Source organism: Bolinopsis microptera, chromosome 7 (assembly GCF_026151205.1).
Source record: "Bolinopsis microptera isolate Bmic1 chromosome 7, MBARI_Bmic_1.0, whole genome shotgun sequence".
NCBI lineage: Eukaryota > Metazoa > Ctenophora > Tentaculata > Lobata > Bolinopsidae > Bolinopsis > Bolinopsis microptera.
Window position 1 is genome coordinate 11,048,034 of NC_087078.1, and position 133,770 is coordinate 11,181,803.

Below are 133,770 nucleotides of genomic sequence, written 5' to 3' on the forward strand. Positions count from 1 at the left end.
GCGCGTGCCGACTGTAGGATGGTTTTTTAGAATTTAGTGCTAATTTCGGCCAGCACACTTTTCTTCAAACAAATAGATATTGAGTATTCTTCCCGACCTCCAATTGCAACAAAAATTGGTAAGCTCAAAGCTTACTCATAGACTTACAAGAATGTGTCCGAAAAATGTAAAGCATATCCAACCATCAGACATTATGTTAAGGCTAAAAGCAGCGTATTTTGCCCCATTTTGATCACTATATCAACTCTGATATCCACCAAATTTTTCAGACAGTTGTGAAATTGCCCTATTGGAAGGTCGTCGCCAATTTTCAGAATGATCTCATTCAAGAAACCGAAGATATATCCGAATAATACGACAAAAATGGTCAAATTTGGACGAATTTAGTCAAATTACGCGACTTTTACAGCTACTTTTGCTCAAAAGCCGCGCACCATCAAATATGGCAACTAGGCGAAACTCACTGATCTTTCCGAAAAGGTATAACAAATTTGGTATTGTGAAAATTCTCACAGTCTCTATGCTCTAGAAAACAGTGGAACAAAAATTTTTTAAATCCGATCAGCAAGTTTATTTTTATCGTGCACCCCCCTATTAATGGTTTGGCCCGGCGCACTTGCCATCGGACTAAAATTTCGAAAAGAAAGTTAAGCGGCGCACGCTACTTCGAAGAAATTTAGACGAATAATCAATAACATTAAATTTTTATAATTTTTGTATTATTGTTTTCTGATTAGAGTGTGAGCTTTTTCACAATTCAAAATTTTAAATTTGTTATACCTTTTTGGAATGATTTGTGAGTTTTGTGCTAATTACCTGGGGACCCCAGTCTATTATTGATTATGTTCATAAACATATAAAGATTCGGCGGAATGACAGGCTGAGCTCCGCCCAGTAACAATGCGCTAAGTGCCATATTTAATGATGCGAGGTTTTTGGAGCTTCAATTAGTGTAAAAGTTCCGTAATTCGACATAATTCGTCGATTTTCGTTGTATTATTTTATTATGTTTTTGCTTATACATGGAAAGAGATCATTTTGAAAATTTGTTTAAAGACCTTCTAATCGGACTTTCAAAACTGTCCGAAAAACTTGGTGGATATTAAAATTGATATGATATAGTAATGAAAATGGAGCAAAATACGTTGCTTTGAGCTCAAGAAAACAACAATTTCAAGAAAACAACAATTTTATTTAGTATCAATTAAAGCAAACATAAATATATTTTATATATAACTAGCAGGACCTTTTTACCAGATATCTTAGGGGACTTGGAGTAGCAAGAGAATGGATAGACTAGAAGGTATATACCTATTACAAAAATACGTCAAAAAGAATCAAGGGTGATACAGGATCGGAGAGTGCAGACCGTAAAGTTTACGCACCCACCCTTGCCTCCTAAATTCTTGGTTGGGTAGGCATTTATGCGAACTTGGTCGTTTATACGTTCCAAGTCGCTTTGTTTAAAATTAATAAAATTTATCTCAGGAGTTAACTTCATTCAACAATAATAATATCAATATCAATTTATCGCATAAATTTAACTATCGAATACAGGTTTGATTATCGAATATAGGTTCGATTATCAAATATAGGTTCGATTTGTAAAATAAAATATTTAATTATTAAAAACATTACGAGCTGAATGTAACAAATTGTTTAACGATTGTATATGCATTGAAAGTCTATTTAAGTTTGTAGCGCAATGCACTACTGCAGGTCGCGCGTGCATCCAATAATGCTTCTCGCAACCACTTATGCAGATCGGCGAGATGCGAAGGATTGACATCGTCAATCAAATTTAAGTAGTAAGCTAACTAGTTTTGATTAAATTGGATCGAAGGAAAATTACTCGATATGCATTTGTTTTACGAATTTTGTGCTGGCCGAAATTAGCGCAAAAAAACTATTCTATAACTCAAAAGTTGATTGACGATGTCAACACATCGTGCATCAGGATCGTTGCTCTGCAAAGCAAAGCAACGGATGTTACTCGTCTAAATTTCTTCGAAGTAGCGCGCGCCACTTTCTTCTCGAAATGGTCCGATGGCAAGTGCTACGAAGTAGCGCGCGCCGGGCCAGACCATTAACAATTTGCTCTAACCAGAGCCCTCTCGCTTGCAGTAGCGCGCGACCGCCGGAGGTCTATCCTACTTGTGAAGGCCTATCCTACTTGTGAAACAAGCGCGTCACGCAGTACGCGTAGGCACATGGCTATGTGAAATTAACAATGGTCAAGAATGCGAAGCAAGAATGCTAGTTTGCGCGGCGCGTCGAAGCGGCATGAACTCAAAAGCTTCTTTTTATGTTATTGATGCACCTGAAGAATTAGAAAAGAGCTATCACAACTTTATTCTGACCCAACAAGTAGGAAGTGTATGCATTTTTAAGGGTCTGATAGGTTTAAGGAAAACGAGTAAGTAATATCCTAATTCCATAATGACCAAAGCACAAAAACAAATCAAATAACATTGTTTTGTATCTTTTTTAGACCATTGTTCAAAAATTTGCAGTATTCTAAATTGCTAAAAAACCGAAAACTCATTGAACTAGAGTGAACTCAGTGATTGTAGGTACATTTATTATAAGCTACCAAGCTAAGACGCGCACCGAGTTGGAGTATCATCCGTTAAACTCAGTGACCATTCAATCAAGTTTTGGAAAGTTCCTTTTATAGTTTTGATAACAGACATAATTATATCATGGTTGGGTATCACCGTTTTGTGAAACTTCAGGTCTTTTTTCGATTTTGACTAATAATCCATCCAATGAGAAAACTGGATCTGTACAACCGTTTAGTATCTTACATGCATAACAAGTATCAGGGAGCGGTATTTTGGAACCTAGGGGCAGCATGCAGAATCAGCAGAAGGGTAGTGCACACCATGATAATGCACATTATTAGCATCTCTATCAATACCATCTAGCAGAGCTTTCCTGCTTGCTTTTAGTAAAGGTTACTCATCAACATTGTTGTTTGGTTGCTTTTTATATGTAGTGGCACAACAACTTAAAGTGCACAGGTGTGCCACGAAAACAGTTCAGGACACAATAAAACCTGAAAAAGCAACCCACATTTATATTCTAAACCAGGTTAGGGTATAAGTGTACAGCTTATGACAACAGATAACTTGCTGGAGGGGGATATTCGGTTGTTTTATACTCTAGCTGGACAAAGAGGGTCCGAAAAAAAATGTTTGGGATGAGATGTGAAAATGTAGACCTCAGCCGATGGAGTTATTTTATTAGGAAAACAAATTTTAGGAAAACAAATTTAAATTTTGGTATTTATTAATCAATGAAACAAGAAATTTCAATGAAACAAGAAATTTAATTTTAGCACATTTTACAGAATAAAAAGATGTAAAACAATTCATAAAATATAATGCCCATTTGGTGTATGACTTTTTGTCCTTGACTGCTAGTTTGGTTTTGGAAGGACAGGTAACTAACGGGGCAAGGAATGCGCGTGCCTGAAAGCTTTTGCACACACCGAAACGCTAGTTCAGTTAGGTTTTTAGAGACAAGGCTCATATTAGGACTAGAAGAAATTTTTTAGTAGACATTAGGGGTTCTGTTTATAGTTGATACTATAGGTTGCAGTCTTGTTGTGACAAAAAGCCTACACTAAAACATGCTTTAGTTTATATTGTGTAGTTCAAGGATATAAAATGTAGCTTCAAGGTGGATATTAAAGAGCTGGCGAAAGATTATGGCCTTTGTATCAATGGTTATAATAAGCTATAAATATCTTAAACTATACAGTGCTAATTAAAAATTTCTTTATACTTCATTCTCAGATTAGATTTAGAAAATTCAAAAAATATACATTTATTTTATTAATACTTTCTCACACATTCTTTACTCACAGGACAAGACTTGGAAAACAGTAGCCTAGGGGAATTTAATTGAGATGTGTGTGACCAGCCAGTTATAATGTTTGGAAAATAATATTTGTGCAGTCAAAATCTTTTACGGTCCAATCAAGCAGGGCGTGGTTATGCTGATTGGCTAATAGCGCACGTTTAAGTTTTCCTCGCAAGCACATTACACTAGTAGTAAAGTCAGTCATTCTGAACTTTGGGGTTAAAATGTTAAAAATTTTGGTTGACCTAGTGTTGTGGTTGTCAGGTGGGTCTACCTGACAGATTAGAAGGCAGGGTTTCCTCGACGAACATGTGTAACCTTCATATAGGGATATTGGAGCACGGAATTTCATTATCTTGTAGAGCTCGAGGTAACTGTGGTATGTATAGAGATTTTGTATAGCTAGAATATTATTATGCTTGAATATCGGTTTGGTGTGTTCTTTTATGAAAAATTTTTGGTCAAGTTTCTGGTGTCCTATAGGCCTAGTACGTGCACAAGTCTTAAACTTATCAAGGTACGCCAGCCTATCACCAAATAGTACTCTGAGACAGTACTTCTGAGCAGTAAATATTGAGCTTATACGTTGCTTAGCTGCCCCACCCCATACAGATATACAGTAGGAAAGATGTGATTCGAACAGAGTATAATATAATTGTTGATGTAGAAATTCTGGAAGGGAGCAGCGAAGTCTACATAAAGTGGATGTGGAATGATTTAGAGTTCGCTTAAGAGCTTTAATGTGATCTTCCCATGATAGGTTCTCGTCAATTATAACACCCAGAAATTTTGCGGATGAAACCTTTTTGATTGGAAAGTTGTCTATAGTTAGTACAGCTTCAGGGTGTGATAAAATCTCTGACTTAGAACCTGCCATGGTGGGTTTGAAGTGTATGTAGCAGCACTTGGACATGTTTATATGTAACTTATTCGCTCTCATATAAGACTGTAATGATGACAAAAGCTCATTTCCTCGTTCATATGCCTCACGTTTTGTTTTGCCGACAACAAATATATTAGTATCATCAGCAAAGGTAACAAATGATCCTAGTTTAGAACTGTTTGTGATGTCGTTCATATAAAGAAGAAATAGGAGAGGTCCAAGAATTGAATTGAACCCTGCGGGACACCAAATTGAATAGATAGGGTATCTGATTTTTCTCCTACAACTTCGGTGTATTGTTGCCTGTTTGTTAAGTAGCTTTTTATGAGGTTATTTGCAACTCATTAATAACAATCAAAACATATCATATCATAAAAATAAAGCCGCGCGTTGGTTGACTGCCTCAGTAAGGTGAATAATTTAAGCTTACAGGTGCCCTGCGCAATTACAGAACCTCATGCTGCGATCACATGATCACGAGGACCTGTGAGCGCCAAATTTAATTTAAAGTTTCTAGAAATCATACATCACTACGCCCACATCCAGAAACACGCCATCTTGCAAGGCAGCTTTGGAGGAAATTTTTTTTGGGAGGAAAAACGGGAGAAAAAGAGGAAATTTTTGAGAAGTTACTCCTAAATTTCGAAATATTTTTTTGGAATAAAGACAAATTAATTGAGGAAATTTTTGAAGAAAATGTTTCGATTGTATAAAAATCAAAGAGGAACATCCCGTCAGTTTTGGAACACAGTGAAATATTCTGATTGGAGAATGCAGATTGTTGTGAAGTTACCAAATTTACGTGAGTACTTGATTCTTTTCAATCCCAGTTTATTACTGTCCTACAAATTTCTTTAATGCCAAATGCCGTCTAAAACACCCTATTTCGCAAAAAAATTCCGGGGGCTGCGCCCCCTAGCCCCCGCCAAGGGGCTCCGCCCCTGGACCCCGCTGGGGGCTGCGCCCCCAGACCCCAGCCACGGCTTGCTCGCTTTGCTCGCTGCGCAGCTGGATTGGACACGTAGACTCGCTTCGCTCGCCGACAGCCCCCCCAAACTTGCGAGCAAAGCGAGCTGGCCACAGAATTTAGAAAAAAACGCATCTGGGAGGAAATATAAAACTTTCTGGATGTGGGTCACTACGAGTTGAGGGATGTAATGAATCGAATTGGAACAGACAATTCCTGAACAATGTCCCACCTGATAAAGTTAAAAACTGGATTATAACCAAAACTTCTATACACCTAAAGGTAGTGTGTAACAGAGTGACTGTCCTCAATTTCAACTTTGCTGTGGACTGTGATTCAGCTAAAAAAGATGGTGAAAAATTATGGTCATTGAAGGCTATGTCGTTTAATTTCTTCATACATTCTAAATATCTCACTTCAAAGCAACTGATAGTGAGGAATATAACTTGTTAGTCGGTTTTCACACTACCAATTCATCGTTCATCTTTGCCTGTGTTTCTTGAAAGATTGAGTTACCTTAATATTCTCTTGCATATTGTTGAGTACTGTGCATAATAATAACTTAATCTACATTTAGGTCACCAGTTTATCTTAATGCTTCATAGAGTTGGATGCTGCTAAACCTTTTTTTATATTTTCGGAACCAATTTCTAAAGTAACTTTATATTGAGGTTTTAGCAAAAAATGTGTTGTTTTTTAAAACTAATATTCTTTGTAAATTATGTTTTATCTAGGTCATATAACTCTTTCATGTTTTGTTAATTTTATCAATAATTTCGAAGTGTTTCCGATACAAAATTATGACGAAATTTTCATATAAAAACAATTTTTATTTAATATAACTAATATAAAATCTACCCTTATTCTAATTTACAAACATGACGTGTCTCTCTGAGAAACCCAGATCTGATTTGAATTCAAACGAATTTGTCTATTGCCAGGCTTCTCTGTCAATCATCCGATAACAATTACGCCCCTTCTTCCTTCAGCGCCTCTGAAGAAGTATACTTTTTAGTTTAAAGACAATGACTTATTGCAAATCAAAGGGCGATATAAAATTGCGACTGATTTACCTGTGAAGAAATGACAACATAACCTGAATAATTTGACAAAGTTAAGCATTGGATTATAAATAAAACTTCTGCATACTTGAAAATAGTATGTAACGGAGTGACCGTTCTAAATTTTAACTTTGGAACTGACTGTGATTCGGATAAAAGAAATGGCGTAGAAATATGGTCAAGAAAAGCACTTTATTTTAAATCCAAGTAAGTAAATCCGTAAATCACGTCGAAGAAAAACGGAATAATAAAAACCACGTATTAGGAATATTTATCGATCTCTCTAAAGCATTTGATACCTTACCATTTGATATGCTACTTAAGAAACTTAGTAATTACGGAGTTAGAGGAAACGCACTAAAGCTGCTCTCCAGCTATCTAAATAATAGATACCAGTATGTTAGTGTACTTGGTGAAGAATCAGAGCCTCTCCCAGTTAAACTAGGCGTACCTCAAGGATCCGTTTTGGGCCCCTTGCTTTTTCTTATCTATATAAATGACATCTATAGATGTAGTACATTAGGAACATTTGTACTATTTGCAGATGACACAAACATCTTTGTAGCTGCTGAAACTAAGGAACAAGCATACAAAATAGCGAATGAAATTCTCGACTCTGTGTGCCAATATATGCGCCATAACCTACTGCACATTAATGTTAAAAAATCTTGTTACATGTACTTCTCGCCTACTAAACGTAAGACCATTGATAATACTGAAAATGACTTGAATCTAGAAATTGATGGGATCCCGATCAAACAGGTTACTGAAACGAAATTTCTAGGTGTAATTATTGATGACAAACTGAGTTGGACACCTCATATCGAGAAACTAACTAAGAAATTAAACAGCATATGTGGCCGTATTTATCGAATAAAAAACTCCCTCCCCAGCCAGCTGTACAAACAGATATACCACACTCTTTTTGAATCTCATCTAGGATACGGTATAACTGTATGGGGTGGTGTATCAATTAATAAGCTTTCACCACTATTCCTTGCACAGAAGAAATGTGTCCGAATCTTATTTGGGGACTCGGAAGCATTTAGCGACAAGTTTAAAACTTGTTCTCGTAGCAGGCCAATCCAGTGCAGTATAAACAAGAAAGGTCAAATATCCAATGAATCAACTATACCTCACATTAAACCGTGTTCTATATGTATCAGCTTGAGGAAGACTGGTGATAAACAAGCAAGGCCACATCGCTGCCAAATACTTGGGGCAGAATTCCACTCTAGAGAATCAACAAAACCTATTTTCCAATCTAAGGAACTAATGACAGTACATAACATATATGGATACAGATGCATTACTGAAACAATGAAGATAGTGAAGAGTCATCAGCCCATATCCATGTATTCTCTCTTTAAGAAGTCTGAGCTCAGAGATGACAGATTTGTGACACCACACTCATCTCACAATTTCGCATATAAAGGGGCAAATTTATGGAATAGGTTTCTTGAGCAGTCAAATGCACGTGGTAAAATAGGTTCACTAGGTTCAATTAAATCCCGATTGAAGCTTTCTATCATGAAGGCTCAACACCAACCTGACAATATTAACTGGCAGGACTTAAACTTCAACACTTTCCTATGAAAAGACCCCCATTTATATTTATATCTTTTAGATTTTACACCTGTCACTCACATCATATATGCACCACAAAAGAAAAAAGATTCATTCAATCATTACATTATACACTCACACATGCACACAAAACATTAAAGCAGGTTACACGCGGGTGTAACGTTCACTTTATCCGAAGGGAAAAATAATACTTTACGTAACGCGCGATTTACGTCTTGGTAGCTAAATTATTCAAGTGCTATTTGTCAGAGCGACACAAATGCGCGAGCGCTTGCGCGGCTCACCTATCCAACACTCTTGTTTACATCGTATCAGGCAATGGTTCAGTTTAATTATGGTAAGGGCACAGCCTGTCAAAAACCCTTTTCGCATGATCCGTCGACACCGCCTGAAGGTGAATGCATAATAACGGATCATGAACGTACGGAATCAAACGTTAATAAGCTTGCAGCTTCCGATGAAAATGTATTCAACTTTGTGTCATGCTTGAATTGGTTTTGGACCTCTTCAATGCTTTTAATTTATTTATTATTGTTATTTGGTATTATGAGCTGATATGTATATATACATACGGTATCTAAAATTAAGCGTATAGCGAGCATATTTAACAATTTTTAAGCAATAATGTATTGCGAGCAGCTGTAACTTAAATATCGCATAAAAATCATATAATTATAACACAAAACTAAAATTTTATTGGAATCTAGGTTAAACTAAGATAAAATTAATATCAGCCCCTTCGCCACTCTCAGCAGTCAACCAGGGCTCATAAAAGCTTAACAGCGCCTGGGTCCGTTCACCAACTGTGCTAATGTGAGTGGCGGTGTGGTAAAACCCATTTTAACAGCGTGAATACTTATCAAATATAAGCGCGCTAGCTGCTAGCATACTTGTATCATTTAATTTTTAATCAAATTTATTCGGATATATATTTAGGCAAGTTTCCATAAACGATATTTTATGATCGTCGCCGATAATCGCTTATTGAGCGCTTTTTCGGCGCTTTTTTTTAAAAAAAACCGTTTACAATCGCTTTTTTTACGATTATAAACGGTTCAAAAAAAATCGCTTATAATCGACTATAATTGGTGTCATAATTCAAAAAAGCGCTTTTTTGAATTTAAAAGCGCTTATAAGCGCTTTTAAGCGCTTACTAGCGTCGCTGAGCGATTTGAAAGCGGTTTTCCAGTAGGATTGGCGCCAAAAACGGGTGGATAAGCGGTTGGCCGGATAAGCGATTCGTAGGCGCTTTTTTGAACCATTTATAAGCGATTATAAGCGCTTATAATTGGGGTGCAATTTAGCTGTTTGTAAAGCGCAAATAAAGCGCTTATAAGCGCTTTTAAAATTGAGTCAGGAAAACGCTATATTACATCTTATAACCGCTTATAATCGATTATAAGCGTTTTTTTAGAAATCGCTTATAACGGCTAATTCATCGCTATTTCACCGCTTTTACCGCTTTTCCTATCATCCATGGCCAGGTGAGCAGGAATTAAAAAGCGCTTATAAGCGCTTTTTCGATGCTGCCCCTAGCCTGGTCGGAACGGGGTAGTGCCCGGAATTTAAAAGCGCTTATAAGCGATTTCTCAATTCCCCTTAACCTGGTTGGAACTTTCATGTGCTTTTCTGAGCAACCTGGGGTGCACCGGCAGAGTCAGGATTTAAAAGCGCTTATAGGCGCTTATGATCGCTTTTCTACCACTTTTCCTATCACCCATGGCATGGGTTGGCAAGAATTATAAAGCGCTTATAAGCGTTTTTCAATGCTGCCCCTAACCTGTTCGGAACGGGGGTGTGCCCGGAATTAAAAAGCGCTCATAAGCGCTTTTTAAATGCTGCCCCTAACCTGGTCGGAACTGGAAATCAGAGTGCCCGCTTATAAGTGCTTTTCTGAGCAACCTTGGGTGCACCGGCAGAGTCAGGATTTAAAAGCGCTTTTAGGCGCTTATGATTGCTTTTCTACCGCTTTTCCCATCACCCATGGCCTGGTTGGCAAGAATTATAAAGCGCTTATAAGCGTTTTTTCAATGCTGCCCCTAACCTGGTCGGAACGGGGGAGTGCCTGGAATTAATAAGCGCTTATAAGCGATTTCTCAATTCCCCTTAACCTGGTCGGAACTAGAAATCAGAGTGCCCGCTTATAAGTGCTTTTCTGTGCAACCTGGGGTGCACCGGCAGAGTCAGGATTTAGAAGCGCTTATAGGCGCTTATGATCGCTTTTCTACCGCTTTTCCCATTACCTAACCATGTGCTTTCGCGCCACTTCGGGCGCGCTTGTTTCACAAGTACGTCAAGAAGTGAGTGGGCGCGCGCTACTGCAAGCGCAAGGGCTCTGGATAGAGCAAATGGCACCCAGCTAGTGAGGCGAAACTCACTGATCTTTCCAAAAAGGTATGACAAATTTGGTATTGTGAAAATTCTCACAGTCTCTAGAAAACAGTGTTACAAAAAAATTTTAAAATCTGAGCAAGTTTATTTTATCGTCCACCCCTAATCCAGAGCCGTTGAGCTTTGATCTAGCCGCCAACCCTCCATCGATTTTGGCAACCATATATTGGTTCCCAAAATTTCCCGCACTTTGCAGTTTCTGCAGTAGGGGTAATTAGGTATAAACTACAGTACAGCTGTACTTACAATCACATTCACAAGCATGCAAGCTCACCTGGTCCAATGAGCCTAGCGGGAAACAGAAAACGTTTTAATTAGTTTGTTAAACGAAGTGTCGTACGTCACCTTAAGATCGGGTGACAGGGTGCTTACAATTCGCGTTACTGGGCGGCGCTCAGCCTGTCATTCTGCATTCCGCCAAATCTTTATTCGGGCTGAGTGAATTACGACTTTCATCGCCCTAAAAAAGTGCGAATGCTCATTGGACTAGCATTCACGTGATCGTTCAGAACCAATTACAGCCGCGCAAAAGATCACGTGCACGCCAACTACCAATAAAAAAGAAGTGACGTATGCACTACAAGAGCCGCGCGCTGAGTTAGATTGTAAAATCTGATTATTTGATTGTAAAATCGCATAAACACGCCTATTTGCGCGTTTTAGAGGGTTTAATTACGCCAGGCTATGCTTATGAACATACTAGCTTGGGGTCACCTGGTAAAATTCGCGCCACTTGTTTCACAAGTAAAGAAAAGCATCAACTCGCCTTCGTGCGCGCGCCCGCAGTATTCATGTTGCCACGCGCGACGTCAGATTGCAGATATGAGGACAAAATTTTGACACCCAATATAAAATTGCTTAGATCCGTGCCCAGGCTGCAAGCATTTTTTCGCACAAGTACCGCCTCTGTGTCACCGGGAGGTGGGGCGCCACTGCAAGCGTAAAAACCCGGGTACTTAAACATTAAAGCAATCCGATTATTTTAAGAGTCAATGTTAGCGCGCGCCGTATTTGTGCGAAGCGCAATGTTGAACGTGATTGCGAGAATTGACGGGTGACACTCGTAAAATATTTGTTCCATATATTGGAGTCCAACTCGGCTTTTACTAATTCGCTCGCCCAAAAATTTCACGTGACTTTGGTTTTTATGGTTTTGCAGCCGTACAAAACGGTTTTACATAAATCCTAATCCCAACCCTAACCCTAACCATAACCCCGAAGTTAACCATAACCCGTTCCACAAGCCTAACCCTAACCCGGGCCCTAAACAATCGAATTCGTATTTTACTAGCCTAGCCTGTCACGTGACCAAAACGGATTTTTGCCCATAACTCTCCAGGGAAGCATTTTAACCCTACGTCATGGGGGGTGATTCGGAATCAGCGTCCAAAAATACACATATATAGATCATTTTCATGCCCCAAAGGGCCTTTTCACAAGAATTTCCTTAAAATTTGGGCAAGCGATTTAGTAGAAGCGGTAGAAAAGCGATCATAAGCGCCTATAAGCGCTTTTAAATCCTGATTCTGCCGGTGACCCCAGGTTGCACAGAAAAGCACTTATAACTATAAGCGGGCACACTGATTTCCAGTTCTGACCAGGTTAAGGGGAATTGAGAAATCGCTTATAAGCGCAGCATTAAAAAAGCGCTAATGAGCGCTTTTTAATTCCGGGCACTCCCCCGTTCCGACCAGGTTAGTGGCAGCATTGAAAAAGCGCTTATAAGCGCTTTCTAATTCTTGCCAACCAGGCCATGGGTGATAGGAAAAGCGGTAGAAAAGCGATCATATGCGCTTTCAATTCCGGGCACACCCCTGTTCCGAACAGGTTAGGGGCAGCATTGAAAAAACGCTTATAAGCGCTTTATAATTCTTGCCAACCAGGCCATGGGTGATAGAAAAAGCGGTAGAAAAGCGATCATAAGCGCCTATAAGCGCTTTTAAATCCTGACTCTGCCGGTGCACCCCAGGTTGCTCAGAAAATCACATGCAAGTTCCGACCAGGTTAAGGGGAATTGAGAAATCGCTTATAAGCGCTTTTTAATTCCGGGCACTCCCCCGTTCCGACCAGGTTAGTGGCAGCATTGAAAAAGCGCTTATAAGCGCTTTTTAATTCCGGGCACACTCCTGTTCCGAACAGGTTAGGGGCAGCATTGAAAAAACGCTTATAAGCGCTTTATAATTCTTGCCAACCAGGCCATGGGTGATAGAAAAAGCGGTAGAAAAGCGATCATAAGCGCCTATAAGCGCTTTTAAATCCTGACTCTGCCTGTGCACCCCAGGTTGCTCATAAAAGCACATGAAAGTTCCAACCAGGTTAAGGGGAATTGAGAAATCGCTTATAAGCGCTTTTAAATTCCGGGCACTACCCCGTTCCGACCAGGCTAGGGGCAGCATCGAAAAAGCGCTTATAAGCGCTTTTTAATTCCTGCTCACCTGGCCATGGATGATAGGAAAAGCGGTAAAAGCGGTGAAATAGCGATGAATTAGCTGTTATAAGCGATTTCTGAAAAAACGCTTATAATCGATTATAAGCGGTTGTAAGATGTAATATAGCGTTTTCCTGACTCAATTTTAAAAGCGCTTATAAGCGCTTTATTTGCGCTTTACAAACAGCTAAATTGCACCCCAATTATAAGCGCTTATAATCGCTTATAAATGGTTCAAAAAAGCGCCTACGAATCGCTTATCCGGCCAACCGCTTATCCACCCGTTTTTGGCGCTAATCCTACTGGAAAACCGCTTTCAAATCGCTCAGCGACGCTAGTAAGCGCTTAAAAGCGCTTATAAGCGCTTTTAAATTCAAAAAAGCGCTTTTTTGAATTATGACACCAATTATAGTCGATTATAAGCGATTTTTTTTTAACCGTTTATAATCGTAAAAAAAGCGATTGTAAACGGTTTTTTTTTAAAAAAGCGCCGAAAAAGCGCTCAATAAGCGATTATCGGCGACGATCATAAAATATCGTTTATGGAAACTTGCCTATATTTATTGATTATGTATTGAATTGGTGATAAATAATAAAATTGTCTTTTCTCAAAAAAAATTGTCTTTTCTCAATAGTGCACCACTTTTGAGGGTTATAGCACGATTTTGATTGTATTTTTGATAGTGAAATTTACTTTTTAAATCACTTGTTTTGTGAAATGACAAGCTATATCATTTACAGAAAACCTCGATTCTTTCTTGCCCTGATTTTTAGCGTAATGACTTATATGCAAATTTCGGCATTTAGGGGTCGTTCACATATAATATTACGTAATCAGCCGAGGGGGGGGGGGGGGGGGGGGGGGGGAGGTCGTTGTAATGGTCAGGCCATGATTACGTAATATTGCTGTCAGGAGGGGGGGGGGGGGGGGTTGGGTCTTTATTACGATTAGTTACGGAGGGGGGGGGGGGGGGGGGTAAAAATTGCTAAAATATTGATTACGTAATATTATGTGAACGACCCCTTATCACAGTCTTGCGGTAATTATCATACTTTACAGTGAATATAAAACTAGTTTTTTTCAAATTATTTCCTCGAATTTTTGTTCTTATGAAATGACGTAAGTCTAAATCCACCTGCTTCTTTTATAGTATTTAAAAGCAATGGCTCCACAAATCAGGGTACCTGCCAACTTCGGAATAGAGCATATTAATTCTGAAGTACATGGGAATCTGTTACTAAAACTAAAAGATGGACAAGAGATAAAAACCAACTCTATGATAATGTCATTGAATAGTCCTGTTATAGACAACCTCACTACCAATATGTTTCAGGTATTTATTTTGACTTGGTATCTGTTGGGAAATAGAGTTCTGGTACAAGAATATTTTATGATATTTTATTGGAGCCTTCTTTTATTAATTTTAGAAATCTTTAATTTTCTATTCATCTAATATTTTGCCAATTTTTGAATTCTATTTCAGTCATGAATTTTAATTAAAAGCTCGGTGTAAGGTGCTGTTAAAATAAGTGCAGAAAATTCAATTCGTCTGATAATAATATTATAACTGAACATTTCAGTCCACCCTGGAGATGGACGATTTTACGAAGCCAGCAGTTGACTGCTTCGTTGAAGCAATGTACAGTGGTGAAGTTGATAAACTGAAAAAGGGCATCTTTGAAGATGTAAACAAGATGGCACATGTATTCGATGTGTCCTGGTTGACTAAGAGATGCATTAGGTTTTACAAGACAGATGTTCTACAGTTTGAGAACAACTCCTACGATGAGATCTTGTTTGCGTGCGAGATTGCTAGCAGGGCTCATTATATCCTGAAGCAAAGTTATTATGTACGATTGTTTGTGAGAAATATTGCCTCCAGAGAAATAAGTAAGACAATATTCCTGCAAAGATACAGGTGGCAGACTTTGCTGAGCTCTCCAAACGGCAGATTGACATGTCACTTGCAGTGGCAGGAAATGATTGTAACCTAATCATGATCACACTTGTATCTCATGTCACCAAGACTTTAAAGTGCAAAGATCTTGACGAAAATTCTATTTATGTCTTGCAGCATTTTAATGTCGAGAAATTTCGCCAGAATTTCCCTATCGACTTCAATGCGATGACTAGTTTACTGACCGAAGTCGCTGATGTGTCAGAATCCAGAGAAGTAAAAGGGATTGTAAAGAATGTTGTTGAAACGAGTTGTGGCCATGCATCTAGTAGTTCTACTGATGATGTGAAAGACGGTGAAACGGATTGTGATGAAAGTGATTTTGAGGAAAATGCTGAAGTTGGTAGTCAGACTGATTGCAATGAAGTTGAACACGGTTAGTAAATCTGTTTCTGTTATTTTCACAGGTATGTTCCAAGTTAGATTAAGTCACCTGTGGCTAGTCATAGTGCCCATTATAGTTAATAAGGAACTGATTATAATAGGTAAGGCGAGAATATGGCTTTGTGTCAATCTTTGAACTTTTAAGTAGGTGGCACACACGTTAAAACCTCATGACATTATTACTGTGTTAGCCATTAGATAGTTACAATATTAAGTCGATTTGAAGTGATCCATTTCCAGGTTGGAGTGAGGCTGTACATCCCAAAAACTACTCGTTTTTAGACGGAGAGTCAGTACAGCTTATAACAGCAGATAACGTGCCGGAGGGGGATATTCGTTTTCTTTATACTCTACCCGGACAAAGAGGGTCCGAACAAAAAATGTTTGGGGTGAGATGTGAAAATGTAGAACTCAGCCGATGGAGTTATTTTATTAGCGGATGTAATGAGGGGAATTGGAACAAACAATTCCTGAACAATGTCCCACCTGATAAAGTTAAAAACTGGATTATAACCAAAACTTCTATACACCTAAAGGTAGTGTGTAACAGAGTGACTGTCCTCAATTTCAACTTTGCTGTGGACTGTGATTCAGCTAAAAAATATGGTGAAAAATTATGGTCATTGAAGGCTATGTCGTTTAATTTCTTCATACATTCTGAATATCTCACTTCAAAGCAACTGATAGTGAGGAATATAACTTGTTAGTCGGTTTTCACACTACCAATTCATCGTTCATCTTGCCTGTGTTTCTTGAAAGATTGAGTTACCTTAATATTCTCTTGCATATTGTTGAGTACTGTGCATAATAATAACATAATCTACATTTAGGTCCACTTTATATTACTGCTTCGTAGACTTAGATGCTGGTGAACTATTTTTTACATCTTCGGAACTAATTTATAAAGTAACTTTACTTTAAGGTTTTAACAAATATTTGTCGTTTTTGTCGACTAATATGTTTTGTAAACTATGTTGCATCTATACCTCTTTCATGTTTTGTTAATTCTACATATGTTTTCGAAGTGTTTGAGATGCAATATTATGACGATCTTTTTATATAAAAACAATTTTCATATACCTAATATAAAATCTACCCTTATTCTAATTTACAAACATGATCTGTCTTTCTGAGAATAGAAACCCAGATATGGATTTCTGATTCGAATTGAAACGAATTTGTCTATTGCCAGGCTTCTATGTGAATCATCCGATAACAATTACACCCCTACTTCCTTCAGCGCCTCTTGAAGAAGTATACTTTTTAGTTTAAAGACTTATTGCAAATTAAAGGGCGATATAAAATTGCGACTGATTTACCTGTGAAGAAATGACAACAGAACCTGAATAATTTGACAAAGTTAAGCATTGGATTATAAATAAAACTTCTGCATACTTGAAAATAGTATGTAACGGAGTGACCGTTCTCAATTTTAACTTTGGAACTGACTGTGATTCGGATAAAAGAAATGGCGTAGAAATATGGTCAAGAAAAGGAGTGGGCGACAATTGACCCCCCGACAATTGACCCCCCGACAATTGACCCCCCGACAATTGACCCCCCGACAATTGACCACCCGACAATTGTATATAATATAATGACTTTAATATATAAAACAAATTTTACTTCCTTTCATGTGAATTATTTACTATGAGAATTGAAAATAAGTTCAATGTGGACAATTATAATTGACTTTCCATCATCGTGTCATCATTATTTCAATTCAATCAAATTCAATTTATCACATGAGAAAATAAATTTTACTTACATTGAATGACTTCAAGCAATGAAAAGGTTGTTGATTGTAACGATATTAGTGTGCTTCCTTCAAAAGTCACATGCTGACTACTACACAACACTTGGTGTGAAACGAGATGCCACAACGAAGGAGATCAGATCTGCGTTCAAGAAATTAGCGCTATCCAGTCATCCTGACAAAAACAAGGTAATTCTACCAAGAACAAGGTAATTCTACCAGGAACAAGGTAATTCTACCAGGAACAAGGTAATTCTACCAGGATCTGATTATAACGTTCACTGTACAGGATGTTCTAAGACTTGTGTCCAAACTTTTAATGGCTCTCAAAATTTAACAAATGGGACAAACAGTTGTATATTTCAAATACAACATTAATTATACACATCAGATTGTTAATATTTCATTTGCATCCTAAAGTTGACTAACTATGCATTGAAACAACAGTGATCCGGTCAGTCGATAACATTTTTTTTTCTCTGATTCCTAAGTTGCACATCGTGATGTTGCTTTACAGTAATGTAACAATGAACTTTATTTAGTGCAATTTAACAATGATCACATTTCAAATAGCCTAAATAAGGTCAAAATAGCACTAAGAAATTGTCGTAACAAAAGAACAGACCTATTATACCATCTGGTTTCAAATTGCAAGATGATGGCGTCCTCATGCTGTATCACTATTGAGAAAGAGCCAGTAAATCAAATACCTAGCAGAGAACATAAAATAATCACACCTTGAAAATAAGCTGGATTTATTATGAATCTATTAATTTAAGATTTGATAAAGCAGAGTGTACTAACACAACGTTTTTTCTCAGAATGATCCAGAATCTGAAACTAAGTTCATGGCTATCAATGAAGCCTATGAAGTGTTAAAAGGTAACGTTTTTGTGTCACATTTTTCACATTGTCTTATGTATGTTTGTCGTCTATACGACCGCCCACGTGCAAATTATATGACAAATAGGAAGTTAGGTAAAAAACAAAAGGTTACATAGCCACGGTGTTGTAGTGCACACGTTGTTGTAGTGCACATGTGTTGTAATGCACACGTGCACGTGCAAAGATTGCTGGAAGGACATTTTGATCGGTTTTGTGGCAATTACGTTGTGTTTAAAGTGTTTTACATTTAAATCGGTTGTATCTTGAACATTTTTTGATGCAAATAAAACTTTCTTTCAAAGAACACTACTAGCTTCATCCCTGTTACCGCGAGCTTTCTAGTAATATTATGATAAGTGAAGTGGTCTATGATCAGAGCTTGCAATAATCGGAAATTTAGCGTCTAGTCCGCCACAACAAAAAACGGGCAGAATTCTTGTTACTTTGTTAGTGTTGTATTAGTTTTACAGTTGTATGATTTTCTTAAAAAGTTTTTTGTGGTATGTTCATATAAGATAATGAACTAATTTTTGTAATAACCTTTTTTTGTTCTAATTTTTGAATTTTAAGTTAATTGAATTAAAAGTAAATAATTATTTACATATTTTGTTATTAGACTTAACACCTTTTGGTCTACAAAGGAATAAAATACTTAAAATTTTCTTGAAAATGAAACTTAATTTTAACGCTACGTACACGTGTATAAAATGTCAAATTGTACAAATAGCTATCTGACAACAACTGAACTATAGTGGAACGATTTAGAATTGGCAGTTGAGATCTCTGGTAGTGATGATAATAACAAAGAATCTCAGGTATTTCCACTCGAAACGCTAAGAATCTCGAGTATACTATATATTAAACGTATTTTTACCGTAAAATCGATTAAAAGTGGTTCGGAAATGATTGGATTGATTTTCGTGAATATTTTTATTGGCTGAACTCAATTTTTAAAAACTGCCAATTCTAAATTGGTGCACTTTAATAATTTCCAGTCAGTCAGTGGGTCCACACACAAAGCTTGGGATTAGAATCAGGAACAGGCAAACAGTAATCAATGTCCTCGCATCCCGGTGGAGCCCAATTTTGTACTGCAACATCGCAATAGTTTAGGGACGGCACTCCTGGTACCAAGTTTGCCTTGTGCTCTTTAACGATGGGGTTGATGATTGCCATGGCAGCTTTGTATTCTTTGCTTTTGATTGCGATAATATACTTTTCTCCTGGATCCCTATTAACATTGAAGAGAACTGGAGCATCAGAGTGATCCACTTGGTCATGCACAGTTACATTTTTTATGTATTGTCCTTGACAAAAAGTAAAGGAAACTGGATCATTCCCGAACTCAGTCCACATCCAATAGTGTGCCTTGTAAGCGCCCACCCTCACTGCCATCATCTCGTTACCTCTGTAATACCATATAGGCCTGTCTATCACTGGGGCTGACTGGTCCAGTAGAACTGGACACAGGTCTATGCCGTCAATAATTCTGTCTTGAGGCGGTTTTACCCCTGCCAAAGTTAGACTGGTAGTAAAAAGGTCCATGATGTTTCCGAGCTGATGAGTAATGGTTCCAGCAGGGATTGAACCAGGCCACCAAGCTATCCCTGGTTCTCTCATCCCTCCCTCATATGTTGTCTCTTTTCCACACAAGAAAGGACCATTGTCTCCTCCATCTCGCCTCCTGTATGTAGCTGCCCCGTTATCCGACGTAAAGAACACAAATGTCTCCTTTTCTATATTAAGCTCTCTTAGCTTCTTCAAGATTTGGCCGACACAGTAGTCCATCTCCATGACCGCGTCACCATATCGCCCCCGAATACTCTTACCGTGGAACATGGGACTTGAGTAGTTCGGGTCGTGTGTAGCATCAGGGGTCCAGTAAAGGAAGAATGGATTCTTGGCGACACTCTGTGATTCTATAAAGGATAGTCCTTCCTCTAGGAATAGCTGACTCATGTTGGATTGTCCCGTTGCTTTGTTAATAGTGAAGTTGGTGTAGTATCTTCCAACCATTCTGTCGTCTTTGTACACTGGCATGTTGGGTGTTTTAACATCGTTAAATGGTCCAAAATGGCAATTTCCTGAGCCAAAGAACTCATCAAACCCTCTATTACATGGTAGGAACTGTCTCCTTTGTCCAAGATGCCATTTTCCAATTATTTTACTTTTGTAGTCAGCCTCTTTCAAGAGTTTAGGGAGGAGCTGCTCGTATTCGTGAATACCACCGACAATGGTCTGAGGAGTGTAAGCGTTCCTAGCATGAGCGTTCGTTGAGTAGAATCCATTTCTAATAGGTAGTCTCCCCGTCATCAGAGCTGCTCTTGAGGGGGAACAGAGCGGGTTAGCTGTGTAAAAGTCCGTGAACAACATACCTTCTGCTGCCATCTTGTCGATAAAAGGGGTTTCCTTAGCCCAGTTTCCATTGATCCCCACGTCACCCCAACCCATATCATCCATCAGCATTATTATGATGTTTGGACGATCAACCAGGCAGTGCGAAACTGTCAGGCATAGAACCATGCATGACAGTCGTGTTAACATTTTACTAAGGGGAGAAAATTGAGCTATAATAATATTAAAGAAACTAACGTAAATATTGCGCAGCCAAGTGCCTTGAGGGCGAAAATAAGAATCCAGCAATGGTTAAGACTAAAGAGAGTGTTTTCATTCAGGATTCACCGAAATAAACGATCAGAAAACTAGAAACCCTCATGAACACTACATACTACGTTCATTGCATTGAATCAATTATCAACTGTGTCAAAAGATGCTTTGTAATGACGTATAAATAAACTACTAGATGGAAGCGTTAAAACAAGAACGAAAAGAATGTTGTGAAGAATGTTGTGATACAAAGTTGCTTTGTACCTGAAAGGTACAAAGCAACATTGTATCACATGTTTAGATGTTATTCGATACGGTACCTCCTTATCAATAAAGCAGTGATTAGCTTCTTATACTAAGCAAGTAACATGACACACATACCTTATCAGGCGTTATTTGACCGGACATTGCGTGAACGAACATAATTTTGAACGGACATTAAAATGAACGCTTGAAGGGCGAAGGCATTCAGTTAATGAATTTAATTTAACTAACTTGATCGACTTTATTTTAACGGACACATCTTACTATATATACACCACGGCAGATATAAACCAAAACTAAACAGAACTGTAGAATGATGTTTAGTTGCACTCAAATTATGGTTATGATATCATCCTCCTTCTACTTCTTCTTCTTTATAGTGATGTGTCAGTTTGACGGCCCCAACGTTAATGTGGCTCTTGCTATGTGTTGGTTCAGCCGAATTAATTATTATATAATCAAGTTTATTTTTCTCGTTAGTTGTCATCCGGCCAAACATTAAGCAACTTATATTGCAGTACCATTTACCATTTAGTATATCAAAATATGTCATTGTAATTTTGCATGGCTGAAATGTAACGCTTGATTTATATATATAATGATTAATTGAATTTTCAAATAAAAAAAAAAAATGTGGCCATTATATTCTATTCTAACTTTGTGCACATATTAAAATGGAATATGTAGAATGTAAATATTATAGTGAAACAAAGGGAAACCACTATGTGTGAACCTCATACCAGGAGGTGTGATCAATGAAACTATATGTAAAGCGAGACGATATATTATATATATATAATATATCTGTTACCATTTTACTGACATCAAGACATTAAATTTAATACGACTTTCCGTAAAAACCGTAAAAGATGTACCTCAAACCTTTTTGACTGGTTCAAATGCTTGACCTTCAAATCAGCATGAAAAAATAAAAAATTTGCCCAGGAATAAGAATTTTAGTGCCCAAAATTTGGACCCCAAGATGGTGTCAAAAACGCGAATTTGGTTCTAAAAAGAATTGTAAGAAACATAATTTCCAAATTTGATACAGTAAATACGTTTTCGTAATAAAATAACTCTACACAGACGAAGGAACAAGAAGAAAATATGATTTGTACGGAGAAGAAGGTTTGAAGGAGGACAACAAGCGACAGCAACAAAGAGAGAGACACAGTTATCAGTACTACGAGGACTTTGGTTAGTTCAACTTTAACGGATTGTAAAGCTGTTGTAACCTACACCTTGTTGTTATTATACAGCACATATTATAATATATAGCTATATATGGCACATTTCATCAGATTGGACCATTCTTTTGAGTTATTCTTTTTTGATCAGCCTATTCGCAATAATATTATAGTTCAAAGATTAAATTGTCTTGTGATTATGTAATATGAAGCACAGTCGCTATGTATGTTGTATGTATGTATTCACCATTTGAATTTTGCAGATATATACGGTGACGATACGGAGATAATAACGTTGAGTTCAGGCGACTTTGCCACCTCGGTCGATAACCGGGGGGAGAATGTGTGGTTTATTAACTTTTACTCTCCCCGCTGCTCCCACTGCCACGAGCTGGCCCCTGCTGTGAGTACCACTTTTGAGTGGGTTTTAAGAGGATTCTTGTTCAATATATTGTCCCTTTAGTTTCATCTACTGTTCAGTGTTCAGTGTCTTGAATTTGAGATAAATTATATGTTATATCAGATTGGATTGAGTTCTCTTGAGTTCTCTCAAGTTCAAAACAACCAATGACCGCTGCTGACAGAGAAGAAAATTTTATGAATATAGAAATTATATAGCATGAATATTTCTTTTCATTTTTACTTTTTTTCCCTCTTTTGGTACCAGATGTTCATAATTTGTGCCCAGTGCTCAAAATCAATGACAAAATTGCAATTAAGATGCCAAGTTCTGATAAATACGTGCAGGTGTGGTCAACTTCTAGAGAACTACCACTGGCTGGTATTTAGGTACTGTTATCTTTTTGTTGCTCTGTAATACTGCGCTATCCATAAAGCACACGGCGACACGGTGACTTAGTCTAGCTATGAAATATAATATAAGGTCACCATTAGTTATTCATGTTAAATACCCTTACTTATTGTGAGTGAATAGATAACTGCCCCATTTCTTCGTAATGGTATCCCACCTGGGCTTCTTTTTTCACGTTTTCTCATCTATAAAAAACATAAAATATTGATGTGCTCCGCTTTGGTATTTGAAACAAGTAGTCGGCTGTTATTAACACAAATCTATTTATAGATTTAAACATTGATAACTGATTTATAAATCAGTTATCAATGTTTAAATTGTGTGGTTGTGATAAATGATGTCTGATGAAGTAATGGGCATTGAGCAGATCATTATCATAGTAATCCTTTAGCTTTGCATCTAAGGAAGTAAACGTGCGAGGAGATCATTAAGACTTACGATATCGGAAATGGAACTTTATGCAATATCTGCCATCGAGCACAGATTACGTAGATTTATTGGTAATTTAGCAAATTTATTGGTGCTCACGAGTTTATTTTAGAGGATGTGTAGCTAAATAAGCGACGTTGCTGATATTCTAAATGTCTGTGCTATTCTGTGTTTATATTTTAAAAAGTGTTAAAAACAGAATACAATTATTTTCCATATGTTGGCCCTTTATTATATATGAGTATTAATCGCACATTCTTCATTTTATCAGCACAGCTTACGTATGTGATATTTATGATGCTCTACACCGATCCCGAATAACGAAGCCATACAACTCTGCCTGAAGATTATATATTTCACATATAAGTCGCAATAACTCCGGCTGTATATTTTGCATCTCATTTCATTTGGGTGAGATGAGTGACGGTAATTCTCATGTCCCGATAATACCTTGGTGACAACACACAGCATCACAGTGTATTTACCACGCACTCACACAGTCTTCTCTTTGTTCGTCAGTCATTGTACAGTGCTGACGTAAACTTAATTTTGACATTGCATTTTTGTGTTTTTTGTTGTTGTTTTAAATCTTGATATTTGAGGGCATGAGGAGATATTAAAGATTTTTAGGCTGAGCTATTTCTGTGAGTAGATAACACACTTAAATAAATAGCTGAGTAGATGATATATTCAGAGGAAAAGCTGAAACTGGGGATACAGTTGATATCTGATACTATTTACTAACCTGTTTACAATACGTTTTATTTCTGTTTTACTTAATAAATATCTGTTTTCTGATAGTGATATATATATATAACGGTAACACGTGAAACCATCTTTAGTTAACTTACTAGTGGTAACTACCTTTACTCTATAAGGTTGGAATGCTACCACATTTAAAATGTTCTTATTATCGATTATGGCAGAAATAATCATTTTTAGCGTTTTTAAATAAAAGGAGATTATCAAAATTATTGGCGATTTTTTGTTTTGAGATATCGATTATTATAATCGAATATTTTCAGACCTCTCAAAATTGATGCGTAAGCCATTATGCATGGTGCATCCTTTAGTAAAGCGCCTCAGTCAGCTATTATATTCGAAAATAAGAAGATTTAATTTCAATTGTTGTTACTAAATTCACGTCTCGTTAGTTTCGGTTATACATCGACGGGCATGAACACAGTTTATAGTCGGACTGTAAGTTTTTTCTTATTGTGTCCACATGGCTTTTAATATTATAATTGATAAAAACCCACAATCAAGGATTAATTTCAATTTTCCGGCAATTTTCCCGCAGCCTCAAATTTCCTCTTTTTAATACCCGGTTCCGGCCAGGCAAAATCCGGCAAACCGGAAAATAGATTGATATCCGGTCGTTTCCGGTCCGGAAGCCAAATCCTAGACCGGTCGGTTCCTAGTTCTGACGCAAAAAAACTGTCCATGTGTGGTGACAATATTATTTGTGGGGTTTATGTCGTTTTACTAGTTAGCACAAGTACCTATCCTTCTGTGGTTTAGCTTTCAAGTTTTAAGTTTCCTCTATATGACAGATCTTTAGTACTTTACCCGGAGACCGTTATCTTTTTGCAGGCGGATCATGTAAAGAGTAATATTCATGGTAAAGAGTAATATTCATTTTTAAACCCTTGCTCTGAGCTGTCAAGTCGTTAGGGAGCTAGCATTAGTGAAGAGTGGATAGTTTTGTAAATAATTTGTTGGTTAGAATATTTTGTAACTTTTGACTGTGTTTTATACTCAAATACTAGTGCGGATACACTTTTATTGTTTTATCGACCAAAGCAATAATATCTTGTTGCTATTTTTCATCGGAGTTATTCGTTTAGTGAGGTGTTTACTGCAGCAGTACTACTCTGGTGTCATCTCCCTGGCTTGTGAGCACTCTGCTAGTCTGGCAGATCTATAACCAATATAACCACTGACCGGTGCCCAGTGGCAGTAAACAGTTACCGGTGTTATTGGTCTAGTGTCTAGTGTCTAGTTATTGGTCCAGTGTCCAGTAGTCTCCCGTTACCGATATACTGACATCTGTACTAACGTCCAGTGAAAAGCCAGCCTTATGACACATTAGCGCATTAGAGTCGTAGAGAAGTGCTTCACTTCACTACAATTGTAGCGGTAATCATCGTAACCTTTATCAGTAGAAATTATTGCTACAGTTGTAGTTTATAGTTTGTTTAAATATAGCACAAGGGCGGAGGAAACAAAGGCGGTAGACACGAGGGCGGATGACACAATTGCGGAGGACACGAGGGCGTAGGACACAAGGGCGGAGGACACGAGGGCGCAAAAACCCGTTTGTCCATGTTTTTAAAGTGATTCATGTGATTCGCCTTCGTGTCCATCTTTTTAAGAAAGTACCGCCCTAGTGTCCTATACAAATATGCCAGTAGTAACTGAAAATTGGTCAGACTGCATGTAGTTAATATTTTGACACCTGTGAAACCAGCCTAATCTGAGTAATCATTAGGCAGATTCATAGATACAATGAACTTGTACCTGACGTTAATGTTGATATAGCGCAGCTCTGCTTTATACATAGCCCGAGCATGAGGCAACTTTCTTTGTTTATTACGAAGGGAAAAAACCGATATGAGACTAATAAACGGAAACTAGTGCTGAGTATTGGTGAACAAAGACAATCTTATGCGCACGGATATTAACCATATTCATGTTCTTTCCCACCTTTTGTTGATAATAAAAGCAAGAAACCCATGCTTTAACGGAATAATGATCCTTTATTTAGTGCCTTGTTAAAATCTTGTATTTTTATCTATAAAGAGTATGTTAAACTCAGTCCTTATCCTCGATATCAGTTACGCGGGTATCTTGCTCATTTGCTCAGGAGCTAACGACCCATAATAGTGTACGCAATATTTTACTTTTAGTAATGCACGGTTTAAGCTTTAACAGAGCTGTGTTTAACGTGATCCTGCTGCCACCAATTTGGGAAAGTTCTGCCGTGCCGTACTTTAATGTTATGTTTTCTAGGAATACTCCTTCAAGTCATGTCATTGTTGCATACTCACTTTAACGAATCTACAGTTATTACGTCTTGCAATACAGGGTCCCAGGGACCACAGCGATACTGAGGACTTTAGTGATAAGTCACAATATGTCAATATCGTACTAAAAGGAGAGAGATGATATCTACCATCCAGTAACTCCATTTCTCCTAAACGACCAGGACAGGACCAGTTAGATGGCAATATTTGCTTATTTATTAGTGATGTTACTCGCTTATTCCTTTGTGTTATGAGCTAATTTCTCTCATCTCCACGTCTGTATGTTTACAGCGCTGCAAAGGGACGTACTGTTGAGTCTTGATGTTCATATCGTATAGTGCGTATTGTCGACCGGGTGGTGTAGTGGTAACACGATCGCCTCCCAAGCAGAAGGCCCGGTTCAAATCCGGTCGGATGCAAGTCGGCCAGTTACCAAGCTGTGATTTGGTACAGCTTCGGCTGGTGATACACACCCTCTGGCTCGTAGGACTAACCCCCCTACAGCTAGTATAGTGCCTCGGCACAGAGTGGCTTAGGGTTACTGAAAAGGAGATAAGCACCTCCGGCCATCCCAACGTTCGGGAGAGACCTGTTTCTTGACCCTTGTATCTTGTATAGTGCGTATTCTTTAGGTTGGAATTCGCGAATGCATCGATTACTCTTTATTATGAATCTTGCAAGATACATACATTAAAATTCGAGCGTCAAATTAATTGAAATTTGTATGTATCAATCTTTTAAAAATTAAGCATTGGATAAACCTTCGTAACATTGCTCATTTAAGAAATGTTTAGTTCTAAAGTTACAAAAGTAGTAGCTATTGAAAGTTCACAAAATTTGACCAAAATGATTTTGTATCTGACAGCAAATACTTTTGCTTATTATAATTTTACGAAAATCATTTAATAACCTTGTTTGGGGACACCCTGTATTTACAAGCTTTCTTTAAGAATAGAAGTTTCAGTACCTCAGTCGCCAATTTCGGTCAAGGGGACGGCAGAAAAGCTCCTCTTCAAAAATCTTCCAAAATCTCTTTTTATATTGTGATGATTTTCCGTTTATTAAAGCTTTCTTTGGGAATAGAAGATTGAGTACCTCGATCTTGTCTTGTGCTATCCTCAGTGACCTTGTAAGATGGTCATTCAAGAAAAATTCAGTCAAAACAGTGAAATTTTGGTTGCTGAAAGCTAAAATCTGAATATGTCTTAGGTAGGACATATTCAAAATTGTCATTCTGTCAACGTTTTCTCCGGATATACACACATTTCGTTATCAAATCTGAACGATTTATAGCAAAGATCTGGCAATTTGGTTAAGGTATTTGAGCGAGTTATCAAAATATGACTTGAGCGAACATGTCGGTTTGTGATTTTGACTGATGTTAAACTGGGCACCATGTTGACTGTGTAGAAACTAAATCTAATTGGGTTGCAGTTTTCGGACACTAGAAGAGTAGAAGAGAGTGTATAATGATAGGATTCTACTTCATATTATTATTGCGGATGGTTATTGGGTATCTATCATCTCGTCTGAAACCCATCATTGATTTCCATGTGAAACTTTGTCAAGATAAACAATTAGTAATAGTACAGTCTATGAAATCAAGCAGCTGTACTACATTTGTAGTATACGCCATGGAAATTATGTGGAAAAGGTAAATTAGAACTTTAGAAATTGCACGTGGAAGAGACAATGCACGTGCAAGAAAGGTCCCGGAAAGGTTGTCTGGAGACTACGTAACCTTTGCAGGTCTAAGTAGATCCTTAGCATATTAAAATGACCTGGTTACGTAATAGCAATTATGATAAGTATTAGACTGGTTAGTGTATATTATATATTCAAGCTGTTATATAATAAGCTGTTACTCTGCGACTCAACTTCATTGTGCTACTTTTATAGCCGAAAAGTGAAAAGTCACAGAGTTACTTTAATAACGATACCTTATTTTCATTTTTCGTTAGTTTGCGCATTGCAGTTGTGTCGGAGCAATGCCTTATCAATGACGGGATACTGGTAGTGACAGGTTACAGCATTATCGTTGGTCTATTAAACTAAGACCCCCTACATATTCGTAACACTGCCAACGTCACTGAAAGATCCTTCGGCAAAGTTGATGGTAGATCCCCCTCCCCCCCTTGATGACCAGGTCACGAATTTATAGAGCAGTGAAGATAAGATACAGGACTATAACAGGAGTCTTAGTCATTCACGAGGATTGAGTAGCGAATCTTGCTCTACTAGATGGCTCTATCGTGTTTAATAAGCCGAGTGCATCAATTCAAGAATAACCGGACGAATCTGTGAATAATTCAGCGACTGAATTCTTAAATTTCACCACTGTTAGCCCCCTTTAGGTCTTTCGGCAAGGTAGTAATTTGGTGGGCCTCTGTAATACCCACGTGGTAATTCCTATATAATTATACCTGTAGTATTTGCTCTGAGGTTAATGAATGACCCTGATGTAAACTTGCCAACGGAGAAGATCCTGAGTCGGCATACCCGTAATTTGGTGCCTCTTCCGCAGCAACCACGTGCCTCTTCCGCAGTTACCACGTGCTTCCTCCGCAGTAACCACGTGGCGTTTGGAGAACCATGTTGCAGTTTCTTAATTATGAGAGGGACTCATTTTTATAAGCGTCAGAGTGTCAGACCGATTTGCAAGTCTTTTTGTTGTTGTTGTGACGGTGAGGCGTGTCAGAGGTTATCCTGACGTCTTGTCTGGAGACACTAGGTACTAGGGTGTCCTGCAGAGACACTAGGCACTGGTGTCTTCCCTGGTTGGCAAGTGTCTTTTGTTGGTGTATCCGCTGTGACGTATCGCTGATCGGTACCTACTACCTGATGTACTTTTCACTGCTAGAGGTCTTTGTTGCAGTTAAATGGTTGTTGATACATCCTATGTCAGATAGTTTAATATTCGTAATTCAATACAGACGAACTCGTGATATTGACAACGACTTGTCAATTTGGCGGTTTCAAATACTTCAAACTTTCAAAGGATCCTAGATAGCGCTTAGTTTTATAAATCTCTAGATTTGATGTTAATAGCTTTGTTGCTGTATTTAAGGGGCTGCATGGAAAGGACTTGGAGCTGAATATAATTATTGTTAAAAACCCTTGCAGTTTTGTAACTCATCCATATTGTGACTATAGGACCTTACAGCAGCAACTAATGGTCAATCCTTGAACATTAGTAAACCCAGCTAGTGTCATGATAGTCTATTTGAAAGGCTCCCTTTCATCAGACGTCAATTAAATAGATGTATTGATGAGGACCTGAAGTAGCAACTTTTGCGGTTCTAGCAGTGCAACTGCTTGGTATGTCACAGACATTTCATATACCGAGGATTTCACTCCTCATTCGTAGTCATTACATTGAAGGTCTAGGGCGGCCACATAATTATACATCATTATTCAAACTATTGTTATAAGATACAGGTAGTTGGCCCAAGTTAACGACCTGATAACTGATAAGACACATCCTCAGACTGTAAACTGGTGCCTCCCAGTGGGGAGAGGTGGGGAAGTCTCATCTTTAATTATAGACTTTAACTAGGAGGAATTATGGACCCGTAATTAGTCCATAATTATTATTCATGAGTTTATGATAAAACATATTGCCTCCACTTAGTTTTGTAGGATATATCAGAGGGTTTATTATTATCCGGGAAATATCTTTATTTGGTAAAGATAATGATACTGTGGGCTGAGTTCAGTAACTTAAACGTTTTGATAACTTGGATATAAGTTATATCATGTATATTTCAGTCCAAACCCTGGAAACATGACATAAAGGATTTGTTTTACTTGTTGCATGAAAAGCACTAATATATACGAATAGTAGTCAGATATAGTCAGATATCAGCGACTAGATCTAGCAATGACCCCCTGCGTTATAAGCGTCAGTCACCCTGCGTTATAAGCGTCAGTCACCCTGCGTTATAAGCCTCAGTCACCCTGCGTTGTAAGCCTCAGTCACCCTGCGTTGTAAGCCTCAGTCACTAAGTTTGTTATTTGTGGTGGAGACCACACCTTGGTTTTCTGATTTTTGGTTTGCAAAGTGTTATAATTATATAATATGTTATCTATACATGTTATAAAGTGTTATAATGGCCTCCAGCTCGCACTTTTTTATCGTGTTAAATATCAATTTTTATCGATTTTACTGATATAATTGTTCAACGCCTAGCTCCAATCGTTCTGAAAATAAATTGTAAAATAGATCTTAAACGCCAGTAGCCAATCAGCGCTTTATATTCTCAAACATTTGATATTTGTGCACTTTGTTGCCAAGTCAGCCACATTTAGTCAGAATTCAGCCTCTCAAAGTGGAACTAACACTTTCCATAACACAACAGATATTATGTGCCCTTCTTTATAGTAGCAAGATATGATACCTTCATATTGTTACATATTACATTGTCATATTGTTAACAAAGTCTCAACCAACTTGTCTATATGTCTACATCCTGTAGCTTGATAAAGTAGACCTTTGTGATAAGTGACGTATGACTTTTTAGGCTACAGTGGCACAAAGGGTAGTTTATATTTGTTGTTGCCTCAGCAAACTGCTGGAAGTTTGTTGCTGTCTTATAATTTACAACCTTTTCGTTGTTGTGTCTTTTTGCATAGAATATAATTAAGTCTCTACTAATTTTATTCTTTTGGATCTAGTTTGTAGATCTAATACCCATTTTTAAACTTGTCATTATTTTACAACTCTCGATTGTTACCACTGACTATGTGTTAAATTACGCTAACATTCAGCGCCTGTTACCATGACAACAAACTGTACTACACAAGTGTGCCCTGTTCCGGAGATAGACAGATTCCTAGGATGTTTCTCATTCTTCTGTACCTTAGTCGGAACTCCTCTCAACCTCATCTCTTTCTTCATGTTCAGGAACCAGAAGAGAAGTGCTAACTACCTCGTCCACATGGTCATAGCGCTCTGTGATTCCTGGATCTCTTTTAACGGCTACCCCTACGCAGTCACCATGTTGAGCGGCAACCGACAACCTCTCCTCTTCAGTGACAAAGTGTTCCGGACACTGTGGGCCATGACCTGGGACCCCTTCATCTTCTTCTCCATCTACCTGGTCTTAGTGTTGAGTGTTCTGAGGACAGTGAAGCTGGCTTGTAGGGTGATTGTAGTGCAGGAGAGACACGTGGTGGTAGCGCTGGTAGCGTACGCTACATTCCTGTTGACACGTGTTATTGTGGCAGTTAGCTTCCTGGGAGAGTTCATTATTCCTGACTTCAATACCTACCCTTTCTTCAAACACAAGGAAGGTTACCCGACAGTAGAGCTTTATCTCTCTATCACCTGCTTGGTCTTCCCTCCAATACCCATTGTCACTTCAGCGCTTGTTTCGGCGTTTGTGTTGCGCTCGAGGCGCAACCAGCAATCCAAGAACCGTAAGTTGCGCCACCAAGCAACTGTGACTGTTCTCATGTTCACGGGCCTCTACCTAATTTGCAACATCCCCGTCCTTCTGGCTGCTATAAGATTCGTGATCGTGCTGGCGACAAACTTCAAAAGAGACATCTTTAGAAAGCACGGTGTCCCAGACCCCAAGACCACCCCAGTCTTCCTTGAACACTACCTCTGGCCTCTAACCTACTTAGTCCTGGTCCAGACAAACGCACTGCTCAACCCCCTGGTGTATTTCATCAGGATGAGCTGGTTCAGGAAGGGAGTTCAGGAGATGTTCGTGAGACGAGGACTGATTACCGCAGCTGTGGCACCTCTGGAAACAGTTGATGAAGTGTCACGTGATGGGGGAACTAGTTTTAAGAGGACTAGAGGGAGTGAGAGAGGGTGTGTTGTGGTGGCTAATCCTTTGACAGGTGGTACTGCTGAGACTGCTGAGATGTGAGAGGTGGTACTGCTGAGACTGCTGATATGTGAGAGGTGATAGTGCTGAGACTGCTGAGATGTGAGAGGTGGTATTGCTGAGACTGCTGAGATGTGAGAGGTGGTACTGCTGAGACTGCTGAGATGTGAGAGGTGGTACTGCTGAGACTGCTGAGATGTGAGAGGTGGTACTGTGAGACTGCTGAGATGTGAGAGGTGGTACTGCTGAGACTGCTGAGATGTGAGAGGTGGTACTGCTGAGACTGCTGAGATGTGAGAGGTGGTACTGCTGAGACTGCTGAGATGTGAGAGGTGGTACTGCTGAGACTGCTGAGATGTGAGAGGTGGTACTGCTGAGACTGCTGAGATGTGAGAGGTGGTACTGCTGAGACTGCTGAGATGTGAGAGGTGGTACTGCTGAGACTGCTGATATGTGAGAGGTGGTACTGCTGAGACTGCTGAGATGTGAGAGGTGGTACTGCTGAGACTGCTGAGATGTGAGAGGTGGTACTGCTGAGACTGCTGAGATGTGAGAGGTGGTACTGTGAGACTGCTGAGATGTGAGAGGTGATAGTGCTGAGACTGCTGAGATGTGAGAGGTGGTACTGCTGAGACTGCTGAGATGTGAGAGGTGGTACTGCTGAGACTGCTGAGATGTGAGAGGTGGTACTGCTGAGACTGCTGAGATGTGAGAGGTGGTACTGCTGAGACTGCTGAGATGTGAGAGGTGGTACTGTGAGACTGCTGAGATGTGAGAGGTGGTACTGCTGAGACTGCTGAGATGTGAGAGGTGGTACTGCTGAGACTGCTGAGATGTGAGAGGTGGTACTGCTGAGACTGCTGAGATGTGAGAGGTGGTACTGCTGAGACTGCTGAGATGTGAGAGGTGGTACTGCTGAGACTGCTGAGATGTGAGAGGTGGTACTGCTGAGACTGCTGAGATGTGAGAGGTGGTACTGCTGAGACTGCTGAGATGTGAGAGGTGGTACTGCTGAGACTGCTGAGATGTGAGAGGTGGTACTGCTGAGATGTGAGATGTGAGAGGTGGTACTGCTGAGATGTGAGAGGTGGTACTGCTGAGACTGCTGAGATGTGAGAGGTGGTACTGCTGAGACTGCTGAGATGTGAGAGGTGGTACTGCTGAGACTGCTGAGATGTGAGAGGTGGTACTGCTGAGACTGCTGAGATGTGAGAGGTGGTACTGCTGAGACTACTGAGATGTGAGAGGTGGTACTGCTGAGACTGCTGAGATGTGAGAGGTGGTACTGCTGAGACTGCTGAGATGTGAGAGGTGATAGTGCTGAGACTGCTGAGATGTGAGAGGTGGTACTGCTGAGACTGCTGAGATGTGAGAGGTGGTACTGCTGAGACTGCTGAGATGTGAGAGGTGGTACTGCTGAGACTGCTGAGATGTGAGAGGTGGTACTGCTGAGATGTGAGAGGTGGTACTGCTGAGACTGCTGAGATGTGAGAGGTGGTACTGCTGAGACTGCTGAGATGTGAGAGGTGGTACTGCTGAGACTGCTGAGATGTGAGAGGTGGTACTGCTGAGACTGCTGAGATGTGAGAGGTGGTACTGCTGAGACTGCTGAGATGTGAGAGGTGGTACTGCTGAGACTGCTGAGATGTGAGAGGTGGTACTGCTGAGACTGCTGAGATGTGAGAGGTGATAGTGCTGAGACTGCTGAGATGTGAGAGGTGGTACTGCTGAGACTGCTGAGATGTGAGAGGTGGTACTGCTGAGACTGCTGAGATGTGAGAGGTGGTACTGCTGAGACTGCTGAGATGTGAGAGGTGGTACTGCTGAGACTGCTGAGATGTGAGAGGTGGTACTGCTGAGACTGCTGAGATGTGAGAGGTGATAGTGCTGAGACTGCTGAGATGTGAGAGGTGGTACTGCTGAGACTGCTGAGATGTGAGAGGTGGTACTGCTGAGACTGCTGAGATGTGAGAGGTGGTACTGCTGAGACTGCTGAGATGTGAGAGGTGGTACTGCTGAGACTGCTGAGATGTGAGAGGTGGTACTGCTGAGACTGCTGAGATGTGAGAGGTGGTACTGCTGAGACTGCTGAGATGTGAGAGGTGGTACTGCTGAGACTGCTGAGATGTGAGAGGTGGTACTGTGAGACTGCTGAGATGTGAGAGGTGGTACTGCTGAGACTGCTGAGATGTGAGAGGTGGTACTGCTGAGACTGCTGAGATGTGAGAGGTGGTACTGCTGAGACTGCTGAGATGTGAGAGGTGGTACTGCTGAGACTGCTGAGATGTGAGAGGTGGTACTGCTGAGATGTGAGATGTGAGAGGTGGTACTGCTGAGATGTGAGAGGTGGTACTGCTGAGACTGCTGAGATGTGAGAGGTGGTACTGCTGAGACTGCTGAGATGTGAGAGGTGGTACTGCTGAGACTGCTGAGATGTGAGAGGTGATAGTGCTGAGACTGCTGAGATGTGAGAGGTGGTACTGCTGAGACTGCTGAGATGTGAGAGGTGGTACTGCTGAGACTGCTGAGATGTGAGAGGTGGTACTGCTGAGACTGCTGAGATGTGAGAGGTGGTACTGCTGAGACTGCTGAGATGTGAGAGGTGGTACTGTGAGACTGCTGAGATGTGAGAGGTGATAGTGCTGAGACTGCTGAGATGTGAGAGGTGGTACTGCTGAGACTGCTGAGATGTGAGAGGTGGTACTGCTGAGACTGCTGAGATGTGAGAGGTGGTACTGCTGAGACTGCTGAGATGTGAGAGGTGGTACTGCTGAGATGTGAGATGTGAGAGGTGGTACTGCTGAGATGTGAGAGGTGGTACTGCTGAGACTGCTGAGATGTGAGAGGTGGTACTGCTGAGACTACTGAGATGTGAGAGGTGGTACTGCTGAGACTGCTGAGATGTGAGAGGTGGTACTGCTGAGACTGCTGAGATGTGAGAGGTGGTACTGTGAGACTGCTGAGATGTGAGAGGTGGTACTGCTGAGACTGCTGAGATGTGAGAGGTGGTAGTGCTGAGACTGCTGAGATGTGAGAGGTGGTACTGCTGAGACTGCTGAGATGTGAGAGGTGGTACTGCTGAGACTGCTGAGATGTGAGAGGTGGTACTGCTGAGACTGCTGAGATGTGAGAGGTGGTACTGCTGAGACTGCTGAGATGTGAGAGGTGGTACTGCTGAGACTGCTGAGATGTGAGAGGTGGTACTGCTGAGACTGCTGAGATGTGAGATGTGAGAGGTGGTACTGCTGAGATGTGAGATGTGAGAGGTGGTACTGCTGAGATGTGAGAGGTGGTACTGCTGAGACTGCTGAGATGTGAGAGGTGGTACTGCTGAGACTGCTGAGATGTGAGAGGTGGTACTGCTGAGACTGCTGAGATGTGAGAGGTGGTACTGCTGAGACTGCTGAGATGTGAGAGGTGATAGTGCTGAGACTGCTGAGATGTGAGAGGTGGTACTGCTGAGACTGCTGAGATGTGAGAGGTGGTACTGCTGAGACTGCTGAGATGTGAGAGGTGGTACTGCTGAGACTGCTGAGATGTGAGAGGTGGTACTGCTGAGACTGCTGAGATGTGAGAGGTGGTACTGTGAGACTGCTGAGATGTGAGAGGTGATAGTGCTGAGACTGCTGAGATGTGAGAGGTGGTACTGCTGAGACTGCTGAGATGTGAGAGGTGGTACTGCTGAGACTGCTGAGATGTGAGAGGTGGTACTGCTGAGACTGCTGAGATGTGAGAGGTGGTACTGCTGAGACTGCTGAGATGTGAGAGGTGGTACTGCTGAGATGTGAGATGTGAGAGGTGGTACTGCTGAGATGTGAGAGGTGGTACTGCTGAGACTGCTGAGATGTGAGAGGTGGTACTGCTGAGACTGCTGAGATGTGAGAGGTGGTACTGCTGAGACTGCTGAGATGTGAGAGGTGGTACTGCTGAGACTGCTGAGATGTGAGAGGTGGTACTGCTGAGACTGCTGAGATGTGAGAGGTGATAGTGCTGAGACTGCTGAGATGTGAGAGGTGGTACTGCTGAGACTGCTGAGATGTGAGAGGTGGTACTGCTGAGACTGCTGAGATGTGAGAGGTGGTACTGCTGAGACTGCTGAGATGTGAGAGGTGGTACTGCTGAGACTGCTGAGATGTGAGAGGTGGTACTGTGAGACTGCTGAGATGTGAGAGGTGATAGTGCTGAGACTGCTGAGATGTGAGAGGTGGTACTGCTGAGACTGCTGAGATGTGAGAGGTGGTACTGCTGAGACTGCTGAGATGTGAGAGGTGATAGTGCTGAGACTGCTGAGATGTGAGAGGTGGTACTGCTGAGACTGCTGAGATGTGAGAGGTGATAGTGCTGAGACTGCTGAGATGTGAGAGGTGGTACTGCTGAGACTGCTGAGATGTGAGAGGTGGTACTGCTGAGACTGCTGAGATGTGAGAGGTGGTACTGCTGAGACTGCTGAGATGTGAGAGGTGGTACTGCTGAGACTGCTGAGATGTGAGAGGTGGTACTGCTGAGACTGCTGAGATGTGAGAGGTGGTACTGCTGAGATGTGAGATGTGAGAGGTGGTACTGCTGAGATGTGAGAGGTGGTACTGCTGAGACTGCTGAGATGTGAGAGGTGGTACTGCTGAGACTGCTGAGATGTGAGAGGTGGTACTGTGAGACTGCTGAGATGTGAGAGGTGGTACTGCTGAGACTGCTGAGATGTGAGAGGTGGTACTGCTGAGACTGCTGAGATGTGAGAGGTGGTACTGCTGAGACTGCTGAGATGTGAGAGGTGATAGTGCTGAGACTGCTGAGATGTGAGAGGTGGTACTGCTGAGACTGCTGAGATGTGAGAGGTGGTACTGCTGAGACTGCTGAGATGTGAGAGGTGGTACTGCTGAGACTGCTGAGATGTGAGAGGTGGTACTGCTGAGACTGCTGAGATGTGAGAGGTGGTACTGTGAGACTGCTGAGATGTGAGAGGTGGTACTGTGAGACTGCTGAGATGTGAGAGGTGGTACTGCTGAGACTGCTAAGATGTGAGAGGTGGTACTGCTGAGACTGCTGAGATGTGAGAGGTGGTACTGTGAGACTGCTGAGATGTGAGAGGTGGTACTGTGAGACTGCTAAGATGTGAGAGGTGGTACTGCTGAGACTGCTGAGATGTGAGAGGTGGTACTGCTGAGACTGCTGAGATGTGAGAGGTGGTACTGCTGAGACTGCTGAGATGTGAGAGGTGGTACTGCTGAGACTGCTGAGATGTGAGAGGTGGTACTGCTGAGACTGCTGAGATGTGAGAGGTGGTACTACTGAGACTGCTGAGATGTGAGAGGTGGTACTGCTGAGACTGCTGAGATGTGAGAGGTGGTACTGCTGAGACTGCTGAGATGTGAGAGGTGATAGTGCTGAGACTGCTGAGATGTGAGAGGTGGTACTGCTGAGACTACTGAGATGTGAGAGGTGGTACTGCTGAGACTGCTGAGATGTGAGAGGTGGTACTGCTGAGACTACTGAGATGTGAGAGGTGGTACTGCTGAGACTGCTGAGATGTGAGAGGTGGTACTGCTGAGACTGCTGAGATGTGAGAGGTGGTACTGTGAGACTGCTGAGATGTGAGAGGTGGTACTGCTGAGACTACTGAGATGTGAGAGGTGGTACTGCTGAGACTGCTGAGATGTGAGAGGTGGTACTGCTGAGACTACTGAGATGTGAGAGGTGGTACTGCTGAGACTGCTGAGATGTGAGAGGTGATAGTGCTGAGACTGCTGAGATGTGAGAGGTGGTACTGCTGAGACTACTGAGATGTGAGAGGTGGTACTGCTGAGACTGCTGAGATGTGAGAGGTGGTACTGCTGAGACTACTGAGATGTGAGAGGTGGTACTGCTGAGACTGCTGAGATGTGAGAGGTGGTACTGCTGAGACTGCTGAGATGTGAGAGGTGGTACTGCTGAGACTGCTGAGATGTGAGAGGTGGTACTGCTGAGACTGCTGAGATGTGAGAGGTGGTACTGCTGAGACTGCTGAGATGTGAGAGGTGGTACTGTGAGACTGCTGAGATGTGAGAGGTGGTACTGCTGAGACTGCTGAGATGTGAGAGGTGGTACTGTGAGACTGCTGAGATGTGAGAGGTGGTACTGCTGAGACTGCTGAGATGTGAGAGGTGGTACTGCTGAGACTGCTGAGATGTGAGAGGTGGTACTGCTGAGACTGCTGAGATGTGAGAGGTGGTACTGCTGAGACTGCTGAGATGTGAGAGGTGGTACTGCTGAGACTGCTGAGATGTGAGAGGTGGTACTGTGAGACTGCTGAGATGTGAGAGGTGGTACTGCTGAGACTGCTGAGATGTGAGAGGTGGTACTGCTGAGACTGCTGAGACTGCTGAGACTGCTGAGATGTGAGAGGTGGTACTGCTGAGACTGCTGATATGTGAGAGGTGGTATTGCTGAGACTGCTGAGATGTGAGAGGTGATACTGCTGAGACTGCTGAGATGTGAGAGGTGGTACTGCTGAGACTATTGAGATGTGAGAGGTGGTTCTGTGAGACTATTGAGATGTGAGAGGTGGTACTGTGAGACTATTGAGAAATTCGTTAAAGTTATGCACAAAATGTGAATTTCTTTGTTGTTTGAAAGAGAAATCATTAGCCGCTTACAAAATTTGTGTTTGCTGCTTCGCACAGAAGTCAGAACTTTTCCTATTTATCTTATATTGTGTTTAAGGAAAGCTGGTTAAACGCTAGAACAGTAATTATGTGATCATTTTAAAGAAACTAAATTTTATCTTTACTGTGTATATATTTGAATATTAATTAAGATGCTACGTACTTTAAACATAGAATTTATATATTTTCTTTGTCAAATATTTTTACAACCCCAATAAAACAAAATATGATATTGACATTTGACGGTAATAATTTCAAGATAAATGACGTCACAGCGCGGCTCATCTAAAAACTACCGAATCTTTTACCTACATGGCTATTTAACCATAACGATTGAATATTTTTACCTGACTAACAATGACCTCCTCAGTGGCGAGCACTGGCTAAGGAGCTGGAAGGAGTGGTACGTATAGGGGCTGTGAACTGTGCGGATGCCAGAGATCTGTGTCACCATCTGAGGGGTTACCCATCTCTTTATCTCTACCGGCCTAGTGGTATGTATAATTAGATCTTCTAATTATGTATAATTACAAGTCTGAGATAATACCTTGTGGTTTTATGAATATGAGGATTGGAATAAAGTGATTTAGACTGATCATGAAAGCCAAAAAATTTGTCAATTATAATGTGAAAAAGGAGCCATTTTGTTAAGCTGATCTTGGAGTACTTCAGAATGTTTATAGTTTTTATTGACATATAATAACATTTCTCCAATGCCTATTATGCGGTAAATATGAATGCCCAATATTGAGACTGCCATATTTAAAAACAAAACCGTTACACAGGAAGAGAACAATACAACGGTGAGCGAGACATGGAGTCCATGATGAGCTACGTGATGGACAGTCTGCCTCCTTCTCCTGTTATAGCACTGTTTGAACCTTCCTTCAAGAAGGCTGTATCAGAGATTGAGCGTCCCTGGGTTGTTAGTTTCTGCTACAAGAACGACGGTCAGTTTGCTATATTAATATATCGTACTACCATAGCATTAAATTTACCAAAGCAACAAATTTACTAACGGTTTTCGAAGAATCAAGTTTCAGGATAGCAGTCAGTTCTTACAAAGTACCAGCTGCCATGTTATTTAACATAGTTCAGTTTAGTAGTGTTTACTGTTTAGTAGACATGGGGTTATTTAACACTAACTGTTGTATCCCACCAGATTGTCCGTCCCGCTCATCTCTAGACAGAGTATCCATCTCCCTTAAAAACATGGTCTATGTTGGGTACGTGTCATGTGACGAGAATCTTAAGATATGTGACTTACTTCCCATAGAATCTTCTGGATTACTCTTCATTCAGGGAGCTAAACCTACCATGAGCCTTGCTACTATTCTTAAAGATGCTGTGGTAAGTTAAATATGATGTGTTTTCTACTCAACACACCTATATTAATTAGGAAGACGGAACTATGAGATACTAGTGGGTGGTGTGGTGTATAATTCGTTATATTGGAATTAGTTAGGGAATATGTAATTATCTTCCGGATATTCAAGGAGGTTATTAGTTTCATAGAGTTGAACCGTTTACTGAGAACACATTTTGCTAATAATACGAGAGAAATACACATAATATTATATCGCAAGAACAAAGCTTTCAACTAGCGGGTACCTAGTAATGTTATATTGTAACATTGAACATCTCGAGAATCACAATATCTCTTTTTCAGAAAATCGACACGTTGGTTACGCAAGAGATTGTTTTCACTGTGCTCAAAAATCTGCCGGAGCCTGACCTTATCACTGAAGATGATTTTGATGTGAGAAATATTTTCAGTTAAAATGGACTTTTTACTTTTGAATACGTGGCTCGAGTTTTACATATCAACAATAAAGAGTTATCATACGTAGAATATATAATTTTTTTCGATGATGGTTTCAATGTTATGTCCATTGTTTCAGACGTTGCACGATAAAGCTATGGCAGCTGACATAGATCCACAGATAGTTATATTTAGTAAAAGTGGTGTCCCTCTGGAGTTCATCAAACTGGGAGGTCAACTCAAGGACCAAAAGGTACGTGGGTAATACACAATGTTTCAGATATAAAGCTTTATTTCACCAAAATCACAGTAAGCTTTTATAAAATGTATTCTTGCCTAAAATAGCTCAGTGGGCCTAATTATGCTGACACACTTTCAAAATACGTTAACTGGACCACGCGATGACATTTGCATTGACCCTTCGGCGCAAACCGCCAGTCAATACGATTTTGCGCGCGCGCGTTTTATGCACCGATTCTGGACACGTCGTCAAATTTATCACCTTTAACGTTTCCGGGGATGAGCCGCTACTGACGTAACTTTGACAGTTTCGCTCCGATTTTCGCAGTTTTTTGTGGCTGTTATTCCGTCATTTGCTCGTATAATTTCGTCGTCTAATTAAAAAGATGAGCAAATTCAAAATCTAATCCATAAATTCAAATATTTTTCAGCCATATCAAGTAGACTGTAATACATACTCCAAACTATGTGGTGACATGTTTGTCACTAGATATCCTACTCTCTTTGTACTGAAAGACGGAGGATACGAACGATACCATGGTGAGCAATATTCCATAACACAAATCTGTATTTTATATTCATTACTTAAAAGCTTGAATTGCCAAATTTAAACACAGGTTGACATATTTTTATTAAAATTCAGCGACAAAGATACATTTTGGGGTGTCAATCGTAATTTGCTAGTACAGGTTTTAATCAATGTAAAGTGTGCATGGCGATCTGAACCACAATCCTTCTCATTAAACCTCTGTGTAGCTAAATGTGCTGTCAGTTTTTGTGATCATTGATCTTACTAATAACCTGTTGCGTAGCTGTACTGTAGGGGGGGGGGGGGGGGGGGCAGCTGTTGTGTAGCTAGCTATACAGCTGCTAGCTGTACTGTAGATTAGAATATGTGATTTCTTCTCTCTTAGATTATTTCAGTTTGATCAATGTATTGATATCCCTAATCGCTGTAATAAACGAGAATAACGCTAGATATTCCTACGTTATACGCTCACCCATCCTCAGGAAGACAAGACGCAGCAGACATGGCCATCTTCATCAGAGAAGCAATGTTATCCCCTCTAATCGAGCTAACTCCTGCTCACTTCCCTCACATTACAGAAACTACTTCGCTGGTTGACTTCTTCGCGCCCTGGTGCCCACCATGTATGCGGTTGTTACCTGAAGTCCGCAAAGCTGCACGAGATATGCCTAAAGTGGTGTTTGGCAGTGTGGATTGTGCTGCACATTCTCAACTTTGTCAAAGGGTACGGTACAGACGTTTCATTTAGTAGTTAAACTGTCTAGATTTATCACGTATAGTATAATAGTCATAGTAGTTAATTTAGAAGTGTACAGTTCTTCTGCCACAAGATACGGGTATTCAGTTATTTAGTTATTTAGTTAGCCACAAGATACGGGTATTCAGTTATTTAGTTTAAAGGTACAGCATTGGTTGTGAAATCTAACTTGTCTAACCCCCCCTCCTCCTCAGATGTCTGTAAGCAGTTACCCCACAACAGTAATGTACAACTCCAGTAAACCACACACCACCTCCGGATACAAGAACAAGGAGGAAATATTACAATTTATAGAAGATGTGCTCAATCCTCCGGTCATACAGCTGGACTACGAACAATGGATTATCAAAATAAACAACAAGAAAGCTGATGAGGTTCATTTCGTTTACTTTCTCCTTTGAATAAGTCAAAATTTCGAAGAATTGAAGCTGGTCCGGCTGTCACTGAAATCATTTTGACCCATCCTTATCAGGTGTAGAACAAATTCATAAATGTAGATGAACTTTAGCTCTAGCACAGCGATGTCAATATTTATAACCTGTCTCCTTCAGGTTTGGTTTGTGGACTACTACGCACCGTGGTGTGGACCCTGTAAACAACTAGCACCTACCTGGAACAAGTTCTCTAAATCTCTAGACCACTTCGAGAATGTGTTTGTTGCTAAAGTTGACTGCACTGTTGAAACTCAGGTTAACAATATTCTCAAACTTATGTCTCTTGTAATTCATGACCTATTACGCAATATAAACCTGTATCGACAAGTGTATAACACAAAACTAATAGAAATAGAATTCAAGTTTGAAATGTGTTTCCTTATCTATCTTTAAAATAAAGAACATGCCCTAACACACTGGTAGTTCAGGTGTGTAAACTAGAAGGTATAAGAGGATATCCAGCAGTTAAAGTATATGGAGCTGGGAGTAAGGGTCGGGGAAAGTTCACTCAGTACAAGGGATGGGGTCAACTAAACGACTTGCAGGGCTGGGCCATGCCTCATCTACCTTCTGATGTGGTAAGTTGTTGTGGTATAATCTTTTAAAATCGGTCAGTTATTCATGACACATGATGTAACTATGTTTGTGATAATTAAATGTTATGACATTGTCTTTTTACTGGTTCGAAACTTTCGAATTGAAAAGCCGAACCGTTTGTATATAACTCAGTTATTTATCGTTTTATCAACTATCACAGAAAACTGGGAACTGCGTCCTTTAAATATAAGGTTCTCATGCATGTTGCTTACTTTAACTATTAAATTAAAAATGCGGAAATAAGGAAGTTCCCCACGATAAGCTTATGGAGTTGATTAAATACTTGTCTACAGAAAATGAGGCGAGCCCGAGTGTTATTAATTTAGAACACGATTTAACATGATACCAGAGCTTGAACTTACTTCTCGCGTCACATTATCATAGTCTTATCATCATATTATCATAGCGGCAAATAAATCATATTCCGGATAACATATTACAAATCCGTTCCTACCAAAAGGTCAAGAATCTTCTTAGGATACCCCTTTAGTACTTTTACATTCTACATTGTAGTGCACTGTAAACATAGTTCTATTACTATTATTTATTATTATTTATTTATACAAATCCGTTCCCAGGAAACGTTGGTTCCAAAGAACTTTGTAGATAAAGTACTCAAGTCCAAAAGTCCTTGGCTAGTGGAGTTCTATACGCCTAAATGCGGACCGTGCCAAAGGTAGAAAACCTTAGTTATCAATAAGTTCTTTGATGTAGTAAATCTCACTTGAAATTTTAATAAATTAATAAAATCTGGTTTATAACGGAGCTGAAAAACTCGAGATTTAGAAAATTCTTTGACGATAATTTCTTTGATATTTAACATCTCACTTGAAATTCGAATAAATAGATAAATAAAAATGTCTCTAAAATTAAGCTGTTAGATTAGGTTTTTAAAATATCCTTTGAGAACCTAAAAGCTAACCTGGCACAGATTTGCTGGTGAGATGGAGAAGTTAGCTGGTAAACTAAAAGAGAGGCTAGGTATTGGTAAAGTAGACTGTAACCAGCACTATAACCTGTGCTATCAAGCTAAACTTAACGGCTTCCCTACACTCTACTTTTACCCCGGAGGCACTGGACAACCTCAGGTAATATACAGGGTGGGCCAAAAGTCAGTACCCATACGTTGGCCTTTATAGCTCAGTCACTGAGTGCCCAATTTAAATACTTCTTTCTGGTATGACTTAGTACCACCACTGGTTCGAGGAATTTGTCAACTCGAAAAATATTCGCGTTCATTTTTTTCAAATGGAGGTTCATTTTCACATTCATTTGATAGTTTGGATGGTCGGATCAAGCTAAATGTTATTGAATTGTGTTTGGCCATTCGAATTACGTTTGTCCTGAAAGAATTAGAACTGTAGCTTCTCAGATGACCGAGATATGAAGCATAACGAGTTTATTCATTACGTGTGATCAGGTGATTGGTTTACCTAATCACATGATAAGGTGCCCCCGTTAACTACCCCGTTAAACATTATGGGAATTGTTAAGGGTGCCCAATTAAGGTGTCGTGTCACGGTGTCACATAATCACCCAGTCAATATTGTTAACGAGATACAGAAAATGCTTGATAACTTCGTCATTTCTAATCCGTTTTGCCTCATGTTTTCAGATCATATGCAACATAACATTGAATAGTCTACCGTCTCTGAAAAAATTAGGCGTTCAGCATGTTCAGAGAAAACAATATAGGTGTTTTAATATTGAATGGGCGTGGTCTAAAATATTCGAATTTTCAAATTTTGACGACGGAATCCTCGAACCAGTAAGTACAGTATGCCATCTGCAAAGCAACAGCTCTCAAATATAAAACACGGCGGAGCTATTAAGGCCAACGTATGGGTACTGACTTTTGGCCCACCCTGTACGATTAAATTTCCGAACTTTTGAATCGTTTATCTCAAATATCATGTACCAGCCTTCGTGGAGGTTTAATCCTGTGCACCATTTCACAGCGCTGGCAAGCAAGACAGCTATTTTTATACATGATGGATTCATTATGATATTAGTAATCAGTTATCAGTCATTCCTCATGCTCTCTGACTATAAGTAACGGCTGATGTTTTCTCAGGATATAAAAGGAGTTGATATTGAGACTAGCACAGCAGATCAGATCCACAACCACCTGGTCAGACACTACCCCTTCCTTAATACACCTCACCGTAGGGACGAACTTTAGCAGATATAATCTAGCAACATTTAATATTCAGATGAGAGTGAGATGAGAGTGGGTTTTTGGTGTCTATGGTTCGATATATTATCATATTCTGAACCGAGCCTGATATAATGAATGGTTCCACTTGTGGTAAAAAAGAATATGTTAGTAATAATAATATGACCGGTTTAGCACAAGATATTGCTAGATATTGCTAGATATGACATAACCACTGGATATTTTAAACTTGGGTTTGCTGAATGTTAATTCAACGGTAAATAATCGGTTGCCGAATTTTTACTATCTTTTTATTATTGTAATTTGAAATTATTTATTATCAGTTACTCATTTAGGTGCAATTTACGCTGCAAATCGATTTCATCATTGTTGTACGTTATAACATCAACCCGTTTGACTTATAATTTTCTCCAACTAAGTTGTCATGAAACTTTGTTCAGATACCTAAAATAACCACGAAAACGCCCCCTGTAACAAAGGCACAACGCCATTTTTTTTTATTGAAAATCTTTTCAAAATAGTACATACATCAATGTAATTGCATGAAAATAACACGGTCAAAAAGTGATTTCTATGTACTATAATGACGGGAAACCAGAACGTAGTTCGTGCAAAAATTACACCTACAAAATATGGTCCCTGACAAAACATTTCATACAATCAACACATATAAATGTAAGATATATAGTAATAGAGATGATTGTGCAATAATAAAATACAGCGTGCATAAAATATCATAATGTTAATAATTTGTTAACTTTTTAATGAAATAGATTATATCATACAATACTTTTAAAAACCCAACCCACAACCCAACCCACCCCTAACCCCTTAAATAGTTTGGATCGGTTATTTTAGATTAGAGAATTGGCATTGGGAGAAATGAGATGCATCTAATCATTATCAGACAGGTAGAATTCAGCGTGACTATCGTTTGGATCTGTGGGTAGCATTTCCGACCATAGGTGATCCTTAAGTTTGGCCTTGAAGATATCAGGACAGCTATGGTCTCTTATTTCGAGAGGAAGTTTATTCCAGAGCAGATGTGTCCGATAAAAGAATGATTTCTTAAGGAGACTGCTATAACACTGTGTTTGAACAAGAGTCGTTACATAACTTAGGCTGTCATGGTGACATGATCTTAAGCGTGTGCTTCCTTTGTATAGTTGTAAGTAATTAGGAAGCTCTTGTGTGCATACACCATTGACTATTTTGTGAAACAAGGTCAGGTCATTCAATTCAAACCTCTTGCTGAGAGGAAGGATTTTCAATTGATGACACTTGTAAGTATAGTTTTCAAAGGACTGATAGCTTGTGAATTCCTCATCAAAAATCCACTTAATACACCTTTTTTGAAAAGCATCCATCTTATCTAGTTGTGTTTTATTAAATGGACGCCAGATTTGGGAACAGTGTTCAAATTGACTTCTAACAAGTGCAAGGTATAAATTTCTTCTTCGTCTCTCATCTTGGACAAATGAGCAAGTGCGTTTCAGCAGCCCAAATTTTTGGTTAGCTTTGGACAATATTTTAGTTATGTGTTCTTCAAAACGAAAGCCCTGATTTATAACGACTCCAAGATCTGTTTCCGTACTGGTGTAATCTAAGGGAGTATTACCGAGCAAATATTGAAATCTGATAAATGGAATAGGTAATATCCTACTGCTGAATTTCTTTCCAGGAATAGAGAGGACTTTACACTTTGATGGATGGAATCGCATCTTATTTTCTATGCTCCAAGAATTAAGTTCATTTATGTTATTCTGAAGTGTGCAATAATCGTTGTATGATTTAATAGGACTCCATATTTTCGTGTCATCAGCATAAAGTACCAAATTTGTGCCTGAACTTAATCTCATGGGAAGATCGTTTATGAATAAGACAAATAGAATGGGACCTAGGACGGAGCCTTGAGGAACTCCAGACAAAACAGGTTTGATCTCTGAATGTCTACCATCAACTAAAACACATTGTTCCCGTTCACTAAGATAGTTGGTTAGGAATTTGAGTAGCCTTCCTTCAATATTAAAGACGAGTTTAAGTTTCTTAAGAATAAGATCATGATTTACAGAATCAAAGGCTTTAGCAAAATCAAAGTAAATGATGTCTACACTTATAGTCGAACAGTCATTGAGGGATAGCGTGACACTGTCAATAAAGTTAATCATATTTGTGGTACAAGATCTGTCTCCAAGAAATCCATGCTGTCTATCATCAAGAAGATGCATTGTTTTATTCAAGAGTTCCTGTTTAATAAGGCGTTCAAATGTTTTCATTATAAGACTAGTTAGGGAAATCGGCTGATAATTCTCAATGTCCTCCTTACTACCCTTCTTGTGAACCGGAACTACGTGAGCCAGCTTCCATTCAGTTGGAATAATACCGGAGTTATATGATATCTCAAATAAAATTGAAAGTGGGCAAGCGAGACTACCAGCACAGTTCTTCAGTATCTTACCATGGATACCGTCAGGGCCGCAAGCTTTGTTGTTTGTTAGAATTAATGTTCCTATAAATATAAATATGCGTGCTGCTTTTAGTAACTTAGAGTTTTTGTTAGCTGTGGCTCTGAGCTCTCACAATGACCTAGTGCTCAACCGACATACGGGTTTTGTGTCCAGGATCCCTTTTCAGCTCCTTTCTCCAGTTATGAAGTGTTGATTTGACCAAAACCCATAATCATGGGTAGAGTGGACCGCTGCCAGTGTCTCTCTTTCCCAAACAAAAGGAAATGATATTAATTTGATTGACCGTTCTCAAATGCAAAATGATACCGAGAATGAAATCGGTCGCTCGCTTTTCCCATTCATTTACAATTGTAATAGATTAAGAAGAACTACCCAAAGGCAGCTGTACTCGGCAAAAAAGATTCAATAAACTTCAGCTAATTCAATAAGTAATAACTACCACCCTTACCCCGAAATACTAGGTATCGACCCGAACGCAACCCAAAGAGATTTTTACAGCATCTGATTGATGTAATCAATCGAAACTTATTACAATTCGTAAGCCGTGAATGAATGGGAAAAGCGAGCGACCGATTTCATTCTCGGTATCATTTTGCATTTGAGAACGGTCAATCAAATTAATATCATTTCCTTTTGTTTGGGAAAGAGAGACACTGGCAGCGGTCCACTCTACCCATGATTATGGGTTTTGGTCAAATATCATCGCTTTTTGATTAATGTCAGGGTACTTTATAAAGTCGAAATATAAACTGATATCTTCATTAATAAGGAGGAAGTTTCAACGATTTCGAAATTTTTCCTTTGAAAACATTTCCTTGTGTTTGGGTAAGCATATCGGTCGATCACTGACTGAATTTGCCACTTTATACTCATTCAAGTTGGCATTAAATTTATATATAATGACATTGAACTGTGATCGTGGTAAAGCAGAATTTAATCGAAATCACGAATGAGCAAAATTATCACCTTTCGCACGTGCAAACTATGAGCGGACGTTGCGTGCGCATCCAATATTGAATCGCCGTAAATTTTTGCGTGTTGGTGTTTTATATATAGTTTGATAAGCATGCAAAGTTTCAAAGTATTTCAAGAAGAACTGTAATCACAACGGCACACCAACGTTTAAAGAAAATGGTAAAAACAGCAATTTTCAGTGATTTTAGCAATTTTTAATCAATTTGGGCGTGTCCCCACGTGTGCAACTTTTAGATTTTTAACTTTAAAACTATCCTAATACACAATTTATACCTATAGGAAGCAGAACTGAGCTCCACAACCCAAGGGATAGCCCAACACCAGAGAATACTAAATCGCAAAATTGACGTTTTTATAAAATAATTCTTCAAAAAAGCACTAACTTCAATGGCAAATATCTTTATGAAGGAGCAAAGTAGGGAAACTTTCCGGTAGATTTTCAGAATGCTTGAACAATTATCTAATATGAAAATGTCCTCAGATTTTGAATAAAATTACTCCTTAATGGTGTAAAATCAGTTTGAAAAGTTGTTATTTTGTCAAAAATCAAGTTTTAAAAACACTTAATTTGATGACGTCATCAAGTGGTGATGATGACGTTAAATTATTTTTTGATATAATTGAAACTGAAGTGTAAACAATTATCTTTAAGACCTGTGGTCGGAAATTGCTGTATCTTTTATACTTTTGAATCTCCGGACACTTAAATTCAGGCTACAATTGACTACATTTGACTGGCAAAGCGTCTATCCCTGAATATATGTATCACGACAATCTATCGTAAAACAGGGGTTCCAGAAAACCCATTTCCCGATACTCCTGAAACACGAAATTTTTTTTACAGTCGATTTGGTCAACGTCTAGACGCCCTGCAAAGTTTCAGATCTCTAACTCAATTTTAACATGGTTTTTAAGGCACCTGAATATGGCAATTTTGGGTTTTTTACCGAATTTCGTATAACATGCTGGCGCGTATTTTGCGCAAATTTCTTAAAAACCTCCACATAACTATTTCTTGTTCCTGTCATCTTTAACATTGAATTAGAATGATTTGAACTTAAATATACCTGCTGAACTACTTTCGATGAGTCTTAATGCCCGAAAAATAATAAAGGGTTATAAAAGTAAAGGGGGTAAATAGTAAAGGGGGTAAATAGTAAAGGGGGTAAATAGTATTGTGAATATAAGAGGCACGGTCATGCTTGCCAGCATTGTGATAAAAACCTATTGATGTAACTGTCACCTCTTCTATAGTTAAACCTTATAAATTTTATAAAATAGTGTCTTAAGTGTCCCAACATCAAAGCTGTTATAAAAGAACCCAAAATAGAGGACAGTTAACAAACGTATACTATTAACTTATTAACAAATTATGGACATTATCCTCTGTTATATCGACGACACGAACTTGTGTGAATGATAGCTGGATTTTGGGCTTTACTTCTAAAACAATTTCTACATTAATTGTGCTACGCAAAACACAGTGAATTCTTGATTTTATTCCAACTCGTTTCTACTTCTAGCTCTGCTCATAATCATACAACATATCAACCAGTGACTGCTGCTCGCACTCTCGCAGAGCGAAAAAAAATTGTTGAAATTTGAGATACTGATAGGGCATGAACGCAGTTTATAATCGGACTGTAAGTTTCTTTTTGTATTGTTTATTCTAATATTGCGTCCACATGGCTTTTAATATTATAATCGATAGTCCTGACATCACATCACAACCCACGTATTGTGACATGACTAATAAAATAGATCCACCTCAAAAAGCAATCAAGGCATTGCTTACTCGCCTCCCTAGAACAAATCCTGTCTTGTGAATCTGACTCTGAGGCTGATGAGTGACTCAATATCTTATATTCAATAAATCCATCATGAATGGTCGATAGATTTGATTTGAACGAGTTGTATGTATGTGGTTGCTTACCGCATGTTTTTGTATCTGCAGCTCTCATTTTCAATTGAACCATCCCTTCTTCAGAGTAACATTAAGTGCTTTTTGTCGCCGTAATGCTGAGTGATACATATATGCTTATAATGTGTGTTATGTGAATATATTTTATGTTTTGAGCCGAGCCCTTCGATACCGTTTTCTGTATTAAATATTCTCCTCAATAAAATGGGTGTTTATCAGATTGATTGTCAGTGATATGATAGGTTTACATTGATTGATAGAGGGGTTTGAATATTTTAGTTTTGTTCAAACCCCACCCATAAAATTAATTCGAACGTAAAAATGTCTTTTAAGGTAAAGAAAAGCGGTTTTTAGCACTTTTGGGTGGTTCTGGTTATTTTTATTGTCACCAGATAATAAAAACGCTCATCACCTCAGGTCCAACTTTTGTTAGAGATCAACTTTTTCGTACTTTCTATGGTTTCAACAGCACTATAAATAATTTTTGATCTTGCCATCATTTCACTAGAATCCCACCGCTTACCTAGACATGTGCTAAGTAAAGTAGAAAATAAGACAAATAAAATAATGAATCTCGCCACTAGCTGTGGTTCAAAAATTCATTCTGTTGGCTGTTACCCAACAGTTCCCAGTTCAGAATAAGGATGAGCATTTCAGCCTGATACTACGTCTGCAACCTTGACTTACTACTTGAGACCCCCGTATTAATTTGTATTAGACACTATTCTGATTAATTTTGTGACGTCACACCAGAAATACGGATCAGAATGTTACAACAAGTCTTTGTCATCAGAAATAGAATAGAAGTGAAGATTATAACCGAATTTAAGAATGTCAAACTAGAATTATTTATTAAACTTAGATATTTCTGTTGAAAAACCGAATATTTTTGGTTATCACAACATCAAACTGTAATGTCACCCAATTACAAAGCCACTCGAGATACGTGGGTGCTAAGTTAGACCCCGTGTTGTTGTATTGGACACTACTCTGATTAATTCTGGCGGGCCTATGACGTCACAAACGAAATATGGCAAATTAAAAACGTATTAGCGACTCTCTGGTCTCTCAGCTGTTGGAAGAAGGTTCATATCTCTGTATAGTTCTGCCAGATAAACCAGCTGCTAAATACTGACACCCCGGTCACTGCACTTTTGTGTTGTACATACTTGGTAAATGCCTTATCTGAACATCATTTATAATCTCGTAAACTTTTGACAAAGCTTCTAATTCTGGGAGTAAGATCAAAGAACATAATATGGCTCAGGTATGTTTTCAGATTTTATTGTATTTATAATTATAGATGCCTTTGTGCAGTAGGTGGTCTTCTAGGCACATTTTACGCCCCGATATGGTGAAAACAACGGTATATTTGGCGTCACTAATTGGCCATGAGAATAGCTGGGGTTGGCCGTGCAATTTTATAGAAACAAATGTCCTTTATTTGTAACATACCGAAATACGGAAAAAAAAGTAAATTTTAAATACGTGGTTTGAAGAAAATATGGTTAGGAATGTAAAAAGAATTAGATTTAGATTGGTATTGGTACAACTACAATTTATTGGTATAATTGTTCGAAACATTTTTTAGATGCCGTGGCCGTATTGCATATTTTCAGACGGAATATACAATGTTTTAACTTTTAGTTTTACTACCCACAGCATTAGTTTCTGAGAACAAGTGAAAAATAGTTGGCAATATTTCCGACATTGAATGCCATTAGTAATATAGCATTAGGAATAGGTACTGGTGGTAGTAGTCACCGCCATTATATTGTGGCGCAGACCTCAGTCCTAGCCGCTAATGATCACAATCAATCTCTTGTCTCTTTTCTCATGGTGTTTACACATTTATATCTGCTTTAGCTTTTTATTTTAAATTTTAATATTTGTGCATACGTACCAATGCCCAATAATAATATCTTAACGGATCAGCACTAAATTTAACCATTTCGTTTCGTGAGAGCCGCCCATGACTATTATAACTTTGCCATATCATACTCATAGTGGACCGTTCTAAAACATAAAAGAGCTCGCTCAGAAATAATTGAAATGGTTTCACATCATGATACAGTTACCATCAGAGATGTGCAGTTGCACCGTGTTACTTTTAGGCGGTGGCGGTCTGGACGCCAAAATTGGTCGGCGGCGGTGGTTTTACCGCGGTCCATGACTAGTATGAGATATCCAAACCGCGGTCTGTGAAGTATACTGTGTATAATATGATGGTAATTTGGCTGTGTAACTGATTTATATGAATCGATTTCTTAATAGCATTCTGCATTGAAGAACTGATTTATCGTTAACAGCTGTATTTGTTTATCTGACGGCCAATGCCTCATACTCATAGACCGCGGTGATCTGGGTCAAAATTTCGCGGTGGTGCACGTTTAGCTCTGGTTACCATGATAATAGTTTAAGTTACCAACAAAATAAACCCCGACAAAGAGCTCTCCAGTAGAATGTTATCTATTCTCAGTTCTAGATTGCAAAGAATAATAAATGACTCGTAATTGTTTCTTCTCAGTTAGCGATTATATTTATACACATATTATTATTACGCAGAAGCCAGATTTTGGATAATTTAAATCCCCTTCCACTAGCCATTTTACATACAGTACAGCTTTTGTAGTATTGTGCATAAAGTACACTATATACTATACGCTATATACTTTATAGCGTAATAGAATTTCTGAACCCCTCCTACCTAGGTTGCATAATATATGAACGGTTCCTTGGCAGATGTTGAACAATGAATATCTTTAATCTTTATAATATTGCTAAATTTTGTAATAATTATAAGATCTGACACATGATTCATTACCATGATCTATGCAAATGCACCTGAGGTACTACTATGTACCCTAATATAGTAATATGTACCCTAAAATGTACCTTAATATGTACCTTAATATGTACCTTATTATGTACCCTAAATGTACCTTATTATGTACCTTATTATGTACCTTAATATGTACCTTAATATGTACCTTGATATGTACCCTAATATGTACCCTAAAATGTACCTTATTGTGTACCTTATTCTGTTACTATTGTACTACCTTGTCGTCACATACGATTGTGAATTGTTTCTGCAATATTATGTGAAATGTTTTGTTAGTCTGTAGTTCTATAGTTTGTGGTGAACCAACCTAGCTGCTTTTATCGTAAGTTCCGAATTTTGGCAATAGATAATTCCGCATCCAAAAAGAAAATATCTGGGACGTGAGCAGGTATGTGCATTATACTGGATATAATTATATTTTTGCTATTTTTGTTGGAGCAAGCGAAACCTTCCGACCGTGTCTGTGCTGCAAGTCTGCTCAGACTTTGTCTAGACAATTTATGAACTTTACAAATTGTCCCGTCTGCTTGACTCAAAGAAGTAATTTGAAATTCAGTTGGCGTTTAATTTGTAATCGAAATGTAACCTGCATCACAGCAAGCACGAATGACATAGCCATAATTACTGATCTCAATTATATCAATAGTAACACAGAAGAAACATTTAAGTATCAGTGCTACAATCAAACCTTTTTGAGCTAAGGTATGCCTTCTTCAGAAATGACATTGATTAAGATTATTTAGTTCTTCGTGAACTTTAGGACTGGTATGCTTATTCGATTGAATATAATTTAAGCCACCACCTTTACAATAAAGCAGTAACGCACGGAGTTCGTTTTACTTTCTTATGCAGCTTAGGCGATGAATTTTATTTTACTTTATAATTTTATAACAGAAATGAATTGTTCAAGGATAATAAGATGCTGATTTAAAGGGAGGTATAGTTAAATATACAGGTGATATTTCAGCTTCTTCCCAGCATTGTTTGCTATGGGTTTAAAACGTCCTCCTACAAATGAGTTATTATTATTCCAATTCCTCTGTCGGTTGACTCCTCCTGTTACCGAGCAGGGTATTGATCTGGTTACCTGGTGTTGTCGTGTGACTTCTTTAGACAGCCAATCAAAGGCTTTTGTGTTGCCCACGTGCGTACAATGGACCAATCAGAGATAAGTATTTTGGATTGATTTGGTTTCCGAGACAACAGCTCAGTGTTCAGTATTCAGGCTGGGTAGTCAAGCCTGTTAGACTGAAGTTACAAGACTTACTCTGGCGAGACATATCTCATATCCTTACACTTTGAATAGTGGATATTTGCTGACACAGTCATTGTGGCCGTCACCCTTGATTGGTGTAAATAGTTCTTTAAACACAGCTGTTTATAACATGTTTGGGAAAAGCAGTAATTCTGATCGCTTGGCTGCTTGAATCCCGCCTAGACTGACACTGAGGTCAGACCTGGGAAATGAGTTCACTAAATTCCAAACTTGTACCACTGTCAGGTTTCTGGTCTATCTGGACAGGATCTTAATCTGAAAAGGATTCATCAGTCGTCACTATGATCTGAGATTCAAGATTGACGCATTCTTAGAAGCTCAACCGTGCATTCCCCATGATATCTCAGTCAAACCAAAATATTGGTAAGGTTTCTAATTCATCCGGGTGACACCTGCGCCGGAGCATGAATTACAACTTCATGTCGCAGGTAAGCTATCTTGCAACACGTGATCTGTGGAAATATCACGTGATCCCGCAAAAGTCACGTTTTTTATTCCGCGAGTCACGTGATTCCTCCACAAATCATGGCTGGATGCTGGAGTGAGACAGATGAAGCTAGCTCGCTACTTTCCCGTAGGCTCCGTGTTTAGGACGATTACATGAGACTATCTGGGGGACAATAGTTTTCATCACTGTTGAGGCTTGTTGGGCGGCGTTGCAGCCATTTGATCGCTATTTTAATTTCTTTGAAGTTCTATATCACGCCTAAATACCATTCGTCCGTGTTTGAAAGTTGTCAGAATGTCTGCTTCATGCCATACAAAGCCGGGTTAAATCCTTCCGTCATTTTCTCTTCTTCAGGTTGGGTTTTGTTGGTACGAATTTCCGAGTAGGCAAAGTATATAACTTCAATCCACTCCTTCATGAATGTTTGCTTTCTGTAAATATTTGTCTCTGACATATAATGATTAAGTTTAACCACATAATGGCCCAGCCAATTTTAAATTCGTCTGTAAATTCAATCGTATAACGAAAAATTATGCAGTTTCATCGCCACATCCTAACCATACAGACACAAGTCCAACAATTATATTTTATTTATAAGTTTATAGCAACAACTATCAACAGTCATTCGTCTTAACAAATGGACACTTAACATAACATAACAGTTAAACAGGATATTTAAGAGCTGAAACCTCCCGGTAGTGGTCAAAAGCCCCCATTGCTTTGAGGATGTGTGATTCGAATAAAGTATAAGTAGTCATTAGTCAATTATATAAGTAATAATTTTATAAGTAGTTGGTCTGCAACTTTCTTGGATCAAATGGTCGTTGTTTTATCATTTGGCCGTGACCCAATAAATTGTTTACTGTTACAATATTTATTTAGCTTTAACAGTTTAACTGTTTAAAGTAATTGCGTTCAATGTCGAGTTCTATTTGTTTCTATTTTGAGTCCGTTTCATCCGGTTTTTAGTTACGCGTAAGCTGTTATAAAAAATTCAGTTCGACACCTGATACTGATCAGGATTCTGATCACGCAGAGCGAGCCAATGCCATCTTCAATAAAGACGGTTCCTTCAATAAATTCCTCCCCTTTCTTCTGAGAGTAGCCCTGCTACTGATTACCCCAAAATTGTCCAACCCAGTCTTCGCTCTAGTCCCATTTCCAGAGAAGTCGATGAGATTGAGGTGAAAACATTCCCGAACATAATCCTCGTCCCAGGAGAGGTGATTACTGGAGAAGGTCAGACTTCTCAAAGACGGCAGCTGTTGGGTCACAAAATCTGGCATCTCAGAAAGATAATTGTTATCCAGATGAAGATTCTCCAGACTTCTCATCTTGAGGACCTGTTCCGGGATGCTACTGATAAGATTGTACACCAAGGAGAGGTCTCTGAGTGTGATCATATCCGTCAGGACCAGGGGGAACTTGTCCAGATTGTTGTTCCCAAGTCTGAGTTCCTCTAACGAGCTCAGTTTCATCATCACGTCCTCGTCTAGAGAACACAGTCTGTTGTGAGTTAAATTGAGCCGCTTCAGTTTAGTGAACTGCTCCAACCCCATGATACCATTGATGGTATCCAGCTCGCTCTTAGTAACCGCTAGTTCTTGTAAAACTCCTTTACACGTTATCCCTCTCAGATCCACGACCCCGTTCTTCATTTTAGTCTCACAAATGTGGAGTGACACCAAGTTATTAAGTGCCCAGATATTAGTGATATCACCGGGTGACAGGTCCAGAAAGAGGAGGTATTTAGTCTGCTGGTGTTGGTAGGTGATAAGGGTGAGAGTCAGGGTGTTTTGGGCGTGGTATAGTTCCTCCAGCATCTCTTCGTGGGTCCACCTGGCCATGTCTTCTCCGTTTATCTTTATTATCACGTCACCACACTGCAAATATTTATGATAACAATAAATCTTCCTTGCCCTGCGAGCCCTTGATAATAATGTTCCTTTTCAAGGTTTGAGACCTGGGTACTCGAAACCTTATCTTATCTTATCTTATCTTATGAGGATTCGTTGCGACGCAACAAGGCCATCGAATGAGTCGACTACCTTTGTTATTTTACTTCGGCATTACCTGCATTACAATGTAAACCAGCACTTTCAAGGAAGAGCTTTACAAGAAGCCGAAGGATCGTTCCTAAGGCCAGCAACGGTTAAGGCACTATGCCACACTTTCTTCGCCCGAGGCTTCGCTGTGTTGATCAAGCACAGCTCCTCATTTAACCCTCACACCCGATTTCTCGAGCATTCGGCTGAGTGAACCGTGGGGCTACATAGACCACTCGGGATCCTTAGCAGAGCGTCAACGACGCTCACCCCACGACTAGGCAGGCAGTGGGATTCGAACTCGCAATCTTACGATTACAAATCCGATGATCAACCAACTACGCTACCTGGCCTCTAATTTAAGATTTCTTATAATAAGATAATGTTTAATTAACCAAGTTTTATTAATTTAAGTGTTCTCAGAGCCACGTACAGTGAATTCACGTACCATATCGTAACTACAGAGATGCAATATCGATTAATGTCTTTTGAAATGAATGATTAGAAGACAATCACAGGTTGGGTATATGTACGATTTTCTTTAAGCCTCTGATAAAAGACATAAACATGATAAATTATACTGCCAGTATATTCGTCCATAATTATGTCTTTTGTTAGAGCGTTGATTAGAAAGATATTTGGCGTGTATTTGATTATCTCACCTATGTTGTAATACTTAAATAATACGAAATTACCGGTCATTAACCTTGGTTCCGTGGACATTTTATGTAAATATTTTATAATATAATGATAAGATTGGTATAGGATCGATAGTGGTTACAATTTTCTGGAATGCTGGAGTATGAATATAGTATTTTCTATCGATTTTGTTGTGTAACGAGACAGCCGGTTATTTCGTATTATTTAAGACGCTAGACAAAGTAAAAGACGCTAGATAATCACGGCAAATGTCTTTAATCGACGCTCTGTTGAGAGGTTTAGGCGTATATTAGTAATTAAAATACAAATTACAATAGTCAGAAAAGTAAAACAGTATTCCTCGTTACTTCAGCACATTGAAAGAACGCCGCATGATAATCCGATCAAAAGACGCAATAAGTATTGATCTTTTGTTTAACTCTACCCGGAAAAGGTTTATTTAGTTTTAATTGTCATCCAATAAGTTAGGCACCTGCCTAAAAGATGATTTTGAGGCATTTTATTTTATGCGGATCATCTGCTGGGATGTACATGCGATTTAAGTTCGCATATTATCTTTGTTGCATATTATCCGGCAAATGACTCCGATCTTCCCTAACTCATCAGATGATAACGTTTCATTTTGTAAATAAAAACTATTTACAATGCAACATTGGCCATCCTGAAAGTTACAAGTCCGATCTCAAGTTTGAGTGACTTGTTTTTTGTTACAATACGATCAGTGCGAACTGAAAGAGTTGAGGTATTTTTGTTCTACCGCGATTGTGTCCCATCTCCCACTCTCCTCTTTGGTTATGTGACGTCATTATTATGACGATATTATATTATCGTCTAGAATTGTACCGGTAAAACGCACATCATTTGAAGCTCATTTACACCACTTTTCCTAGCAACCTTATTAATATTATTCACCTCAACAGTCAACACCTTTTATACTATATCAGCTTCAGTCTCGCCTCGTTCCGTGAGACAACTTAAGAGCTATAACACCTTTAATCTTTATATAACACCTTCATAACACCTTATAGTTTTAGACGGGACACTGTGTCACGCTCTACCTTTTTGTTTTAGTACGTGTCAAAAATTTGGATTCTCAGTGATTTTCAGTGATATCATATCTGAGCTCATTTGTATCATGAGCTTTAAAAACCAACTTTATTGCAGCAAATTTAGGGTACAAAAAAGTAGCTAAACAATCTTTTCGCTTTTATTCATATTTTATTTCCTAAAACCTAATATTGTGGAGCTTATTCAAAATACTAAAATATCTGTCACTATCTCAATCTGATGGTGATGCAACTAATTTCATTCAAATTTTGTCTTGATTTAAAGTCGGCCACCCTGCTCGAGAGTTTGTTTTCTAATATGAATTATGACGTCAAATATAATATGACGTCAAATACAATATGACGTCAAATATATTACGACGTCAAATATATACAATATGACGTTATAATATGTGAAAACAAACTGAATGGTTTAAGTGTCAAATTAAGGAATGGTCTAAATAAATGTCCATAGTTTATTACCTTTTAAAGTTTTAAATCTAAAGACATGCACTATTAATTTTTGTAAACTAAATTTGTTGCAATTTCGTATCATTAACCCTCTTGAATTATCCTACCTTAACCCCAGCATTCTCCATGATCCCCTCGTCCGTCAGATCTGACACCAGCAAACTTCGAACTGTAGAGTTTCCAACTCTTGCGAAATTCTCTGAACGATATTACTAATTAAATATTCTAAATGTGCTGAATCACATCCAAATCTAGATCTACTTTATGCTCCAAATAATCGATATTTGTTAGCTTTTAAGAGCTGAGGCAGGCAGGCCAGGTCACCAAGCTGTGATTGGTACAGGATTTATCCTGGTAATTAAGCTCGGAGGATATCAGTGACGCGATTCCCACTACAGTGTAAGCTGCAGTGTAGCTGTAATAGTCTACCGCCATTCGGAATGAGTGTGAACTTGCTTACCAGGCAATCATGATTTCCGCTTGGTTCTCATCAGGTCTCTAAGAAAGCCAACAGTGTGCTGATATGCATTGTCATATGTACTTCCTAGAAGCAACACACGGCCCATTTTCGGACTTGCACGAGTTATAATTATTATTAAGAGCTGAATCTAGCCATTTACTCTCCGAATAAAAATATTTTTACTGACCTGACTAATGAGATCTTTACTTAAGACAACATTTAAATCTCGAAAGTTTATATACCTACTTGCAAAAGCCAAAAATAAAGGGCCCACATAAATGGGGTTAATTAGGGAGGTTGATGGCATTCAAAAGGGCTCTGAATTCCGTTCAACACGAAGTGCAAACCCCATAATCCACATACCATTCAAAATATTATCAAATAATATCATCATCATCGTTGGATTGATAATTGGGAATATATATTGGCTTGTGACCGTTTAAAGATTTAACGTTTACCAGCTTGAACATCAAAGTTTACTTTCTTCTAATAACCGAAATTCTCAACGTTTATCCCCCAAATAATGCACATATTATATAAATAATGCAAATATCATATGTGTCTTATAGCTGCATAATAAGATCTTTAACGGCTTGACGTGCCTCCCGAAGAAATTCATAAAGTTTCTACCATGGTAATCAAATGCGCTTTTGTCAGAGGGGGATATCGGTCAAGCAAATTCCCGAGTTGTCTGCGATATTTCGTGATGGGGAACAGTGTACTTGATTTGATTGTGCTGCTGTGAGATAAGGATTAAGGAATTGCTTAACTATATCAAATCCCGTTTTCCTCGTCACGAAATCACGCGGGGTATGATTGAGAGCTTCTCACTCCTATAAAAGTTGTGCAATAATACGCATTCGAATCGCAATTCGCGATTTGGCAACTTACGATTCGCTTTGAAGGCGGCCAATTCAGTTTTAAAAGTACCTATAAGTGATAAGTTTTTGTTGTGAGCACACAAATTTGATGGGCTTATCAGTTTGAGTTTTTATGGCCAGATTTTCTAATAGTTTTGGAAAGCCCGAATTTCTCAAACACCTCTCACTGAAGAGATCTTGCATAGATGCAAGTTACTTATATAATTTTATTATCATCTTAGCATCTTGAAGTTTGAAGGCTAGGAATGTTATTCAGAGGTTGATATTAGACCAGGTTACGTAGTCTTTGCTAGATGGGGAGCACTTCAGAAAGTGACAAGTTCTTAAATTAACATAATTAAAAGATGGGCTCATTTCCGGACTTTTGTCCTTTATACCTCTTAGATTAATAGGGACAAGGTCTGTTTTTTTCTGAGGGACATGAACTTCAGTCAAAACTTTTCCTGGCAAGGTAGTCTGGGAAAATGATGAAAAAACCAATCAGTCTAGCTTGTCAACTCCCAACCGACAACGGCCCGGATCGTCGCTAGAGCTCATTTCTTCGTTCTTTACTTTTAGCATCTACATACAGTAGCAGTGACATAATCCCAATCCTGAATATAGAATCATCTGGGAACTAATTTGCAAACATTGTGTAGGAATGTGTTTTTGTTGTTTACAAAGTGCAACAACGCCGACAGGGCCAGTCGTGAAACCTGTTGTTATAATTGGCGGAATCTTTCATTGTATTGTTAAGTGTTATACATATAGCTATTAGTATTTAGATCAAATAATTCTTAGATATTATGTTGTCTTTAGTATCTGGGAGCAGTCTGGCGACCAGATAATTTTCAGCTATCATATTTTCTTCATAAAATCAGTAAATAACGCATCACAAATATCCTGCGTACATTTTAGTGAAAAAGCTTTATAAGGAAAGCCAAATACTAATCGTTCCTATATATTATAGCAACATGGACAAAGTTGCTCAAAGAGAATTATACGGTCCATGTGAAGTTCTTCTCGCTGATTCCAACCAGGCAAGAGTCTTTTAAGTTTTATCAGCGGTTTTTCTCAATATCGCCAAAGCATCCTTTAATCCCTCCATGAACTGTACAGTATATGCGTTGTGTTCCTCCTTAAGTCAATATAATATTACAATGTTCCCATTTCCCACACACATCTTTTTTCACCACTATCAGTGCCACTTCATAGCTGGTGCGGTAGAGCGACTTTGAGTCAGCGCTGCTGAATTTAGTGCCTCCCCAACTAGAGTTAAACATTCGAAAAGTGTGTTCTAACTTCTAATATAAGGCGCCTGAAAAAAGAAACACAATCTAGCTAGTTGTGCCCATTAAATTTACTTTTACAACTCTTTGGAGTGGTTTATTAATTTTTGGACTATGGACAACACATTCCTGCACAGGAATGCTTTTGACAAATTAGTTCCCAGAAAATTTCCATAAATAACCACTATACTTCTTAGATTAATTGGGACAAGGTCTGTTTTTGACTGACGGACTTTTTCCTGGCAAGGTAGTCTGGGAAAATTATGGAAAAAACAATCAGTCTAGCTTGTCAACTCCCAAACGAAAACGGCCCGGATCATCGCTGGAGCTCATTTCTTCGTTCTTTAAATCTGGCATCTGATCCATAAGGTAGCATTCACAGAATCCCAATTCTTTCTACTGTGTCAGGTAGGAGTCGAGTTCTTGCTTCTGTTAAATTTGTGTTTGCCGGCTCTAATTGGGTGGAGTTATCAGTTACCTCTATTGGTTAGTGACCTTCTCATATTATAACATATATTCTTAAGGGGTACTTAGTAGAGGAAATTGACCAGCAACCGGATCAGTATTTGTGTCCATGATGCCATGTGATAGGAATTTGACGATTACCAGCTTTCAGGCCCATTAAACTGTAGTTGTTCGTGATTCGTCACAACTTTTTAACTCAATCAATTAAACCCTGTCTGGCAATCCCCGCTGTAACCTCATAACCCTGCCCTAGAGTTGGGGATCCCAATCATCTCTACTTCTAAGTGTAATCACCTGATCATATGTACTGAGCCGGGTAAACACCGGCCTGTAACATACCCCAGCCACATGTTGAACGGGCGATCTCGTGTACTTGCACTGCAAAGTGTCGCACCATCTCTCTCTTTAATCTGAGAGATTGATTGAAGTGGAGGTGGTGTTCTGATTGACTTCTGGTAGATTGTAACAGTAGATTGTAACAGTAGTGGTAGATTGTAATGTGTTCTAATGTCCGGGCGGTGATAGTGTTTAACCGTTATGTACTGATCTGGTTGTGAGGGTGCAGGGTTGTGCAGTCTGCAGTCTGCACTGTACAGAGCCTGTTCTTATGTTACCTCTGTAGTTACCTCTGTAGTTACCTCTGTCGTTACCTTTGTTGTTACCTCTGTTGTTACCTCTGTTGTTACCTCTGTTGTTACCTCTGTTGTTACCTCTGTTGTTACCTCTGTTGTTACCTCTGATGTTACCTCTGATGTAACCTCTGATGTTACCTCTGTTGTTACCTCTGTTGTTACCTCTGTTGTTACCTCTGTAGTTACCTCTTATGTTACCTCTGTTGTTAGCTCTGTTGTTACCTCTGTAGTTACCTCTGTAGTTACCTCTGTAGTTACCTCTGTTGTTACCTCTGATGTTACCTCTGTTGTTAGCTCTGTTGTTAGCTCTGTTGTTAGCTCTGTAGTTACCTCTGTAGTTACCTCTGTTGTTACCTCTGTTGTTACCTCTGATGTTACCTCTGTTGTTAGCTCTGTTGTTAGCTCTGTTGTTACCTCTGTAGTTACCTCTGTAGTTACCGCTGTAGTTACCTCTGATGTTAGCTCTGTTGTTAGCTCTGTTGTTAGCTCTGTTGTTAGCTCTGTAGTTACCTCTGTAGTTACCTCTGTTGTTACCTCTGTAGTTACCTCTGTAGTTACCTCTGTTGTTACCTCTGTAGTTACCTCTGTAGTTACCTCTGTAGTTACCGCTGTAGTTACCTCTGTAGTTACCTCTGTAGTTACCTTTGTAGTTACCTCTGTAGTTACCTCTGTTGTTACCTCTGTAGTTACCTCTGTAGTTACCTCTGTTGTTACCTCTGTAGTTACCTCTGTTGTTACCTTTGTAGTTACCTCTGTAGTTACCTCGGTCGTTCCCCAGTTTTAGTTTATTTCATTTGCAAATCCATGGAGATGTTACGAATTCATCCTTCCACTTTAATTCGAGATTGATTGTTATGACTTCTTCAAAACGTAAGACAAACTTGGAAGATTATAATGATAATTTTAATTGATAGTAATTATAATGCTAATAATTACAGACTGCCAAGGTTTGATGTTGAGATCTCTTATAAGCTAATAATAGAGAGTAGAGACCCTGTATAATAATCTGTAGTTAACTCTGTTGTTGTTCTTATCATGTTAGCTCTGTAGCTAGCTCTGTAGTTACTTCTGTCGTTCACCAGTTTATTTTATTTAAAAATTCATGGAGGTGTTACGAATTCATCCTTCCACTTTAATTCGAGATTGATTGTTATGACTTCTTCAAAACGTTAGACAAACTTGGAAGATCATAATGATAATTTTAATTGATAGTGATTATAATAATAATAATTACTGACTGCCAAGGAGTTGCCAAGGTTTGATATCGAGATCTCCTATAATAGAGACCCTGTATAATAATTAAAGCATGCAACTCAGGCTCTGGTGATGAGGCCTGAAGAGCTAAGATCTTGTGTAACATTCTGTTTCTGAAATTGTCTATTTGTGCTCGACGTCAGGCTAAACCAAAACACTCAACTTAGTGCAACATTTCGAATAATGTTGTTTTGCTATGGTCTTGAATGACACTGTCTAAAAGTAATTTCAAGTCTAATCAAACAAAATGAGGAATATTCGTTTAAACATCTTGCGGCAAGCTGTGATAGCACTTCCGGCCTGGCTAGCCATATTAGTTCATTAGTCGAGATAAGAGGCTTTGTGATCTTTTAGTTTTATCTCCTTTGTCTTTGAGTGGGTTTAAGAAACCTACATATTTGATATTTGCCAATACTCCGATACGACAGGTTCCTGTCTCAGAAGCTAATATAAAAGCTTACTGATAACATGCACTACTCGTCCTCAATATGTCTCCCTCGCATGTTTTATGCCTCAATTAAACCCGAGTCACTGTGTCCTTTACTAATCCTCTCTGTGCTATGAGAATAATACAGATGAAAACATAATATCCATGTCTTTACCGTACCTACTTACAACTTTACCTGACAAACCCCCTAATTCAATGTTAAAACTTAAAGGTTGCAGCTGTGCCTTTAACTTAAAAATGCCCCTTTGGTAGCCAAGGAAAAGAGCCATAAATCCCCATATTAATTGGCTCGTTTTAAGAATTTAAACAAGGAATCCAACTAACACTAAAACCTCCAGCCACTATAATATCTGCACCCAGGCCTACAGCACACTACCGGCCGTGCGATTATTTGATCGTCCTCACTATTCACAAGATACTCTCTCTCTGCTCTCATATCATTGCTCTCCGTGATCTGTCGAGGTTTGTGGCCAGTAAAAGTGGTAATGGTAATGGTAGGTACTAGGTATTATAATGATATGTAATAATGCTGATTACCTCACTATAATGTGCACTTATAGTATCTACAATACAATATAGTAACTAACCAGCCTGCTTTTATGCGTGATCCCTGTTCCAGTGGCAGTACCGTTGCGGTTGTGAGCATTATAAGTCTTAATACTACCTCTACTCATCAGATATGCATTATGTTCATCAGATATGCATTATGCAATGACGATTTAACGATTAAGGCCTTTACCCCAGCCCCCAAGACAAAATACTAAACCCATCACGTTCAAAATATGAAAAACCATTCTTTCTGAACGACACTACTGTTTGTCATGCTAATAATCCCTTGTGAGCACACACTGATATGTAGCCGTGGCCGTATTATTCCGATTAGGTTCGGGAGTTGAGTGATATTTATTATTTAGGCTTGATAATGAGAGTTCTTGTCTCATCGCATCAGAGGAACCGTCTTTAGTATGAGCATCAGAGCTATGTAATGTAACTTACTGTTGTCTTAATTCTAGCTTACTGAATCCCGGCCGTCACCTGGTGTCCGATATAGTCCCTGTTCTTGAGCACATCGTATACTGTGGCGTGGAGCAGGCGTCAGAAATGCGTTTTACAGGCATGTTTTAATGATGTAACCTAAACACTAATATTGCAGTCTAATATGTCTAGAAATGATATTGCCGCTTTAATCTGCTCGCTGGTTGCAGATTAGACAATGCAATCATGAGTTTCGGCATACTTTGAGTTTTATGACATGCGTTTAGAATATGTTCATTTTATGATGCCTTTAGAACATCTTCATTTGATGATGCGTTTACTTTTAGAACAGCTTCATGTGGCGATTATATGCAGGTCTGACTTATAATAGAACTTCATCTCTAATTGTGATTTAATAACGTCCAGCTTGTCCTTGTTCACGTCACGCTGTGTTGCCATCTGTTCATCAGTCATGCATGCACAACGATCGTAAAATTGTGGCGGTTCGTACGTGAGGGTAGTGGGGGAGTGCCGACTGGCGGATACCGGGCCGACAATCAACATTTTGTTTGTGATTTCAGGGTCATATTGTTTGTGTGATTAAATATTTCATTGAAGCAAATTAATTGTTTATGTGATCTGGATGTTCATTTGTATTTTTCTGTAAGTGTAACTTTGCTCATGCTATTTTTGAACGAGCCATGATATCGTAATCACTAAAATTTGTGGGTTATACGGGTTCGAGGAATTGTTTGCGGCTCAGATAATTTCTGAATTTAAGGGGCAAAATGGAACCAAATTTCTTAGAAAGTCACTTAGTCACATACGATCGTAAAATTGTGGCGGTTCGTACGTGGAAAGTGGGGGAGTGCCGATCGCTGTCGAATACCCGGAGTACAATCAACATTCTGTTTGTAATTTCAAGGTAGTATTCTTTTTGTGCTGTAATTAAAATTTAAATAGTTGACTGAAGCAAATTAATTGCTAATGTGAATTCAAATTGTGATATAGATGTACAATGTTCATTTGTATTTCTCTGTAACTCATGCTATTTTTGTACGAAACCAATGTAATTTGTGGGTTGTACGAGTCCGAAGAATTGTGTGAAGCTGAGATGATTTCTGAATTTATAGGAGTAAAATGGAACCACATTTTTGTAAATGCTTAAATGGCCATTTAAATATCAAAATGATACTATTTTGTTTATAGTAGTGTTAATAACACTACTATAAACAAAATAGTATCGAATTATCGAATTATCAAAACAATTTTCCTTGAAATTGATTGAACCGTGAATTCAATGTATTTACGTTTCGAACATTATCGAAATTCTAAAATAATCACAGAAAATAATAAGCGATTGCCCGTACTCTTCTCACCTACAAAGATAGCACCCCAGCTAGTCCCCGAGTCCGGTCTGTCCACTCTGAGCTCAGTAGTACAGATAGAGTAGCGAGTGTGCTCCTGGGGCATGGTGTTGGTAGGTCTGATCTCTGCTTTGTGTTTTGTTAGGGTTATGTAGGGTACTTCCACAAACACGTCATCCTTATCCTCTGTATCTGCAGGTGTACACTTTATTGGTGGTAAGGTACAATCGAAATAGTAGCAACTGGCAAAGGATATACAGGATTCAATGTTTTTAAACAGTCACCGCGCTATACTGTTTGGGTTTTGGGTGCTCTGTCATCGGTTGAAACTATGGTTCTGTTGTGACTAATAACATGTTTAAACTAAATACTAAATAGGTAAAGTGATATCCAGAACTTTTCATCAAAGTTGAGTTGAGATTACAAGTTTGTTCATGTTTCATGCTACCCTGATCATTATGAGCTAAAAATATTTTTCGGTCTTCTGAAGTCCGTACCTACATTCGGAAGGCTGTGGTTATGATTGGGTTCAGATACTTATAACTTTATAAAGAACGTGATATTTGGCCTTCGGATTTGAAGGAGAATGCTCAAATTTGGTCCTCAGATTTAAAGAAAACTGCACAATTTGTCGCGGAGAATTTAAAAATTCGCGATTTGTCGCGGCAAACTTCAAAAATCGTGATTTGTTACGGAGCTGGAGAGTGGGAAAAATCGCGATTCCGCACGTGCCGCGATTTCCTTTTGACCTCGGCGGTGAGTGAGCGGCTAATTTGGCGTATAATGTGCCAAATATTTGCTAGTCTATATAACGAGCACCAAGATTTGGCATAGAATTAGTTCTCTCCGTTTTTTGATGAATTTACACCGAGGGCTGAATTTGATGACATACCTACCTAATTGTTAAATCTTCCATCTCAAACGTTTGAAGCTAGTGTAGACTGTCCCTCATCAGATCGAGAGCAATGGAATGAATATAATTAGTTGGTGCATAATAATAGTAATTTATAAAAGTGGTGGTATGACGACTTTAATGAATGCTTAATGAACACACTTGCAGGTACCACCCGTATTCACACTCAGAATTGAGTTTAGTCTATAAACAAACAAACAAACATATCGACTTGCAGTGATAAATTTAGAAAGAGAGCTATAAACTATAAAGTATATATGCAATATGAAACATTAACAATTGCACTGCCACACGTGAAATTTGTCTCTGATGAGGACAGCATGTAAGTAAACTAACCGCAGTTAATAAACCATTTACAATTTAGTACTCAACTTATTTTTGTTCTTTCATATTCTGAGTAAGTGAGTATGCGTTGAGAGCTTAATACTTACGATTAGTAAGTTTTTTGTTCTACTCTTATTGATAGTAGCTCTGGAGTTTCCACAGTTGCCTGCATTCGAAAGTGTTTAAAAGTAGCTAACTTTTCCTTGCCAAATATGAGTGCAGTCTCAGACCAATCAAGAAATGTATCAAAGGAGCAACCTATTCCTTTGAACACCGATATCTTATTCCAACTATTCAACTCAACTATAAGCTTCCAAAAGCAGTTGAATAATCAATAGGCAGATCCAATTGCGGTGAATTAAAATATGGTATTGCGTCGTACGCCGGGGGTGGTACCGGCGGCGTGGTCAAATTGACCGGCGGCGGACAAGCCTGACACCGTCGCGTAGCCGTGCTGGCGACTGCAACTAATGCTAGATAAAATAGAAACCTTTTACCGTTGGGTACGATCATATCCAATCGAGTTCACTAATGGTATATACCCTAGGTTATAACTAGCGTATATCATAGCTAAGCAGTATAAATACTGTAAACGTCGCTGGAACTTACGATTAGTACGGTTTTTAATGAGTTAATAAAAACTTACCTGGGGACCCCAGGCTATTATTTTCATAAACATAAAGATTCGGCGAAATGACAGGCTGAGCGCCTCCGGCCCACTGGCCCAGTAAATAAAAACTAATAGAGTTGAATTCCCTCCAAGTCCAGTTCAGATTACTAAATTGTAGTACGAAGAACGCTCCCATTAAATAGCTCGCAAAACCGTACACGTCGAGGTTGTGGTTAGGATTAGGGTTGTGGTCAGGTTTTATGCAAGATCGTTTTGTTCTGCTTCAAATCTGCGTAAACACCCAACTCCCAAGTCACCATGACTTGGGAGTTGGGTGTTTACTTGAAGTCTCGTGATAATACATATTTGGGCGAGCGAAATAATATGAGCCTACCGATCGAGACCAGGCTTAACTGTTTTATTGAGTTGTGGCATATTATTTTTATAATTTTGTATATTGTGTAGGGTAGGGTCTGTTATTTTTGTAAAATTTTGCCATTATTTATGCTATATTTATTTATATTATTATTAGCTTAAAGTCCTGATCATATTACCATGTGTATAATAGTAGTATATGTTGAATTTTAAGTTAGGTACGGAAAACCTTTGGTACTAAATTTAGCAGGAGTGGAAACGTGTATTTGTTTGCCATCTTTTGGTATGATGCCATGGTGATTGGTGCAGTACAAAGACTGAAAATTGGAAATGCACAGCAGACTTTATAGTTTAAGCCTAAGATGAGAAGTACGAATGAGTCGGACTTTTCAATTTACTCGTATCGTACGTACTTTTCAATTCTACTGAAAAGTTCTCCTTCTAGAAATCGATGGAAGAGTTCTATATCGCATGTTACGGACTAATATTGAGCGTTTTCAAAAACTTGTGTTTCTATATTCCAATCGTCGATTAACTTAAAGTTTAACTTTAAGAGAAACAAGCTGTTTAAATAAGTAAATTGTCTAGTAATTTTGTAGAATTTTTGTTTTACTTTTAAATGCTTGCCTGGCCTAAGAATTCTGTATTTAATTTGTTCGCAAACGGTATATTTTCTCTAACATCGGCAATTAACAATTACATTTTACAACGGCCCGATGATAATAATTCAAAAAAAAATTCTATCTGAATCGTAGGTCGTATGAGTCGGACTTTTCAAAGTTGCGTACAAGTACGTACTTTTCCCCCTAAACGAGTCCGTACTTCTCATCTTAGGTTTAAGCTGAGAAGTTTTAAAAGATTTTGTATTTTTGTTGTAGATATTGCCGTGGCAACCCCGCATGCACCGACAGTGTTATTGCGACATCCTCAATTAAAACATAGCCATAGGTAATGGTCACTATAGTTACAAATAGGTTACCAAGCAGAATGACGTATATTAAATATATAATATACGAGAGTGTCTCTGTTATAGTGACCCAAATTTTCAATTTCAATCAGCGTACGTGATCGATACTGCAGCAAATCGCGTACCTTCCAATGTTATGATGACAAGATGATTACGCCTACGGCCGCGTAATAATAATTTCAGAAATTGTCTTCAGAGAGACATAATCAGCTAGCGTCGATCGACATAAAATCTATTTCGGTTCGAATTACGTTTTCTATAAAGTTCTAGAATTATTTGGCAAAGTTTCTAGAATTTGTCTTACTCCCATATATTTGTATTTTAAGGGTTGTCAGTGAACACATGGACGACGTTAGACTTAGGGAGCATTGAGCATTTAAATTCAAGAAGGGCTAATAAATATGTTAATCAGTGTTATGTTAATGTCATGGATCCTCTCAGTTTATAAATTTTAGTTATGCCTTCGCTGGCTTAATCGATTTGTAAGCAAATATTGATCAATACGCAGTCAATACCTAAGAGTTACGTAAGCAATGCCTGACTGAATTATCTTCCATGACCATCGCTCATTATTTTTCTTCTCCTCGTTCTTTGCAGCAAGTGAATGATCCCTAACGACAAAATGGATATAAAAGTTTTAAGTTAACATACTAGTATATTTTACAGAACGATCTTTAACAGCTCGCCTGATTGATTTGTGGTATTTTAATTTAATTTTGAAGGCTTTACTACAAATTTCTTTTCCTTGCTGGTTTTAAATGGTGATGGAGTTCAATTAAAAGCTAATTTCTTTCCGAGTTATACTTATATCAGACGAGATGCGAGTAATTAACTGTAGTTAAAAGCCTTGCCATCCGTTAACGAAATTTACTTTCTTTTGTTCGCTGCTTTTATAACGTCAACCTAGATGACTCATTTAAATGTGAATGGGACGGCTCTTTAGTAAGGTACGTACTTGAGTGAAGCCGGAATAATGGACGGTTGTTCAAATGTCTAATTACAAATTCGGCCGGCAAATCTGCAACTGTTGACCTCTTAAATTTTAGAAAACATGCTGGCAACGTGAACAAAAAACGGCTAAAAATTGTCAACCAGAAAATGTTCATTCATGGCCTTCAAATTGGGAGACAACCACTCAGATGCAACAATAAAATGAATAAACTTTTAAAGCACATTATTATCAGCTGACTTTAATATTATAATAAAGTCCTATAATATTGTTGCAAACCTGATTCAGACATGCTGGTTGGATAATCTATTAGTTTCCACGAGTCCTCCGTGGTCTCCCCTTTAATCTGGTCCGGGGTAACTTCCTCATAGTGCTCCTTTTTATTCTTTGGTCTAGGGCTCCTGCTTAGACTTCTAATCTTAAAACGACCCATATTAAAATAAGCTAAGGGTGTGTACTTTAATACCAATCAGATGAGAGGTTACGGAACAAATGAGAGAGAGAGAAAACCGCTATAACAAATACTATGAAACTGAAAATGACATGTTTTTTGAAGGTTTGAATAATATTAGTTGGAAATTTGAAGCCGGCTCTTGGCTGTCATGTGCTTGGAGATAACCCGGTACAGCTTGAGTTACTGATAGGTGCTACGTTTCGATATTAGCTCATCACAGCCACTATTTTTAGAATGATGTATATTATGAAGGAGTGAGGTTTTTTACAATATTTCGAGCTCACTATGTGGTACGTGGTATATATTATGTAGTCTGCATCTACAGACAGTACCTGCAGTTGTCAACAATCAAACCACTGACGGCATCGTAACCCTGAAATACCCTGGTTCCCCCAGCTAATCCGTCGTCGAGTCCATTATCATTACCCGATATTCGTCAAACTTCACCCTTGTGTGAAGACCGCCAAAACCCCCCGAACCACCCTCGAAAGGCAGTATAGAAGCTAGCTCTTGTCTTTTATATGACAATCACCGACATTATAATCCTATAACCCTTGGTTAACGCAGGCTCGATCTCATTAACCAAATACTCCCTTCTCAAGCTGGGAACCCATATTGTTAGAGGTATGGTTTGTGTAAGAGCTGCTTAGTACCTCCTGCATATTCACATGTAGGAATTATCTCTCAGTTTACACGTGCTCCAGTGAGGTGATTAAGGTTTGTATTGATATTGGGAAATTAATCCTTGTTTTCTTTACATTTGTACAATTTAACATGCTAGAAATTAGAATATAGATAGTTTAGGTATTTGTTAAAAATTATTTTTATTTAAGGCCATGAACTTGCAGGGTGAGATCATTCGTCGTCGCTTACAGTTTTTGGGAATATCGTGTGGAGCTGTCGTGCATGTACTTTTCTCAGACGTTTCCATTAATTTGTTGTGAGCAACTTAACAAGATATATGGTCGCGGTATGGATCTGGATACTGGTGTGGAGGTGAACCATAATTCAGCTGATTGGTTAGTCGCTGTCACGTGTCAAACAAAACGTGGTCCATCCCCCCATCAGTAATTCCAGATCCATCAAGCGTACGTTATAAGTAAGAGATAACTCGGTGACAATTGGCAAGCCTTCTAAATATAAAATATGATGTTTTTGCAAAATATATAAATGGGAGTCCTCTCCTTTTTAGTTTAATAAATACTTTTTCACAAAATTTCCAATATAATATGACGTAAAATTATTTTTTTCGAAATGTTTCGTACATCAGTCGAATATAATCTGCAGACAACAGGAACAAGTCATTAGCCAAACTACTCCTGTTCCGGTGTGTTCATCTTGAGACATTACAACGGTTGTGCATGAAGTTGCGATTTGTTCACAATTTTCTGTAGTCTGTTTGCTTATGATCTGAGTCAGAATTTACAAAATGTTTCTGTCTGGGATTGTTTGCAAAGGTAGGAACTTATTCAAGCTTTTCATTAAGAATTAGAACAAGTCCTCCATATTATGTAGCTGCAGGGTGTGGACTGGCGATTTGTTCACAATTTTCTGTAGTCCGTTTGTTTATGATCTGAGTCAGAATTTACAAAATATTTCTGTCTGGGATTGTTTGCAAAGGTAGGAACTTATTCAAGCTTTTCATTAAGAATTAGAACAAGTCCTCCATATTATGTAGCTGCAGGGTGTGGACTGGTTAAAACATCCCACGATTACCACATTACAAAATAATACTCAAATTATTTGTTAAATAGCAGTGTTGAAAGTATTAAAATGAAATAATTTCAACCAAGCTGCAGACTTGTACAGTATCTTTTTATCTTACCCTGATCTCTAGACCCCCTAAAAATTCTCGCCATGTTCACTACTCCTTTATAATATTGCACTATACTATAGTTAGTTACTATAGTTACTATACTATAGTTACTATACTATAGTTACTATACGTAACTACGTAAAGAGCTTTATAATAGTGCACTATACGTAACTAAGTAAAGCACCTTGCCATGTGGTCCTCCTCCACCGAGCAGCATCTGTTTCAATGAAGCAATGATATCTCTGTAACACTGCACCTAATTGCTGCTGTCTAGGTTTTAAATTGCTGTTACCATTAGTATCCTCATCTACATTTACGAAACAGTTAGGTTAAAGCTGGCGCGTCACTGCTGTTACAATATTACAGGATCACAGTGAGTGAGTAAGCTTTAATCATTAGTCGATGTCATTTCTCTTGAAGCCACGAAGTTGACATGGCACTAATGTTTTCATGTTTAGTACAATAGGGTATACTAAATACTAATAATATACAAATCAAGCTCAGTCTGAAGACTAAAGATATATTATGGTTCGAGCTTCAGACTAAGCTTTGCCGCTGTTTCTTTGGGAAAATAGTCTTTATTGGAAGACTCTCCATCTTCTAGTATTCTCTGTGTTATAAAAAAAAAGACTCAAATGACGAGACTTTATGATTTTACCCAGCCATGCTTACTAGGCAGTAATAATTTGACAAACAAAACTTCAAATGTAAGCATTGTATCGTTATCAAAGGATTTGCCCCCCAAGGATGGCGCCTTCTTCGGTTTGTTACTCGTGTAAATGTGTAGTTGCCCTGCAGGCCCCTCTGTTAGAATGATATGTCTGTAAATCTCTGACTCTGCTTCTAATTGCCCTTGTTGACGTCACACTCCCCGTTACAATTAGCTGATATCTTCTCCTCTGATACAGTTGAGTGGCTTAATGTGTCGCCTCGACCTTAATTTTGGCCCTGTTTCTTAAGCCACTTAACAGCGGAATTGTGGCTCTGCCGAGAGGCTGCTCCACATGCACTTCATACGTGCAGTTCGTACTTCATGCAGTCCCCCCTCGTCTAGGTTACAATATACTGCACTCTCAGAGCCGTGATCTGTGAGTAATAGTTCAATTTCACCTGAGTCGGCAGCTTGTCAGACTGAAATGAACCTATGTTTTAATTAAACTGCAGATTAAGTGGTTTTACGGTACAGATCAAGCTGGTTGTCCTCCCCAAATCCCATTTGAGACTCCTCGCGAAATCATGTTCATATGTTCGGTATTTATTAAAAATTTTGGCAGGTTGCATGACACTACATTACATTTTGGGATCCAAACTTCTTGACACTTTGACAGCCACCTCTGATCCCTCCATCCTGGGGACATGCTACTGCTAGACACATGTAGGAGAGCCTTATACGCCCACTCGTAGTCGTACTGATCACTTTTATTTAAATTTCATGTTCACTCCCAGAATAACAGGCAGATATGATCTTGCACGCTTGAGACGTTATCAAGACGAGGATGGCCCCCACGTGCGTGCCCACGTGCTATTTGACCTGTCACTACACGTGTCATATGGTCGGCCTGGTAGTTGGTTTCAAGTACTCTGCACTAGTAGTGGCGGGTTGAATTCGCAATGTGCGACCTTGATTTCAGTTAAAATTCTGGGACTATATTATAGCTGACCGTCGATTGACCATCTTTCTTGCTCAATCATTTAATTTTAAAGGTTCTCGACAATTTAGTTTAAAGGCCGCCCGTGTCATATATTAGTATATTTGGTGGCTGCATGACGCGGTGCTCAACATATTTAACGTACAAACCGTTTGACTATACCTCTTTAAGTTTAACGATATTTTGAAGATCTCGTTGGATTATCATTAAAATTTAATTTAAACCAAATAACCACGTATTACCTGTCTAATTTTAAACGGTATTTCGAGTTCTTTGAACATTAATCAGATATTCCTATAATAAGAGCGACAACTATAATACCGTTTACGTGGTTAATCTAGCAATTTTACGAGTTATTTTGAAGAGGCCGCGACAGTATTTAAATGCCAGGCCTAGCTCACAAGCCAAGTTTGAAGTAGTTATATAAGGAAGAAGTCATAATCTCTTTAACGCCGAACGCGGAATATAGTCCTGAATCCTGATATCGTTCGGGTCATGCATTATATAACGGGCGTCCCATGTGCAGTTTAAATGATCCCACTGCCGGTCAGATTGCCGCAATAAAATCTAAAATATCCGTACGGTTCCCGTCAAGTCTGAACTAGCCCTGAATACCTACTTTATACCCTTCATATAAATTAATAAAGAACAAAGCACGTGGACTGCATCTGTAACTATTAGAGCAGCTTTAAAACATGGCACAGAGCACACGATGGTAATTCTTACTGCAGTTTCCCATGCCGATATCTCGCTATATAATAATTACAGTCGCTAGAACCTGCAGGTACAGATCTAGATACGGTACCTGATATCTCCGTTACTACACTACAGGTCTAGACGGTAGACCGCTCTGGATCTGATAAAGGGACCTTGCTAAATGTTCCAGCTAGATATGGTTTTTATTGATCAGCTGATATGGTCGTCACCACATTGGGTTTTGTATCAGAGAGCAAAGTTCTGCTGTGATTTAAAAACTTATATTAGAGCTTTTCTTCCTGTTCATCATGCGGTTTTGCAGCTGGTAAGACTTTGAAGATTTCTAGTCCTACCTTCATAAGTTGAAGAAACAAATATTTGAACATGCATTTCATTTGAATATCATAATTTGCTACTTAGGGCTTGTTTGTCAACATTTTATTATTATTAATGACAATTTTAACCTGCAATGCAACTCTTTGGAATCGGATAACCAAAAAATTTGGACAAATTTACTGCCAATTTTCCGCACAGAATAACTTCCAAAATATCCTGTCAAATATGTAATTATATTCGCTCTGTCATATTATAGCCATTCAACTTGTGTGTTAATATAATATCATTATAAATATAAAACATTTTACCATTTCGTCCCGAATTTCCCAACGATCAATTTCGAACCAATTAACTGTTAGACAAATTGACTTCCCTGTCACATGTAGTAATTAGCCTTCAAATGAGCAGGCTTCTATCAAAAATATTCGATTTTCTTACTTAATTTTGTATAAATTTTAAAGGTTTTTGAGGCCCAGGTCCATTTGATCAAGGAAAATCTTCGTTTTTTAATACTAAAGCTGTTCAGGAATTTTTCGTGATATTGTAACGCGGTTAAATTTTAAGATTTTATTTTCATACTTTTATTCGGCTTTTGTTTTATATCTGAACTTATTTATGAATTGATGTATAGCCAAAACGAGTTTGTTAGTGTTCTCCTTGGTAATTTCAAGTTTAATTCCAGTTTAATTCCAGTTTAATTCCAGTAAATGTTTTACGTTTCAATGATCAGCTGATATTAAAAGTATTGATCGATCTTGCTTTTTTATATAAATTGCAATGAAATTTCAATCTTTGTTCTAAACCGAGAACCATCATTCGATATGGACATCATGTCTGAAGAAATGGGCATGTTGTAAATCGAGAATTACATCTTAGGGGTAGAACGAATTTTATTAATTTATGAACTTTGGTCCATTAGCTGATGGCATAAAATGAGAGCACTTTAAGAATTAGGACAAATAGTAGAAATATAGCATTAATTAATGCACAAATTGTATCCATATATCCTTTATGAATGGAGACCGTATGCTGTCGATTATACTGCACTTACCAGATCTAGAGAAGTAGTTAGTAGTGAGATGTTACCAAATGTAGATGTATTTTGATCTATAGCACTACACAAGGTTACTTGAGCTCTCCCCATTTTTTAGATTTTATTTGAATTCTACAGTGCTCACTGCTCAGGGAGCAGGAAAATTATGATCTTAGTAATAATGAGCACATTCCAGCTCCAATTATGAAAATCTACAACCCATTAATCCCAAATACATAACAAGATGATACAATCCCAACCGTTTGACCCAGTAAAAATCTCTATTTGGAAAGTCAAATGTCAGCCCTCTTACAACTATAGGAGTAGGAGGGTAATTTGCTCCCTCAAATTAGAAGGTGTTGTAACTCAGAACTTAAGAACCTTAAAGGTGCTCTGTAGCGATATTTTAAGACTTTAGTCCCCTTATTGTTATCAATTAACAAAATTAGATATGGACATTATGGAGGCACAATCAGGGGGACGGTTAAAGTGCCAGAAAGTCCCTGGTTCTCATTAATTAAATGAGACTCAGGAGAGCGACTGCTAGTAAAGATATAACATATTTGTCTCCGCTCGAAGAGAGAGAGAGAGAGCGAGGAGGAGAGAGAGAGGAGGAGAGGGAGAGAAGGAGAGAGGGAGAGAGAGAGAGGAGGGGGGAGGTCCGAGGTAGTAGTAAAGGTGTCCTGATCACGTTTTAATATTTGCGAATTTCTTATGGGAGGTGAAACTTACCATTTGTTTTGCCACGTGACAGTGATTTTGGGATTTAATTGGTCAGTGCTGGAAGCTGATTGGTTAATCGTTGACACGTGCATCAGGGATTGTACCAGGTAGTCGAGGTGTCCTGCACCCCGGCCTACTAGTAACAACACCATCTAATTGTACCGTAACTTCTCTACTATTGTTACACCTGACTATATGGTTATTACATAGCTCCGTATATAATAACCCGATATTTTATATCTTACCAATATCAGACACGATCTATCTTATATTAACTACGTGGTAGATATTGGAGAATGGAGAGTGGTAGTATAGTCTGTGTTATAATGATCAGCGCCACCCGTTTATGCTTGTAACCTTCAGAAGATTTATGAGTATGACACATGATAATATTAATAATATGTCGTATTGCATGTCTCGTTGTGACATAATGCCTGATTGTGTCTGGTATAATCGGGTAATATGTCTGATATCTCTTCTGAATTTGTAATTGTGCTTGTTCAGTAAATCACCTGCCACAAACTCCCTACGTAAGGGTCCTCATCTGCTGGATTATAAGAGCCAGTACCTTTATTGTACTGTAAATAAATCGGAATAACCAAGTTCTGGAGTCGCATGTTGAACTTTTTTGTCGAGTTTGTTTTCTGGAGTTGACTCTATAAAATCTATACTGTGAATAGAGTTATCATAAGAATCCCTAGACATATTTCTCCTGTTACCGATGGCCCACTGAACCTTGTTGGTGGTAAATCTACAGGGTTGCCAAGAACTAACTGCCCACACGCAACCCTTTATTAATCGAAATTCTCATAATTCGTGTCAGAATTGCAGAAAATGTTCAAAGTTTGGGTCAAACTTTAATTTCTTGAAAGTTTTGTACAATTTTATTGATTACAGTAGGCGTGGCAGGCTACTCCCTATTTTCACTATTCTTGTCATAAAATGATAATTCTTTGAAGTTTGAGTTAAGAACTTAATATTTTCTAAACACATTTGATTTGATAATTGAAAAACTTTCCCATAATTACGTAAGTTATTAAAGGATTGTGCTTGCCAGTCTGCAAAAGTCGTAACCTCAAAAAAAAACATTTAATGTAAAAATGTTAAGCTTATTGCCCACAAATATTAAAACAATTTGCCGTCTTATAAGCGATCTCTTACCGCTCAAAGCTTGTATTGCTCTGCTAGTAAAAACTTAAATCTGCCAGTTTTATTATTATAACTCATACAGATTGTCGGTTTACTGGTTTACTCGCAGCGATTATACGGCGACTCAAAGCTTTTATACCACGCTAAGGTGTTCTTATGATGATGCTCATCATTAATATCGGCAATATGGCAAAATCGTTAGATGATCATGAATCATAGATTTTAGTGGAAAATATTTCATTTGGTCCCAATCTGTGAAGAAGGTATTTTTGCTGGGAACATTGAATCTATGCACTTTTCCATTTTGTTGTGTCCCATTAGAACCACCACTTTCTGTAAAGCTAACATAGTTTATCTCTGCCAAAATACGAGCCTTGGTTTATCTTCATCTCAGTTTCAATTATCATCGCCTTCTTTAATAGTTTAATGGTTATGCTTGATAGGCGCTGTTGCCCAAGATAGATGCCAAAATAACCGCTTGTTAAACTACTGCTAGACTACCACGTACACAAATTCGTTAGATTGTAAACAAATACTAGCACTGCTAGTATTTGTTTACAATCTAACGAATTTGTCGACCAAAACATATATGATGGCATATGGGTATTCGATAGAACTATTTAGTCATAGATGCAATTAATACATTTACGTTCATCTAAGCAAGTAAGAATGCTAAGAATTTGTCGAAATCAATTGTTTGTCTATAAACCTTTTTGTTTGGCATGACAACACGTAATTGATCTGTGCAATGCCAAGCTTTAAAAATTCCACGCCAACTTATTAAAGTAATTTGATGATCATTATTTAAAATATTTTATTTTACCTCGCAGCTCTTTCTTTACATTTATATTATATTGGCTTATTTATTGACGCTTAAATTTATTGACGCTTAAATTTATTGATGCGACGACCCTTATTTGGGTATTTTCCCTCTTTTGTTTATAGTTTGAGTTGTTCATAACGTTGGCCGCTAATTTATACCGATACTAATTTTAAACATTCATTTTATTGTCGATGGTATGCAATTGTTTAACTTTTGTATACTAGCCGCACGTGGAGTGTGGACGCAAACAAATAAATTGAAACAATTATTGTTCTTAAAGCTCTGAATGCATTGATGTAATAATATGAAGATAAATGTTGAAAGAGCTTATTTTTAATCAGAGCATATTGCAATATTGTATTGCGAACTGATCTTAAGAAGGTTCTGCAATGGTGTTTGTCGTTTATTATAGTGAGGTTTGTTTAATTTGTCTTGTTTTACATCGTCATAGTTAAGCTGAAATGCGAGCAACGCACATTTTAAATGCAGCTATAAACTGCTCATAAAAACTTAAACTTTAAGGGTTTGCAAAAACCCTTTAACATATCGGTTTCACTTTCACATATCGGTTTTGTGCGCTTATTTTTATTAACATCAGTTTCAATATCTTGTTATTAGAACGCAACAATTATAAAGCAACTTCTTATTTCTGCTTTAAACTATAAACTTAAATTATCGACTATGCTTTTTTTGACATCGCTAATGATCACCTGTGGGTTTAATTCTTGAAAGTGGTCTTGTGAATCGAGAACTGTTATTAAATCACTACTTTTACTTTTAAGATTTCAATCTGATCCGAATAAAACTGTTGAAAATTAACGATATCTTTAGTGCAGGATACTCTGTCTGCAATGAACGAAACCGTGTTAATTCTTGTAGAAGAAAAAACGATGGCGAACGTGACCATGATTCCCCAGGGGCAGGACCCTCTTGCCGCAGACTGGCTGTCACAATCTGACAAGATTGGTTTCCTCTTTTTACTGTCTATCATCTGCTCTGTCGCATTCTTTGGTAAGATTCAAAATATCCGAAATATTTCTGGAAACGTTTTTACTTCTTAGTAAGCTAATCATGAATTTCAATTTCATTCTTCTGATTTTCGGGAAAGCACCACCCATGGGGTTCCTCATCTACACATATGTGTGACAGATTTTTAATTTTTGCTAAATTGAATAACTATTGAATAAACCCCAATTACTTAATTACAGTAACAAATAATACCCCCCTCCCCAGGAAACGCCCTCGTTTTGACGATAGCAGTCAAATCCTCCAAGATGAGAACTACAAATAACTGTTTCATCTTTAACTTGGCTTTCTGTGACTTTGTTGTGGGCTGCTTCAGTATCCCTGTCATGATCACTACTCTGCTAGCGGAGAGGTATGTGCCATGTGTTGTTATCATTTCGGCTATTAGGTACAATTGACAATGCCGACTGGCTATTAACCGGCTATTAACCGGCTATTAACCGGCTATTAACCGGCTAATAACCGGCTAATAACCGGCTATTAACCGGCTATTAACCAGCTATTAACCGGCTATTAACCAGCTATTAGCCGGTTTATAGCCGGTCAGCATTGTACCTATTTGCCATCATTTTATCATATCTTAACCGAGAACAGACAATCTGTGTTCACCATGTTATTTTAAAACATATTGGGCCTCATGGTTTGGGTTTGGGTGACAAAATAAATACTACTAATTTTGTAATGTTTGGTATTCGTTCAACATTCAAGCTTGATTATTTAATTAAAGCAATGTCTTGACAGGTGGGTATTCGGAGCGACGATGTGTAACATAACAGCGTTTGTTGATAACATGGTAATGATGGAGAGCATCTGGACCCTGGCCACTCTCTCTGCTTTCAGAGCTATGAGCGTACTTGATCCTTTCAGGGTCAAACAGGTATTGTAACACTATACTATTTAATCTCTATTCTTGTTTGCAAATGTTTGTTCCTGTTTTTTATTAGATGAAGTCGAATAAAAACTACTATGGGACTTTAAATTGTTGGTAAGTCATTGTATAAAATAGCACGATGAAACCAACACCGAGAACTGAACAATTTCAGCGTTCCATAAGAAAGAAAGTACTGATAGGACTCTTCATACTATCACTGCTTGTTGGAGGTTTTGTTGCTGCACCTCTTTTTGGATGGAGCCAGTAAGTTGGAAATGTTTAATTACTCCGGATATACACCATTTTCCTCATGAAAAAAAAATGTGAAAATTGTTTCGCTTTCGAAAATGGAAATAGACCGATCTCGCCGATTTCGCCATATCATCATATCGCCAGATCTTAAGATCTTTTCTTCGTCCATGAGGATTGAGGAATTAACGAAACCCTTTCCTTTCAGCTATTCCTTCTCCTCCTTAACATTCAACTGTGGATCAGAATTCGGGTCCTACTTCATGACTTTCATAGTCCTGGTCCTGTTCCTCCCTATATTTGTAGTTGTGATATCCTATATTATCATACTCAGTGTGGCGCTGTCTAACTTTGCAGAGAATCCTTCACAGGATAGACGCAGGTTTGTTGGGTTTTACATTTATTACATAATTAATTAAATTTAATCATACGTCAGCTTAATTAACAACTTTTATTAATATTTTCAAGTTAGAACGCTCCGGTACTGGGAAGAAGAGCTAAATTTTGATTTTTTTTGTTAATTACAGTGCCCCATCCTTTTTCTGTTTATAAACTTATAAACTATGAAAGGTTGGCGATTTCTTGATTTTCGTTGGGCAAACATGTACTTTGAACAGTGGTCTACAAGTACAAAGTAAAAAATTTTCTCTCAGCTACATGGCAATGATTGCATGATATGCAAAATTTGCATTATTCCTTGATCTTTATTAGGGGAAACAATAACAATGTCAGAATGAAATTCATACGAGTAGCAGTTGCAGCCTCTCTGATGTATGTTGCATTCTTACATCTTGCATTTTGTGTGACTTCAGGCTCAAGTTGAAGTACTAGGCCCGCTCTGAATTGTACTAATCCTAAATTTGTGATTTCTTCTGATCTATTATAAATACTAGCGGTGTGCCCGTCCTATGTGGACTATTGGTCTTGCTTTGAAAATAAAAGTCCGTTTTGAGGTAGTAAAATTTATTCAAACCAACCAGCCTAAACCATCGGTCATAAATTTGTGATTTTACTTGATCGGGCTTGTATACTACATAATGCATTCCCTGAATATGACTGATTCTTAGTTTATGATTTCACATGATTTACTGTATGCTGATTCTTTATCTATAAATATTTTATTTATCAAACTATAAATAATTTATAAATGAAATACCCCACCCCGATGCCCCCTAATTGATGCTCTCATTATTTAATTGCATGATACAGAAAATTAGCATGAATGTTAGAACTTTACTAGGAGACGTACCACCACTATTACAAGACTGGAGCTACTGCCAGTCCAGTACGAAATGTATGTTCGCTAAAACTGCTAATCTTCAATACCACTCATTCTTTCTAATTAATTGCAATTTAGTATGATTTGTTATCTTGAAAACAGGATTAATGCAATAATGACCAGCTCGAAATATTTTTAACCTCCCTATTCTCATAATTAATTTCTCGATGATCAAACTCTGAGGGGAGGTGAGGCATATTTTTTGACACGTGCGGCAGACGTGATTTTAGAATTTGGTTGGTCATCAGTGGAAGCTGATGAGTTCATCGCTGTCACATTTAAAAAATATGCTTCACCTTTCCACCAGAATCCACAGCTATAACATTGTTGACTGTATGATTTTCAGTGTTCTTGATTTCAATCCAACAAGCATAAACACACGTAACGACAGAAGGGAGAGCGTGTGTAGTTCTTCCAGTTCACACCAGTCAATAAAGTTCGTTTTCCCGTATCATTTATAATGGCTGTTATCATAACTCGTGTCTCATATAGTCATATAATTGTTTGCTATCTGTGAACTGTTAAAATATTGAGGCTGCCACTATCAATTACCTAACAAAACATGATAAAAGTATATTGCATTTGGTCACGAAGGGAAACACACAACGTTTATAAGCCTATAAATAGGCTTGAACCCTTCGTAAATAAACTTTTGTAAATAAGCTACATCTTAAAATTAATTTGTTAGGGACTAGGGAAAAATATAACTTCTGCTGACCTGAAAGTCCAAAGTCACTTGGTGATCTTTAAAAAAGGATCTTACAATCATCGTTAAGTGGTATAACTGATGCAGGGACAAAAGGATTTCGCGGCGATTTTGGCCAAAAATCGCGATACCGCGAATTAGGTACATTTCGCGGTATATTAAACTATACATAAAATTTGTCGCAAATAATAGGAAAAATCGCGATTCCGTACATGCCGCGATTTCCTTTTGTCCCTGAACTGATGTAATATTTCTGGTGGCCCAGGTCTTAAGGTCTTTATGGTAAATCTTTGTTTACCGGGAAACTTCTTGAGAATCACTAATTATCGTTACCTTATAGTTAAACTTCCCAATTATTGTCGGTTTCTTAGTACAGATAGGGTCCAGTAATGTAATCAACCTTAATAAAACCAAGAAATCCGTGTGTGTGTGTGTGTGTGTGTATGTTTGAAATTTCCGAACGGTTATACAAAAAAGACGGTAAAAGTTACGGGACTGGTTTTTTCGGTATAGTGTCGACAAAACTCTGACGAAGCCCATAAGCAAATTGTTTAAAAAATCGGCCGGTGGTAAGTGGTTTAATTGATGATTTTGTTCCAGAAATGTGACATAAATGGATGGGAGAGAGAACGAGGAGGATAACATGTACCGTAATTAGTTTAGCCCCACGTAATATCAGAGCTCTCTCTTGCGGCCGCTTTGTTTCAACTGTAGGGAGATTTCATACTTTCATAAGACAGCGTTATGCGTGTTTTCAAATATAATATGCGGGTGTGGTGCGGAGTTAACAAGGGTTAATTTCTATAACGATTTAAATAAAAATAGAAAGCGGTTCAAGACGGGAGTGATAAGGTGTAATACTCGGTGTTCAGACCTTATAATGATCATGGAGTGTGGTGCCTCATGGCTAATAATGACTTAATTATCCACAAGAAATAACTGATTATGAGATTATTGTTTAAGAAACTATTGGGTCACCTAATGCGGGTTTTGACTCAGCGGGTAATTACTCCTACCCTTTTTAACTGCGGCAGTGAAATCCCGGCCGTAGGCCGGGTTACACTAGTCATCACAGTGCTGGCAAGCACGACCGTTGCATTTATTGTGGGTATACTATGTACCCCATTTACTATTATACCCCCTTTACTATTATACCCCCTTTACTATTATACCCCCTTTGGTACACATTACAAGCCTCTTTCGTGCACGCGAAGCGTGCACTCCGGCCGGAGGCGGCGGCCGAAGGCCGCCGCCTCCGGCAGGAGTTTTTTCAGGCATTAAGACTCATCGGAAGTCGTTCAGCAGATTTATTTTTAGTTCAAAACATTCTAATTTGATGTCAAAGATGACAGGAATAAAAAATAGTTATGTTGAGATTTTTAAGAAATTTGCATAAAATACTCGCCAGCACTGTTATACGAAATTCGGTAAAAAACCCAAAATCGCCATATTCAGGTGCCTTAAAAACCATGTTAAAATTGAGTTAGAGATCTGAAATTTTTCAGGGCGTCTAGACGTTGACCAAAGCGAGTGCAAAAAAAGTTTCAGGTTTCAGGAGCATCGGGAAATGGGTTTTCTAGAACCCCTGTTTTACGATAGATTGTCGTGATACATATATACATACATATATATTTTACCAAAACCCATATTCATGGGTAGAGTGGACCGCTGCCAGTGTCTCTCTTTCCCAAACAAAAGGAAATGATATTAATTTGATTGACCGTTCTCAAATGCAAATTGATACCGAGAATGAAATCGGTCGCTCGCTTTTCCCATTCATTCACGGCTTACGAATTGTAATAAATTTCGATTGATTACATCAGTCAGATGCTGTAAAAATCTCTTTGGGTTGCGTTCGGATCGATACCTAGTATTTCGGGGTAAGGGTAGTAGTTATTGCTTATTGAATTAGCTGAAGTTTATTGAATCTTTATTGCCGAGTACAGCTGCCTTTGGGTAGATCTTCTTAATCTATTACAATTGTAAATGAATGGGAAAAGCGAGCGACCGATTTCATTCTCGGTATCATTTTGCATTTGAGAACGGTCAATCAAATTAATATCATTTCCTTTTGTTTGGGAAAGAGAGACACTGGCAGCGGTCCACTCTACCCATGAATATGGGTTTTGGTAAAATATCATCTCTTTTTGATTATAATGTCAGGGTACTTTATAAAGTCGAAATATAAACTGATATCTTCATTAATTAATAAGGAGGAAGTTTCAACGATTTCGAAATTTTCCTTTAAAAACATTTCCTTGTGTTTAGGTAAGCATATCGGTCGATCACTGACTGAATATGCCACCTAATACTCATTCAAGTTGGCATTAAATTCATATATAATGACATTAAACTGTCGTGGCAAAGCAGAATTTGTTGGAAATCACGAATGAGCAAAATTCTCACCTTTCGCACGTGCAAACTTTGAGCGGACGTTGCGTGCGCATCCAATATTGAATCGCCGTAAATTTTTGCATGTAATTGTTTTATATATAGCTTGATAAGCATGCAAAGTTTCAAAGTATTTCAAGAAGAACTGTAATCACAACGGCACTCTAAAGTTGACAGAAAATGACGAAAACAGCAATTTTCAGTGATTTTAGCAATTTTCTATCAATTTGGGCGTGTCCCCACGTGTGCAACTTTTCGATTTTCAACTTCAAAACTAGCCTAATGCACAATTTATACCTATAGGAAGCAGAACTGAGCTCCTCAACTCAAGGCATGGCCCAACACCAGAGAATACTAAATCGCAAAATTGACGTTTTTATAAAATAATTCTTCAAAAAAGCACAAACTTCAATGACGAATATCTTTATGAAGGAGCAAGCTAGAAAAACTTTCCGGTAGATTTTCAGAATGCTTGAACAATTATCTAAGATGAAAATCTCCTCAGATTTTGAATAAAATTACTCCTTAATGGTTTAAAATTAATTTTAAAAGTTATTACTTTGTCAAAAATCAAGTTTTAAAAACGGTTAACTTGATGACGTCATCAAGGGGTGTTTATGACGTCAAATAATTTTTTTATACAATGTAAACTAAAGTGTAAACAATTATTTGCAAGACCTGTGGTCGGAAATGGCTTTATCTTTTATACTTTTGAATCTATGGACAATTAAATACAGGCTACAATTGACTGGCAAAGCGTCTATCCCTGAATATGTATATATATATATATATATCACGACAATCTGTCGTAAAACAGGGGTTCTAGAAAACCCATTTCCCGATACTCCTGAAACCTGAAACTTTTTTTGCAGTCGATTTGATCAACGTCTAGACGCCCTGAAAAATTTCAGATCTCTAACTCAATTTTAACATGGTTTTTAAGGCACCTGAATATGGCGATTTTGGGTTTTTTACCGAATTTCGTATAACAGTGCTGGCGAGTATTTTATGCAAATTTCTTAAAAATCTCAACATAACTATTTTTTATTCCTGTCATCTTTGACATCAAATTAGAATGTTTTGAACTAAAAATAATTCTGCTTAACGACTTCCGATGAGTCTTAATGCCTGGAAAACTCCTGCCGGAGGCGGCGGCCTTCGGCCGCCGCCTCCGGCCGGAGTGCACGCTTTGCGTGCACAAAAGAGGCTTGTAACGTGTACCAAAGGGGGTATAATAGTAAAGGGGGTATAATAGTAAATGGGGAACATAGTATACCCACAATAAATGCAACGGTCGTGCTTGCCAGCACTGTGATATATATTCAGGGATAGACGCTTTGCCAGTCAATTGTAACCTGTATTTAAGTGTCCATAGATTCAAAAGTATAAAAGATACAGCCATTTCCGACCACAGGTCTTGAAAATAATTGTTTACACTTTAGTTTACATTGTATAAACAAATTATTTGACGTCATGAACACCCCTTGATGACGTCATCAAGTTAACCGTTTTTAAAACTTGATTTTTGACAAAGTAATCACTTTTAAAAATGATTTTACACCATTAAAAAGTAATTAAATTCAAAATCTGAGGAAATTTTCATCTTAGATAATTGTTCAAGCATTCTGAAAATCTACCGGAAAGTTTTTCTAGCTTGCTCCTTCATAAAGATATTCGTCATTGAAGTTTGTGCTTTTTTGAAGAATTATTTTATAAAAACGTCAATTTTGCGATTTAGTATTCTCTGGTGTTGGGCCATGCCTTGAGTTGAGGAGCTCAGTTCTGCTTCCTATAGGTATAAATTGTGCATTAGGCTAGTTTTGAAGTTGAAAATCGAAAAGTTGCACACGTGGGGACACGCCCAAATTGATAGAAAATTGCTAAAATCACTGAAAATTGCTGTTTTCGTCATTTTCTGTCAACTTTAGAGTGCCGTTGTGATTACAGTTCTTCTTGAAATACTTTGAAACTTTGCATGCTTATTAAACTATATATAAAACAATTACATGCAAAAATTTAGGGCGATTCAATATTGGATGCGCACGCAACGTCCGCTCAAAGTTTGCACGTGCGAAAGGTGAGAATTTTGCTCATTCGTAATTTCCAACAAATTCTGCTTTGCCACGACAGTTTAATGTCATTATATATGAATTTAATGCCAACTTGAATGAGTATTAGGTGGCATATTCAGTCAGTGATCGACCGATATGCTTACCTAAACACAAGGAAATGTTTTTAAAGGACAAATTTCGAAATCGTTGAAACTTCCTCCTTATTAATGAAGATATCAGTTTATATTTCGACTTTATAAAGTACCCTGACATTATAATCAAAAAGAGATGATATTTTACCAAAACCCATAATCATGGGTAGAGTGGACCGCTGCCAGTGTCTCTCTTTCCCAAACAAAAGGAAATGATATTAATTTGATTGACCGTTCTCAAATGCAAAATGATACCGAGAATGAAATCGGTCGCTCGCTTTTCCCATTCATTTACAATTGTAACAGATTTTAAGAAGAACTACCCAAAGGCAGCTGTACTCGGCAATAAAGATTCAATAAACTTCAGCTAATTCAATAAGTAATAACTACCACCCTTACCCCGAAATACTAGGTATCGACCCGAACGCAACCCAAAGAGATTTTTACAGCATCTGATTGATGTAATCAATCGAAACTTATTACAATTCGTAAGCCGTGAATGGATGGGAAAAGCGAGCGACCGATTCATTCTCGGTATCATTTTGCATTTGAGAACGGTCAATCAAATTAATATCATTTCCTTTTGTTTGGGAAAGAGAGACACTGGCAGCGGTCCACTCTACCCATGATTATGGGTTTTGGTAAAATTTATATAAAGATAAAAACAGCAACAAAATGTGTACTGAAATTTCCTATGATATTTGTTGCCAACGTCATTTCAAAACATCATGAGTTGACTTCCTTTATACTGCTGATTTTATCTTTGCTGTACGCTGAATCTTTTGCAGGTTTTTCAAGCTGAAATGGAGGCGAAAGAAGGCTCTTCGCTTGAAAGCAGAAAGGTCAATTCTCGTTTAGTGGCGTAAATCGCTCTGAAATCATTGTTTTAAGCATAATGCATAGGAAGCATATTTGTTTTAATCAACGTGTCGTTCTCTTAAAACGAAGGGAATCAACGTACTGCAGTGTAGTACTGTTAGATTATATGCATGAGGCATATGGGGCCAGTAGGACAGTGGGAGTGGCATATGGCGCCAGTAGGACAGTGGGAGTGGCATATGTGGCCATAAAAGATCTAGGCTTGTCACCAGGGCCTAAAATAGTCAAAATCGGTTTTATACAAACGATTTTCAAAATTAGTCTCTCTTCTGAAAAATTATGACGAAGTTGGTGGTGACTTGCGAAAGTGGTATTTTTGCCATAGTAAATTACGTGTTAATTTGTGTACGTGTATTGCTGAATTGCCAATGTTAAAACACTTTTTAAATGTTGACTATATCAATAAATTGTAATTAATCAAATCGGTTTTATACTGTAAATTCCGTGAAGCCTTTTTTAATCTCTCTCTTCAAAGCCTGAACAGTGAACACCTTTATATCATATTTAATATTTATATGATATATAGGTGTTAATCAACACTTATAAGTGTTGATTAATACCGATTATCTGTTTATAAAGGATCTAATAAAGTGTCCCCCAGCAGACCACAAAGACCAGGCACCCCAACTAAACTTGTCACCCCACCCACCACACCTATACCCGGGGTACGGGCCCTCGCTAGAAACAGTGGTCTCATGGTTTACCCCGCAATGGCTGCTAATGGTGACGGTAATATAGGTCAGTAAATCTGTATGAAATAATTACTTTAATTTATCAAAATTCATATTCATATTCGTTAGAATAATCAATGTGTTATCATATCGACTTTCGTACTACATATTTAATTAGTGTGCTCATTTTTATTTTGTTTGGCATAATTGTTCTTCTATCAGGAAAACTAGAAAAGACTAAGTCAAAGTTGTCGCTAAAACTTTTCAAGTCAAGATCAGCTAAATCTTCAATACGGGTTTCAACGAAGATTTTGTCATAAAGATTTATTTTTATTACCTTCCAATTTATGAATCAAATACACATATCCATGGACGTGTAATAATCAATGGTGATTCGGTTTCTTCTCGATGAATAATCCTCTGCAAGCGTTCCATCATCGCTTGTAACAGTTTCTGATAACATTTGAAAGATTCTAACAATGGTTTTTGTCAGGTTCTGATAATAGTCGGGGTATTCCTGGTGTGTGTTGGACCCATCCTAATCGTTTGTCTTATCGCCTACATCAGCAACAAGTTTATCTCGATGAGGGCAGCTTTTTTAGTTTACACTCTATCCCTCTCTCATTCTGCAATAAACCCTGTGGTCTACGGGTTGTTTGATATTCGGTTCAGGTGAGATTTACTGTTGAAATGAGTTTTTGACGGTAACACGAGTCTTGTCCGACAGCACTATTTTCTTGTGCTTTAAGTGGTATCTCAAATTTGGCACATAAAAAGTCGCGCACACTTGCACAAATTTTCCGTCTTAAAGACATTTTACTATCTGGAACCTTTGAAGGAAATACAGGGTGGGCCAAAAGTCAGTACCCATACGTTGGCCTTTATACTTATAGCTCAGTCACTGAGTGCCCAATTTAAATACTTCCTTCTGATATGACTTAGTACCACCACTGGTTCGAGGAATTTGTCAACTCGAAAAATATTCGCGTTCATTTTTTTCAAATGGAGGTTCATTTTCACATTTATTTGATAGTTTGGATAGTTGGATCAAGCTTAATGTTATTAAATTGTGTTTGGCCATTCGAATTACGTTCGTCCTGAAAGAATTAAAACTGTAGCTTCTCAGATGACCGAGATATGAAGCATAACGAGTTTATTCATTACGTGTGATCAGGTGATTGGATTACCTAATCACGTGATAAGGTGACCCCGTTAACTACCCCGTTAAACATTATGGGAATTGTTAAGAGTGCCCAATTAAGGTGTCGTGTCACGGTGTCACATAATCACCCAGTCAATTTTGTTAACGAGATACAGAAAATGCTTGATAACTTCGTCATTTCTAATCCGTTTTGCCTCATGTTTTCAGATCATATGTAACATTTGATAGTCTACCGTCTCTGAAAAAATTAGGCGTTCAGCATGTTCAGAGAAAACAATATAGGTGTTTTAATATTGAATGGGCGTGGTCTAAAATATTCGAATTTTCAAATTTTGACGACGGAATCCTCGAACCAGTAAGTACAGTATGCAATCTGCAAAGCAACAGCTCTCAAATATAAAACACGGCGGAGCTATTAAGGCCAACGTATGGGTACTGACTTTTGGCCCACCCTGTATTATGTTTGGATTTCGAGATATATCATATATGCCTTGGTACCACTGCAAACCACCGATTTGGAGATATTTTCTTGGGTTTGAAGTGATACCTCATATTTGGCACATAGAAACTCGCCCAAACTTCCACAGATTATCCGTCTTATAACCATTTTACTATCTGGAAAGTTTCAAGAAAATCGTACAGTAAAACCCGGCAGCAACTTTTGTCCGAAAAACCTAGTTTCGCAGAGTCCGAAAATAGTCACTGTCGGACAAGAGTCGACCAATCAGTTTTGTCCAGTACAACTCAGTGTTGGCTAATCCATGTATTTTTTGTCAATCATAATAAATATTTATCTACAAATTATATAAATCAGATAATTAAATGAGGTTGGCATAGGTAATCCTGAAAAAATCTGTAAATTGAAGAGCTTTGATTAATTATTGAGCCTAATATCACGACGACATGGCTCACTGACCGCTCGTTTGACATTGTTTAACATTGTAGCTATGAATATAAGTGTTGAATGTTAATGGAATCATAAAATCATCATTGGCTCCATTTCAATATTAAATTATAAGTAGTTAAATCATAAGTTAACTTATAAGTTAAATTATAAGTTGTCTAGTCAAATGAACCAGAGTTTATTTTTAGATCTTACGGTACAGAAATTGTCAGGTATGTGGAAATCGTCTTCTGCATCTGGGTTTTTATCAACAATCCTTTTCTTATCTTCTGACTTCAGTCATGTCTGAAATCTGTAGCTTATGACAAACTATAGTAACCCAGTTATATTCCCTGGATGAATTCAACCTAACCGAACCATGATATTATGTCTTTTATACCGTAAAAAAGGAGCATCAGCTTGACTGATACTCCGTGTTTTTACTAATCGCTTTAAGCTCCGTAATCTGCTGAAATTCCTGCTAATTTTGCTGACTTCATTTCATCTGCTTTCTTTTAAAACTTGTTTGGTACTGTGTCCAACATTTTGCGAAATTTGTGACAAAGTATCGGAAAAAACTTAGCTCACAAGTATTTAACTTAAAAATCAGTTATTTGCAAAATTTGACGAATTTGCATACCTTAGTCTGTAATATTATGGGGGGTATAATTTGGTCCTTTTCGGGCCAAAGAACCATATTTATAACAGTCCATATTTTTACCCCCCATAATTTAACCCCCCGAGTCAAATTTTGGTGAAAAAAATTGGATCAATATTTTCGATTTTCGATTTTTTCACGAAAGGAAAGTCGCAGTTAAAATTGTGGGGGGTCAAATTTGGTTCTTTTCGGGCCAAAGAACCATATTTATAACAGTCCATATTTGTAACACCCATAATCCCCCCCCCCCCCCCCCCCCCCATAAGGCCATAATATTACCGACTAAGGTAATGCTTTACATCACAGGTTCCAGACTCAAATTATTTTGTTGTTTATATCCTCTTAGTTCAAAAACTGCATAACCGCATATATGTATTTGCATTTACGATAACAAATATTTCGTGAGCATGTAGTGGAATATTCTGATTTCATTCGATGTAGTATTTAAGAGAAACGAAAGTAGAATTTCAACTTACTAAAACAATTTCCGCCCCACAGGGAGGCGTACAAAGCCATGTTTATGCGGGCTCGACCAAAAACCTTCTACTCACAATCCCAACAAAGATCCTGTGTAGCTCGTGGGGCTGGGTCAGGGATCCATGAGGTCGTGCAGCGGCAACTTTCATCAAGACCTAATCACCAGTCAAGTGGCAGTCACATGGCAGACAATATGGACGGAGATCTCGTGACAAACTGTGATATGATCTCGTGACGAAACTGTGATCCTATCCCACTATTTCGTGACAAGCTGTGACCTAAATTTGTCCAGCTTCAAACTGATTCCCATTGCGATATGTTAACTTTGTGAGGATGGCATATTAACTCAGCAAAATTACAGTTGACGAACGAGTTGGTCATATCAATGACGAAATCGAACGAACTTTCAAGCCTAAGCTAAGGGTGTTCAGCCTGATATCTTTGTGAAACTTGATTTCGAGAAAGCAGTTATTTAACAAATCAGGGCGCGTTGTGAAATTTTAGGAGATCGTGTCTCTCAGCTCCCAAGTTCCCAACCACCCATCAATAACGGTCGCGGCGGCGAAACACTTTCTTTCTTGGTTGCCCACGAGGGTTCCTAAAACAAAAAGTGTGGGGATATTCTTTTTATAGCTGCTGTTTGTTGGATAAGACTGCTTCCTCGAAATCAAGCTTTAAAAGCATCAGGCTGAACCCCCACAATCATAAACTGATGCAGGTCATATTGTAGGTCCTCCTGACTTTGTGATAACGAGCTTTTTGATAAATAACCCTTAGGTTCAACTCAATGAGTAACTGAATAACCATTAATTTTTACAAGAAGGTTAAAACGAACTCAATAATCCCACTATTAAATTATTGTGAAAATTAACTTACTATTCGGGAGATTTCTTTCTAATCGGAAATGATTAATGAACAAATTTTAAACACGAATTAATCCAATTCCTAGTACTGAAGTGATATTTCCTTGCCGAACTTCCTCTATTCGTTTATCAATATAATTTTAAACGATTATATTAAACAATTCTAATGCAATCTGTACTTTTTATACCATGTCTATTTCAGGCTTATTATTTTGGTGAAAAGTAATTATATCTAATTGATACATTTCAATTGCAATTTCACCGTTCAGTTTATCCGGTCAGACATTATAATTGATACATCAATTAGTTTGCCAATTCTAATTTAGATCAAAAGGTCGTACAGCAACAACTTTAATCAAAACCTTATTACCAGTCAAGCCACAACATAGCAGAAAATTTGGACGGAGATCTCGTGATGAAAAGCTGTGGTTTGTGATATTATCTCGTGACGAAACTGTTGTAAAATTAATTATATCAAATTGATAAATTTCACCGTTAATTCTATCCGGTCAGAAATTATACTAGATACATCAATTAGATTAATCTGCTTCAATTAGCTACCAATTTCAATTTAAGAATAAAATGAAAAAATCGTATCACTATTTTGAATCATTGAATCTTTTATTCAAAGAAAATAATAAACTCCTAAAATATCGCAACATATTTTACAAAATAATGAATATATGTATCCGTCAACAGAGCGTATTACTGACTTTTCATAAGATAATACCAATTTCAATTAAACATCTGACCAGTAATTTATTATTAATAGAAACGCAATTATAATTTAAAACAGCGATAAAATTGTTTTTTGCCCGGTGATCCCACCCAAAAAAAGTGAATAAATTCACAATAAGTGCCTCAATTCACAATAAGTAAAATGAATTGTGCGATAGTTTCTTTTTAGTCTGAATGCATTTTTATCGTGCCGCCGTCACCCTTGGTACCATCGAATGGATTGCGATTTGAAAAAATAAAAATTGACCATCATGGACTCAGACCAGTCAGAGGTTCTGAGTCGATCTGAAGTCCCTTTGACTACCCCTCCTTTTACCTCCGAACCAACCGATGGAGTACAACATCGTGATGTCAGCGTTGATACCATGAGCCCTGCATACCAACTACGATTTTCTCCTGCAGCGCTGCGAGATCTACCTGAGAATCTGAGCCCATTTTATCGAGATCAGTTGCAAGTTCCAGACAAATATCAAAGCAGCCCTCGTCACAGTAAATCATCTTTCATCGATACAAACGAATTTGATAGTTCTGATGAAATTGCGAGTATTGGCCCTAGGAAAAACAGTAAAACACCAGAAAACCCAGATTTTCCTGATATTAGCTCGAATATGTCTGGAAGGTCTGGAAGGTCTGGAAGGTCTGAAAGGTCCGAAAGATCTGAAAGGTCCCACAAGTCCCAAAGATCAGGATATGGCATGTGGACGCTTGATACGAATACGATGAATATCATGAATAATCACTTTTTGCGGCACCCCCGGACCCCGACACCTGTCACTACTCAGCAACGGATAACCAAAGCAGTTGGTAAGTACCGAGATCTCTTATTTATTTTAATATTTTCCAAAGGTTTGAAAAACTAAATTTGCCTATTGAGAGCTCCAGGAATCTATTGTTTGTGATTTGTGAACATATAACCGTGGGCAATCACGGTAATTTTTGTTCACTTGCAATCTCATTGTCTTGAAAATGTCTTGAGATATTTGCGGGATCATAAACACAAACATAGTAAGTGTAACATGTTTTTACATCATCTATCAAATCGCAGAAAGTCTTACCAGATTAAGCTGATATTCGTTTTACCTTAATTGTTGCACGATTCAGTAAGAACTAAGTAACTCGGGACTTTTACCGATACTTGAAATTCGATATTTAGCGTCATCTAGCATCATCTACTCAACTAGCATCATCTAGCGTCATTTCACGCTAGATGACGCTAGATGACGCTAGATGACGCTAAATGACGCTAGATGACGCTAGATGACGCTAGATGACGCTAGATGACGCTAGATGACGCTAAATGACGCTAGATGACGCTAAATGACGCTAGATGTCGAATTTCAACTATCAGTAAAACTAAAGGTCCGTAACTCGATGAATGGATGAATTAAAGTATGCCAAAATAGCAATCACAAATCAATCATCATTCCTCCCGACACATTATTTGCGAGTTGCGACAAATGAGTGATTCATAGGTATAGCCTACATAAGCACATACGATGGGCAAGTATAAGGACATGTGAAAAGGCCACATAAAGGCCTTATGGTGGCCGATTAGAGGCTGTATGGCGTCTGAATAGTGGCCGTATAGTGGCCGTATGGTGGCCGCTTAGAGGCCGTATCGTGGCCGTATTACATTTTTTACTATAGGCTAAATTCTGTCGATATCCCTTCAATGATCTTACGCTATTTTTGGCCGCATGTTGGCCGCTTAGAGGCTATATGGTGGCCGTATCGGGCGTATGGTGGCTGCATGGTGGCCGCTTAGAGGCTGTGCGAAGGCTGTGTTTATTGTTCATTACACCCCGAAAGCACATACATATTATCGCTTGCGCCATTAATAACCTGTAAAATAGATACTTTTCATGTTTCTAATAACTTCATAGCGTATAGTAAGATCCGGAAAGGCATTGTTCTTGACCGTACCACTGTCCATAACAAAACAACTACACTCTCTCTATTCAGGGACCCTTTTCCAATAAAGGCGAGCTAACAATTAACATATTCCATCTCAGACATGATATAACTCTTCTTACCTTCTTACCAATTGTCTTTCTTTTCTTAAATTGCATTATAATTTATGAACATGAATTTTATGTCTTGCTAGTAGTTTTGCTTTTTGTGAGTTAATTAACTTAATTATTGGAAACTATTATTATTGAAAACGGGATCAATACCAATTAGCACTAAATATAGTTGTGAAGGTGTACAGTTGCCATGGTGACAGATGGTGAGTTTCCAACCAATTTCAGGTCACATGACCAACAAGTTTGATGAGGAGCTAAAAGAGTTCGCCCTGATCACTTCTGCTCATGGAGTTAGGTATGTCATGTTAGGTATGTCATGTTAGGTATGTCATGTTAGGTATGTCATGTTGGGTATGTCATGTTGGGTATGTCATGTTAGGTATGTCATGTTAGGTATGTCATGTTAGGTATGTCATGTTAGGTATGTCATGTTAGGTATGTCATGTTCGGTATGTCATGTTAGGTATGTCATGTTAGGTATGTGATTTAGACCCCACTGCTCATAGAGTCTGGTATGTGATTTAGACCCCATTGCTCATAGAGTTAGGTATGTCATTTAGACCCCACTGCTCAGTGCTCATGTCACGTTAAGTATGTAATTTAGACCCCGGGCCCGGTGGCCACTGAAATGCAAAAAGCTTGGAGTTTTGTTGGCCACTAGGAATTACCCACATCTATTCAAACTCATACATACATGTTACATGGCGAGATCTCCATCCAAAAGGATTAGTCTGCGTCGACTGCGTCATTACTTTGTATTATACAACTTCGGCGGGTAACATTTCTCCATCCCTTTCGGTCTGCAGCTAATCTTCTCATACAATCAATCGTGAGTCCATTCTGATCCAATCTCTGCTCAGCATCCTCAATAAATACATCATTTAGGCTCTTCCTAGGCTTGCCTCTTGACCTCTTCCCATGCTTGGGTTTCCATTCAAGTAAATAGTTGGGTAACCGATCTTCAGGCATTCTACTGACATGTCCAAACCAACGCAGCCGTTTTGTTGTTATTATGTCAGCAAGAGCAGTTATTGATGCCCTTCTTAAAACATCCTCATTACTTACTCGATGGAACCACCTCACTCTCAGGATTCTTCTTAAGCAGTACTGATGGAAAGACTCCAATCTTCTTGTCTGCACTTGAGTCGTGTTCCATATCTCACATCCATAGGTCAGAATGGTAAGAACAGCTGCGATGTAGATTCGCACTTTGTTGTTAATGCTTATGTTCTTATTCTTCCAAATGTTGTTGAGTTGGTTAAAAGCTCCAGTTGCTTTTCCAATCCTGACACTTATTTCTTTATCAATCTTGCCATCTGATGTAATTTTGGCACCCAAATAAGTGAATTGAGTGACCTGCTTTGCAGAGTTTCCATCGACAGTTATATCTATGGTCCTATTCTCTGGGAGTGGGTGCTGCGATGTATCTTTCCCAATGACCATGATCTCTGTTTTCTTTGCGTTCATCTTTAAACCCCCGAGCCCACAGTATTTCGCAATATTGTCCGTAGTTTCTTGCAGTCCTTCAACAGTGTCATCCATTCCTGCGATGTCATCAGCATAGTCCAGATCAATGACACATTTTTCCGGTTGTCTGGAACTTTGTCTGTACTGAAGAGTAAAACCACGGGATATATTTTTAAACTTCTCTGCAAGTTCTAATCCCCAGTTAAGTACAAGATTAAAAATGGGGGGCCCTTGCACATCACCTTGTCCAGTCCCCGAATCGACATCAAACCATCTTGTCAATTCTCCATTGACACGAACTGCACTTTCAGTTGCTCTAAAGAACGCTTTGAAAACATTGATATATTTTGTCGGAAGACCATAATGTTCAAAAGCTTTCCAAATAAAGTCACGATTGATTGAATCAAAAGCAGCTTTAAAATCAATAAAGTTTATGTACAAAGGGACGTTGAATTCTATACAATTGTGTATTATACAATGAAGTGAGTACAGCTGATCTATACAAGAACGGTTTCTCCTGAAACCACACTGATTCTCTCTGAGTAATTTTTCAAGCCCATTACTCAGTCTTTTTAACAACACAATTTGGAATAACTTTGATACAGTTGAGCGTAACGTTATACCTCTGTTATTGTTGCAATATGTGAGGTCCCCTTTCTTTGGGATGATGGTGATTATTCCTTTTCTCCAATCATTAGGAATATCCTCACTTTTCCACACAGTTTCAAAAAGATCCTTTAACCAAGGCAGAAGTCCAGAAGAACCGTACTTTAACTGCTCATTTGAAATTTCATCAATTCCAGCACTCTTGTAGTTCTTCAACTTCTTGATAGCTTCCTCAATTTCAAACAAGGACGGTGGCTCATCATCATTACTAAGGTATTCAAAAGAAAGTAACTTTTCATCCTGATCCAATATAGAGAAATCCACCGCATTTGCTGCTGGCGTCAAGAGTTCTTCAAAATATTCGGCCCAGCGATGTGACTGAGCTTCGGGATCTGATATAAGTGTCCCATTCTTATCCCGCACTGCCGCAGATCTGTTTACTCTCTTGTTTGTTAAGGATTTTATTTTCTGCCAAACATCTCTTTGTTGACCCTGCTTGGCAGCATCTTCTAATTCCTCAGCTACTCTAACAGCCCAAGCATTATCATCTCTTTTACAGTTCTGCCTAACAAGGCCGTTAATCCGCGAGTACTTAGCACGGTTCTCAGCAGTACTGGGTTTCTTTTTAATCTCCCCTCGTTCTTTTAGGAGATTTTTAGTATCCCTTGAGAGATGTTCTGTTCTCTTTTTCCGGCCCCTTTCACCCAGCACTTCAAATGAAACATCAGTTATTATATCTCTCAATTTCTTCCACTGTTCTTCTAAAGGAGAGTTTCCATGCTCCTGATCGTTGTTATAGTACTCTTCAGCTATTCTGTTACTATATTCCTGGCTCTTAGATCTATCACGCAGGTGCTCTAAAGCAGGCTGTCTTACACGCTTCTTTCTTTTCTGAGGACACTTAAGTTTAATAGATACATATCCTCTTACCAGATAGTGAGTAGTATTTATATCTGCTCCTCTCATGCTCCTGACATCAAGCAAAGAATGGCTCCATCTCGTCGAAATACACATATGGTCAATTTGAGTGACGGTGTTACCATTTGGGGATCTCCATGTTGTCTTGTGGATATCTTTGTGTTCAAAGAGTGTGCCTCCGATCGTCAGCTGGTGCATAGTACAAAAATCTAGCATCCGTTTTCCGTTATCATTTGATTCTGTGTGATATGAGTGTTTTCCTATAACACCAGGGTGAGCATCAGTATCCCTTCCAACACGAGCATTAAAATCTCCTAAAACTATTTTTATATCATGAGCAGGTAGTCCCGATTGAACATCATTCAATTCCTTGTAGAATGAGTCTTTTAAACTGATCTCTGCATCCTCAGTTGGAGCATACACAACTGTAACACTAATGTTGATGTGTTTGCTATGTAAACGGGCAGTCATAACCCGTCCTGATACTGGGGTGTATGATATGAGAGTATTCTTCATCTTTTTGGAAAGAACAACACCAACTCCTTCTCTCCGTACTCCATCGCTCCTGCCAGAATAAACCAAAACAGCCCCATTGTCCAAAGTCTGAGTTCCTGATCCAGCCATATGTGTTTCAGTTACCCCAAGGAGCTCTAGTCCATAATCATCAAAACCTTTTCCTAATTGATACATCTTACTGGAATTACTGACAAGAGAAGTAACATTCCATGTACTGATACAGAGAGGATTCTTTACAATATTTACAGGATTAGACATACTTGATTGTCTGTTTACAAATGACAAATCTGATGAAGGAATTCTGTATTTACAGTGTTTACGTCGGCTCTTACGGGAGTTGCAAACAGACATCAAGCTACTAGGGTCCTTTCGGCTTTGCCTAGTCGCCGTCATCACTCCACCTGCGCCTCCACGTATAATACTATTGAATGACACTGTAGACGTTTCTGTAGCGGTTTGATTTAAGGTGGATGGTTTGCCGGACCTTCGCACCCGATCCAGAGGCAGCACCGACATCAAGAAGTAAGCGCTCCGTCCAGACACCAGCAAGCTGGTGGTTAGGTTCGATATAGGGTTTGCAATCGATAATATCGGCGATAAAATTATAGGCGATAATTCGTAGTAAAATCGTTATCGGTTATCAGCGATAATTTCTGACCGCTAAACCGATAATTTCAGAAATTTCTTTTCAAAAATAATTTCGGAATTTTCGAGACTTTACAGCTAACTCGCAGATTCTTACCTCCCATTTTCACTAGATTGATCATAAGATATGTGTGAAACTGATCAAAACATCTGAATTTGCTACTTAAGTACTTAAATCAGCAAGATTTGCAATGTTATCTTATCACTGTTGATTGGTGAAACAAGGTATGTACTATGTAAAAGTATTCATATTTCATGGGATAGTTGCATATTTGAATTCAACGGAATTAAAGTTTAAACGGTAAATCTGTAATAAGTATCCCGTAGTTTCGCCCCACCCTATTACAGATAAGCTGTTCACTTCAAACTATCAATTCAGTTACAACCGTATAAGGTAATAATTTGAACCCGACACGGTACTGCACAGTACACACCATATAACAGCACAATACACTCCTGCACAGTCCACACTCCACGCCCCTCCCCTGAGAAATGCCGATGATTAACTTGCCGAATGCCGATGATTAACTTGCCTGGGTCACTCATTTGCTTAAATCGTTGATTGATTACGTTACACGTATATATCAGTTGTTATCTGTTTTCTGTTGTGTCTCGGAAAACTAGTTAATCTTGATATGTCAACCAACGAGATCTGGAAACATTTCACAAAAGAGGGGGACAACGTGGCCTGCATGCAATGTGACAAGTCTTTTCTCAGCACAACAGCCAAAAGGTCTTACACTAATCTTTGGTACCAATTGAGAGTTAAACACGGTATAGAAAATGCAGCTGCTAATAATGATAAATCTTCGGCATCCCCCAAAGTCAAGCGACCAAAAAATCAGTCCCTAATAGTATCTTACATCGAAAAGAAAACTCAAGCCGAAATGTATAGCCGTTTAGCGGCTGTGGAGTTCCACTTTGTGTAAGATTGTTATTGTCACTGACTGTTCACTGTAAAGTATATCGGATCTTCACTTTCAATTAATTGACTATTTTGAAATTACGCGTTTACAATTTGTGTACGATATCTCGGGAATTCATGACCCTCAATCACGGAAGTTATAAATCATGAACGTATGATTAATTAAGCCACTGAATCGATGGAAAATAAGCTAATTGTTCTGACCAAATTTAATCGCCGATAATTATCGTTATCGCCGATAATTGAAAAATTATTATCGGTTATCGGCGATAAAAAATTGTGGACCGATAATGCAAACCCTAGTTCGATACGTAAAGTTAAAGCATGTAGAGCTTCTGAAGCCCAAAGGGAATCAAAATTAAACCGTAAGTGATCATGTCAGAGACAAGATCACCAAGCAAATGCTCGATTACACAGGGCAACCAAGACTTGGACAAAATGGTGAACCGTGAGTGACACACAGATGACCCTGCCACAAGACAGCATCACCAAGCATCACCCAGCAATCGCATCCTCTCGCCGCCACAGCAACCGACCCCCCAGTGATATAGCACTGACAGGCAATTAACGGTTTTGTGGTGTTACCACTCCCAGGTGATCTGTGCTAACAGACTCGGACCAGATGCAATGGGGAGCAACTCATGGATTGTAAATCGGGTGCAGGCTGCAGGACGTCATAATAAAGATTTTTGTCAAGCTCACAATTATTTTATTTCTACTTCAGGTACATATTCCATGGGCATCGGAGTGTAATAAAAGTTATATTCTTTCTCTTCTGGATAACTGCAGTTTTATTTTGTATTGCACGAGCGTCAGTTAGCGTTCAAAAGTACTTGAAAGAGGTTAGGAATCTTAGCTGTTAAAACTAAATATAAATCCCGCCAATTTCATCATTTTTATATTATTTTGTAGTACATCTGATTAATGAGCATTTCTGTGTTTATTTTCTTGATTATTATCGCTATAACTCCAAGTTTCCCATTGAATACTGATTAATAAATAGGTTATTGGATATCAGTAATTGTTAATACTTCCCAGGAAACAACTACAAGATACGAAATGTACCCAGCTTCTGCCACAGCCATAATGGATTTCCCAACAATTACTGCTTGCAACTATAACAAGGTGAAGATTTGGAGATGATTGTGTTTTTTGTTGTGTCGACCCCAATCTCGTGTCATGTAATTATATCCCAATTAAGTCCACGTGCAAACTTGTTACCAATCATAGGTTATCAAACAGTTTAAAACCTAATATATTCATAGCTTTTCCATCATAATATACACTTCGATGCGACTTTTGAATGCAGAAGTTAATATTTTTAAAGCCCCTCATAATTGGGAGTGTCTAATGGACTAATTCATCACAATTATAATAGGTTTTAAAATAAAAACCAGGAAAACCCAAATGGGCACTCCTGTTAAACGTAACCTCTAGAAAAATGTATCAATAATAAAAATGAAGTCTAATGAAGTCTAATGAAGTTAAACAAAAATTAAAAAATTAACATAGCATCGATTTGGTTAGGTAATAAAATGACAGGAAGGGAATAAAAACTTAAAATTTTAGACATTATCGCCAATTTTAACTAGAGGCAAAATACAGGATGTCCCAAAAGTGACTACCCACACGCAACCTCTTAATAACTCACGTAATTCGTCTCCAAATTGCACCAAAATTTCAGAGATTATAGATATGGGTCAAACTTAGATTTCCTGAAAGTTTCGTATTAAGCCACGCCCAATTACAGTGGGCGTGGCGTGACACTTCCTCTTTTTCACTATTGTCTTCATAAAATGAAAACGCTTTAAGATAAGAACTCAAAATTTTTTGTACACATTTGGCTTGCTAATTTAAAACCTTTCCCAAAGTTTCAAGTTCATTGCTCAAAATTTGGCTGAGTTATGACCATTTCATATTTATACAAATTTATATTTGACCTCCAAATGCCGCCATGATCCTGTAAATTAAAAATGTACTCGAGGCCCAATCATGATCTGGATCATCCCCCTTCTGCAGTTTCAGTATTTTTATCTTACATTGTGATTTGAACGCCTTCAAAGATTGGCATGACACTAAATTAAAAACTTCTTCTATGGATAGCCTAACGGACCTATAAACCAAAGTGTGCCGTTATTAAATTTTGCCGCTATTAAAGAATATTGAATTTTTATGCGTGGCAGTGTTGCAACTGTTAAACCATTCATACTCAGTCATAGTTTGCTTCTGTCATTACTCACGAGGTTTACGAAAGCACTTTTTTTTTGCGACGGGCACTGGCCACTGGGCAGGGGCCAGGGGTAGCTGGAAGTTTTTCATCTTTATAAAAATAATCCTCAAATCCTGCCACAACGGCTTTGATCATTCTTTTCTTTTGTTGACGGAATAAGCACTCAATTTTGCTCCTAGATCTGAACTAACATAACTGTTTTCATGAAAAGTGTATAACACAGAATTTTTCCGCGACCTGCTATCGTGTGTAGAGGTGTGCTCTCTATTTTCGGTTAATTGGTTAATGAAATGTGTGGCTTGATTATCTATTCGTTACAAAATACAATTAATGTGATTCTGTTATTCGTTATTGTGCTACATTCATATAAATTTCTATAAGAAATGTCGGTTCAAAAACATAAATGTCTGAGGTGGTTGACAATGATATCAAAAAGGAGATGGCAAACGTCCAACAAGTTAATACTACTCCAACTAGTTCCTTATCAGAATGCATTTGTAAATTTAAATATTTTAGAACGAGGCTAAATATGACACTCCGAAAGCTGAATTTGGTTTAGAGCATTTTCAAAACCGAATCAGAAACGGTCAAGTTGTGAAGACAGAGGATGTTAGGAATTTTTGTGGTGTCTTGACTAAAGCTGAACATTTGGACTATAGAGAATTTCAGTGTTGCAATCTTCCGTTCACACCATTCATGAAAAATGCCTGGTAAAGGAAATTCCCCTCCTGCTAATATACCTACCGAGCCGTATTGTTGCAGTGCAGGTGATTCTTTATCTGCTGAAGATACCACTTCGTCCGGGACTGGACAGAAGTGGTATCCGCTAAGTTTGCCAACAAACGACACAAATGTTCACTGTGTGACTACAGTGAACATTTGTGTTCACTGTAACACAAATGTTAGTATAAAGGTATAACAAACAATCCTTGCAGATAAGGAAATCATACTTAGCCAAGAAGCCGGAGCTTAACGAATGGTTTGAGGGGATCTCTAATTTCAACTTTGGACAGCTCAAGGACCTGGACTGGGAGAGTTCCGAGTTGAAGACATTTGAAAACATTACCTACGCCGTGAGTCAAGATCAACTGTTTACTCCAGTTAATAAATTGACATAAGTTAAAATATTCAGGCTAAATTCTTGACACAAATTGAAATATTTAAGCTAAATTCTTAACATAAATTGAAACTTTTAAGCCAAATTTTTAATATAAATTGAAATATTTAAGACCACCATGATAGTAGAAAGTCGAAACAAGAAATCACGCTCAGGATTTATTACGCGAGGGGGAGATGTATAACGATACGTTCATCACGTGTACTCAAGGTCATCTGAGGTACTGTCACGATACTGACATGGGAGACGGCTACTTTTCCAGGGTGGGATGTTTACATTTTTGAGGGGACATTTTTGGTGTATGTCCCCTAATGCCGCGGTTGCACCGCTATTTTTGATCTATTATACATGAGTTATTTTGACATCTTTCTAAAATTTTTCTATTTTAATATTTTGCTTTCTCTGGCACCACTAACATGACAATGTGATTTATGTTTAATTTCATGTTAAATTATTATGTTAAATTATTATATTAAATTATTATGTTAAATTATTATGTTAAATTGTAACCCTTTAACTCTTATCAATCTTATCAATCTTTATTAATATCACTTTCGCTATAATGAAATAGGGAGAATAGTCTTTATGGTTATATTTTAATGACATGGAATAACAGGCTTTATTTCAGGATGTAGAGTTTGTGAGTGGAAGCTGTTTCAGAATAAACCCCGAGGGTAACTTAAAAGGGAAAAGTGGTGATTACGGAGTCCTCTCCTTGATACTTCTAGCCGATAAAGACGAGTATGGCTTTATATCATTATTATCATGAATTATGTATTATAATTTTAATTGGTATCGTTTTGCAACTGTCAGGCAGCCTGCAAAACGTTACCAATTTAAGACAGGTTGCCGGACAGTTGCGGCCTTTCTCACCCAATGTAGATCAAGTTACCATGGGAAAATAACGAATGAAAACCAATAAAAACTGCTTAATCAAATACAACCGTTAATCAACCACTCATCATAATACCCTCAGATACACTGACTCAAGCAAGAGTAATATTGGCTGGGTCGTGGCTACACACGAGGCAGAGAGGTACGGGGCCTCTATAGATAACGGGATCAAGATATCACCTGGACACGCTTACTACATTAACATCGATACCATGATCGTAAGTTTATTGAATATTGAACCAGTACAAATATGTTTTACTGGTTCATTTTTTAACCGAATACTTCAAATAGCTTAAATGATCTGGTCCTAAAATTGTGTCACAACTGAGATGCTGAAAGTTGGATTCCGGTCAAGTCTATGTGATTTCAAAACAAATGCTAATAAATCCGTCATCAACAGATACGCAACCATAAAAAGCACTGTGCAGCAACAAAAGGGAAGATATCAGGATATGGCAGATATGATCAATCTACCTGTCTTCTGGACTGTAGAGATAGGATGCTTAACAACACGTGCGGGTAAATAGGCAGTCTTATGTTAGAGATTTTAAGTTTTTAAGGCTGAAGTGCAAAAATTGTTAAAAAGATAATCAGCTGATTTAATTGGGGAGTTTTCTATTATATTACTAAAATTCTCGACTTAAATAAAATAACTTCGTATTGCTAATTAACATCATGGGAATATATCTTCTTGTATTTGCGCCTCTGTCAATGGTCTCATCTCCGCAGATGCTTAATTTCAACCCCTCCGTTGAATGATGTGTTCCAGTACAAAGAATGTACGATAAGGCAGGTTGCTTCTTGTAGTTTGGAAGCTTACTACAGATTTGGTAAGCCAAAGTTTCAATTTGAATAACTAATTTACAGCTCTTTTCGGCCAGCCGAATTTTTCTCAGCTCTGTAAAGATATATTTTATAATTTAAACTGAAATGAGTCAGTAATGGTGTACAAAAAAAAGTTGTCCAAGAAATAGTGTCCCACAAGTTTCTTTGGATAACCGCCATCAAAACCCTGATCCCAGTATAACTTTAGTGCTCGACTTTGCGGACGTGAATAGTGACTACGACGAGTGCGGATGTAAAGTGGTAGCATGTGAGTACACCCTCTTCAGGACAACTGTCACAGCCACTCCCATACCTGACACGGAGATTCAGTACAAGCTTAATGCGTGGAAGCATCCCAGAAACTTTCACAAGTGAGTAAAATAGTCCCAGAAACATTCACAAGTGAGTAAAATAATTCCAGAAACATGTACAGGGGTCAGGTGAGTATAGTGAAAGTCAAACACAAGAAAACATTTTGTTTCGTTATGCAAATTTTAATGATAAGTAACGTTATTCATAAAGAAAATAAAAAAACTCCAAATAAAGAACAAATTTACGAGAAAAGTCCTTATAGATTTTACAGAGATTTGAAGATTGATCAATATTAATTGCAAGTATCATAGGAGAGGTCACATTAGTCTTCATCATTTGGCTTTATCATCTGTCTCTATCATCTTATCGCAGTCTTGTAAGCTTGTATACTCTATTTCCCGGATTTCCCATATCTGCAGAGAGATGGTTGTTTCTTGCATAACAGATCTCCGAGCGCAGTCCCACCATTACCACTGTCATATGTAAAAACATCCACTTCTACCTTTTTATCCTGACTTCCTCCTCCCTTATTTTGTCTTTTTCTGCAGGCCGGTAATTTGGGGAATCTTTTGCATTTCCAACTTTTAGCCGTTACCGAAATGGTGAGTAGGAGTAAAATACCCATTAACAGTAGCAACAGTGACAATCGCTTAACCATAATTTGCTGGAAAATTTGCAAGGATTACAAACGCAAAGATTTTCAGAATAATCAGGATTTTAGCTTTAAGGACTAAAAGGATTCTCCTGATAGAAGCAATGGTGAACGCCGTCTTCGACACCTAATCTTATACGATTTCTTTTCTTCAGATCACGGCAGATATAAACCAAAACTAAACACTAAACAGAACTGTAGAATAATGTTTAGTTGCACTCAAATTATGGTTATGTTATCATCCTCCCTCTTCTTCTACAATTGTGATGTGTCAGTTGTGGTTTCAATGTGGCCATTATATTCTATTCTAATTTTGTGCACATATTAAAATGGAATATGTAGAATGTACATATTATAGTGAAACAAAGGGAAACCACTATGTGTGAACGTCATACTAGGAGGTGTGATCAATTAAACTAAAACACTGTGACCAAATCTGGTGATTTTCTGGTAAGTACATAATTTATAGTTGCATATCAGAGCTACTTCAGCTAGTGAGTTATGCCTAATTGAAGGTTAAGACTGAATCTGGAGGAGTCATTTTGGGGTCTGCGAAATAATTTCCACCGATATTTTGTCGAGCTGAACATTTTGCACCCTTTGAACATCCTCGATTTGCTTGAATCTCAAAAATGTGGAGCTGGAGGTCAGATTCACAAGTTTTAATCCGACAATTCAGTGGTAGTGGTACTTCAGCTAGTGAGTTATGTCAAATTTAAGGATAAGACTGGATCTGGACGAGTCATTTTAGGGGCTACCAAATAATTTCCACCGCTATTTTGACGAGCTGAACATCTTGCACCCTTTAAACATCCTTGATTGGATGAGTTCAATATCCTTTATTTTGTTTCTTTTTTAATATCCCGACAATCTCCGTAGTACATAATTGGGTGCTGTTTTCAGGTTTAAACGGTTTTCTAACTACACAGCTGACGATCTCGCGTAAGTTAAACTTAACTCGTTTCGCCTCATGACACCAAGTTAGAAGTCTTGATAAAAAATGAAAATGTGATATATATTTATTTTGATTTTTTTACAAAACATGAGGTGCAACAAAATATTCTTGTTGCAGAGAGAACATGGCGAGGGTGGAATTCTTTTTCGGGTCAAGCTCTATAACAAAAGTTGAGGAAATTATCGCTTACGACTTTGACAATTTATTGGGTACGTCTTACTTACAAATCACTTTTGTCTCTTCTCACATGTACACAGGCTTTAACCCTTACTCGCTTCTTTATAGCAAAAGCTACATTTTGATCCTTTCATCAAGGATATAATGTATAATTTCACACTGTTCATCAGGTGACATAGGCGGTGTAATGGGACTATTCCTGGGAGCCAGTGTCTTCACCACCATGGAGTTCTTCACTCTGCTTATCAACTTATTATCACGTCTGTGGCAGTTGAAGATAGGACCCTGGCTGCACCCGGAGAGGAGGGACAGGGGTGTTATCTCAGGGACAGACCTTTAGTTTTGCAAAACAACTCACTATTCTGTGGATAAGGAGATCTTGCAGTTATTTATTGGAGACTATTCAGAGGACTACTCGATAAAGGATAATGTATTATTTCATCGTGTTATCCATTACTCCTTGCCCATGTAAAAGCGAACTAAACCTTTAGACTTTAGAGTTTAGATGTAGGTAAGAACTAAAAAGCTTAGAGTGTCAACAAGAACTTAAAATTGTGAGTTGAACGAAACCTTTCTAATTTAGTAATTGATTTATGATAACCAACGGTTTCGCCTTCGGTTGCATTTAGTACGAAAGAATTCCAAACAGTAACAATAGTAATAAACATTAAATCACTTGCGAGAGATTAATTATGGATTTCATTATAAAATCCATCCGAGTTCCGATTTCCAACAAACGGCTAGTGACCCAGTTTGTTTCGTTGTTAATCGAGCTCTGCGAACTATAATTTAGATATCATTTATTAAGTACCGCCATACTGTTATGCAACGTTTACAAGCGCTAAAAACTGGACTTTTTTAATCTTTTTAAGCATAATAAAAATATTGAACTTTATTGATTAATGAAAGTTTTGTAATGTATGAACCATTCGACGATCTTTATGATTATTATCAATCATTTTATCTACTATTAGTATTATATCATTCATCATCAAATATTAATTCTAACTCATCGTCGTTTTCCTCACAAATTGAAAATAAAAAACAAGTGTCCTAAAATTGTAATCTTGGAAATTGGAGTCAAATTATATTTTAGGAATTAATTAAATTGAACATGATGAAACTGGAAGAAAAAAATTAAAGCAATATACAATTTAATTTTGACAACCTGTTGACACATCGGTAATTTTACTGGGCGGCGTTCAGCCTGTCATTCTGCCAAATCTTTATTAATGTTTATGAACATTATACTTTATAGCCTGCGGTCCCAGGTTAAGTCGATAAAATAACGAGAGACCACAGGAAATGCGAAGCTAGTTAAAGACTGGGAGTGAAATTTAAGTCAAAATAACAATGCAGTTAACTTAGACGAGGTTATATCATAAATCAATAACAATAAATTAATCAACACATACAAAAAACGATCCAAAACAAATTAAGCAATATTAAACAAATTTACCGCCCAATAACCGTCCAATTAACTGCCCATTAACTGGCCGTGTCAGTCCAGATTATAAATAAACTTCTTAGTAGTTTTATCAAAGAAACTGTTGGTAACTCTGTCTACACTGGAACACTCCTCAGCCGAAAGGTGGTTCTCCCAGTCACCAACTTTTCCTTGACGCAAGAAATCAGCACTGAAATTAAATGTGAAATTAAGTAATACGCTTACATTAGATTGAGTTTAATATTGTAAAATATAATGCCCGAACTGTATAAACACCTGAACTATAAGCTTATGAGAGACGGAGCAAGGACATAAAAGATAACGATTAGATGTGTCGCCCGAAATTTTGATGGTTATAAGTTTGTATTTCTTAAGATTTCTGTAAATTTTCATACCTGTTAGGCTTACGGCGATGTTCGAAGCGGCTCATGTTGGCATTACTGTCCACCTTCATTCTGTTGAAAGCACAACGCTCTTTAATAGACTCTAGATCTTCGTTCGACAAATTTCTCAGTCCCAAAAATCTGTAAATTCAGTAACGATATATCAAATTGGAATCAACGATTCAATTTTATAAGGCATTTCCAAAATTAAAGTCACACTTGACCAAGATCAATTAAAGAATCCAATCTTCATTCTCAAAATTAGTGCAACCTTACCTGTTCAATTTCATGACAATCTTCTCAAAGTTGAGGTGCAGAGATTCATAGTCTATGTGAAAGATATCCATGTTGTTCAGGTTTTCAAAGTAGTCTAAAGTATGGCCAAACCATGAACCGTATGGGAGTTTTCCTTTTGTGAAGAGTTCTACAAACTGAGACAAAGGTTCATTGTACTCGTATGCTCTGATAGAGGAAAGTAATTCAAACAACATATACAAATAAATTTAGCAATGTTATTATCTAACCATACAGTTAGATAATAGATACCCTCATAAAATTAACCTAATAATTTAAAATGGTAATAAAGACTAAAAATGTGGGTAAAAACCCATTGACAATTCAATAAACAGGCTCTATTCTCTAAGTTTGTTATTTTGTATTGCACCCCTGCGGAGTGCGGCATTACGAAATATAACGGTTATTTCAAGCTGTACCTATTATTAGTATTACAGTACTAGCAATTTGTTTGACTTCATGGGCCCGCGAGGCGCGACCGTGACCAATGAACTCAGACCACTAAATAGTCTCAAATTCCCTTCCTGCAGACCTCATGTCCTCAATCCTCGTAGTCATACTGTTTAGGTAATATAAGGAATGTGCTTTTCACCCTAGTGTTCACCTCCTAATTGTTGCGGTCTCATGTTGACGGATGTTACTCGTCTAAATTTCTTCGAAGTAGCGCGCGCCGCTTTTTTCTCGAAATGTAGCGCGCCGGGCCAGCTGATCATTAACAATGGTCAAGGTCTCATGTAAACAACGAGCAACTCGCCGTTCGCACGTCTTATAATTAGCTGACCTAGCAGATAAGTCCACTACTAAAATAGTCAGCAGGGAGACTAAAGCTTAAGCAGTGGTGAGGGAAGATTCGAGTTGAGTCTACGATATACAGTATCATACAGTAAAGTTTGATATCCTCAGTATCAGATTAAGTGATTCCATACCTCTTCTCCACATTAACTCATACTCTCATACTAAAAAACGTTATTTTCCATTCTCTCGCACTAGCCATAATACAGTGCTGTCTTTTGGTGTGTAGATTCGTGTTGATTATGTGCTCTCTACTACTGCCTTACTTGTGCAATAGGCAGTATCATGCTTGCAGTATCAGTCATGATACAGTAAAACGTAATTTTGTCAAAGCTAAAGACCGCGATCCCCCGGCTTCCGCAAGCCAGCGAATAAAGAGATGCCCCAAATAGCTAGTTTATGGAACTGTAAAGTTCCGTAAGACCGTTGGACGATTAACCCAGCGACAAACCTATAGTTTCTATTCCATTATTCATCTATTCAACAATAGACCTTGGCCCTTGCTTAGTACAGCTCAATGCTATATATAATATCTCAAGACTGTTCATCACGTTTTGAAACAGTTTAACGGTGTGGCTTAACACGTGGCACACGTAGCATAGGTTACACTTGGTAAGGGGAGGGTGTGATCTAGTTGTAGGCGGGCACAATACAACCTATCTACGTTTTATTTTGCATGCTTCTGAACATCCTTGATTTTCAATCGAATTATATTCGACCTATGGGGACAAGTCGGAACATACTCCTTCATCTTCTGATTATCTTGATGGTGGAAAATGATGTTACTATCGCAGGTAAACGTTTGAGAGAACCTTATATTATTTCAGTCACTATTGATACGTTTCACTGAAGGATTTGTTATAGAAGTGGTAATATAATCCTGAATTTAACAACTGCTCCCTAAGAGTAAGGTCCTTTATAGCGCTAAACACTCTAAAATGTTTCAGGGAAAGTTGAACCTGCATCAGTGTCCCAAAGCAGCACTCTCGCTTGGAGTGGTAATGCAGAGAAGGCGGAATCTGCTACTGACGGTGATCTGAAAACAAAATCGCACACTCAGTGTGGATGGAACACTGACTTGTGGTTCAAAATGAAGTTTGATGAAGTCTTCTGCTTCTTTGAAGTGGTCATCCTCCAGTCCCATCTCAATGATAACGCTTTTCGTATGCAGGACACGAAAGTATTTGTAGTTAACATAGATACAGGAATTGAGAATCTCTGAGGAGTTCTCAAAATCAGCCCTGTTTTGACTATAGAAGGCCAAACGTATAGAATTCCTTGTCATCTGAACTGTGGCAATGAAGTGAAGCTGACGGTGAGACATGACCCTGGCAGCTATGCCGTCAAAGCATGCATTCACATGAAAGAAATAATGGCATTTGGTGCAGGTATGTCAAAAATGCCAAATAATATTTCGGTTTAAAATCATCAATGATCGGATGTGTACAATATGTTGATCCATCTACAATTAATTTTGTTGAAGAAGAATATGGATTAGCATGGGTACGGTGGTAAAAATGGGAGGGATAGTTCAGTACGACTAATTCATTATAACTACTACTGTTTTGGTTTCATTTACAGATTATGTTTCAGATTTAACACAGATATCTTATAAGAAGTCCATATCTTCTAGAATGATCGGTGCATACTGCATCATATTATTTTATATCTACTATATAAGTATATAAAGGGAGATGTATATTATTCCACCGCATCTACTCATTCAAAGTTAAGGTAACAATTAGTTGGAAATCCGAAATTAAACTAACTTTTACTTACATCAATTAATTAAATCAATTAATCAAATCGATTGATTAAATCAATTAATCAAATCAATTAATTAAATCAGTTAATCAAATCAATTAATTAAATCAATTAATTAAATCAATTAATCAAATCAATTAATTAAATCAACTAATTAAATCAATCAATCAATCAATTAATTAAATCAATTAATCAAATCAATTAATTAAATCAATTAATCAAATCAAACAATTACTTTAATGAGTACCTATAGCCGGACATATGATGAAAGTAAGAGACCAGAACATCTTTAGGGTTTCTGGTCAGGTAGATGTACTTAGTCTTAGTTCCGGGTCTCCAGGCTAAGTTATTGTATGTTTCGTGTGTTGTCATAACTCGGGGCGATGTCATAGCGTTAAACTCCTGTGTAAACAAGGGATCAATAGATTTCATCACAAATGACAAAGCAGGTGCATTATGATAGCGCTTGCATTAAATTTCAAACATTTCAAATATGCGGAAGGAAAAACCTACGACAAACTAGTGACTAGACGTATTGTGCCTCAATCATATCGAGGTTAAAAACTGTGCCTTCATTATATGGAGATTGGAGGTTAAGTAACTGTTTACTGTACCTCAATATCTAACAGCTCAATCCAGGGCACTGCCTGGGAAAGGTTGTTTCTGAGTGAAATCCTGCTGTCCTTGTTCACACCGTTCTTCTCGTAAAGACATTTCAGTATTTGCTGTACCCATAGAGTCCCTGTTTATAAGTTAATTTATAACTAATTATTGATTTGTTACAAATTATTAATATTGTCCGGTTGATGGTGTTCGACTGAAAATGATTTTTTTGAGGTAATTTAAGGAAGGCAATTGAAAATTAAAATAATAAATAAAAATTACCAAACAGGTTGCTAACCTGATTTAGGATAGGTAACCAAAATAACATCGTCATCCCTCAGCTCGTAGTTTGATGTTCTGTGTATCTCGTTGCCGTCTATCAACTGTTAATATGAAGCGTCATATCACTAGTAGCGTCATATCACTATAGTTTACTAAAGACTTGAAACCTCGACTAAAGTTAACCTTTTTCCACTATTTATATTAGAGTAAAACATATTCAGAGCTCCTAACATGTGATCATGGTTCCCGGTCGAGTTGGAACTTAAACTTTTGTCAATATTGAGCCTGATGAACGACAGACAAGCATTGACTCACAATTATTTTGGATTTATTTTGGATTTATGAGAACCAGTCCAGCACAGATTTAGTATTATTACTATTAGGTATACACTTAATCTAGTGCACGGTTAATAAGCTGACATTTAACATACCGGTGGGTATATCTGTCCACACAGAAAGTTGTGTCTGAACGGCAGGTTGAGAGGAGGGAACAACCTTTTTATGGGCATATTCCAATCCATGTCGAGTTAAAATGCAGGTGGTTACTGATAACAAAGAAAAATAGACATTAAATAAGCTAGTGTTAAAAGTGTAGTGGGCCAAGGTTTTACTTTCAGTTTTAACCCACGCATTATATTGCATATATTGTGTAAACTTTCAGATGCCACTTTGAGATCAGACTTTTGGAAGCTTAACTTTTTACAAGTTTTTCGCACAATTAAGTTTACTACCACGAGTTTCTAAAATTTCGTAAGTCAAAATAAATGAACACATATTGCTGAACTTATCAAAAATTCACCTATTTAATCCACCACTCCGACAAACGATAAATCAATGCTGAGCTGGAGGAGGACGCACTCGATGCAGTTGTCCTGAGCACGCCCTGCCAAACTCACCAAAACGTACCAAAACGTTTTAAATACAATAGGGGGGGGGGGGGTGGTTTCCAAATGATTACGCTAGTGTATTTTTGACACAATAGCTATGTGTAAAACTGATAACAGAGGGGTCGGGGGGGGGGGGGGGGTAAAAATTGTTCAAAAAGTGATAACGTAATAATATGTGAACGACCCCTAAACAGCGAGCTACTCGCACGTCTTGTTATTAGCTGACCTAGCAGATCAGACCACTGCAGCTAAAACAGTCAGCACTAGGGAGACGAAAGCAGTGGTGAGGGAAGATTCTAGTTGAATCTACGATATACAGTATCATACAGTAAAGTTTGATATCCTCAGTATCAGATCAAGTGATTCCATTCCTCTTCTCCACATTAAGAAGTCCATATCTTCTAGAATGATCGGTGCATACTGCATCATCTTACTATATATAAAGCGAGACGATATACATAATGGGCATTTTGCTCCTTTATAAAAAATTTTATTGTTTGTTAAAATCAGGACATTATTTTTGAAACACCCTGTATATGGTTCCGTGCCATTTTACTGACGCCATGGCATCAACTTTAACGCGACTTTCCACAAAAACCGTAAAAGATATACAACTGAAACTTTTTTGACTGGGTCAAATGCTTTAATGGCCTTCAAATCAGCATGAAAAAATAAAAAATTTGCCAAGGAATAAGAATTTTAGTGCCCAAAATTTGTACTCCCAAGTGGTGTCAAAAACGCGAATTAAATCACAATGCTGGCAAGCATGACCGTGCCTCTTATATTCACAATACTATTTACCCCCTTTACTATTTACCCCCTTTACTATTTACCCCCTTTACTTTTATAACCCTTTATTATTTTTCGGGCATTAAGACTCATCGAAAGTAGTTCAGCAGGTATATTTAAGTTCAAATCATTCTAATTCAATGTTAAAGATGACAGGAACAAGAAATAGTTATGTGGAGGTTTTTAAGAAATTTGCGCAAAATACGCGCCAGCATGTTATACGAAATTCGGTAAAAAACCCAAAATTGCCATATTCAGGTGCCTTAAAAACCATGTTAAAATTGAGTTAGAGATCTGAAACTTTGCAGGGCGTCTAGACGTTGACCAAATCGACTGTAAAAAAAATTTCGTGTTTCAGGAGTATCGGGAAATGGGTTTTCTGGAACCCCTGTTTTACGATAGATTGTCGTGATACATATATTCAGGGATAGACGCTTTGCCAGTCAAATGTAGTCAATTGTAGCCTGAATTTAAGTGTCCGGAGATTCAAAAGTATAAAAGATACAGCAATTTCCGACCACAGGTCTTAAAGATAATTGTTTACACTTCAGTTTCAATTATATCAAAAAATAATTTAACGTCATCATCACCACTTGATGACGTCATCAAATTAAGTGTTTTTAAAACTTGATTTTTGACAAAATAACAACTTTTCAAACTGATTTTACACCATTAAGGAGTAATTTTATTCAAAATCTGAGGAAAAATTCATCTTAGATAATTGTTCAAGCATTCTGAAAATCTACCGGAAAGTTTTCTTATCTTACTCCTTCATAAAGATATTTGCATTTGAAGTTAGTGCTTTTTTGAAGAATTATTTTATAAAAACGTCAATTTTGCGATTTAGTATTCTCTGGTGTTGGGCTATCCCTTGGGTTGTGGAGCTCAGTTCTGCTTCCTATAGGTATAAATTGTGTATTAGGCTAGTTTTAAAGTTAAAAATATAAAAGTTGCACACGTGGGGACACGCCCAAATTGATTAAAAATTGCTAAAATCACTGAAAATTGCTGTTTTTACCATTTTCAGTAAACGTTGGTGTGCCGTTGTGATTACAGTTCTTCTTGAAATACTTTGAAACTTTGCATGCTTATCAAACTATATATAAAACACCAACACGCAAAAATTTACGGCGATTCAATATTGGATGCGCACGCAACGTCCGCTCATAGTTTGCACGTGTGAAAGGTGATAATTTTGCTCATTCGTGATTTCGATTAAATTCTGCTTTACCACGACAGTTCAATGTCATTATATATAAATTTAATGCCAACTTGAATGAGTATAAAGTGGCAAATTCAGTCAGTGATCGACCGATATGCTTACCCAAACACAAGGAAATGTTTTCAAAGGAAAAATTTCGAAATCGTTGAAACTTCCTCCTTATTAATGAAGATATCAGTTTATATTTCGACTTTATAAAGTACCCTGACATTAATCAAAAAGCGATGATATTTGACCAAAACCCATAATCATGGGTAGAGTGGACCGCTGCCAGTGTCTCTCTTTCCCAAACAAAAGGAAATGATATTAATTTGATTGACCGTTCTCAAATGCAAAATGATACCGAGAATGAAATCGGTCGCTCGCTTTTCCCATTCATTCACGGCTTACGAATTGTAATAAGTTTCGATTGATTACATCAATCAGATGCTGTAAAAATCTCTTTGGGTTGCGTTCGGGTCGATACCTAGTATTTCGGGGTAAGGGTGGTAGTTATTACTTATTGAATTAGCTGAAGTTTATTGAATCTTTTTTGCCGAGTACAGCTGCCTTTGGGTAGTTCTTCTTAATCTATTGCAATTGTAAATGAATGGGAAAAGCGAGCGACCGATTTCATTCTCGGTATCATTTTGCATTTGAGAACGGTCAATCAAATTAATATCATTTCCTTTTGTTTGGGAAAGAGAGACACTGGCAGCGGTCCACTCTACCCATGATTATGGGTTTTGGTCAAATAGGTAATAATTATTTTAGTCTCTCGAGTCTTGACACCACTTTAGGGTAGACTTGTTCCTGCTAATATTATGTAATGTCTACTATATAAGTATAGTATACATTACTATATTAGTATATTATTCCACCGCATCCACTCATTCAAAGTTGAGGTAACAATTAGTTGGAAATCCAAAATTAAACTAACTTTTACTTACATTTTAAACTTTAAATCATGATCAGAAGAAAACTAGTTAGTTCATTAAAAATTTGCAAAATCGCTGGGTTATGAGGTGGTTAACATTAAAATTCCTCAGCCAATATGATAACACATATTGAAATGAGCTACGAGAGTAATTAATCAATTAATTTAATTAATTAATCAAATCAATTAATTAAATCAATTAATTAAATCAATTAATTAAATCAATTAATTAAATCAATTAATTAAATCGATTAATTAAATCAATTAATTAAATCGATTAATTAAATCAATTAATTAAATCAATTAATTAAATCAATTAATTAAATTAATTAATTGAATCAATTAATTAAATCAATTGATTAAATCAATTAATTAAATCGATTAATTAAATCAATTAATTAAATCAATTAATTAAATCAAATAATCAAATCAATTAATTAAATCAAACAATTAGTCGAATGAGTACCTGTAGCCGGACATGTGATGAAAGTAAGAGACCAGAACATCTTTAGGGTTTCTGGTCAGGTAGATGTACTTAGTCTTAGTACCGGGTCTCCAGGCTAAGTTATTGTATGTTTCGTGTGTGGTCATAACTCGGGGCGATGTCATAGCGTTAAATTCCTGTGTAAACAAGATTTCATCACAAAGCAAGTGCATATTATGATAACGCTTGCATTAAATTTCAAACATTTCAAGTATGCGGAAGGAAAAACCTACGATAAAGTGACATGGACATGTGTTAATTATAATAGGAGGGTGATAGTAACTATTACACAAGTATTTGTGCCTCAATCATATCAAGGTTAAAAACTGTGTCTTCATTATAATTATATGGAGGTTAAGTAACTGTTTACAGTACCTCAATATCTAACAGCTCAATCCAGGGCACTGCCTGGGAAAGGTTGTTTCTGAGTGAAATCCTGCTGTCCTTGTTCACACCGTTCCTCTCGTATAAACATTTCAGTATTTGCTGTACCCATAGAGTCCCTGTTTATAAGTTAATTAATAACTAATTATTAGTTAGTAACTAATTATTAATATTATCCGGTTGATGGTGCTCGACTGAAAATGATTTTTTGAGGTAATTTAAGGAAGGCAATTGAAGTTTTAAATAATAAATAATAAATACTCAAACAGGCTGCTAACCTGATTTAGGATAGGTAACCAAAATAACATCGTCATCCCTCAGCTCGTAGTTTGATGTTCTGTGTATCTCGTTGCCGTCTATCAACTGTTAATATGAAGCGTCATATCACTATAAGCTTACTAGACTTAGAGTCTTGGATCCTCGACCAAAGTTAACCTTTTTCCAGTATTTATATTAGAGTAAAACATATTCAGAGCTCCTAACATGTGATCATGGTTCCCGGACGAGCTTAAACTTTTGTCATTATTGAGCCTTATGAACGACAGACAAGCATTGACTCACAATTATTTGGATTTATTTTGGATTTATGAGAACCAGTCCAGCAAAGATTTAGTATTATTACTATTAGGTATACACTTAATCTAGTGCACGGTTAGTAAGCTGACATTTAACGTACCGGTGGGTATATCTGTCCACACAGAAAGTTGTGTCTGAACGGCAGGTTTAGAGGAGGGAACAACCTTTTTATGGGCATATTCCAATCCATGTCGAGTTAAAATGCAGGTGGTTACTGGAAACAAAGAGAAATAGACAATAAATAAGCTAGTGTTAAAAGTGTAGTGGGCCAAGGTTTTACTTTCAGATTTAACCCACGCATTACATTGCATATATTGTGTAAACTTTTAGGTACTGCCACTTTGAGATCAAACTTTTGGAAGCTTTACATTTTACAAGTTTTTCGCACAATTAAGTTTACTACCACGAGTTTCTAAAATTTCATTAGACAAAATAAATGAACACATATTGCTAAACTTATCAAAAATTCACCTATTTAATCCACCACTCCGACAAACGATAAATCAATGCTGAGCTGGAGGAGGACGCACTCGATGCAGTTGTCCTGAGCACGCCCTGCCAAACTCACCAAAACGTACCAAAACGTACGTACGTAAATACAATGGGGGGGGGGGGGGTTCCAAATGATAACGCTAGTGTAATTTTGACACAATAGCTATGTGTAAAACTGATTACAGAGGGGTAATCAGTTAATATGTGAACGACCCCTAAACAACGAGCTACTCGCACGTCTTGTAATTAGCTGACCTAGAAGATCAGACCGCTGCAGTTAAAACAGTCAGCACTAAGGAGACGAAAGCAGTGGTGAGGGAAGATTCTAGTTGAGTCTACGATATACAGTATCATACAGTAAAGTTTGATATCCTCAGTATCAGATCAAGTGATTCCATACCTCTTCTCCACATTAACTCGTGCAAAAAAAAGAGTTATTTTCCATTCTCTCGCACTAGCTATAATACAGTAGTATACAGTACTGTCTTTTGGTGACGGCTGCCTTACTTATGCGGTAGGCAGTATCATGCTTGCAGTATAAGTCATGATGCAGTAAAAAGTCATTTTGTCAAGGCTAAAGACCGCGATCCCCCGGCTTCCGCAAGCTATCTAATGAATAAAGAGATGCCCCAAATTGAAATAGGTAGTTTATCGTCCAACGGTCTTACGGAACTTTACAGTTCCATAAGACTGTCGGACGATTAACCCAGCGATTAACCTAGTTTCTATTGCATTATTCATCTATTCGACAATAGACCTTATTAAGGATAGCTCAATACTCAAGACTGTTTTTAAAGAGTTAAATTGGGTTTTACACGTGACCCACGTAGCATAGGTCACACTTGGTCACGTGACCCACGTAGCATAGGTTACACTTGGTCAGGGAAGAGGGTGCTCTAGTTGTAGGCGGGCATAATACAACCTATCTACGTTTTATTTTGCATGCTTCTGAACAGCCTTGATTTTCAATCGAATTATTCGACCTATGGGGAAAAGTCGGAACATCCTCTTTCATCTTCTGATTATTTTGATGGTGGAAAATGATGTTACTTTCGCAGGTTAACGTTTGAGAGAACCTTATATTATTTCAGTCACTGTTGATACGTTTCACTGAAGAATTCGTTATAGAAGTGGTAAAATAATCATGAATTTAACAACTGCTCCCTAAGATCCTTTATAGCGCTTAACACTCTAAAATGTTTCAGGGAAAGTTGAACCTGCATCAGTTTCCCAAAGCAGCACTTTCGTTTTGAGTGTTAATGCAGAGATCAATGCGGAATATGCTACTGACGGTGATCTGGAAACGAAATCGCACACTCAGTGTGGATGGAACACTGACTTGTGGTTCAAAATGAAGTTTGATGAAGTCTTCTGTTTCTTTGAAGTGGTGATCATCCAGGGTCATCTCACCTTGAGTGCTACTCGAATGCAGGATACAAAAGTATTTGTAGTCAACACAGATACAGGAATTGAGAATCTCTGCGGAGTTCTCGAAATCAGTTCTGTTTTGACTATAGAGGGCCAAAAGTATAGAATTCCTTGTCATCTGAAGTGTGGCAATGAAGTGAAGCTGACGGTGAGACATGACCCTGGCAGCTACGCCGTCAAAGCATGCATTCACATGAAAGAAATAATGGCATTTGGTGCAGGTATGTCAAAAATTTATATTTTCAGTTTATATTACATTTTAAGATCATCAATGATTGGATGTGTACAATATTTTTATCCATCAAAAATTAATTTTTGATGGTGCGCGGCTTTTGTAGCAAAAGTAAATGTAAAAGTTGCTAGTTGCGTAATTTGACGAAATTCGTTGATTTTTGTCGTATTATCCTGTCATACTCATATCTTCGGTTCCTTGAATGAGATCATTCTGAAAATTGATGAAGACCTTCCAATAGGGCTTTACAACTGCAACTGTCCGAAAAATTTGGTGGATATCGGAGTTTTAATTAATATAGTGATCAAAATGGGGGATAATATGAAAAATACGCTGCTTTTAGCTATAAGTTGTAACATAATGTCATGTGTGTTGTAAAATACCGTATGCTTTAAATTTTTCGGACACTTTCCTAGTGTTAATAAGAATATTAGTAAGCTAACCAATTTTTGTTAAAATTGGATCAAGGGAACTTAACTGGAAGGTTACTCTATTTGCATTTGTTTCAAGAATTTTGTGCTGGCCGAAATTAGCGCTAAAAAACCATTTTACATACAGTCGGCATGCGCGGCCTACTGTCGATGGGGCACTACCTAATTATAACTATTTTAGCGCAATGCTTTACTCTGCCGCGCCGCGCACTCAATTATGCTTCTCGCTAGATCGGCGAAATGCGTTTTATTACTGTGCCGCGCCGAGCTGCGACGAATTGACATCGTCAAATAATTATAATTACTACTGTTTTGGTTTCATTTACAGATTATATTTCAGATTTAACACAGATATCTTATAAGAAGTCCATATCTTCTAAAATGATCGGTGCATACCGCATCAATCATCAACGGCATCATATTATGTAATGTCTACCATATAAGTATATAAAGGGAGATGTATATTATAAATTATTCCACCGCATCCACCGCATAGCGTTAAATTCCTGTGTAAACAAGATTGTATCACAAAGCAGGTGCATTATGATAGCACTTGCATTAAATTTCAAATCTTACTATATATAAAGCGAGACGATATATAAACAGGAATTAAACAGGAATTAAACAGGAATTAAACAAAATTGGGTCAAACGGCATATGCCGTGTCTGACCAATATAGGAATAGAAGGTTTAATATTCAAAACTACCCCAATGTAACAAATAACCAAACAAGGTGGTAAAAGTAGATAGCCATGTAAAAGAAATAGCACAGATAGCACAGTCGTATGCAGAAATACTCAGCCAAGAGCACTCAACAATGACAAAGAAAGTATCATACAATGTCCACACACTTATCAAAATATACAAAACACGACATTCATTCAGTATTTTTCTTCGGGAACCTCCGTTCATCGACCTTATTTAAAAACCGTCCAATGTCTCTAATAGTTGTTGAGTCGTCGAAGATTTCTCCCGGTTCTTCTCTCATTACTAACAGGTCCCTCGTTCGTTGATGCAGGTTTTTGCGTAGGTCTTCGTATAGGGGGCATTCGTAGAGGATGTGATGCTCATCTTCTATCACTGGATAGGCCCCTGGTAGCTCATAGAGAAGATCTAACAAGTCATCGTCACTTGAGCAGCAATGTCTGCAGGCCCGATGTTTTATGTTAAACCGCTTTTTCGCCGTAGCGACCAGTTTCAACGTTAAAGCGGTGGGAGCTGCTTCTGAATTGCGCGATCTTCTTTGAGCAGTTAGGTTTAAGATCAAGGGCTAGATACGTCTCTTGAGCAAACTTTCTCTTCACTAAGTTGTAGAATGATAGTTTTCTGTTAGATGTCCTTTCTGTTTCCCATGAGTTTATAAACCACTTTTGCAAACTCATTCTAATCTGGCTTGGTCTTAATCCTTGGTTTCTCTCTGATGCCTCGATGGTTTCTTGCATCTGCTCGAGAGTGGACTGTGGAGAACCAGCTCAGGTTTAGGGTCGCCTGCTCTTCGAAAGCGTGTCTAGCAAAGCAGTCACGACCGTCTACAACCATTTGTTCAAGTCTTTCTTTGTAGTTAAACACTTGCTTTGATAGCGTGATGCCTAGTGGATGCCTGCCTGTGTCACCCCATATCGCAGCATTGGATGTTGACTTCCTCACCCCTAAGGTCCATTTCAAAAGAGACAGATGAAAGTTCTCTAGAGGGTCCCTGGCAATGAGTGTACACACGTTTCCTGTTTCTGGTGTGGTGCTCGTGTTTGTGGGGAAGTTGCGGAACAGAGCTGTGCTTGGCAGCCACACTTGGCAACCATACGACACCACAGGTACAATAAGTGTATCATATAGCTTGAACAGTATAGATTTCCTGATGTGGCGGGTATCAATGTAGCTTTTCAAAGAGAAATAACTTCTTAATGCTTTTTGCCTCAGCTTTTGTTGTGTTAGCTTAAGTGATCCGCTCAGAGTAAATGTAATGCCAAGGTAGCAGTACTCTCTCCCGGAGGGGATCTGTTGTTCTCCCAGTTTGAACTCATGACTTTCCTTCAGATGCCTTCCTGTTGGGTTAAACACAAGGACTGAAGTTTTTCCAATGTTTACTGTCAGGCCCCATTCTGAGCAGTAATTGTTTAGGACATCGAGCATTTGTTGAAGACTGTGTTTGTTGAGGGCTAGAAGGACAAGGTCGTCTGCCCATAGCAGATGAGTTATATCTGTATCATTTAGGACAGGGACTTTCACTCCTTCGATGTTGTTGAGATCATGTGAAAGCTGGTGGACAAAGCATTTAAACAGTTCAGGGGACATGGGGTGTCCTTATATATATAGCTTCATTTCATTTCATATCACGATCAACATATCATATCATTTTGGAACATGTTCATGGGAATTAAATTATTTTATTTGCACTTGTTTCTCTTTCAACAAAAGATGTGACGAAGTTAAATTTGTATGATTTTTAAATTTTTATTTTAAGAAAACTCTTGCACATTATTTATTTATTTATTTCTATTATATTGATGTATAGTCAAGACGTGAGTGTTAGGGCTCTCATTGACAAATTTATGTTTAATCCTGTTTAATGTTTAATCCTGTTTAATTTATATACATATTAGGAACCGACCGGATTGGAGTTTTGGCTGCCGGACCGGATCTTGCCGGATTTCAATCTCAAATCCGGCAAGCCGGATTTTGCCGGACCGGAACCGGTGGTTTCAGAGTGAAATATAAGGCAGCCGGATCTTGCCGGATTTTGCCGGATCTTGCCGGAAAATTTAAATTTATATTCTTATTTTTATACTTTTGTGGAATTACACAATAAAATAGTGTCTAACTAACAGTTTTCGCGCCCGACCTATATTTTAACGATTAATTTTTAGCTAAGTTCAATTTTCAACCAAATAAAAGTCATAATTATGATAGGCATGCAGCAAGTTCATTAAAATTTCTTAATAGTATGATAATTTCACAATTGTAATAATATTTCCAGATACTATTCTGCAAGATCAGAAGAGCACTTCTTGCAGCTTGCATAAGGGGTCCCATTTTCTTCTGAGTAGAACAACCAGACGGACGATGTTTTAGATTTACTACTAGTACTAGACATTGTTTAAACAAGCAGTACGTAGCAGACAAAATATAACAAGAGTAGACACGAGTCACGACACTAGACGAGTAATTATCAGAAATGATATCTAATTGAGTAATTGGCATATGGCTTACCTGAGGACCCCAGGCTATTATGTTCATTAACATAACGAATAAAGATTTGGCGGAATGACAGGCTGAGCGCGGCCCAGTAACATATGGCAGACCCCTGATTGAGCGCGTTTGTGCGCATTCCTTTTTCGTCATGCAGGTCTGAGTATCATTGTGTCACGTGACTTACAACGAGCGGTGCTTAATAGGGTTGTTCGCAAGCAGACACTGTCTAGTACAGTACTAATCACCGTCTGGCGTCTAGAGCTGAGTCACGTGATTGCAGTAATGAGCTAATTACGTAGCCGGTAGCTACCCTGAACACGTGACCTTCATATTTCGTCACAATCAGAAGCACAACTGTACCCTGATTCGCATGCAAGCATATATCAGTACTAGAGCTACTGTTCGTAATAAGGTTCGGTTTTCCTCTAATTTAATACTGCCAAGGTTGCGATTATAGCCGGGGGCTAGCCCAGAGAGGTGGCCGAAAATATTTTTTCGGTTTTTTCTTAGTCCGCACCTACCCCTCGATACATAATTCTGGACTCGAGGTTTCCCCCGGTAATTGAAATTCGATCTCGGAAGGCAGGCCTCCCCTTAGCAACATGAGCTCGGAAGCGGGAGCTCTCGATACAGGAGGTACGTCTCAAGAACGACTCGGACCAAAAATTTTCTAAGTCAACATTTTTTCTAAGTTTTTCTGAAAACCACTTTTTTTCACGATTCAGGCTACCCTGTTCATTATTAGCCGAAAATATTTTTTCGGTTTTTCGAAGTCCGCACCTACCCCTCGATACACAATTCTGGACTCGAGGTTTCCCCCGGTAATGTGATCTCGGAAGGCAGGCATCCCCTTTGCAACACGAGCTCGGAAGCGGGAGCTCCCGATACAGGAGGTACGTCTCGAGAACGACTCGGACCGAAATTTTTTAAGTCAACATTTTTTCTAAGTTTTTCTGAAAACCACTTTTTTCCACGGTTCAGGCTACCCTGTTTATTTTTAGCCGAAATTTTTTTTTGATTTTTTTTTCGGTAAAAAAACTGAAATCCGGCAAAAATCCGGCAAATTTTTTCCAGCCGGAGCCGGAGCCGGAACCGGATTTTGAAGCCGGATATCCGGCCGGATCCGAATTCAGCCGGATTTCCGGTCGGTTCCTAATACATATATTTGAAATCCTATATATATATATTATTATTATTATCAAACTTTACACAAATCCAAAGTAGTTACTAGGAACATCCTAAAGACCTGATAAGTCTACTTAAAAGACTTGTAGAACTGAAAACTTACTATAAATACAAAAAATGGAACTTAAAACTGAACTTATCAAAATCAAAAATTATGCAAAAAATTGAACTTAAAACTGAAATTATCGAACAAACAAATTTAAAATAAATTTCTCCACAATTGGCGGTTCGAGGCTAAATACCTTAAGTCTGTCAAGTTGTCACTATTATTCAAATTAATCTTTCTTTTATTCAAATCGTCTAAAATAGTTTTAAAAATATTACATTGATGTCTACCAATCCTTCCCCTCATATTTGACATACTATCAACAGCAAAATTTAGAGCTAGTTGTGGTGGTGAGTTGCAGTCGCTACGAAGAATGTGCCCAAACATTTTCCAGCGGGATTTATGAACTCTCTCTGAAAGTGGAGTTACATTGCAACGAGCATACAAGTCCTTGTTGCTGATGATGCGGGGATAGGTCATGTTGATGATACGTCTTAGATGTTTGCGTTGACACACATCAACTTTATTGATAATGTTCTGTGGAGCTGCCCAGCTGTTACAGTTGTACAATAAAACAGGGGTAACAAATGCTTCATACAGCTTGATTTTTACAGGAAGAGAAATGCGGGATTTCTCTGCCCATACCTTGCTGTATTTCTCAAAGGCAACGTAAGCAAGGATGCATCGGCGAGAGATATCAGCCTTACTGCAGAGCTTGGATCCAAGAGAAATAGTGTTGCGCCAGGGCTCTCTGTTCTTCACGGGTTCACCCTTGGCGTCTACCTCGTCCTTATCTGCAATGTAGAAGTGGACATGTTCTGTTTTGTCCTCGTTCACAAACAGGTTCCATTCTTCAAGGATCTCCTTACATATGGGCAGCATTTCTTTAAGAGTTTCCTCATCCTCATCTGCAAAATCGCCATCGTTACTAGGAACATCCTAAAGACCTGATAAGTCTACTTAAAAGACTTGTAGAACTGAAAACTTACTATAAATACAAAAAATGGAACTTAAAACTGAACTTATCAAAATCAAAAATTATGCAAAACATTGAACTTAAAACTGAAATTATCGAACAAACAAATTTAAAATAAATTTCTCCACAATTGGCGGTTCGAGGCTAAATACCTTAAGTCTGTCAAGTTGTCACTATTATTCAAATTAATCTTTCTTTTATTCAAATCGTCTAAAATAGTTTTAAAAATATTACATTGATGTCTACCAATCCTTCCCCTCATATTTGACATACTATCAACAGCAAAATTTAGAGCTAGTTGTGGTGGTGAGTTGCAGTCGCTACGAAGAATGTGCCCAAACATTTTCCAGCGGGATTTATGAACTCTCTCTGAAAGTGGAGTTACATTGCAACGAGCATACAAGTCCTTGTTGCTGATGATGCGGGGATAGGTCATGTTGATGATACGTCTTAGATGTTTGCGTTGACACACATCAACTTTATTGATAATGTTCTGTGGAGCTGCCCAGCTGTTACAGTTGTACAATAAAACAGGGGTAACAAATGCTTCATACAGCTTGATTTTTACAGGAAGAGAAATGCGGGATTTCTCTGCCCATACCTTGCTGTATTTCTCAAAGGCAACGTAAGCAAGGATGCATCGGCGAGAGATATCAGCCTTACTGCAGAGCTTGGATCCAAGAGAAATAGTGTTGCGCCAGGGCTCTCTGTTCTTCACGGGTTCACCCTTGGCGTCTACCTCGTCCTTATCTGCAATGTAGAAGTGGACATGTTCTGTTTTGTCCTCGTTCACAAACAGGTTCCATTCTTCAAGGATCTCCTTACATATGGGCAGCATTTCTTTAAGAGTTTCCTCATCCTCATCTGCAAAATCGCCATCGTTACTAGGAACATCCTAAAGACCTGATAAGTCTACTTAAAAGACTTGTAGAACTGAAAACTTACTATAAATACAAAAAATGGAACTTAAAACTGAACTTATCAAAATCAAAAATTATGCAAAACATTGAACTTAAAACTGAAATTATCGAACAAACAAATTTAAAATAAATTTCTCCACAATTGGCGGTTCGAGGCTAAATACCTTAAGTCTGTCAAGTTGTCACTATTATTCAAATTAATCTTTCTTTTATTCAAATCGTCTAAAATAGTTTTAAAAATATTACATTGATGTCTACCAATCCTTCCCCTCATATTTGACATACTATCAACAGCAAAATTTAGAGCTAGTTGTGGTGGTGAGTTGCAGTCGCTACGAAGAATGTGCCCAAACATTTTCCAGCGGGATTTATGAACTCTCTCTGAAAGTGGAGTTACATTGCAACGAGCATACAAGTCCTTGTTGCTGATGATGCGGGGATAGGTCATGTTGATGATACGTCTTAGATGTTTGCGTTGACACACATCAACTTTATTGATAATGTTCTGTGGAGCTGCCCAGCTGTTACAGTTGTACAATAAAACAGGGGTAACAAATGCTTCATACAGCTTGATTTTTACAGGAAGAGAAATGCGGGATTTCTCTGCCCATACCTTGCTGTATTTCTCAAAGGCAACGTAAGCAAGGATGCATCGGCGAGAGATATCAGCCTTACTGCAGAGCTTGGATCCAAGAGAAATAGTGTTGCGCCAGGGCTCTCTGTTCTTCACGGGTTCACCCTTGGCGTCTACCTCGTCCTTATCTGCAATGTAGAAGTGGACATGTTCTGTTTTGTCCTCGTTCACAAACAGGTTCCATTCTTCAAGGATCTCCTTACATATGGGCAGCATTTCTTTAAGAGTTTCCTCATCCTCATCTGCAAAATCGCCATCGTTACTAGGAACATCCTAAAGACCTGATAAGTCTACTTAAAAGACTTGTAGAACTGAAAACTTACTATAAATACAAAAAATGGAACTTAAAACTGAACTTATCAAAATCAAAAATTATGCAAAACATTGAACTTAAAACTGAAATTATCGAACAAACAAATTTAAAATAAATTTCTCCACAATTGGCGGTTCGAGGCTAAATACCTTAAGTCTGTCAAGTTGTCACTATTATTCAAATTAATCTTTCTTTTATTCAAATCGTCTAAAATAGTTTTAAAAATATTACATTGATGTCTACCAATCCTTCCCCTCATATTTGACATACTATCAACAGCAAAATTTAGAGCTAGTTGTGGTGGTGAGTTGCAGTCGCTACGAAGAATGTGCCCAAACATTTTCCAGCGGGATTTATGAACTCTCTCTGAAAGTGGAGTTACATTGCAACGAGCATACAAGTCCTTGTTGCTGATGATGCGGGGATAGGTCATGTTGATGATACGTCTTAGATGTTTGCGTTGACACACATCAACTTTATTGATAATGTTCTGTGGAGCTGCCCAGCTGTTACAGTTGTACAATAAAACAGGGGTAACAAATGCTTCATACAGCTTGATTTTTACACGAAGAGAAATGCGGGATTTCTCTGCCCATACCTTGCTGTATTTCTCAAAGGCAACGTAAGCAAGGATGCATCGGCGAGAGATATCAGCCTTACTGCAGAGCTTGGATCCAAGAGAAATAGTGTTGCGCCAGGGCTCTCTGTTCTTCGCGGGTTCACCCTTGGCGTCTACCTCGTCCTTATCTGCAATGTAGAAGTGGACATGTTCTGTTTTGTCCTCGTTCACAAACAGGTTCCATTCTTCAAGGATCTCCTTACATATGGGCAGCATTTCTTTAAGAGTTTCCTCATCCTCATCTGCAAAATCGCCATCGTCGGCGTATTCCCATTCAATAGGCATGAGGGTCTCGGGGTTGAACGGTGGGTTAGGCCGAATGGTAATCACTACTGCACGGAAGTGGTACAAAGCTCCAGCAAAGTACAGTGTGAAGAATGCACCAGATGCAGCATCACCTTGAAACGAACCCTCGGATGTTTCAAACTCTAAAGAAATGGTGTTGTTGATTTTTATCCTCAATTTGGTGTTGGAGAGCAAGTATCTCGCCAAACGAATGTCATCCTCATAACAACCAGCATCAGCCAAAAGATCCAGGATAACTGATCTCTTGATGGTATCGAAGGCCGAGCTCATGTCGATTCCCATCTTGTGGAACTCCCATCTCTTCTCTTTCACAACAGAAATCAGAATTCGTTGAGTCCAGACAATATTGGCACAACTATGACCAGCCTTGTAGGCATTTTGCCATGGTCCTGTGTACTCTGCAATTTGTCTTTGAATTCTGTGTAGAGTAATCAAGGAGAGCAGTTTCCTAGTTCCATTCAGAAGGCAAAGAGGTCTGAGGCTCTTTAGAGGTCCTTTTGGTTTCCCTGGCTTCTGAAGAGGGGTTAGAAACCCTTCCGTGAAAGAGGGTACATGCTCATGTACTTCGAATGATCGATTAATGAGACATGCATATTGCTGGAAGAATACAGGTGGTGCGTACTTCAGCAGCTCGTTAGGAATCTCATCAGGACCTACTGCTTTTCCATTTTTCAACTTTGAAGCAGCATATTGGACTTCTAAGGAAGTTATAGGAGTATTCAGAGGACGTGGGAGTCCAGTGAAAGGTACCAAAGGAGGGTCTGAGCTGGTGTAGTGATTTTTAAACCACTCTCTAATGATACTTGCTTTCATATCGTCACTTGCAACTAGCTGATTTTCAGAGTTGAAGACAGATATTGGCTCTGACTCTTTGTTGGCAGCAAGAGCTCTGGTAGCCTCGAACATCCTCTTCGTGTCATCTGCAGCGTTGATGGTGTCAGCTAGTTGGTTGGCTAGAGCTGTCTCTAGCACTTTAAGACGTTTATTGATATCGTTCTTGAGTTTATTGATACGTTTTCTCAATACTGTCCTGTCTCTAACTGAATTGTCGTTCAGTTCTTGTAAAAGTTTGTGTCTCTCGTCAGACATATTACATACATGCTGATCTGATGAATGATGATGTCTTTGGGTTTTCTTCTTGACACCCACAGTGTTAGAGGCTGAAGACTTGATAGTTTCAAACAGCTGTTCGAATCCTGTCTTAGTGTCAGCGGAAGGTGGAAGACTGTCAATTTGCTGAGTGACAGTTTGCTGGTACTGATCTTGTAGTTCCTTGTTACAAACCAGCGATGTCGTGTTGTACCTTTTAGCAGCTGATGTACTGTTTCGGTATAACTTAGTTTGCTGCCTCAGGTCTATGGTAGCTTTTACAATCTTATGATCAGAATGTAGTTTAGCTCCTGCATAGGCCCTTGCATCATTGAGAAAAACAGTGCTGCGTGACCGGCATAAAACATAATCAATCTGAGAAAAATAAGGGCGACTTCTTTTGGTCTTCTTGTCTTTCACCCAACCAGTTCTTGTGGTTATATGACGACTGGAATGACGAAATGCAGTGTTTGCAGCAAACAAACCATTAGAAACAAGAAAATCCAATAATCTCCCACCATTTTCATTTCGTCTTCCAACGCCATGCCTTCCAATGTTCTTATGAAGGCCATTTTGAAAGTCATGATCAGACCTTTTGCCAAGTTTGGCATTGAAATCTCCTAGGATCCAGATTTCATGTCTTGCAGGCACATTAATTGCTTCCTGAAGCTCACAGTAAAACTGGTCAGTAGCAGCCGGATTTGATAAAGTTTTTGGGTTGGTTGGACTGTAACAGTTCACGATTCGCATTTTGCATGGTGGTTTGTTAACAAACTTGGATGGAATAAAAAAGTCCATGAAAGCAACTCGATCGCTGATCTGATGAAATGAACGGAAATAATAATTTACACGAGCGTTGATTAAGAAACCCAGTCCACCATGACGTCCTGTCTTCTGATCAAACAAAAGGAGGCGATGATTTCCTGGTAGTTTCTTATCCTCAAACTGACAAATTTTAGTCTCTTGAATCCCTATAATGTCCAAGTCATACCTGTCACAGTCGTTAGCAAGCAAGCACTGCTTGTCTGTCTTCGTCAAACCTCGAACATTCCAAGTAGCAACGCCGAGAAGAGCAATTGGTAACAAGGATTACGGTGTCCAGTTCTACAGCGATCCTTCGCGTAGGGGTAGATAGTCTGGTTGCAGCAACCATGCGAGTTCATCACGAACTACACGCCATCCTAAATATATATATATATATATGTGTATATATCCGTGCCATTTTACTGACACCACGGCATCAACTTTAACGCGACTTTCCGCAAAAACCGTAAAACATATACAACTGAAACTTTTTTGACTGGGTCAAATGCTTTAATGGCCTTCAAATCAGCATGAAAAAATAAAAAATTGGCCAAGGAATAATAATTTTAGTGCCCAAAATTTGGACTCTCAAGTGGTGTCAAAAACGCGAATTAAATAGGTAATAATTATTTTAGTCTCTCGAGTCTTGACACCACTTTAGGGTTAGACGGGTTCCTGCTAGTAATTATAATACTTGTGTGATAGTAACTATCACACAAGTATTTGTGACTCAATCATATCGAGGTTAAAAACTGTGCCTTCATTATATGGAGGTTAAGTA

General features: G+C 38.2%; 8 protein-coding genes and 1 long non-coding RNA gene across 9 annotated transcripts; 4 read left to right on the forward strand and 5 right to left on the reverse strand.

Annotated features, from left to right (window-relative positions):
- The first annotated feature begins 14,333 nt into the window (after window positions 1-14,333).
- Window positions 14,334-16,638, forward strand: LOC134818525 (uncharacterized). The gene is made up of 3 exons (XR_010160667.1): window positions 14,334-14,518; window positions 14,766-15,518; window positions 15,767-16,638. It is a non-coding gene; the product is annotated as an uncharacterized LOC134818525 (long non-coding RNA).
- A 665-nt stretch (window positions 16,639-17,303) lies between these two features.
- On the forward strand, window positions 17,304-45,878 carry LOC134818872 (dnaJ homolog subfamily C member 10-like). The gene is made up of 17 exons (XM_063828568.1): window positions 17,304-17,471; window positions 18,104-18,164; window positions 22,125-22,235; window positions 22,489-22,628; window positions 39,337-39,460; window positions 39,752-39,916; window positions 40,129-40,316; window positions 40,636-40,725; window positions 40,868-40,981; window positions 41,400-41,508; window positions 41,980-42,221; window positions 42,449-42,628; window positions 42,806-42,943; window positions 43,117-43,266; window positions 43,864-43,961; window positions 44,217-44,373; window positions 45,360-45,878. The coding sequence occupies exons 1-17, from the start codon at window positions 17,313-17,315 to the stop codon at window positions 45,465-45,467; spliced, it is 2,334 nt and encodes a 777-aa protein (XP_063684638.1). The 5' UTR covers window positions 17,304-17,312; the 3' UTR covers window positions 45,468-45,878.
- LOC134818874 (N-acetylgalactosamine-6-sulfatase-like) lies at window positions 19,082-20,711 on the reverse strand. Its single transcript, XM_063828571.1, has one exon. It carries the CDS (start codon window positions 20,709-20,711, stop codon window positions 19,167-19,169), a length of 1,545 nt encoding a protein of 514 aa, XP_063684641.1. The 3' UTR covers window positions 19,082-19,166.
- An 8,226-nt stretch (window positions 45,879-54,104) lies between the features above and the next one.
- On the reverse strand, window positions 54,105-72,044 carry LOC134818878 (uncharacterized). Its single transcript, XM_063828577.1, has 4 exons — window positions 71,784-72,044; window positions 67,379-67,558; window positions 59,724-59,815; window positions 54,105-57,277 (listed from the first exon to the last, which is right to left on the reverse strand). Exons 1-4 carry the CDS (start codon window positions 71,935-71,937, stop codon window positions 56,423-56,425), a joined length of 1,281 nt encoding a protein of 426 aa, XP_063684647.1. The 5' UTR covers window positions 71,938-72,044; the 3' UTR covers window positions 54,105-56,422.
- A 7,827-nt stretch (window positions 72,045-79,871) lies between these two features.
- LOC134818570 (somatostatin receptor type 1-like) lies at window positions 79,872-82,256 on the forward strand. The gene is made up of 3 exons (XM_063828187.1): window positions 79,872-81,194; window positions 81,417-81,561; window positions 81,951-82,256. Exons 1-3 carry the CDS (start codon window positions 81,035-81,037, stop codon window positions 82,093-82,095), a joined length of 450 nt encoding a protein of 149 aa, XP_063684257.1. The 5' UTR covers window positions 79,872-81,034; the 3' UTR covers window positions 82,096-82,256.
- On the forward strand, window positions 82,220-94,985 carry LOC134818692 (uncharacterized). Its single transcript, XM_063828332.1, has 8 exons — window positions 82,220-82,344; window positions 82,538-82,711; window positions 83,041-83,100; window positions 90,389-90,525; window positions 90,681-90,754; window positions 90,952-91,130; window positions 92,713-92,736; window positions 93,660-94,985. The coding sequence occupies exons 1-8, from the start codon at window positions 82,220-82,222 to the stop codon at window positions 93,871-93,873; spliced, it is 987 nt and encodes a 328-aa protein (XP_063684402.1). The 3' UTR covers window positions 93,874-94,985.
- Window positions 94,986-95,836: 851 nt separating this feature from the next.
- On the reverse strand, window positions 95,837-101,121 carry LOC134818693 (uncharacterized). The gene is made up of 3 exons (XM_063828333.1): window positions 99,354-101,121; window positions 98,620-98,912; window positions 95,837-95,878 (listed from the first exon to the last, which is right to left on the reverse strand). Exons 1-3 carry the CDS (start codon window positions 101,119-101,121, stop codon window positions 95,837-95,839), a joined length of 2,103 nt encoding a protein of 700 aa, XP_063684403.1.
- An 8,915-nt stretch (window positions 101,122-110,036) lies between these two features.
- On the reverse strand, window positions 110,037-120,576 carry LOC134818999 (amine sulfotransferase-like). The gene is made up of 7 exons (XM_063828751.1): window positions 120,426-120,576; window positions 120,028-120,112; window positions 119,741-119,868; window positions 119,348-119,502; window positions 111,609-111,794; window positions 111,345-111,473; window positions 110,037-111,139 (listed from the first exon to the last, which is right to left on the reverse strand). The coding sequence occupies exons 1-7, from the start codon at window positions 120,513-120,515 to the stop codon at window positions 111,004-111,006; spliced, it is 909 nt and encodes a 302-aa protein (XP_063684821.1). The 5' UTR covers window positions 120,516-120,576; the 3' UTR covers window positions 110,037-111,003.
- LOC134819000 (amine sulfotransferase-like) lies at window positions 113,593-115,646 on the reverse strand. The gene is made up of 4 exons (XM_063828752.1): window positions 115,499-115,646; window positions 115,084-115,168; window positions 114,797-114,924; window positions 113,593-114,584 (listed from the first exon to the last, which is right to left on the reverse strand). Exons 1-4 carry the CDS (start codon window positions 115,586-115,588, stop codon window positions 114,414-114,416), a joined length of 474 nt encoding a protein of 157 aa, XP_063684822.1. The 5' UTR covers window positions 115,589-115,646; the 3' UTR covers window positions 113,593-114,413.
- Window positions 120,577-133,770: the final 13,194 nt, after the last annotated feature.

What these genes read in the sequence shown, in the direction of transcription:
- LOC134818872 (XM_063828568.1), top strand. Translation starts at nt 17,313, where the DNA reads ATGAAAAGGTTGTTGATTGTAACGATATTAGTGTGCTTCCTTCAAAAG. An exon ending in ATTCTCAACTTTGTCAAAGG is followed by an intron (nt 42,222 to 42,448) that starts GTACGGTACAGA and finishes CCTCCTCCTCAG; the next exon opens with ATGTCTGTAAGCAGTTACCC. An exon ending in GAGGCACTGGACAACCTCAG is followed by an intron (nt 44,374 to 45,359) that starts GTAATATACAGG and finishes ATGTTTTCTCAG; the next exon opens with GATATAAAAGGAGTTGATAT.
- LOC134818874 (XM_063828571.1), bottom strand. Translation starts at nt 20,711, where the DNA reads ATGTTAACACGACTGTCATGCATGGTTCTATGCCTGACAGTTTCGCAC.
- LOC134818878 (XM_063828577.1), bottom strand. Translation starts at nt 71,937, where the DNA reads ATGGGTCGTTTTAAGATTAGAAGTCTAAGCAGGAGCCCTAGACCAAAG. An exon ending in AACCAGCATGTCTGAATCAG is followed by an intron (nt 67,559 to 71,783) that starts GTTTGCAACAAT and finishes GTACACCTGCAG; the next exon opens with ATACAGAGGATAAGGATGAC. An exon ending in CTGGGGTGCTATCTTTGTAG is followed by an intron (nt 59,816 to 67,378) that starts GTGAGAAGAGTA and finishes AATATCGTTCAG; the next exon opens with AGAATTTCGCAAGAGTTGGA.
- LOC134818570 (XM_063828187.1), top strand. Translation starts at nt 81,035, where the DNA reads ATGAACGAAACCGTGTTAATTCTTGTAGAAGAAAAAACGATGGCGAAC. An exon ending in CTGCTCTGTCGCATTCTTTG is followed by an intron (nt 81,195 to 81,416) that starts GTAAGATTCAAA and finishes CCCCCTCCCCAG; the next exon opens with GAAACGCCCTCGTTTTGACG. An exon ending in ACTACTCTGCTAGCGGAGAG is followed by an intron (nt 81,562 to 81,950) that starts GTATGTGCCATG and finishes ATGTCTTGACAG; the next exon opens with GTGGGTATTCGGAGCGACGA.
- LOC134818692 (XM_063828332.1), top strand. Translation starts at nt 82,220, where the DNA reads ATGAAACCAACACCGAGAACTGAACAATTTCAGCGTTCCATAAGAAAG. An exon ending in CCTCTTTTTGGATGGAGCCA is followed by an intron (nt 82,345 to 82,537) that starts GTAAGTTGGAAA and finishes CTTTCCTTTCAG; the next exon opens with CTATTCCTTCTCCTCCTTAA. An exon ending in TACGGTACAGAAATTGTCAG is followed by an intron (nt 92,737 to 93,659) that starts GTATGTGGAAAT and finishes TCCGCCCCACAG; the next exon opens with GGAGGCGTACAAAGCCATGT.
- LOC134818693 (XM_063828333.1), bottom strand. Translation starts at nt 101,121, where the DNA reads ATGTCTGTTTGCAACTCCCGTAAGAGCCGACGTAAACACTGTAAATAC. An exon ending in ATATTGCAACAATAACAGAG is followed by an intron (nt 98,913 to 99,353) that starts GTATAACGTTAC and finishes TAGAACTTGCAG; the next exon opens with AGAAGTTTAAAAATATATCC. An exon ending in ATGGAAACTCTGCAAAGCAG is followed by an intron (nt 95,879 to 98,619) that starts GTCACTCAATTC and finishes CGGACCTTTCAG; the next exon opens with ACCTTCCAGACCTTCCAGAC.
- LOC134819000 (XM_063828752.1), bottom strand. Translation starts at nt 115,588, where the DNA reads ATGGATTGGAATATGCCCATAAAAAGGTTGTTCCCTCCTCTCAACCTG. An exon ending in GTGGACAGATATACCCACCG is followed by an intron (nt 115,169 to 115,498) that starts GTATGTTAAATG and finishes TCATATTAACAG; the next exon opens with TTGATAGACGGCAACGAGAT. An exon ending in GGTTACCTATCCTAAATCAG is followed by an intron (nt 114,925 to 115,083) that starts GTTAGCAACCTG and finishes ACTTATAAACAG; the next exon opens with GGACTCTATGGGTACAGCAA.
- LOC134818999 (XM_063828751.1), bottom strand. Translation starts at nt 120,515, where the DNA reads ATGGATTGGAATATGCCCATAAAAAGGTTGTTCCCTCCTCTAAACCTG. An exon ending in GTGGACAGATATACCCACCG is followed by an intron (nt 120,113 to 120,425) that starts GTACGTTAAATG and finishes TCATATTAACAG; the next exon opens with TTGATAGACGGCAACGAGAT. An exon ending in CATCACATGTCCGGCTACAG is followed by an intron (nt 111,795 to 119,347) that starts GTACTCATTCGA and finishes TTCCTCTATCAG; the next exon opens with AGCATACGAGTACAATGAAC.